Source organism: Magnolia sinica, chromosome 1 (genome assembly GCF_029962835.1).
Source record: "Magnolia sinica isolate HGM2019 chromosome 1, MsV1, whole genome shotgun sequence".
In the NCBI taxonomy this organism is placed as follows: domain Eukaryota; kingdom Viridiplantae; phylum Streptophyta; class Magnoliopsida; order Magnoliales; family Magnoliaceae; genus Magnolia; species Magnolia sinica.
Window position 1 is genome coordinate 123923025 of NC_080573.1, and position 144179 is coordinate 124067203.

The window sequence follows — 144179 nt, forward strand, 5'->3', positions numbered from 1 at the left end:
TGAGTCATCATCATGACATCCACGTTACCACAAAATTGAGCTTGCATTGATTTTTGGATTACCAATCAAATATTTGTAATAATGTTTGAAAAATCTTATACTATCCTAGATCATATATCTCAGTGACTATCTGTAGGAGACAATTCAACACCACAAAAGGGAGCAGTTAAAATTTCCTAATTTTCTAAATATCAAATACTAACCTAATAATTATTCTACGTGTCATTCTCCATCCACACATTGGCTTTCTTTGTTAACTTGAATCTATGGAATTGAATGGACCGCACAATGCATTGGAGATGGGGATAATCTAAAATTTGTACCTGATTGGTAGGCCATCATTGTAGGCTCGATACATCATAGTCTTTTACAACTTATATCCTTTAGAGAAATACCAAGATAGAGAAATAGCTTATGTCATGTAAGCTTGGGACCCAACCCTGCTTGTATAGTTTATGCTTGTATAGTTTAGAGGGTTGAAGAGTTTGAAACCCATCTAAACTCATCTCTCATATACTCCACACAAATTTGACAATCTTAGTCCAATTAAAACATTGTGCGTGTGACACAGTTGTAGTGCACCACCCCTTACACAATTTTAAATTAATTACAACTTTGTAGGGTCTATTAGTATGCCTAATCACTATCCAACCCTTAGGGAGATCCAGACCGTTGATCAATAAATCCCACCTTATAGAATTCTTACATTCTCAACTAACAATGCTGGCAGTAAGATCCCAATATATTCAAATGCTATTAAATGCATCATGTGATAGACCATCGTTTCGGATTTGAGGTAATTGGGGAATGACACACATACATTTGAACCACGTAAGTTATCATACGCTTGAATTACGTCGGGTCCATCATGACATTTATGTCCCTTCCAAACAGTCTCTCAGATGGCCCACCACATGCCATTGTTAGAAGTCAAACTCAAGTTTGTTGGGCCTGATTAATGGCACATCCACAATCACAATGGATGTTGGTTAGGATTTTGAAAATCTTATTGATTGTACATACTATAAATAGTCATTGTACTACGTCGTACTACACTACCAATTATAGGCTAGTGCACATGTATTTATACTAAACATTTTCAATGAAATAGATACGGGAGTTTGCAATCTATCATAGTATCAAAGCCATAGAGGGATATGACTCCCTTTCTTAATCCTGGAATTAGGATCCGATACCATTTCTTTTCTCCAAGATCTTGAGGCTCTTCCTGTCTTTCATCCGACTCGGCGCATCCACATTATTTGAATTTCCTCAGATTCAATCAAGGTCATTCCCTCCTTCCGCTTAGGACATACTCATGGACGCCCAAAGATCATGTTCTCTCTCTCTCTTTTTTGGAAACATATGTCCAACGTATCCATACGAATCAATCGGCGTTGTCCACCTTGATTATTCTCAAATCCTGGTCGCACCAAGAGGATTCTCCTTCTATCTCAGCAACCACCGTGCACAATAACTCTCCGTGTTGATGTTGGTCAATGTCCTCAGTCCTTCTCCATGGCTGTTTCGTCTACCTTCTCAAATATTGCGCAGTTAGTGAGCATCAAACTGGATTCTGACAATTACCTCCTCTGAAAATTTCAATTTCTTCATATTCTTAAAAGTAACGGTATATTCAGCCTTGTTGATGGTTCAGATCCATGTCCTCCTGAGTATATCCTCTCTTCCAAGGATGATTATACCTCTACCAAAGTACTCAATACATATTATATTACTTGGTTCAAGCAAGATCAAGCACTACTCAGTTGGATCAATGCTACATCAACGGAAGGCATCCTAGCTCAAGTTGTCGGTTTATTTTCCTCTCAATCAGTCTAGACCGCGCTCGAACAACTTTTCTTATCTCAGTCTCATGCTCAGGTTATGCACTTTTGTCGGCAACTGCAAACGACAAAAAAGGGCTCTACTCCTACCATCGAATATCTATAGAAATTTAAGACAACTGCAGACAAACTTACAGCAATAGGTAAACCAGTCGACAACTTTCAACTCATCATCTACATTCTGGAAGGCCTTGGCTCCAAGTATGAGTCATTTGTTACTTCTGATATGCTGTGTATATGCCATCTACCCCATTAATCAGATATATCCTCTGCCATCTAATCCATTACTCAGACCTGAAATAGCAAGATAAATGGCACCCCTAATATCAGGCCATCCCATAACTCATCTTGGCCACAACGAGTGAATTGAGGGCTTTTAGTAGTGATTTAACAATGTCTCATGTGGTGTGGCTAACATATTGTTTGGATCAGCTAAATCCTTGGGAGGAACACCGACCATGATGCGGATCATTTGATGAGTGGTTTTGACTCTTCATACACGTTCTAGTGGATCCAAAAGAAGCTCTAATATAGGTACGTTATCATTTCCTGGGATACTTCTAATTTCAGGAATTTTACAAAAAAATTTAAGAATAAAATATATATAAAAAAAATTTTACATGCTGGTATTTTTTCGAAAAGGTTTTCAATAAGCTACATTATTAATCTTGGGTGGGGAATGCAAGCGAAGCTATGACTCCTCAGGTGGCCCGCCATGAGGTTTACGTGAAATTCACTCCAGCCATAAGGTGAGTCACTCAATGTTAAGGCTAAGGCCTAAAAATCAGCCCATCCATGATCCAGGTGGACCACATGATTGAAAACTCTGTATATAAGGCAGCACTCACCTTCCAAGCTATTGTCCTTGCCCTGGCCAATAAGAATCAGGGGCTTGATTTTTAGACCCTAGGCCAAAATTTTGATGCGTATATATCCAATGGTTGGAGTGGATATTATATAATTATTACAACGGGCCTTGTAAAAATCAAGTGTGGACGATTTCTCTCAATTGTTTCCTAGGCACATTAGAACTAGGGCTATCAAAAGATCAGCCTCAAGCCTGATAAAATTAAGATTTTGAATAGACCTAGCGGGAACGCCTTAATTTGAATGATGGTCATAGTGGATCCAACATAAAAATTCATGATGGGCCTCCCATAAAATTACTGTTTTTTACCCATATCAACGGAAACCTGTTTTCTTTGGGAGCAGGGGACACCTGTCCTTAAATTTTTATTTTTATTTTTATTTTTGGGCCGTCATGATGTGTATGTGAAAGCTTTTCCAACCAATAGATGTCCAGTCCCAAGTTAGGTCCAAGGACAAAAAATTAGACTGACTTGTTATTCATATCAACCACACCAAAAGGAATAATTGGAAGATATGTTTATCCTTAATTTTTAAGAAAATTTGCAAAAAAAAAATCTACCTAATTAGCATGAAATTTAATTTCTGATACCTTTTTCAAAAATGTTTTTAAAAACATATCAAATTAATGATATAATTATCTTTCCAATGCATTCCATTACATTTCGTTATTGACCATTCCCAGCATGCCACCAAATGAGTTGACTGCTTAGGTGGGCCCCGCTATGATGCTCATGTAAAATCAACCCTAACCACCAACCGTGTCACCTCATGTTATGCTAGGGACCTAAATATCACCCCCATCCATTATTCAGGTGGAACACATGATTGGAAAAGGTGTATAGGGCAACATTTGCCCTCCAAACTATTTTCCTTAGTATGATCCAGCAGGATAATGGATAAGCTTGATCTTTAGGCCCAAACCTAAATTTTTGTGTGACATCTATCGGTTAAAGTTGATTTCATATAATCATCACAGTGGACCCTATGAAAATAATGGTGGATGAGTCAACTCGAACTTTTGCTTAAAGACTAAGCTGGGATTACTCATCTAATGGACAGAATGGATTTTGGATACACATGACGGTGAGACCCACTAAAAGTAAAGTTCTGGCATCATTATCAAACAGTACATAGAGACGATTTAGAAAACAAAATTCAAGTAGAATTGTATTGGACGCCCCTCTTAATTTTGAGAGAGTCCAGTATGATGTTTATGTAAGATATACTCTGAACATTAATTATTTAGTCTCATATTACGGAAAGAAGAAGAAAAAGAAAAAAAAACATAAAGCTGATATATCATTTCTTTGGGCTACACCCAAAGAAATTGTTAGAGAGACACGTCCACATTTGATTTTTACAAGGCCCACCATGATAATAATATGAAATCCATTCCAACAATTAGATTCTACAAAATAGTTGAGGCATGTTATCCAAAAATCATACCCATTCGTGATTCAAATAGGCCACACTAATTGAAATAATTTGAAGGGTGAGCATTCCTTTATACACTTCCAATCATGTGGTCCAGCTGAATTACAAATTGAGTTGATTTTTTTTCCCTTAGCCTAACTTGATGTCACTCACTTAGTGGTCGAGGTGGATTTTACATAAAAATTACATTAGGGCCCGCTCAAGCCATTGACACATTTATTAGCCAAAGGAAGTGGAATGATAATTATATTGGGAAAGGAGGCAACTTTTTAAAACCTTTTTGAAAAATGTATCATAATATAAATTTCATATTAATTAAGAAATTATTTGTAAATTTTTTAACTTCTACAAGACCATGGGATGATGGTAGAGTTGTACATGAGTCGACTTGAGTCGAGCTTAGCATAGCTTGACTTGGCTCAGCCAACAGCCAACCCCATCTCGAACTCAACTCGATTCGGTTCTCAAGCTTGACTAGGTAACTCAACTTGATTCAGTCTATAGCTCAAGCCAAGTTTAAGCCTGTGTGATATTTTCTCAAATACATATTGCATCTTCAATCTTTTCACACTTCAAATGCAAATCATTTAGAGTGATTTGCATAAATAAATTCTCGTAAAATTAACTCTTTTCAATACACCCTTGAATCTATTTTCACTTTTAATCGATAGTAAACACATACATGCCCACGAAACACTCCCATAACTAAACTAATTAGCCTTAAAATTTGACCAATGCATTACCAAGAAATGTTTCAAAGCTTATTTCGAACACCAATTTCAAGATATCTTGATATGTAGTAGTCCAAGAAACAATACTTTGTTAAGGCATTTCATCAAACACTCAACCAGCAGCATTAAGATTAAAATGATCGAGTCACCAAGTCAATTTGATTCAGGGTTTGAACCGAGTTGGGATAAGCTTGGGCAAATTTGGACTAAACTCACAAATTTTCAAGTTCCAAAAACCAACTCAACTCGAGAACCCAATTTCAAGCCAAGGCGAGTCATGCTTTCTCGAGTCAAGTCCAGATGACGGTTAAAGCTGAGGCAAGTGGAACTTTCCCGAGTTGAGCAAGCTGAACAAGATAACCCAACTCGTGTATAACTCTAGATAATTGTATGACACCTACTCCAACTGTTATACCATAATTTAGGCTTGAGACTCAAAAATCAAGCCCATGGCCAAAGGAATATGCCAGGATTACTATGTATTGTTCCAATCGTGTGGTCCACCTGAATCATGGTGGAGCTGAGTTTTGGAATCAGAGCCTCACTGACGTGACAAACCTGGTGGTCCTGGGTACTTTACTCGCTCAGCCCACCGAGCGACTGATATTGAAAATCTTTTTACAAAAATGGGCAGGGAACGTAAGTTCTATATTGGCTCGTTTTATTTTGTAAAATTCTCAGGGAATTCCCTTCTGACAGAGTAACAATGTTCGAAACTGGATTTATTGAGTCTACCGACAGTGTACGCCCATCCATACTCGTGCAAAATACAACTGTACGCGGTCCCATACACGTGCCTCAGTATAAACCGTAAAAGCTCAATGGGCCCCAGCCATAATCTCAAAATTACATTAAATGGACGATCCTAACCGTTTGACCGGTTTCCAAATGAACGGTCAGGATGGAAAGATGTATATCCGAATCCACCAAAACACACTTCGGAGGAGAATGATGAGGTTGAACTCATTCCGAAATGAATGAGGATTGGGATAAAGTGCTCCCGCTTTGACATTTTAAGTTATCTGGTGGGGTCAGCTAGTGGGGCCCACTTTCCATCACCGTCAGTCCCTGATAAGAGAGTCAGAGAAAGAGAGAAACAGAGTCCTGAGTCGTCGTGGTTCGTTTCCCACCACGTGTCGCGACGTCCTTGTCCGCTTCGATCGGCCAAATCGTTAAAGACAAAGGCTACCAGCTTGTTGCTGATCTTCGCTCTCTACGAGAGAGACGGGCTAGATCAATGTGATGGTGACTCATCCATTCTACATGTTCAGCAATCCGGACCATCCGAATAAAGGGTCCCTTGATTGGACCGCTGATTTTATTTTATTTTTTTCTTTTAATTCATCCATTCAATCCCCCGAATTGGATAGTTAGGACCGTTCGATGACTGTTGTTTTCGGTTTAAGCTCTGTGATTTGGATAGCCTGGATTGGATTACGTGCATGCCTTGTAATGATGTATGTGTTTGGCTAGTGACGCTGCCATCAGCCACGTGGCTATTGGTCAGTGCTATGTGGACCCCACAATGATGTATGTGTTTTATCCACGCCGTCCATCCATTTTGAAAGATAATTTTAGGGCTTGATACCAAAAACGAGGTAGATCTAAATCTTAGGTCGACCACACCAGGGGAAAACAGTAGTGATTGAATGTCCACCATTAAAAACCTCCTAGGGCCCACTGTAATGGTTATTTGAAACCTAACCTGTTGATTAGGTCATTCAGACTTGGATGAAGGGAAAAATTATATATCAGATTGATCCAAAATTTTTGTGGCCCACGGGAAGTTTTTAATGGTGGAAGTTCAATCAACACTGTGCGGTCCACTTGAGATTTAGATCAACATTATTTTTGGGCTCATACCATAAAATTATATAGAAGAATGGGTGGACGGCATAGATGAAACACATACATCATGGTGGGCCCACAAGCACCGACACTAGCGATTGGCTAGTGGCAGTCAGTAGCCGATCTGTTTCCAGCAATACCTTATAGAACGGGAGGAATATTTAAATACTCTGGGAGAGTGTAATGGTTTATACGCAGGCAGTTGAGAATTACTGACAAATTGCATAGGTGAATACAAGTAATTCAAATTAAACCGTACAAATTACGGGATGCATCATAAACAAATAATAATAGTAATAATAATAATCTTATTTGGTTATCCGACTATTAGATTACTAGACATTTATTGGACGGTTGAAAATGAAACATATATATCCAATGGTCTTATTAAAAATAAAAATAAAAACAGGTGTGGCCCATCAGATATTTTTATATTTTTTTCCAGGTTGATTTTTTCTACGTATGGTTCAAATAAACGCTTTCACCTGATGGATGGAAGGGACTTACACATTGGTGGGCCCTATTGCCAAAATGTGACACATGTATGAGATTTGAGCTTTCCATCAAGTGGGCCACACTGTTTAGATAAAATCAAGCCATTTCACACCTCAAATAAGCATCCCGTCTGAGGAGTGAAACTCTATAATTCTCATTGCTGAAGATCTCAGCATGATCATCACCAACCTAATGGAAAGCTCAGATTTCACACACGTTTCATATTGGTACATGCATCTGTGCATGAATGGACAATGCTCGACGCGTCGGGATTTAGCAAACATCTTTTTTTAAAAAAAATCAAGATGTAACAATTGTTTAAACAACCAACTTGCAGCTGGTTAAAAATGAATAAATTAATGGATATTTATTAAAATAAAGAAATAATATGAGATTGTCAATCCTTCTACCATTTGGACGATGGATATCCATGTATTGAGGAAATTAAGTGATACTAGATATAAATAAATTAATAAAGTACTCGGTTTGGTTATGGATCTTCTGTCCTAGCTAATCTATTTAAGAGCTTTGCTTAGCCCACCTGTTCATCCAATAAGGCCCATGTACACGCCGCATATGATGCTAAACAATTCATCTATCAGAAAGGCATCACTCTATTGATAGGAGCAGATTAGCTGTTATCTGAGTAACATTTACTCTTATCGTGTGAGATCCACCGTAATGAATTAATTATATATCCATGCATATCGCATATCATGGTATATAATGGCGTTATTTCAAAGTTTAAGTAGATCCAAATCTCTAGCGAACCACATCACTGTTAAAAAAAAAATGGTGAATGACTATTAAAAACTTTTTGTAGGCCTCAGAAGTTTCCGATTTTCTTCATCCCGTAATTTTTACCTTACCAACAAGTTGGATGGAAAATAAACATTACAGATTTTCTTGCAGCGGGCGCTGGGAAGTTTTTAATGACAAGCATTCAATTGCCACTGTTTATTGTGGTGTGGTCCACCTGACATTTGGATTTATTTGAATTTTGAGACCACGTCCTAAAATGGGCTGGGGAAACCGATGGACAGCATTGATATATAACACATTATCAAGGTGGGCACCACGGTAAGGGTAACACCAACTAATGTGTTACCATAAAGGACAGCATTGATACAGAACACATTATCAAGGTGGGCCCCACAGTAAGGGTGGGTGTTACCGAGGTAAGACCTAATCCGCTCCGTATATTGATGCCTTGAGAATTAGCTAGGTTGATCCGACCATGTGTGCCACTGTCTGTAAAGCGATGTACGGCTCTAAAAGACTGGGTTGAAGTTTTTTAACCCCTCCACCTGGTTTTAATATTGGGGCCCAGGTGCCAAGTGGACCATATGTTTTTTTGGGACCATATGCATGAGCTCATTGCACACGCACGTGTGCTTAGCAAAGCTGTCTGTTCAGAATCATTAATTATAGAGCCGTTGGCTTCTAGAAACGCACAAACTTAAACATGTGGAAAATCTTGCAATACAAGTAACTAGCATGGAACTATAAATATATATGTATATAAAATTACTTTTATCTATTGACATCACGACTCTCATTTGAAATTAAATTATGGGTGTATATATATATATTAAGGATTCCTACCACTTATTATAGAATGTATGTATAGTTGAAAGATCCTATATACCAAATATATACAGTTGAGATTATCCTATAAACTAAGAAAGGAAAGATATATATAAAATAACAAATCATATAAGATCAAGGAAAGGAAAGATATATATAAAATAACACATCATCTAAAATCAAGGAAAGAACCAGAAGAGGATTCTTCATTATCATATATATATATATATATATATATATATATATATATATATATATATATATGACAAAAAGGAAAATTTTGATCAATCTTTTCTTTTGTTATTAATGTAGAAAGTTGAATTGAGAATTCTCTTTCTCCAACGTCAATCAATTTATTGTTCGAAACCTAGAATTCTATTTTATGTCAACTATCATTGTTCACTGTTTTCAATGAGTAAGTCTATTTACTTTTTTTTATTTTTTTTTTATTGAATCAATCCAATTTATAATTATGAAACCATAAGAAATGCATACAAATTGAAATACAGCTGCTACACCAACCAAGATCAAATAACCAACTATACTAGCCCGGTGGGTGATAGAAAGCCAAGTAGCAATGTGAAGGAACTTGAACTCTAAGGGCCTGTTTGGGCGGTGGGATTAGAAGGGATTATGTGGGATGGGATCCATCTGGTTCTGTGCCAATTCTACTCCATGTTTGGGACGAATGGAAAAGCTTGGAATTACATTAAATGGAATCGCATTGGGTCCTGTGCCAATTTCCCTTAATGTTAGCAAGTTGTGTAGGCCCCACCATGATGTGTGGGCTATATCCAAACCGTCCACCCATTTTTCCAGATTATTTTAGATCATGGGCTAAAAAATCAGGTAAATCTAAAGCTCAAGTGGACCCCACCATAGAAAGCAATGGGGATTAAATACTTACCATTAAAAACTTCTTTGGGGCCACATAAGTTTTGGATCAACCTCATTTTTAGCCCATGCCATAAAATGAGGTTACAAAACAAATGAACAGTTTAGATATAACACGCGTGTTATCCTCAATAATTTCAAATGATGGTGGGTATATCTCTTCAATGTATCACTGTATTTTCAACAAAGCATGGCATTAATCTAATCCCATGGCAACATGGGACAATCCCTACCATGGTAATAATTATGTTTTTTGAATCCCATCCCACCTAATCCCTTCTAATCCCACCGCCCAAACATGCCCTAAACATGCAGAGTTTTAAAAAATCTAGTCAGTCCAAATTAGATTGTGCACAACTAAAGCCTAGCCATGGAAAGTCTACAAGTAAAGATCCATCTCATCCCAAATCTTTGGGATTGATCAAATCAAAAGAATTAACATGGGTCATCTCTTGCCATGTATATCATTGACATGAGTTATACCTTGACATAGAATTAAAATGAGATGGATCTTTGCTTGTAGACTTTTCATAACTAGACTTTGATTGTGTTTATTGGTCTTCTGATAAGCTGAGTAAATTCTTGAATATAGAGAATTGAATTAGAAATTCTCTTTCTACACACCAATTGAATTATTGTTCAAAATCTAAGATTCTATTTTATATCAATGATAATTATCCATGGTTATTAATGAATAGGTCTACTTAATCTCATTTTTAAAATCAATTCAATGTATAAATTTAAAACTCTTCCAAAGAGAGTATGAATTATTGATATATAGTTGCTACATCAATTGCTCTCGAATAACTCTGTATGCTAACCTTGTGAGTAATCAATAGCAAAGTAGTTCCATGAAAGAAAGCTTAAAAAAACATTGATTAGAGAATGAAATTGAACTCTTGAGCACAAGGATAAATTTCTTACTATATTTTTTCTTGAAGAATGATATGATAACTCATAGGCGCCATGGCAGAAGTCAGCCTTCATAGAGCAATTACTAATTGAAAAATTCCCACTAGCAATAGACCCAAGCTGCATTTGCCTATCCATGATGAGAATGAAGATTGGGCTAATTAAGCAGGCTAAAACCTATCAATATTGAAAAAGAAAGAATTGTGTTTGGGGCTGGCCTACTCCTTTAGCACTCCTAGAAGTGATAATTAACCTAGCACATGTGTATAAGATCCAAGTCCTCATTATATTGGCCCAACTATAGGCAACTGCATCTCATTCAGCTCACTGATTATCAATCAGGTACTCCCAAATCATGAGATTCTGGAGTTGCCTAATACCATGGATTCCTAAGTATAGAAAACCATCCTATCTATCATTTGGTGAATTACATGTATGCAAAATGAATGAATGGTAAGTAGATATTGATATGGCCCATCAGCAGCCTACTTTCCAAGACAGGAAATTCAACCAGTGAGATCTGTCCAATGTTCTAAGATTCCACTTGTTAGAGCAAGAGCCAAAATCATAACCCATGCCTGTTTTTGACTTTTGAGCCTCCTTATGGCTTCCCAAAAGCATCCAAACACTTCCAAGAACACAATAACACATGGGATAAATACAAATCGTACCCTCTGACATCACAACCACAGGCAACGAGACAACGTTGGGAAAGGATGTCCCACCTTTCCAAGCTAAGCTCAGCGAGGAAATAACTTTAGTACTCTGGAAGAGTGTCATTTTATATACATGCACTCCATGTTAATACATATGATATTGTATCTACCTCAATCCAAACCGTCCAAACCTGGGGATCCACCGTAAATGTATCATAACAAAAAAATCACGCTGAATGGGTGGCTACAATCATAAATTCGAAGAAATAGTGGACGGCTAAAATTAAAAGATGAGAAAACAATTTTTTTTATTAATCAGATGTAAGGAAAATGGAGCCCACCAGGATTGTGGCAATCGATTTCAGATAAATGTGTTACACGTGTACAATGGCTACCTACACGTACATGCACTCGTCGCCAGTGAGATATTCCAAGCAGTATATGACAAGAGGAACCCTTGGAGAGAGGAAGCTCCATTCAGACTTTTACGCGTTTGGGTCAACAAAGGTGATAATGGAGTTATATCTTATACGCAGATGGCGTATGACACACCACCATTGTACACGTGGGATATATCCAAACCGTTGAACGGTGGGATCGACCATGGCTGCCTTATAAGCCAAAAACCAAGGTTAATTGAATGAACCTAACGTCTCAATAATAATTTTTTTTGGCTGTCCATTTGCAAAATCTTAGATTTAAAATACTGAATTTTTTCATTTCCTTTTTAGTGTGGCTTGGATTCTTAAAGTATTGATTTTAAAGCTAGGGAGCGGATTTTGACAGTTGGATTGCTAGAATTACTTAGCGATGCATTCAGGGGTAATAAAGATAAGAAATTAAATATTCTTAGATATTCTATCTAAATATGACATATGCTGTAATATAAGGTGATCGTTACAATGAGTCCAATGTAAGATGACCATTATTATTATAAAGCTTTCGATGGCCTACAAAAGTCAGTAGTTAATTTTCTAGTTGAAATTAAATCTTATATTTTTTTAAGTGATTGTCAACTTTTTCTATATTGTGGGCACATAATGATTAAAGGAGGTTTTTTTTTTTTTTTTTTTATTTGTTTTATTTTTTTTATTTTTTTATTTTAATGTAACGTTGGTGATATAAATGTAAGTAACAATATTTAAAGTGAACGAATGTGAAATATCTTATATTAAAATGGAGGGTTTTAAGGGTTTCAAATAGGGAGTAGATGTTACCCGGGTAACACGTCAGTGGGTGTTATTTAACAGTGGGGTCCACCATGATGTATGTATTTTATATTCATACAATCCATTTGTTTTTCCATATCATTTTACACAGGACTATCAAGGCTGGGATAAGGTTAGGTTTTGGCTCGGCAATTAGGTCAATTTTCTTTAAAATTTTAATTTTTTTAGGCTCTTGTTTGGCCCATGGACACCCCTAAATTTAGGGCATGAGTTTAAAATGAAGTAAATTTAATTTTTAAGTGGATCAAATCATAGAAAACAGTGTTAGTTTAACGTTATAAAAAAAAAAAACTTTCTAAAGGTCACATGTAATGTTTTTATTTAATCTATTGGTAAGTTCTAGTGAACTTGATGAAGGGAAGATGTTTAATTGCCATATAACGTGCCAATAAGGTCTCTTGAACCCGGATGAAGGGACAACACAAATACAGCTTGATCTGAAACTGACGTGGCTCATTAATGATCAATCACCATGGTTTCTACTGTATGGTTGATATAAGGAATTTGATCTACGTTATCTAATCACGCCCTATAATGATCTGAAAAAATAAATGTACAGCATGAGTACACAACACATTCATCGAGGTGGGAGCCACACGATAAGCATAACATCCACTAAAATGTTACCCGTGTAACACGTAACCTGCTCCATGTCGAATGACCCCACACTTTACAAATCTTAATTTCAATTCTCAACCGTTAAAAATTTTGTATCGGGGATAATTTTCTAAAGTGTGACCCATCTTCATTTAAACAGCTTGGATTGGTGTGCGTTAAGCCACGTATACAGGGATGCATGCGTGAGCATGGATGATCTTGCTCCACCACATTATCCAAATGGCCATCGTAGTCCAATTGCAATGTGACAAGACCCTTGAACAGATGTACAGCTCTTACACCAACTTCATATTGTTTTGAATTGATGATAGAGAAGGGATCTCTATATGACAACTTGGGATTTTGGGCCCATGCACTCAGTAGCCAGGATGCTCCAAATGCAAAATGACAAGGAGAACCCTTCAAGCGGTACTGTTCACCAGCATCCGTACTGTTTGCTAACCGGAGGGTTCCGTACACGCCAGGTTCATAGTCGGGTGATCCAGTCTGTTGATCAGACGGCACCCTCCTTGGATGATGGATGCATTGGAAAAAATTCCTAGATTTGAATATCTCATCCCTCTTGATGGATTGATGGGACATAAAACGAATGGTCCTGAGAAAAGGAAATAACAACGCTACAAATTTAGTTGAGAAGAGGAACAGATATCGTGGGGTTAGGATCTTCCAACTTGGAAGATTTGGGCGGTGGGATTAGAACGGATTAGGTGGAATGGGATTAAAAAAACATAATTATTACCCGGGGTTGTCCCCTGGTGCCATGCGGTGAGATTAATGCCATGCTTTGTTGGTAATACGGTGGTAGATTGAATGGATATACCCACCATCATTTGAAATTATCGAGAATAACTCACGTGTTATATCTAAACTGTTCATTTGTTTTGTAACCTTATTTTATGAAATGGGCCTAAAAATGAGGTAGATCCAAAACTTATGTGTCCCCAAAGAAGTTTTCAACGGTAAGTATTCAATCCCTGTTGCTTTCTATGGTGGGGTCCACTTGAGCTTTAGATTTACTTGATTTTTTGGACCATCCTCTAAAATAATCTCGAAAAATGGGTGGACGGTGTGGATATAACCAACACATCATGGTGTGACCTACACAACTTACTAACATTGAGTGAAATTGGCACGGACCCAACGCAATTCCATTTAATCTAATTCCAAGCTTTTCCATTCTTCCCAAACAGGAGTGGAATTGGCACAGGACTAGATGAATCCCATCCCACCTAATCCCTTCTAATCCCACTGCCCAAACACGCTTACGGGCTTATCCCCCATCCAATGCAGATCAATCTAGCCATCGGTTTGGATAATCGAACCATGGGCCCATATGCAAGGATCCTGGCGACCAGCAAACTGTACCTTCACTAGAAATGTGGCCCATAGTTTAGTGATCCAAACCATTGGTTAGTTGGGCCCCAACGTAGATGGACCAATCCCCAAAAAAAATCCTCGAAACCTTCAATTTACTATACGCAAATTGACGGATGAGAAGAGAAAGAAAGCAACGGTCGGCATTAAACGGAAAATATGCCCGAGTTGGAGGCTAGGATCTTCTGTTCTGGGATTTTGGTGCAGGGTCAGTCATGAATCGAGCCAAACAGACTGCTGGAATGGAACCCAAGAAAGCTCGATGGGCTTGAAAACCCAAGTGCACTGTCCATGTCATCGACCCGAGGATCATAAAGGGTCGTGATTCTATGAGGGTCCCTTCATGTGAGCCTTCGGAGCACGTGTCAGAGATCTGGGCCATTCATCACAAGGGGTACACTGTAAAAATATCATGGATAAAACATAACGTTGATCTGCTGATCAGGCAGGTGAAGATGAACTGTTGGAAAGAAAAAAGATCCAACAGTCCAGATGCAATGTATGCGTGTGGATCACTTGATGAGTATGCTCCCCTGATTTTATTTTATTTTTTATATGGCATGTTCACAGTATCCCCTGCCCGAGGAATGGCTCAGATCTCTGACACGTGTTATGCCCCCTCACAAGAGGGCTCCTTGTTTAATCACGACCCTCTTTACAGAGATACTGAAATTAGGGAGGCAAGGACGCCTGATATTTTTATAAGACAAATGCAGGGTTGTTTGTACTGGGCACTTGAAGGTGGGCCCTGATCGCACTGGCTTTTCCTTATCTGGTTGGTGATTATAAATGGGTGCAGGCATACAGAAACACGATGCAAGTGCATGTACGGGAATCACGTGGCATACGCGAGTTTCGAGCACTTTGCTCTGTTATTTAAAAATAATAATAATAACAAATGACACAATTTCGTACTCTCGTACACGATACGTCACTTCTGTAGGAAATCTGAGCCATTCAACGTGGGGCCCACCTTGACAATACGTTGTATATCCCACGCCGTCCATCCTTTTTTCCATCCCATTTTAGAACACGGATCCAAAAATTAAGTGGATCCAAGTCTCAGGTGGACCCCACCACAGGAAACAGTGGTGATTGAACGACCACCATTAAAAATTTCCAGGGCCCACTATAAGCAGATCCGTCATGTTTATTTTCCATCCAACCCATTGATAAGTTCAATCATACCGGGATGAACGGAAAATATAAAGATCCCCTTGATCCAAAAAACTTGTGGCCTAGAAAGGTTTTTAATAGTCATTCACCACTTTTTCCATTGGTGTGTATCACAGGAGACTCGTATACGCTTAATTTTTGGGTATCATCGTCCTAAAATGAGCTGAAAAAACGGATGAACGGCTTAGATATTTAAAAAATGGACAACATCACGTGAGCCACCCCATTCAAAAGTGGGCCGCACTATGAAGATCATCTGGTGCGGCGGATACATTCATCACGGGACCCACACCATGGAAATAAATGCAGAGACCATAGATCTAACTCCACGTGGAGGCGTGACCCACCTAATGAGTGTATCGACCGAATTTTCGAGATAGGTTATCTTGGTGGCTGTCCTGGAAGGATCAGAAGTTCTGCACATATGACACGTTGGTACAAAAAATGGCATGCAATGTTAGAATAAAGTTCCCGAATGTGGCGCTTTAGTAGGACATCCAAGCCGTTCAAACGGCGTGCCGCGTGATGAATATCACCTGGCAGAATTATCAGGACTGTCGACTCATGTGGCTGGCCACACCTACCTAATAAGTTCCTAGACCTGATTTTTAAGACAGATGATCTTCGCTGTCCACTCAACTTTTGCACGGGTCAGATGTCCTGCATTAGGGTACGTTGGCACGAAAGACGGGGACAAAATGCCAACGTCATGTTGATAGTCCAAAAGGACTAGACTGGAAACTCGGCCGAGTCAACTCAACTGGGCAAGGTTTTGAAACGAGTGAGTCGGAAACTCAGGTCTGACATTGACTCGGCCTGACCCATCAAGTCCACTCACTAACCAGGCTAATTTTAGGTTTTTAAACAATCTAAAATTCATGTCGGAGGAAATCAGATTTTCGGACAGGGTGGAACTGGATTTCACGAGGCTGGGGAATATCGAGTTAAGTGAGGTCCTGATGTGGTAAGATTTGATTGGTTCAGCTCACCTGTACGTTTACGACTGTGTCCTGCCCTTGCTAGGATGGACTTGGACCAAGCAGTGGCTCTGTAAAGCCCACTATGTTGCATGTGTTTTATCCACACCATTCACTCATTTTTGACATTATTTTAAGGCATTAGCACAAAAGGAGCTGGCAAACCTGGGGTTTAAGTAGGCCACGCATTGGGGATTGAAAACTTACCATTAAAATCTTCTTGGGAGCGACAAAGCTTTTTTTCTAAAAGTTTTGATCAAGCTGATGTTTGTGTTTTCCCTTCATTTTGATCCTTATGATGAGATTATATGGCAAATAAACATCAAGGTGGACCCTACGAAGGTTTTAACGATGAGTGTTATTGTCGCCATTGTTTCCTATGGTGTGGTCCACTTGAGCCTTGGATCATCCGCTAGGAAGGTTTGAAAATGGGTGTTATTACCACCACTGTTTCCTATGATGTAGTCTACTTGAGCCTCGGATCAACTGCCTTTTTTTTGGCTCATGTCCTAAAATGATATGCCCAAATGGATACATGGCATCCACACCCCAATCCATAGCTCAACTGGCAGACTGAGTGGATATACCTCGTTTCAACACCTAGGTCTTTGGTATCGACCCCTATTGGGGGTGGCTAACATGGAGTGTGTGTACTGACATGGGTGTGTACTAACAAGCTAACCTAAAAAAATAAATAAATAAGGATAAAGGGCATCCAAAGTAGCCAAGTGATGAAGAAAGATGTAAACATTTCGGTGGCATATTTGTTACTTTTAATATTGAAAACTTTAACCTTAATAGCCACTTAATATAAAAGTCATGCCATTAAAGAAAAGCATATCAATGTATATCAAAGGACTTTAACTTTGCTAATATTTAGAAAGTAAATACGTTAAATCTAAAGTTTTTTGCATGATCCATACCAACTATATGATGAGCCTTGCCTTGGATGGGAATGTTTCAAAAAATGAATATCATATCACACATCATGTGGATCCCCATGTAGATTGGAGGTTTTGAGGTGATTGTTTATATTATTTTCTAGTGTGGCCCACCCAATGATTGGATCGGACTTAATTTTGGAGCATATCTTCGTCATGGCAGGGATAACATGATACTGGATTTGATAGCATAGAATGCATGATGTGCTCCACATGCAGCAGTTGTAGAATAACCAAAGGGTAATTGATGGTGTTGCATTGGCCCATCTCCACAATTCTTTTTAACGGCCCATCCCTACATGAATCAATGTAACCATCCCTATCCAGCACTAATCTTAACTTCTCCATCTCACTGCCATTCAATGCAACCGTTCATCTCTCTTAATACATCCTATCACCGTCCATTGCACACCTCTCTCTCTCTCTCTCTCTCTCTCTCTCTCTCTCTCCTATTTTATGGAAGTGGATTGCGTCCTGCCCCCGCCTGGACAGAAATCGGTCCAGGCAAGGGGCTCTGTGGGTCCCATCATAATGGATGGATTTTATACACGCGGTTCATCCATTTTTCCAGATCATTTTAGCTTATAATCTAAAAAATGAACAAGATTCAAGCCTCAAGTGGACCACATCACAGGAAGCAGCTGTGTTAATGATGCCCACCGTTGAAACCATTCTAGGCCCTACTGAGATGTTTATTTTCCATCCAACATGTTCATAAGGTCACATAGACCTGGATGAAGGGAAAATAAAAATTTCAGCTTGATCCAAAACTTCCGTAGCTTCCAAGAAGTTTTTAATGGTGGGCGTTCAATCCCCACTGCGTGGTCCACGTGAACCTTGGATCTGCCTCGATTTTATTTCCCTTACTTTAAAAGGATATGAAAAATCGGATTAACAGAGTGGATAAAGCCCATATATCACTGTGGGGCCCACAGAGCCCCTGCCAGGACCCGCGATGTGCTTCCCAGAATTCGACGGTCTGGATGTACCCTTTAATCACGTGTACGACCTTTTCTACTTTATCCCATCATTGTAATTTCCCACATGGCCCCTACCACGACAGGACCACATTGATGCATGAAGATGATCTGAAGCGTCTATTGTGTAAATCACCTCCAACCAGCAACTGTATAAAATTTAAGCCATTCATTAAATAGGCCCTGCCAATAAAAATAAATAAATAAATGAACGGGCCGTTTTTCTTACGTTACTATATAAAAAAGATTACAAGATTGATACTCTAGCAGAGTGTGATGGATGATACACAGGCACTGAGAAATTCCAGACGTGGCACATGCGAAATTAAAAATAAACTGTTCATGTAATGAAATCCATTTAGATGATTTACGGAACAACATCAATACTGAAATAATGCCTTAATTGGTCAATAAACTGATATCTAACGGATAGTCACAAGAACAATAACCAATGGTTCAGATTCAACAAATCAAGTTCATGAATCAGAAATTACAATCATGAAATTAACATTGTTTCGGAGTTTATAAACCAATCCACAGCGGTTTCCATGATTTAACGGTTTATGTACAAACTACGTATTATAATCCATCGTCCTATGCTAGAGTATCAAATAAGAGTTCTTATAAATGATAATAACAACTTTGATACTCTGGCAGAATGTGGTGGTTCATGCTCATTTATTTTTTTAAAAATTAGACACATGCCATCAATGTAAGTCAAACTAAACTGTACAATTAAATCATGGGCTTCGTTTAGATGGATTATAGCCCAAAATTGTACGGAAATGATAGCCTAGTTGGCCGACCAGAAGATAGGTTAGATGAAAAATGATCAGGTAATGACTTTGATGAAAAATGGGCCCACAAATTTGGACGGTTGAACTTGAATTACATTTTTATCACTATCTATCATATACAATTACCACCATACACCTTCATGCATCCCATATATCCCATGCGTACATCTTCAAGCCAGGTATGTGGATTCCATACGAAAGCCTTTTGCTGAAAGTTCATGTACCAGGCTACTTAGAGCTATCATGATGTTTTTTAGAAATTGATGCACGGAGGAGCTTTGAAAATTAAAGAGTAAGATCATCTTCCTTAAGTGATTGAAAGCTTAAATTCACAAGGTAGTTCTTTAGTGTATAAAAAATAATTTTTAAAAAATACTTAAATATTTTATTGAATAATTTATAATGTGTAATGTTTTTCTCTATTATTATTAACAAAGGAAAATAAAAATAAAATCTTACTTTGTAATTATCAAAAATAGAAAAGTCTAATTTTAATAGAAGTTATTTGAATAAATAAAACTCATCTAAAATTTAATTTATAAAAAATAAAAAGTATAGATAAATTTTATTGAGAAAGTCTTAGAATGATTACAAATAATTTTTAAAAAGAATGAAATCTTAAAACTCTAAAATTAAAAAAATAAGATAAAAAATAAAATTACTAAGATAAATTAAAATTTTAAGTTCTCTTTTTAAACTGGAAGTGTGCAAGATGGACTGATGTGACCCATAAAGTAGGTTGATTAACCCCAAATGACTTGTCCTGAGTTTTATAGACTACTATATATGTTTGACTTTCTTTTGATCCAGGTATGTTAGGAGTGGGGTCCTGACTCTTGCTCGATCGGGTGGTAGACTCTCAGGAGTTTCACTCCCGGTCAAGGGTGCGAGTACCCATAGGTGGTGAAATTCCACTAGCGTGAGTGTGTGGGGTGTGTGTGCTTGTGTTAAAATATATATATATATAATAAATAAAAAATAAAAAACAAAGGTACGGTAGGAGTGTATCCGTGTCATGTCCTATATTAGTAATTAACTTGCTTCATCCACCGTATCATAGCATTCCACATGAAACCAAAATTGATTTTTTATCAATGAGGTGGATTTATCACAGACATCAAGATAGGCCCTACCTTTCACAGGAAATCATAGTCCATCTTCAAGGGCTCACAACTGCCATATAACATTTGGCCAGTTCAATATTTCATGGCAATTACCGTAGAAAAACAAAAAGAAAATATATTTTCCTTTACTGCCATTGGATGTCTACGGTAATACAGTAGGTCATGACCTACCGTTTCATTTCTCTTGCACCAAATCAAAACAGCCGTAGATATTTGCCCAAATGTTCAAGTAATAGTTTGTACGTGAGTTTTAACATACAATCGCTTTCTTTACCGTTTAAACCCACTGTTTCTCTATGGGCCGTCCAACTTTTGTAGGGTTAGAATGTCATGTCTCTGTGGAAAGGAAAGCATTGTATCTGAAGATTCACATACATCGTTTCTTGGGTAAGACAAGCAAAGGATCGCACCCTGGCTAACTCACACACGCTGCACTGTCTCTACCAGCGGGAGAAATGTCCACACTTCACGTACAACGTTGAATTTGAGCATTTCTGTCAGGTCAGGAACCGTGGGGCCCACCTTGATGTTTGTTGTAATATCCACACCGTCCATCAATTTTTTTCAGCTCATTGGGATCGTGGGACCAAAACTGAAGCAGATCCAAATCTCAGGTGGACCGCACCACAGGAAAAAGTGGTGATTGACCATAGGAAGTTTTTAATGGTGGGCGTTCAATCTCCACTGTTTCCTGTGGTGTTGAACACCTGAGATTTAGATCTGCTTCAGTTTAATTCGGGCCCACGTCTTAAAATGAGCTGAAAAAATGGCTGGATGGCGTGGATATACAATACATACATCAAGGTGGGCCCCACGATCACGAGCTGACCGAACTAGCTCATGTCACCGCTAACTGAATCCGCGCCCATTTCTTGGACCGGTATTGTAAATAAAGGGACTGGCTAACTTGAAGCGCCAAAACATAAAACGCCCCCACACGTGTGCACATGGCACATGCGTGCAGGATTCGGCATATGCATAAGGTGGTTCGTGAAATTTTGGACGTTTCATGTATACGTGGGCCACACGTGAAAAGGAATGGATGGTCCGGTCTACGTTCAACTTGTATGTATAGATGAACCTATGAATAAGTAAGCCAGATTTTTAGCGTAAGGAACATGGACTGACGGAAACCATCTGATGAACGTCCAGATTTTAATGTGTCGTTTTGATATGGCCCATCGATGGGAGATGCCATCAACGGTTTGGGATAGAACTACAGATGGAAAGGGAAGAAATTTTTGGGCCCTTCCCAGCTAGATACCTTAGCAGATCGGTTTGGGCCAGAATAGATATGAGGCTACACTTCCTGCAACGAGCTGGATTTGTTTGGGCCCAGGTCGGGTTTTAGGCCATATAGGGGCAGGTCATCTGCAGGTCGGGTTGGGTAGAGTCCAACCCAAATACAACCCATTAACAGAGAAAGGGCCACATTTTTTAACTCAAGCCTGCCCACTTCCCATTTAGGTTGGACCCAACTTGCATAAGAAGCAGGCTAGGCTAATTGACCTGTGGGCCTTTCTAATCCATTGCTACACCGGTCAGGCAGGACCTAGACTGACTTGCTGGATCTCTCCATTGGCAAAAGGAGAGATTAGACGTCATGCTGGCACGGATCTTGAGTTATTCGAGGCGCACGTGTAAATATCCTGGCCGGTTCGCGTGGGGGAATCACGCCGTCCTAAAAATCAGGTAAGCCACCCATATAAACTGAAATATGCAGTTGGTCATTTTTCCCTAGCCATTTGCTTTTCCCATACAAGCTTGGCCCAACGGATATGTGGGACCGTCCAGATTTGGGTCACGCCATGTTCAGGTCAAGAACCACCTGATAAACGGCCCAGGTTGTGCCATGAAATTTTGTATGGTTGGCACACAAGGGTCCATGATTCAGTGATCCAAACGGTTGATGATGATGGGCTTCCATTTCCAATGCCATCAAACCTATCAAAATTCGTGGATCCCTCCGAGTGGGCCACATGCCATTTCCGAAACCCAGAAAACCAATCACAATTCGTGGGTCCCTCTAAGTGGCCCCACACAGATACCTCAATGCCTACGACATACTTGTAAATTTGGATTGATGTTATATACATGATTTTATTGCAATTCAATCTACTTGCTAATAAAACTTCAACTTCATTCATCCACTGAGCAAATGTGGCACGTTCCATTTTATTGGCCACATTTTTCATCATCCAAGAATGATGATTTTAGGGCCATAACAGTGAGCCCCTCCAATCCAAGTGTCCACCTTAACTGAAAGTGGCCCACCTAGTCCCATGGAATAATTCTTACTGGATCATTTCTCTCTGCTACTGTTCTCCCTACTCTTATCCTCAAACAGAACTCCCATTTCTTCCAAGCTCTTCCCTTTTGTTTCAGGTAAAAACACATAGAAGAAAATTGCCCCCAGAAGCGATATCGCTCCGAAAATGAAAAACGTGTATCCAAACGATATCGCTTTGGAAATGGAAAGAAACGTCATTGCAACCATTCCACTAACGATCCGATTCACACTTATGGCGATGCTGGATCCCTGGGCACGCAGCCTCATTGGAAATATCTCCGACGAGTACACCCATGTGATTGGTCCCAGCCCAATAGAGAAGAAAGACACATATGCACATACAGAGATCACGGACAGCACAATGGCCCACTTTGATTTCCTCTCTGATGCCTCAAGAACTTTCGAGCCAATGCCGAGCACAGTTATAGATGCAGCCACCCCTGTTGAACCCAAAAGCAACAGAGGCCGTCGTCCAAACCTATCCAAGAAACAGGCCGACAGCAGCACGAAAAAAGTCTTCACAAAGCCCATGGCAATGGTCACACCCACCAGCTCTTTCTTCTTGTGGATTCCCGCTGCCTTGAACACTTCAGGGCAGTAATATACAACTGCATCATTGCCTGATGCCTGCATGAAGAAGTTTAAACCGATCGCCGCAATGAGGACCCGCCGGACTGGCCGCGTGGGTGTCAGTAGCAGCTCCTTCCACACGCCTTTTCTCTGCCAGGTATCCATGTTCTTATCATTAGTAGTAGAAGTATTAGAAGCAGCGGCCGCGGCTTCTGTTATCTCAAGGAACCTCAGCTCAGCTTCTCCTTCATCACTGGATGTTTTTAGCAGGACCTGTCTGGCTTCCTCTGATCGGCCTCGCATGACCAACCACCTCGGTGACTCCGGCATTGCCAAAACGCCGATCGCAACAAAAATGGCTGGGATCGCAGCGACTCCGAGCATTAGCCGCCAGTTCAGATTCTGTGGCAGACCCACAAATGCATAATTGAAGATGTAGCCCAGAAGGATGCCTATGTTGATGAAGACTTCAGGCAATGAGGTGAGGAAGCCTCGGGTGGTTGCAGGTGAGATCTCGGCCGTGTACACAGGAGCAATCATGAGGGAGTAGCCCACGCCAATTCCCGCCACTATCCGTCCTACCATTAGGAAGGGAAAGCATGGGGCAAGGCCCATCAGCAACGAGCCAATCAGGAAGGTAGCAGATGCCAGAACAATGGTGTACCGACGCCCAATCCAATCAGATGTTTTTCCAGCAGCCAAGGACCCAAGCAAGGAGCAGGCATTCAACGACCCAATCAAGATCTCTTCCTGCGTTGATGTGATCCCAAGATCATCCTTGATGAACAGCACAGCACCACTCATCACTCCAATATCTGCACGCAGAAATCGTACATGTAATCACTACATTCAAGCTAGATTTTAGAACATGGTTTCAGAGAGACACTCGCCCAGCACCAGAACCGTTACCAGTCATTCCACTTCGACCAGAATCAGCAAGTCAGATAGTGACGCCACAAAATACACTTGTTCCCAGAGTGGGTAACTCAGTTCATTCTTCAGTGAACTGATTCAACTTAATTCAGTGAGTTCTCATTCCTCAATTCAAGTTCAAACTCGCTGGATTTTTCTAAAAGCCAAAAAAGCAGGTGTCTTAATCTGATCTTTCACGTTTCGAGTTCTGGAGTTTTATAAAATACCCCCAATTCCCAGTTGAATGAATTCGTGATTCAACTCACCGAGTTAAGCCAATTGAGTATCTGATCTCGAGATCCCCATGATTCATAAACTAAACCAATCCGATATACTACTACAAAACAATGAACAAAACCATCCAATGAAAACATCAGAAGAGATTTGGCATACCATATCCCAACAGAATCGAGTTCATCGAAGCCAGAACAGCACCCGCGAGCACATACTTGTTCAAGTGGGTCGTGTTCCAAATACGGATGATCCCCACCTTCTGTTCTCGGGCATTGGCTTCAACTGCCTCTTGACCTCTCTCCTCTGCAGCCATATCTCTGCCTTGTCTCTCAATTTCCATCAGATCAGTTCTCTGCAACCTATGTCACGCCAAAGCTAAGGCCCACCAGCAGAAAAGGAGAAAGGAAGGAAAGCCCACCTCAGCTCCACCCTTTCAGATGTTGGGTTTGTTGAGATAGAGATGACTGGTGATGGTAGTGCTTCTCTTCTTGCTCATGAAAGAAGTGCATAAGAATGGAGGGCCCCACCATCATACATGCATTTGTTGCTTATCAGCATTTCTATTTAAGGAACAGGGATTGTGATGAGTTGGCAGATAAAACAAATAAATCAGTTAGGACGCGGATTGCGTACTACCCCCGCCCCTCCCTAGCTCCGAACGGGCAGTTCTGTGGGCGGACCCACTGTGATGTACCTGTACATCCAAACCGTCTATCCCTTTTCTCATATTATTTTATGGCATCAAAACAAAAATGAGGCAGATCTAACGATCAAATGGACCACGCCACAGATGACTCTTGCATTTAATGCAACTGGCATTTAATTCTTTGTGCATTTTAATGCAACCAAGCTTATTATTTGGTGTGGTCCACTTGAGCGTTGGATATGCCTCATTTTTGTCGTCATACCTTAAAATAATCTGAGAAAAGGGATTGACGGTTTGGATGTACAGATACATCACGGTAGGCCCGCCCACAGAACTGCCCATTCGGAGCTAGGGACGGGCGGGGGTAGTACGCAATCCGCGTCCAATCAGTTAGATACACGTGTCTTTCTCAAACTGATTTTTTCTTGTACGTACAAGACGGACATTGACTGTTTTAGAAGAAGCTACGATTCAAAAATGTTCCAAAACTCAACAAGTTCCATTGACTCGCTGGCTAGAATTTGTAGGAACTCGTAGTTGACTCAGCTGAGTTTTCTGTCTCCAGACCAAGTTCGACACGGTCGAGATTGATGAGGTGATTCACAGCACATCCGCTGACATGGCACGCCGGTTTGAAACCTGGGCCATCCATCAGGTGGAGCCCACTGTCCAGGTGCCCTTGCGTAGCAATCAGACCAACAGCACATCAGGTACCTGAAATGTATGTCACAAATGAGAGTTGGCCCTTTTTCTGTCATTTTTCTCTTGTAGGTGTGGCCTGACTGATGGCTAACCTGATTTTTAGACCCCTGCATATTCAGTGGGTCACAACCTGACAAATGGCCCAGATCCCCCCTGTGCTGCAAATCGCCCTTTTGATCTCATTTTGTGTGAATCTACTTAGCATCTCTGTCAAGATTGTGACTTGAAGGCATGAGCTGGAGTATAGTGCTGAGTTGGGAATCTTGGAATTATTGAACCTTCAGCTCTCTACTTTCTGATCTCTCTACAAAATGCTGAAAATTTTCATTGATCAATCAGAACTGGTCCAGATTGATGACATATGGCGGGTCCCAAGCACCAAGTACAAACTCTGATTTCATAAGAAAGTCCACCTAGTTGAACCATCTACGGGGGAGAGCATGCATGTATGTGGTCTTCCTTGACTCGGTATGATTGAGTCTTGAGTTTCTGGAGGCTGCTGTCCACTGAGCCACTGGTTTGTCAGCTAAACTGAAGTATAAACAAGATTGTTCAAGTCCAATTGCTTTTTTGTTATTGCCGAAAAGGTGATAAGAAACTCATAGCAGCAGCTGCAAAAGGGGAGGGGGAAAAAACTTCTACAGAGAGGATACAGATTACTACCATAATCCATGGTTTGCCACCTAGACTGAAGCATCAACAGGATTGTTTGAGCGCCATTGCTTTCTGTTGGCACTGAAAGCAACTGCAAAGAAACAGATCTTAAAAAACATTCTCTGATACAGAGCCAGTTATACTAATAACAAAAGGTGTGTGTGTGTGTGTGTGTGTGTGTGAGAGAGAGAGAGAGAGCATACAAATCACTGCCAGAATTGTATTGAGATGTGGAGAGCAATATCACTAATAAAAAAGAATTGTGAACAGCTAGGTAATGCCAGAACAATCAGCAAGATAGATATGTTTACAGGATTTTGTTTCCGTTTAACGAAAAAAAAAAAAAAAAAAAGACGAAGAAGAAGAAGAAGAAATCAATGGATCCTAAGTGGGAGGATTAGGATGAAACCACTGAACAGATACCGAATCCTCTGTGAATAGCTTAAGCCATTAATCATTCCCTCCCCAGCTAACATTTCCCTCCATAGCACTACCTTCTTCCTAACAACTGCTCCAACCTGGCCAACTTGCCAAGGCAATTTCATGGAAGCCAATCCATAGCTCTGCATGTTTGCAGACTATAAGCAAGATGGGCTCAATCTTGCACGTCTTCTCAAGAAATGGAGATACCACTGCTCCAATCAGATATTCTACTTAACATTGTCTCTGCTTGTTGAGTTTAAAGAACTGATGGAGCAGTCTATGGACTTCCCCATAGTTTTCCACAGAAACTAGACGACATTTTATCCACTGCGGGAGCTTGTTTGTGGCATGAGAGAAGCTTCCCTTCGATGGATTGGATGAGTAACGTGAGTCCACCAACAAGATTGCTGCATAGTCATTGATGTGCCTAATTGCTCGACCTGGGATCATGACAATTGAAGTAAAAAAGAAAGGAAAAAAGAATAGAGATGTGGATCAAAAAATATAAACACAATTGTAGATGGCCATGCATAAAACTTGCTTGTGTAAGCATGGACTATACATACCAATTGATTGATTTACAGCCTTCATGCACAGGTTTTCATAGTATTCCCTTCCCCTTCGCTTGCAACTTCTTAAGATATCAAAACCAGATTGAACAGTATTTTCATTAGAGATCTCATCGGACAAGAGCTTGGCAGGTCTTGTGGCATTTGAGTCTCCCAGTCCTTCAATATGTTTTACTCTTTCCATCAGCTCCACATCAGATGGGCTTGGATAGGGAAGTCCGACCATAACTACACATCGTCCCATTCCATCACTGAAGTTGATACCTTCTGAAATCTTTCCACCAACTACAGCTAGAAGCAGTGCACCATGAGGTATTGAATCTTCTCTAGAACCAGCAACAGCCAATGTGATAGCTTCCTTGTATTCCTTAAGAACAGCTTCAACATCCATATTACTTCTGGGCTCCCTGAATACACGCTTTTTCTTCAGAATTCTCGCCAGGGTGCCCGAAGCTTTCCATGCATCATAGACCTGCCCTTCATACTCAAATGAAGAGAAGAACACAACAATCCCTTCAGGAACCACTCCCACTAAATTGCACAGCAAACGCCCTAGCTCCTCTATCTGCAATGCAATCCAATTGCCATGGCCATCATACACTTAAATAGAATCAACAAATCATAGATGCTTTTCAACAATAATAATAAATATCTCAATGTAATAAAGCTACGTTGAGTGTGTTTCCATAATGAACATTGGCATGAAAAAGCAAACAGGATTAATTGGATTTGATTTTCAAAAGCAAACTGGATTATTGAATTTGATTTTCAATGCTGATTAACTACTGACCCCAGAAAGAAAATTCCAAAGAAACAGGTGCAAGTTATGTAACTTGGACATAGACACATTTGTAAGTGCCATATCCAGACACAAGGTGTTGGACCCAGGGAACCCTAAAAACCAAACATGATGACATATTTGTACAGATATATAATGACATTCAAATGTCTTATTATATAAATTTTCATTCAGAAATATGCAAGGTAAAAAAAAAAAAAATTTTAAAAAAAGGAATCTGCATTACTAGAAATAGATCAGAGCAACGTAAGAAGTATATGAATAGTGCTAAATATAAGAAACCAGTAATTTGTAAATCATAGCAATTGGGCAACAAATTCAACTTGTGTCAAAAACAGAAAGCCTTCTGACAGTACAGGGATCTCACCTCATGGATGCTTACAACTCTTCTCTTCCAGATCGCAAAAGCATCAAGTTTTCTACTATTTTGCTTACATAGCTCTAAAGAACTGCTAGGAAGACACCTATATAGACTATGATCCGCTAAATTTAATAGCAAAGAGACCCTATGTTGTATACATATTAGCCCTTTTCCTTAGGGGTCGTTTGGATGGGAATAAAAGGAGGTAAATGGGAGGAATTGAGAGTAAATGGTATTTGAGGTGTGTTTGGATGAAAGTAAATGAAATGAAATGAAATGGGAGATGTGCATGTAAATGAAATCCTCTCTACGAGAGAGGATTTGGAAGTAAATGGGGGTGAAATGCCTTTTGAGATCCCTTGGAGAGTCGCACGTGTAAACAAGGTGCCGCTATGCACATGTCCACCATACACATGTCAAACTAATTATACTCCGAAACAAAGCAAATATCAGCTACATCACTAAAATCACACCAAACCATCCAAAGGATGGCCATCCATGTGGACAGTTAAAAAAACGTTGGCAAGTTGTTTATTTGTTATCTTTACGCTTGTGGCCTACCCGAGGCTTGAAATTTCCTCATTTTTGGCTAAAGCATATATTTCAATGGGCTTATTACAATCACTCTATTAAATTTTGCATATATACACTAAGTTGGGATATTCCTGTGAATATATTGAAATTTTCAAATGCATTCCAATTCCTCCCATTTACTCTCATCCAAACAGAAAATTTTTATTTCAAATGCATTTCATTTACTCTCATCCAAACACAATTGTGTAAGCCATTTACTCCCAATTCATTTACCTCCAAATCCATTTACCATTTACTTCCATTTACAAGCTCCCAATCGAGCCCTGTGCATTGATGTAGCCACAATCAAAGGCCAAATCGTGTAAAGAGTGGACCCACCAATCAGATCAGTTCCGCACAAAGATCAAACCCATCAGTGGGTCATGGATGTTATTAGTTGTTAATTTTTTAGATGATATCTCTGTTTCTTTATAAACACAGGTTAATTAGTTTTTTTAAGGATTGCTTAGTATTTAAATTAAGATTTCCTTAATGGTTAAGTTATCTTAAAGTTGAAGAAAACATTCTCTTTAAATAAGTTGTGTTAGGGGGTTTGTTAAATGTTGAACTATTGATAATTTAAAATGAAGAAAAGACATTATTTTCATTGAGAATAGAGAGATGTGAGATTTTTCGCCCCTCTTCTTTCCCTCAAATCAAAATCATAGATCCATATGTGTTAAGTGGCATTGGAGCAGTTCCTTTTGAGATCTTAGGGCCACAATTACCTTTAGTTGATCCAAAGGTATCCAAACGTAGATCCTCTAGTCGGATTTGATCCAAATCATTCGGATTGACGTCCACATTAATTGGAATCCACCCACTGAATCCCATTCTTGATGAAACCAAATCATTTTCATGAGCTATCAAGCATAGGTCCTTTGATCACACGTGTGAACCGCACACAATCAGATGAGCAAGGTAGCTTTTAAGCTCTTAGGTGAATTTTTTTTATTTATTTTTTTAAGTCATGTAATGATAAGAATGCCAAGTAACAAAAGAAAGGTGGGTAATTTTGTCTTTTCCTCTTATTAGGGCATCTCTTTGTTAAGCCTATATAAAGGCCTTAGTTGGACATGCGGTATTATGTTGATGCCAGTGTTTTAAATAGCGTGTAGCATATAGCATGGCATCTGGCCCTCTATAGCCTTTATAGCGTGTAGCGTAAGCTACATAATCCTTAATATTTTTTAATTAAAATAATAGAAAATATGATAAAAATTACAAAACGCATAATTTCTATGAGTTCTTAACTATCATCAACCACTATCTTCCATGCAAAATCTCTCTCTCTCTCTCTCTCTCTCTCTCTCTCTCTAATGCAGGGACATGTGATGACCTAATCATAAATGCATGTATAATCAGGTTAAAGAATGTTCAAATAAATACACGAATCAACTAACCATTTCCAATCAAAGGGATTAGCTAAATTTTAACACAAAGATGAGGTCATTCCGTCAAGATCATGCCCCTAGCATAAAATCGAGTAAACGGTAAAAAGGGAGGACCTAGGGATATGAGGATATCTCAGATCTAGCAAAAGTCAGTCCATAGTCAAGTTTGGATCTGATTCTACTAACTAACCATCCCTCTTTTCTGTTCAAACTATAAAGGGGATATCCAAAGAAGAACAAAAGGGGTGAAGAATAAAGGGTTTGAGATGAAGAAAGTACAGGTCATTTTGTCATCAAAAGAAAAGAATGAAGATGATTCTTACCTTTTCCTACACCTCGAAGATTTAGAAAGAAAAAAACATGAAATCGAGGTGGAATCCTCAACACCCAAGGGTCAATCCTGAAACTCTAATTTCTTGAATAAAGAAGAAGAAAATAGACGAATTTCTATTCATTCAATAATAATAATAATAATAAAATAGGATTTATCACAACGTATATATAAGCTATGGAAAAAGTAAAAGTGCACTAAAGCCCCTGAAAATAAGAAAAATAATAAAAAAGACGAAAAATAAAGAAAGTGCAATAAAACCCCTGAAATAAGAAAAAACGAATAAAAACGCCTAAAACTAAAACACCCGTTGGTAGGGTGTGAAATCCGACCCATGGATCTATGGTCAGGGTGCAGTCATGCCGCTCCTACATTCGTAGCATGTCAGAAAATGGGTCTGATGGACTCAACGTCCATCCACATAATTTCTACCAGTTATTGACTACAAATCTGGATCATCCACTTATTTCCATGCAAAATCTCTCTCTCTCTCTCTCTCTCTCTCTCTGTCTCTCTCTCTCTCTGCCTTTAGACATCTCTAAGTGTGACTTATTTTTTATTGAAACATCACAAATTCATGATATAGACAACAAGTTGGATGGTCTGGATTGATCTAAGTGCTCTATGTCAAAGGAAATATCAATCTACACAGCAGATTTACAGCTTTACAGATTTACAGATTTACAGATTTACAGATTTACAGCTTTGCAGATTTACAGATTTACAGCAAGCCTTCCCGCAGAAGAGTGTCGATATGCTATCTACGACTTTGACTTTGTAACAGAGGAGAATTGCCATCAACATGTCCCCACAGCTCCTTACCTTTGACGAAAATCCTGAAATGAAACGCCCAAGCAGAGTAGTTCTTGCCATTGAAACGAATCAAAGAAACATCAGACTTATCGGAAGACATGAGGTCAACAGAACTAGAACAAGAATAACCGAGACTAAGAAACTTGAGAGCACGAGACTAATGGATATTTAGAGCTATAGCTCTGATACCATGACAGTTTAGAGTCCTTTTGAAAAAGTCTGCCTTTCTTCATTGACAATTGCCCATTATATAGGTAGATTACAAGCTATTTAGGGAAGAAATACAAGCTGATCTTCAGCCCCTACCATATATACATCTATCTAAATATACTGTACAGCTAATATATCTTAATTAAGGAAGGAATAAATCTGTATAACTGTCATATCAGTCAAAGCTGTAGATATTAGCTGTAAATCTGCTATTAGCTGTAAATCTGCTGTAGATATTAGCTGTAAATCTGTAAATCTGTAAATCTGTAAAGCTGTAAATCTGTAAATCTGTAAAGCTGTAAATCTGCTGTGTAGATTGATATTTCCTTTGACACTCTATCCACGATATGGACCACAATTTAGATTGTCCGGATTTGTTTAATATAGTGCTATTTGTCATAGGTATAAGTCATCACCATTTTAAAATAAGTGTTAAACTAACAAAGAAAAAACACTTAAAAAATGAGATTTCAGGTAGCTTACACTACACGCTATGCTATGCTACATGTAGCATACGCTACATGCACTGTAGCTTACGCTTTATACCCTATAACTTACGCTACATAGCGTTTTTGCTACGCAACATCACATAGTGTACGCTACGCTACAAGCCTACAATGCTACCGAAAACACTAGTTGATGCTTATAAAAATAAAAGCTTGGCTTTCTTTTATGCTTCTGGTTTGGAAGAAGAGGAGAGGGAGCTTATCGTGATATCTAATTCTTAATAGGAGGTTGTTGGGTTCTCCCCACAATCTTTGTTTCTTTTTCTTTGATACATTTGCACCTGTAGTTGCATTGATTCTTCATTGCTGACATGTCATCAAGAGGAGGGTTCCCAATGCTTCGTACGATTATTCATATACAGATTCCCATCCGTATCATGATTGTCCTTAGCCATCACAATGAAGAAGATAGAGACATTGCAAATACTAATCATGCTTGAAAAATTGGAGTACAATGAAAAGCTCTAAAACATCATTATTCATCAATGTCAAAAACAAATAATGTTCTCTCAGTCCGTTGAATCAGAAGATGCAAAAAGAGACGTGCTTGAAAGTATTACGATACACAATGATAAACATAAAGAATTGATGGCAGGATTAACAAAAAGGGTGATGTAAAGTTTGTCCAACTTCTAAGGAGATTTCTGAATTTGGGATGTCCCAACAACGATGAGAGCACATAGATCGAAGAATCATAACTAGGCGTAAGACACGGAGAAGTCGCAAAGTGATTGAGAGCAAGGAAAGATGTTACAGTCAACCATCCTGATTGTAAGACCAGCAAATACACTCTAAAAGAAATAGCAGAGGCTGACTCCCAAAAGGTTTTTTTTTTTTTTAATAAAAAAAAAATAGCAAAACACATCATTCTAAAAGAAAAAGGGAAAAGAATCCGAAGCATGGAAGACTAGAAAGCAAGGTCCAAAACACAAGTGTAGAATGCAAAAGGATAAAAAAAGGAAAGAAAGCAAATCTGAGGTTGGAGGCGAGTATCCATAGTCTGCCTGCAACCAACCCCTCTATACACTTAAAAGCTGACTCCCAAAACGTGGAAAATAACAAAGAAGTGAAAGCAGAAGTGGTGTCATCTACAATGCCATCTCATGAAAGCGATATTGAGAAGACACATTGGCCTCCATCATCAACTCTTATCAAAAGCACGCAAAGGAGCAAGAGAAAGGCGGATCACAGCAATGTACCAACACAAGTTCAAAACTCGAGGACAAGATTCTTTTTTCCCCAGTATGTAGCCATGATCGAAGGCTAAGATTGCGTAAAGAGACCCCACAACCGGATCAGTCCAGCATAAAGACCGCACCCACTGGTGGGCCATAGATGTTATTAGCTATCATTTTTTAGTTGCCATTTTTGTGTTCATAGGTTAATGAGGGTCTATTAGGGCTTGCTTAGTGGTTAAGTTAGGGTTTGTTGAATGGCTAAGAAGTTCAAGTGAACCTCCTCCTTAAACAAGTTCTATTAGCAGGGGTGTTTTCAATGTTGAACAAAGGAAAATGAAGAGAAGACATTATTCTTTTTCTTTTCTTTTTTTCTTTTTTCTTTCTTTTTTTTTCTTTTTTTTTTTTTTTTTTTTTGAAAGATAAGAGAATACATTATTCTCGTTATTGAGAAAAGAGAGATGTGATATTTTTCACCACTACCCTTTCCCTCGTATCAAAATCATAGATCCATCTACATTATACATGCAAAGCATTTTACGGCAAACTTAGCGAACATCTTATAACCTGATCAAACGAGTATCCACCACTTAGGGTGGGGCTCTCAGAATACTGACCATTCTGGCAGAGCTTCGCGAGTTGTAGCTAAAATCAAATGAGCTTCCAGATGGCCCACGGGAAACAGCAATTGGTAAAATACTCTCTGGTGGGACAATATGATTGCATGAGAAGAAATGAAACTGGTCGCGTGGTAAACACGGGAAGAGTCGTTCCTTTGTCTCCTCTATGGGCTGCAGAGTTCCCCCTGCAAGTACAACAGCATGCGCTTGATCCACAATCTGTAGAAAGTTCATATATAAGATATGGATTACAAAGTATCATCACTGAAGCATGAGGAGCATAGGACATTATGCTGGTTAGATTAAGCATTTCATTTACAAACCTCAGAAAATATCTTCTCTCCAGCAAGCATGACATATTTCAGGTATCCTTCTTCTTGTTGCCCCGAGCATGTGGGTGGTGGCCTTGAAATTATCACTCTTCCATCACCATCGTTATTGGTCAGTGAAAGCAAGAAATCAACCAATGACTGAAATCCCAATAGACTACTTCCTTCGATGCTACTGTTTCCGCCATTGTCAAGCACAGAACCTAATTGCAAACTGACCAGTTTTGTTCCATATCCACTGACCTGAGAAAACCAATTATTTCATGAGCTCATATCAAGTGAAAGTTACGGATGCATTGAGTTCAGTAGCTACAATCAGCATACCTTGTGGACAATGTTGCTTTCCTTTATATATCTAACCAATTTAACCATGTTTATGTTGTCAATATCGAGAGAAAATAAGAAATCGTTTATGGCCATCGAACAACCACGGACACTTTTCTCTCCAGAGGCTTCTTCAGCACAACAAGGTCTAACAGAGCCAGCACTCTTGTCTCCAAGTAAAAGACGAAGAAAAGCCCGAGTTATAACCATCAGAGTTTGGATGTATCGCAGATTTGCAGCTCCCAACTGATTCCGAAACCTATCAAGGTATGCCTCAAGGTGGGAATGCACCTGCTCAAGCTGGGCAATGGAAAGCTCAAATAGTGAGTTGTAATGGTCTCACTTGATCATCAAGTTACTTGTTCAAACTTCAAACCAGGTGAAGGGGAATCAACCTCTCAGTTCCCAAGCTTGACTCAACCAAGTCAGTGGAATACTCACCATTTAGTGAAGAAGAAAAATCAGGTACTGATGGATCAGGCATGAAGTTTCCCGATGCTCCCATTCCATGCAAATGGGGCTCATGGTTCAGTTATCCTCATCATTGATCTGATTATGAGCCCCAATGTGGATAAGGGATGCCACAAAAACCTGGAAGTTCCTAGCGATCCACCTTTCACCTTTTTCAAGATTGTTTTGGTATTTTTTTCTTAACAATCTATTTGTGGGATACTATTCAAAGGACAGGACCTTAGAATCTGGAAGAGTTTTTGGGTATTGCCTATCCATGGTGGGGCCCATCATATCCATGATCTAAATCACCAAACCCTAAGCCCTACTTGTACAAAATGACACACCAGGAGACTATTGCATCCTGATGCATTAGAATCCAACAACTCCTCTTTTATGCAAGTACCCAGTGAATTGGTAATTAACTCAGCTGATTCTTCAGAAAACTGGAATTTGGACCAGGTGCTTGGAACCCAGATAAACTCACTTGGCGCAACCAAGCCCAAAGTCAACCAGTGAACTTACAAACATCAAAGATAATAACTTGTGAGAATTGGATAAGGATTCATATTACCTGTGAGAGTGTTACTTTTGTGTTGTACATATTAGTGAGGGAGTCAGCTAGATTGTGGGCTTCATCTATAATCACAACGCTGTTTTTCAGATTTAAACCAAGCAATTCACGAGCAGATTTCAAGAGAAGAGACTGGTATGGAAGAACCACAAGATTAGCTGTTGGGACCATGCTCCGTGAGCCATAGTATGGACAGGTTCCAATCTTCTTCCCAAGCTGCACAAGATCCTCCATGTCCAAGGCCCCGCGCTGGCAGACCTCATCCCTAAATTGCTTCTGTAGCTTTTGCTTATGAAGCATTGGGCATCCAGAAGAAGATTTGGTCTGACGTATTCTTCCTCCATCACCCTGGATCTGCATGGTGCCACTACCAATCTGAGAAAAGCACATCAAGTGCCTCAGCAATAAGATTACTTTTACTAAAAGGATCAACTATAGTTGCATGAAGCGACAAGCAAAGCGACAACAATTACTGATGCGGGAGTGGGGAAGCATCCGTTTGTATACTAAAGCAAATAAAAACAGCAAGGCAGCATGATCAGGAATGCGATTCAAAGCAGGAGCTTCGCCTAGTTACAAGGATAGTGCAACTATGGGATCAAATGAAATATGATAAAGAAAAGGAAAAGAAACTTATTTTAGTAGACATACCATCTGCTATGATTAGCGGATCCATTAAATTTGAAAGTAGTATTCAGCAAGAATAAGATCACTAATTGCAGCGATGGCTTGGCAATTGAAACCTTAAATGTCTTAAAGTTGGTATGTAAAATTAACACCTGTTAATGTTGTACCAAGACATGGAGTGGGATGGCAAAGGGTATGGCCTGGTACCAAATTTACACTTAATATTGAAGTGCCAGATATGGGCAGGACACCCATTTAAAGTGCCCAGATAACATAGATATGGTGCCTCAACATTTCTTTCAAGGAACAGAAAGATGAGTTTACAGTACGAAATGACGAAACTATAAGGTAACACTAGCAACCAATGCTTAGTAACTTGATCAGGTAGTCAGAAAACCCACTCAGTGGAGTAGACCCAATCTTTATGCAGGTGACTGGATCAATTGACAACAAGACATTCGGTTGACTTCTCGTAAAAAATAAATTGAGTACTCAAAAATATTGGATTATGAAGTGTCCTTGTTGAATTTTTCCAAATCAAGTATTTGAATGAATATTGAGTTGATTTGGACTTGGGTCCTCACCAAGTTGTACTCAAGCTTTGAGTAGTCGAAATGCTCCAGTGACTTGGATAAAGATGGAGCAAAAGGACTACAAAATCAACACTTGAATAGTGCATGCTAGTTCCCTCTTTATTTAGCTAAAGACATGTAAATAGGGAGAACTACATGAAAGAAAACAAAACATGATCAAAATAAACACTGCAGATGAGATAGCAGACATAGAAACAATAAGATATTCCTTGTCAAAATCCATCAAGAGAAGGGTAAATGATTTTGAAAGGATAGAGATCTAGAACCCACCTATTTTGTGAAATATGCTGATTCTATTTGTAGAAATCAATTTCAGTAGGAGAAGCAAAATCCACTAAACATATATTAGGGCAGTGAAGTCTGCTTTAATATGATTTGGTCCTTATATGTTCAAGCCATTTGGGTATCGGCAAAGTAGTTCTGTCGTGGTTGGTGCCTTTCCCTCTCAATGGCATTTAGTTCTTCTGGTCCTTTGTGAAATTGCATGGAATAGTTTAATATGGCACGCGGAAGCTTAGCGGATCTAAGGAATGAATGGCTATGTCCTAGAGGGGGAGAGGGAGGGTGATTAGGACCAAACAAAATTTATGCCTTTTAACACACAATTGCTTACTTAAACTAATATGTCAATTTAAACTAAGTAAGGCAATTAACTCTAAGGCTTCCAAGCTAATAAAGGGTCCAATCACATAGAATACAATAGATATATCAATCAAGCAACTAGTCTATAAACAATAGTGTACATGTGTGTAAGATGTGCTAACTATTCAAATCCTAGCATTTATCTAATCATGCATACACATAATTCACTAATTAATGACATAAGCATAATTAGAAAAGTGCTCAAATGACAATTCTCAAACACAAGCATGTATAGTGGTTCAATTTCCCTACTCCACTCCCAGCGAACGCACTCTTCCTAAGTATATCGGTATTCACTATCAGAGGTTTTAAATCAGGTTCACCTCTAACCTTTACAACCCTACACAAAGACTTAGCATACACTCCCACCAGAGGCTCCTGCAATAGATTTTAGTCGGTTTTCTATCGGCTAACCAACAACCTCGTTCCTAGTCCAAGGACCTATGTTTACTCCTGCCGAAGACTCTTATGCAGACTAACACATACACACCCATGTCCGGTGAATTTGGCCCTACACGAGCCTAAGTCTTACACAAGAACCCATCAAGTTTGGGTTACAAACTATTACCGTCAATCCTACACAAGGAAAGAGAGTATGAACTCACTAATTGACACCTACTAGTCGAATTGAGTCCCTTTGACGCATCTACTCGGGTTGCTTGATCAATGCTCTCTCGTGCTTCAATCAGCTCCCATTTCGCTCCCATGATCGTTGATGTTGATGCTTGCCGATGCTTTAACTCTAAAATCAAACACCTTACATGCAATACTCCATTGAGGTAACAAAGATAATGGGAGGTGGGTGAATCTCTTACAACACATGGAAAGGTTGTAATTCCTAGGAGATTCACCTAGATGGGTGTTCTGGAGGATTTTGACAAGGATTTTACTATGGGTTTAAGTCTAATCTCTAGAACAAGGTGGAGATCAAGTTCATATTCTTCATTGAGGTTGGAGTCCTCTTTCAAGTGATGAATCACAAGGAAGATGACTTCGATCTCAAGGATTTAGAGGCTAGGAATGTAGGATATGGGTGGGGAATCTCATAAGCTTCTATTGCACCAAAAACTCATCAAAATGCCTAAGAACCGAATGCACCTTACGCGTCCTCAGGTCTAAGGATCAATCATCTTTCATGCATCATCAAGTCATCTCACGATCACAGTCCAAGCTAATGGGCCCCCAGATTGTTGACTTGATATCGATCCACCAATGTAAGGGCGTGTTTGGCCAGACGGATCATAAGGGATTAGGAGGGATGGGATGGTAAAATCCCGGGATATGTCAAACGAGCCAGACAGACTCGATGAACTTGTCCCGGGATATAACAAACCCGTGGATCTTAAACCAATCCACTGACATCACCGTCATTACCTTAAAATTGATCCCATCCCTCCTAATCCCGTTCAATCATGCCTGGGGCGTGTTTGGTTGGACAAATTTGAAGGGATTGGAAGGTAAAATCCCGGGATATGCCGGGCGTGCCAATCAGACTCGGTGAACTTGTCCCGGGATATAGCAATCCCATGGATCTTAAACCAATCCACTGGCACCACCATCATTACCTTAAAATCCATCCCATCCCTCCTAATCCCATGGGATCCATCCAGCCAAACAGGCCCTAAGTGACTAAAGGTCCAAGCATATATCCTTTGTTCATAACACACTTACACTCTTGTGTAGGGTAAGGGTAAGGCATACACCAACACCAAGTCGGTTCCCAATGGTGGAGCCTGTCCATCCTGACCCAAGTTAGTCCCCTCACACAAGACGACCACACATCTCACGAATTGATGTCCATAGGTGTATCCCATGCACCTGTGAAGGTCATGATCTAACAGGGTACTGAGATCCATGGACCACGACTCTCCCACATCAATGACTGTCATGTCCAATCTCAAGTTCCCAAGGACTATCAGAGGAATCATTCCCCAATGATCTACGGCTGAGATCGCCCTAATCATATCCACACGGTTAATTGATTAGAGCATACATTAGTTTTCTAGGGCACTAGCTCCAATAGTAAGCCCCCCATTTGCTTTTGGGACAGTATCATTGAAAGAATTGAGAGAAAAAGGGCTTCCTGGATGTGTAATGTTATGTCTTTAAGTGGCAAAATTAACAATGCCTCCCTCTCCAGTATGCCCATCTACTTCTTATTGTTGTTTCATTGGCCTAAATCTATTATTAGCAAAATAGATAGAATTCGCAAGAATTTTCTCTAGCAAGGGAGTGGAGATTCCTTCAAGTATCCATTGTTGAAATGAAAAGATGTGTGCACCCCCTATGGTGAAGGGGGAACGAATATAAAAAACTTGGAATTCATGATCAAAGCCCTTTTGGGTAAAGGGGTGTGGCATTTTGGGGCTGAGGATGATAGCCTTTGGAGACAAGTGGTTGCAGCTAAATATGGCACTTCTAGGCTGGATTGGTGGCCTTCAGAGTCGTCGAGCTACAGAGCCTCCTTCCTTTGGAAGAACATAGCTAAGCTTTCCAGGTCCTTTACAGAAAACATCTGTTACACTCTTAGTGATCACAACAAAATAGATTGTGGCTAGATTTCTGGTGTGGGTCTTTCACGCTGGCAGAGGCTTTTCCCTCCCCATTCTCTTTAAGCTCTAACCAGAACATTCCTATAAAGGACTACTTCTATCATAACGAGCAAGGAGGAGTTTGGATCCCTTCTTTCAATGAGGAAGAGATTGTTGAATTTACGTTGTTGCTTTCCCTTTTACAAGGAATCTGTCCAAACCCCCTCTCAGAAGATACAATTGTTTAGAAGCGTTCGAGTTCGGGAGCATTTTCTGTCAAATCCTTTTACAATCTTCTTTCATCCTCTGCCAACCCTTCTGCTTGCTGTCATACAGGAGTAATGTGGGCCTATGGAATCCCTCTGAAAGTGGCGGCCTCTGGCTGGCTTGCGGGGAGAAACAGAATTCTGACGGTAGATAATATGCATAAAAGGGGAATGGTCCTTCTTAATATCTGTATTCTCTGCCTCATAAATGAAGAGACCGTAGTTCATTTATTTATCCATTGCCCTTTCATAGCAGGCATTTGGTGGAGTGCACTGCGTCTGGCAGATGTTTCTAGGGCAATGCCTCTCTCTCTAGACCAACTATTTTGTGCATGGCACGTGGAAGATTGTGGGGTCTTGGGAAAGAAGAAATGGTATTGCTTATTGTTAGATGTCTTGTGGGCAGTTTGGGCGGAGAGAAACAATAGAGTATTTAGAAATTTGAGCCTCTTCTCAACAGCAATATTCTCTAAGGTGTTGGTGCTTTTTAGGGATTGGGCGCCTTAAGGAAAGTCATCTCTCTCTCTTTTGTGGTTTCTCAGGGGTCCTTTTCTGCCCTTCTAATAAAAATTATCATCTTTCAAAAAAAAAAAAAAAAAACATGAACTCATCTAGTGCATTCATGGCTCACACATGCGAACATGGGACTCATGTGCAACATCCAAGCCATCTGAAAGAGCGATCCACTCATGCATCTATAAAAAAGAAATCAAATGTTAGAAATAAACCAATGATTGTCCACATTAAATGTACCACCGGATTAGCAGAAAAGACTGATTTTTGGATCAGGGAATATACATTGACATGTGTGGCTGCAAGTGCAAGTCCTGTTCATATTTTTCAAAAGCATACATGCAGCCTAGGATGCTTGTGTATGAAAACAATCACTCCAACAATTCTAAAAAAATGCAATCCTGAATACATGCCTGCAGATGCACTATTTTACCTTTTCATAGTTATAAAGTAAAAATTCAATATTTGTCATATTTACTCTTGTAGCCAAGGAATTGTTACGAAACAATAAAAAGAAAGACCTGGAATGAAAGCAGATGATTCAGTGCAGGACCTTGATTTTAGAGCTCTTTTGGTTCTTATTCTTCTGCAGCTCCAAACACTGCTCATTGATCCGTGTTGAATTTCCTAGCTTCAGAATGTCTGACATGAATAAAGAGATGATACTTTCAGCAACGATATAAAACTGAACCCAGGCTTTTCAAGTACACTATCAAGTGTTTGGACATTGTACAATGGACAAATTTCTTTCAAAGGGACATTATCCATGTGACAAACTGCACCAAAAGTTAACGGCCAGTAAATCCTATCACCATACAATTAAGATTAAACGGTGATGAAAATAGGGCCACCCACTCGATCGCACCACCTCCCAAAAGAGTCAAATTTAATGGGGCAACTGCCAATCCGTCTCATTCACCCATAGAAAAGTTTCAACAAGGATGTTCCAAATGTGATAGTTCGTTCCCAAAATGCAAACTAATTGCATATGGTAAAACAAGTGTAAATCTGCTACCAGTGAATCGTGTTACTGTCATATTGGAATTGAATTGTTACAAGAAGCAGGCCCCACGTGACTTCACCACCTCGCAATATCAATGAAAGTTGGGTCTACAATCCACTTCAAATGACCACCAGATTTCACCCTCAGTAAACTTCCATTAAGGATGTCTGACACTAAATCACTCCTCCTTTTTTTCTTTTTGAGAATTATGTGATACACAAGCCGCATCTATGCACAATACACGCAGGCTTTCAGTTTCAACAAGTGGAGCTCCTGGGTTGGTAATCAAGATCATTGGTACAGCCTGTCCCACCATGGATGGACAATGCCCCAAAAAATCTCCCCAATAGCGCAACGTTAACTTTCCAATATGTAGCCTACACACGGACAATTAAGAAGAGAAGTACAACAACCATCCACATTCAGCTAAAAGAATTCCAAGATTAGTTGAAAGATCGTCCAATCTGTTACATTTTTGCGGTATGGTCCACCATGGTCGGAACAAACAGGCAGATAGCCTGAAGTATCAAATCAGATGCCCCAACTTGTCCAAATTGAAAACCTGAATATACTGCTTAGAGATGCAAATCGAAAACCTGAATTTACTCTTTAGAGATGCAATTTGAAAACTTGAAGTATCAAATCATACAATTCCTCATTCTTTTCAAACCATATGCAATTTCCACGCACCTCAAAAGCATCGAAACCAACCTGCATTGATACAGAAGTTCTTTCTGGAGCCCAGACATACTACCTTCATCTCCGAACTGAAAACCGTCCTTTTCAACTCCTTCACAAACTGCGACAGCTGTGAATGTGTCCTGCTACAAAAGTAAACCTTCAAAATATCCCCATCCCCTTCACCACCACCATCATCATCCTCATAGTCATCATCGTCGTCATCGCTCGAACTAAAACAGCTGCGCCCAGCCTTCCTCTTCAGATCCCCACCATCCATCATCCCATCCTCTCCGCTCTCATAATCCTCCACCAAAAACTCCGCATCTCCCTCATCCAATCCCTCCACATCCTTTCTCTTCTCTTTCTCCTTCTTGCCGATGCCACAGCTTCCTCGAGATCTTCTCTCATCGAAATTCCGCGATTTAAACCCTAGTTTCCTCGTCTTCTTTATCTCGACCGCAGAAAAATCCCTCATCCAATCCGGTTCGTCGTCAGATGGATTGCCTGAATTTTCTTCTGTGGCTTTTCTTGCGTTCTGATCAAGAGAATTTTTCGATCGCTGATCGACGGCCCACTGCAGAGCACTACATATGATGCTTAGAGTTTTGCCAGTACCTGTAAAAGGAACGGTAGTTTGATTTGGAGAAATCTAAGCCGTGGGATTGAAATCGGACGCTGGAGACGGAAAATGAGAGAGGTAGAGAGCGGATACCTGTTGGACTTTCGAGCATGGCGACTCCTCCCTTTTGTAAGGACTGGTACAGAGCGTTCATGAAATCGATTTGTATCGGGTAAGGTTCGAATGGAAACGCCGGGAATTTCGGGTTCGGGTTCGGTAGCGGTTCCTGTTTCCCTTCCATTCCTCTTCTTTCTGCTTCTGCTGCTGCTGCTTCCTGCTTTGGGTTTTTCTCGCGCTCCTTAGGCAGCCTCGTTCCCGCGCTCTTTTAACGGGGAGAAAAATAGCTTTGATGCTCTGGCGGAGTGTGGTACTTCCAACACATGCGCTCCGAAACTGTACACATGAAAATTTGTACAACCGTGCATCCTAACTTATGTCCATCATAAACCAAAAGGTAAGCATAAGTTGCGTTCTGATTGTTTGATTGGTGGATATTTAATGGACGGTTAGAAGGGAAAATGGTTGGCTGTCCCAATTCGACTAACAAAAATCCATTATTGAGAGGTGATGATGGTTCATTTTGGATGATGTCCTATCTAGGATCGGTCCCGCAGGTTAGATGGTTCATTTCCTTGATTGGCGGTGCCATGTATGCGTCAATCCAGACCGACACATTGGTTAATTGATCCAAACCGTCGATTTTGGAACCATCGGATGGTTGGTTTTACTGAAATTCATCAGCGGTCTAAATTCAAGAGACAATATCAAATGATCGAGATAGTGTTTTCGATTAGGATAGTGGGGATACGTTTCTTGTACAATGGGGCCGGCATGTTTGGTAGCCGGTTGGGCACGCGTGCATGCCTGGCCTTAGGAGCGGTTTGGATTGGCCACCATGAAGACATGGTTCGGTCGCCAGGCTAATTACCAGAAACGGGGAGGCGTCTTCCTGCAGGCCAGGAGAAGCAATGGACCGAACAGTAGGGCTCAACCCCAGCCCAATCCTAATCCAACCCAACCCAACATAATCTCTGGTCGAGAATTCACAACCCAAGCCTAACCTAAGCGGGCTTGGTCAAGTTAGTCGGGTGGATATGTGCTGATGTGTTTGTTATTACGTTAGTTTATTATATTTCAATACATATCTTATTTTTGTTACCTATGATTTTATTAATTATATATGTAATTATTTATTGTAAAGATTTTTATTTTTTCCAAACAAACAAACTAAAATACAAGACAACTACTTGAAAAGTCATGTTGTGTAGCATACAATCTATTTGGTAGAAAAATACGACGTATCATGTTTGCTTGAGTCATCGGAAATGACAGACCAATGAGCACGGCAGAAATGAAATTTCCCATGTCTTCAACACAGACATTCTGGACTCAATTATAATTTACAAGAAACTTAGATATTATCTGAGAGCCGAATGCGATACAGCCTGCCCAAGCCCAACCCAATGTCAAGTCAGTTAGGTTGAACCTGCCTGACTTTCAGCCCTACCGGCTAGCCCAGCCCTATAGAACCCCACCATGGACCCTAAATGCGGCCCAAGGGCTGTGCCATCTTCAAATTTATGCCAGGTTTCTGAGCCAGTCCACGTCAGATTTCAAGCCTGGACTGGGCCACTTGTTGGTTCAGTCTGATCAAGTGGGCCACCACTTTTATAAATAAAAAAAAAAAAACAGACTGGACAGTTTAAAAGATCTTTAAAGGTAGGCTGGTGCATTCCCAACCCAATTGAACTTGCAAGCAGAGTAACAAACATAGACCCGTTCTAACTGGCTTGCTATCTACCGAGCCCATTAGTGTTAGATAGTTGGGTCCCACCCTTATTAGTCCTCCATGCATTATCATGTCTACTGGATCACCGGGAATATCTTGGTGTCCTTACGTGGCAGGATTTGATTGGACCACTATATGCTGACCGAGTCATCAAGCAATCCGTGTGCCACTAAGCCCAATAAGTTATTGGGCCCATAAAACCACGCCAGGCCTATATAAACGCCCAACAAAAAGCACGCCGGGTCATTTACGCCTACCGCTAAAATGCGCATGGATGTACAGAAAAACCAAACAAAAGGCAGCCTCCTCATTCCCGCAAAACCCTAACACGTATATAAGAGCAAATCTCATAGGAGATAGCAGTCCGCCCAAGGCTCCGGAGCTAGGGTTTCTTCAACTGCTGAGAAATGGTAATCTTAGATTTTTTTTCTCGTTCTTTTGTCTCGAACTGTAAAAGTATAGACCTCTCTCCCTCTCTCTGTCGGATCTGTTTAAAAACCCTAGATTTTCTGTGATCGGAACAGGGAAAAGGTACCGGAAGCTTCGGTAAGAGGAGGAACAAGACACACACCCTCTGCGTGAGGTGCGGTCGTCGCAGCTTCCATCTGCAGAAGAGCAGATGCGCGGCTTGCGGCTACCCTGCGGCCAGGATTCGCAAGTGTAAGAATTCTCAGTCCTCCTTAATCCATCTCAATCCCCTATCATTCTGCGTTTTCTATCTCTCAGATCTGATTTAGATGTTGTGATTATCAGATAACTGGAGCGTGAAGGCCATAAGGAGGAAGACGACCGGAACCGGAAGGATGAGGTACCTCCGTCATGTGGCTCGCAGATTCAAGAGCAATTTCAGAGAAGGTGATCAAATTCCCGCTCTCAGCTCTTTTTCTCCCTTTCTTTCTGACAGGATTCGCTTTAATAGCCTTTTTTCTTTAAATTTCAGGGACTGAAGCTGCTCCAAGGAAGAAGGCGGCTGCTGCGTCATTCTAAGCTTATAAAGATGTTTCAGGCATGATTTTGATATACTCTGCTTTAGTTTTATATTAGCGGGTTCTACAAATGAGTTCTTCGGATTTTGCTTTCTGGAGATTTGATTTTGAGTAGCAATATCTTTAATGGTATGACTTTTCAAGTGTTGGGATCATTTTATTCTGGCAAGAGTCTTTGGATTTCTCATTTTTGCATGACTGAAAATTATGGATGAAATGCATGGTAGGCTAAGTGCTGCCCATCGCTCTGTATGCTTGCAGTCACTTGTGAAAGTGGTTTAGAAAATGGTGTTGCAACCTCATGTTATATAGTTTTAACGGCGATTATGATGCGGATAGCTGGTGAAGTTGAAAAGCGGATGATGTTGTGCCTGTGAGAAAATGAGGTCACTTTTTAACAGAAGGCCTTATATTTCGTATTGCAATTCCATCATAATGGAATGAATAGAAAATGGTGTGCTCCTGAGAAAATAATGTCTCCTTTTAACAAAGTGGTCTTATATTTCATAATGCAATGCCATTATATTGGAAAGAACGTCCTGTCTAGATAACAAACAAATAATGCTTTTACTTAACATGGGTGGCAAGGTGAGAAAGGATATAATTAGAAATGAATGCATTCAAGGGAACTTATGAGTACCAATAGGTAATAAGATGAGGGAAAGTAGACTTGGATGGTTTGGTCGTGTGAAATGGAGACCAAGAGCCATGCTAGTTAGGAGTGAGTTGGTACAAGTTGAAGGCTCTAAAAGGGCAAGGGGAAGGCCCAAAAAGGAGTTGGATGGAGGTAGTAGGAAAACCTTGATGACCCCAATTAATTAGGATAAAGCTTACTAGAGTAGTGGAACAAGATTCATATAGTTGACTCCAATTAATTAGGTTAAAGCTTAGACGACAATGACGACAGCAATGGCAACTTACCATACTTTTTCCGTGTTGTATAACACTACCCAGGTGACCTTTCCCATCACAGTGGCTATCGCGATGGGCATTATGATGTTTCCCCCCAAAACTTCATTTGTAAGCCATGTCAATTGCTTGTGGATAATGTTTCAGTGTATTGTATTAGGTTATGCAATGCCATGCATGGGCTCAACTGCTCAAGAAATAAGAAACCCCATTCTCCTTCATTGGCAATGCTATTTTATGTCTGATGCATGTTGTCAATGGAAGTGGATGTGGTAGATTGGAGAAAGATGGATTAGACTAGAAACACGGAGGCTTTGATACCATTTAGAACAATCTGCTTGTTATTGTAGCAAGTTGTTGTAGCACGATATTGTAGTAGTATTGTAACAGACATTGTAGCACATGAAAGAAGAGAAAAGAAGAGGAAAAGAGAGAGACAGAGACAGAGACAGAGATAGAGACAGAAAAGAGAAAAGAAGAGAAGCCATTAATTGAGTTGGACATCCCCCTCTCCCTTTTCGTAATTAAACAAATCCATTATGACATTATATGTTTTAAGTAACAAAAGCAAAAATACCAACCAAGAAGGGCCATCTCCATGAGCAAATGCAGAACATATTTATGTTGAAACTAATTAATTCCTTTCTTTGATATGGCCCACTTCTATTCCAAAAAAATTTCAAAAATAACTCAGATCTTTTGTGAGAAAATGCCTCTGATGATACTTCTTAAGCTCCTCAATTCGCTTACTATCGCTTTCTATAACAAAAACATCTATGCTCCAACTTGAGGGAGAATGTTAACGGAAGTGGATATGGCCCGCCTAGCTCTTATTATCTTTTGTTTATGTTGATTAGGATAAGTTGGGTTGTTTTTTTTTTTTTGTTACTTAAAAGGACATACTTGTCATTTTGGATTTGTTAAGTTATAAAAAGTGAGAGAGCGGAGGTCCAACTCATTTAAGAGCTGGTATTCTCTTCTCAATGTTGTCAAATCGCATAGAATTGGATATGCCATCAGCCTGGGATGATTGTTTATGCCATTGCATAATCACACAAGCGATTGGTCAGGCTGCTATTTTTTATTTTTATTTTGAAAAATAAAAAAATAAAAAAGGAAAATTTGTATAAGAAAAGAAAAAAAGAAGAAAGAAAACCTATGTATAATTGCTACAAGTGATTGGATTGGATTTTTTCAAAAACCTATTTCATTGTAGTTTGACTATTATATACCATCTAAGTTAAGTTGTATTGTATATAACAAAACAAATTTAAACAATCAACAAGTTACATTCATATAAAGAGAATTTAGAGCGAGGGAGAAAGAGCATTAGAAAATGGAAAATATGAGGGATATGACTTATGAGTGCCTTTTTTTGACAGCCCCTTTTGAGGCAAGACTATTCCTTGTGGATGCACACAATCACCCACAACCATGTGCATTGGGTAATGCTGGGGAGGATAGTTGAACCCACGCCTATAGGAAGCAAACCCACAGTGTTGACCGCCCACTCGAACCCGGTCGGGTATAAATATGAAAAGTGTGTTAAATTGAAAAGAATAAAAAATTAGGACCCAATGGTAAAAAACATGACCATTGGGAAGTATGCCATCGCATACTCAAATCTCATATGCCATCATGGCATATGCAATACACATCACCCAAACTGCATATGCGATCGATTATGCAATCGCATATGACAACAATATTCACATGCTACTGTACTTGTACTACAATACCATGCTATAGTAATAAGCAGATTGTTCTTCATGTGATGATCTTCTTTTAAGAGAGGAGAGGGAAAACATGTTTGGCATAAGTTATTATCTTAAACTTTTGTCTTAGATGTTAATTGGATTGGCATAGGCTAGTCACGTGTTATATGTTGTGGGTGGTTCTAGAAGAAGTCTAAGATTGATAGGACATAAAGGAATACAAAGATCATCTGGTGGAAAATGGATTTACCAAATAAGCAAGCATAATCTTTGAACAGACTTACTCTCTAGTTGTGACATTTTGACCAACTTTTGGCATGTATTTTTGTGTTATTTGACCTAGAATTGCAGCTATTGGTTGTCTAGATGCCATTGTTAAGACAAAGTCCTTGAATGATGACCTTGATGAAGAAAACCTCACAAATCAGCCCTATGGTTTGCTATCAAAGGTAGTAAAGATAGAGTTTGCAAGCTTGTGAGATCCTTGACTTGGGAACAATTCCCAACTTTTAAAGATCAACACAAGTATTCTTGTGATTATCTGCATGTGAATGCCGTTTTCAATTGTTGGAAATCATGATTTAATTGCAATTTCTGAAAGTAATAATTGGTAGACTCTACTCTGATTTTGAGATGGACTAGGGAAGCTGCTTTGATGTGGGGTATAAAATTATTCCAGATGGAGCAAACCATCTGGTGTTATCATATAGCCTTCTATGGGGACCATAGTACCAAGGCAAGCCCCCATGCGTGTTCTTTGGGAAAGCATAGTCTATAATGATATTGAAATATAAGACATCCATAGCGTGCATGATTCCCACAAGAAGATTCAACATAACCATGAACATCTCATGGGTAAGTTGTAAAGCTGATTTAGGCAACATGTAAAGGGTAGTAAGCATCTTTGGTTATACAATCAAGATTATAGCATGGATCAACAAGGATTTGTAGTTGATTTGGGAGGCTATAAGTGTGGACTCCAATGGAATTGAACTGAGTGTGTGCATAGCAACCTCCTTTTTCCCTATTGGTTTGGTTTTTTTGTTTTTTATTTTTTGGAATGTTCATTCACGAGTCCCCATTTCCAAGTTTCAGTATATGGAATTGAGTGGGTCTAGCAAGGGAAATGTAGCCTAGGTACAATGTATCCATGGATGCCAATGATAAGCAGTGTAAGGAGTTGGCTCGCATAAGTACGGTGGATATCTATGAAGGTGGGCAATGATCTTGTGAGTGTGATCTGTGAGCCATGGTTTGGAGTAAGTGGGATGTAAGTTGGTTTCCTCTACCACCACTCCACTCCCATTGACTACTTGGCATATGTACTGAACATGCTTACCTGGCAAGCTCACTGGAGAATGTAGAAGCTAGGGGGTTGTCGTAAGCATGGGATCCTTTACCAGATATTGCATTAGACTAAGGGGGTTGTTGGGTATACCCTGAACAGCCAGCAGTTCAATTTTGGCAGAACTGGTAACCATCTGTTCTGCTATGGGTTTGAGCAGTCATGGAAGCAGAAGGTAGGGGGTTGTTATAAGCATGGGATCATTTACCAGAGTCATGCGGGGTTTGCATTAGTCCAAGGGGTCGTATGTATGCCTGTAAAGTCTTAAAGTTGTAATCTGATTACAAGTAATCGGATTCCAGGTGTAAAGTGTTTACATGCTGTTCTATTTGGCTTAGCTGTAATTTGATTACAGGGAAACAGTTGTGTGTGCTTGGATAACTTGAAATATGTTTACAGCTGTATTTTGGTATTTACTCGCAACAGAGCTTGGAGCAGTAAATAATTTAAAAACAATTAAAGGACAGAGTTTTTATATAAGATAGATCATTGGGATGAGCTTAAATCAATAAAGCCCGATTTTTGCAGTAGACAAATCATTTGGTGGGCCACAGGAGTGGGCGTGGCCCACTAATTCAAACACAACATTAAGGTTTGACAACATCCCACCGTATGAGAGAGGCAGAGGTTTGTCTTCGCAACTCTATGCTTTGAAAATTTTCAAAAATTATAGCTGTTGCCTGAAATCTCTTTACCTAATCTGAAACATGACTTTTTCAGATTAATTGTAATCAGATTACAACTTGCAATCTGATTACAGGAGATATACCTATCAAATGCACCCTAGAATCTGATTACCTATAAACAGATTCCTACTTGAGCACTTTACAGGCATCCAAACTAACTCTAAGGACCTGATTAGCTCAGGACCAAAGGTCACAGTACGAAATGTTTTAGATTTTTTTATTACTCTAGACTTTCCTCGCATGTAGACCAACGGAAAACTAAGTTTAGGGCCTGTTCGGTCATGGGTTTAGATGGGATTAGGTAGAATGGAATTGCGTTTGGTTTGATCCGGCATTTGAGGAGGACAAAAAGGATTGGGATTAGGTCCCATGTGGGATTTTTGGTGGATTTTGAAATCCACTACACGTGGATGCATGTGTTTTATCCATGTTGGCCATCTATATGCACCTTTTACACATGGCATTCAAATTATATGTTGTTGTCAAAGATGTCCTCAATCTGATTTTGGGCTCGATGACATCGAGCAAGCTTCAATGTCATCGAATCCAGCTCGATGACGTCAAATTTAATGGTATTTTTAGGCTCCGGTCGTTGGATAGTTTTTGTCTTTCTTCAATGACATCGAAGGTTTGCGCAGATTCGTTTGCAGAAATGCAGATTCTGCGAATTTTGTTTCCGATTTTATTTTAGTTTCTTTCTAAACCTATAAATAATGATGTATACGGGACTAAGAGCTATTCTAAGATGTTCTAAGTATTTCTAAAATGGTGCTAGGGTTTCTAAAAGGGTTATAGGGTTTGAAGGAGTGGAAAGAAGGTGAGGTTTGAGGATTGCTCAAGCCGGGTAAGTCCTCCATCTTTGTAATCTGTGCTTTCATAGTAGAATTTTTATTGCTTTGTGCTGGGGTTTTTTTCCGCAAGGGTTTTCCACGTTAAATCTTTGTGTTTGCTTAGTGCTCTTGGATTGCTATCTTAAATCCATATCTGTGTGATTCTGCATATCAAATCTCAACAAGTGGTATCAAAGCAATTGTTGGGGCACAAATCTGAATCTAAAGGATTAACAATAATGGGTAACGCTAAGTTTGATATTGAGAAGTACTCAGACAAAAATAATTTTAAGTTATGGAAGGTTAAGATGATTAGTTTATTAACCAAGCAATGCAAGATTAAGACTCTTGAGGAACGAAAATCTACTATAAAAGATGAAGAATGAAAAACCCTTGATAGTAATGTTTTAGCCTTCATCCATTTATGTCTCATGGATGAGGTTCTCTATAATGTTTTAAGCGACAAAACTGCAGCTAGTTTGTGTGCGAAATTAGAGAACATCTATGTGAAAAGGTCTTTCGAAAATCGCCTACACTAGAAGCTACAGTGTTATACCTTCAAGATGGCAGAGGGTGGAGATTTGGAAGCCTACATCAGCAATTTTAATAAGTTGATGTGTAAATTGTTGGATATGGAGGAAGCAATTAAAGATAAGGAACAGGCATGTATATTGTTGAATTTTCTTCATGCATTTTATGAGTCATTCAAGGACACAATGTGCACCACAAAAAAATCCAAGTGTCGACACCGTTATCTCAGCCTTTCAAGGGAAGGCCGTGAGAAAGTTAAACGACGATATGGGAACATCTTCCGATGCACTGATTACGAGGGGCAAAGATTCTGAGCGAGGTACAGGATCTTTTAGACCTAGATCCAAATCCCAAGTGCAAGCGCAAAGGAAAATTAAAGTGTTGGAACTGTGGGATGTCTGAACACATGAAGAAATATTGTAAAAATCCTAAAGCGAAGAAAGAAAATTTAGCTGCTTCTTCCAAGGAGACCAATGTTGTCACATCTGATGAAGAGACAAGTGATAGTGATGTTTTGTTTGTTTTCATGATTGGTCACTTACACGACAATCATAAAGGTGAGTGGATACTTGACACAGGAGTATCATATCACATGACTCCTCATCAGTGTTAGTTTGCCAGTTATAAGGAATGCAATAGTGGACGGGTTTTTATAGGCAATGACAATGCCCGTAATGTTGTGGCTATTGGTACGATAAGCATTAAGATGTTTGATGGGATGGAGTGTACCTTGACTGATGTCAGACACATTCATGATATGAAAAAAAGTCTAATTTCTCTCGGTGCGCTTGAGGCTATAGGGTGCAAGTTCATCGATCTTAATAGTGTCCTTAAAGTTTCAAATGGGGCACTCGTGGTTATGAGAGTGCAAAAGCACGAAAACCTTTACAGGTTGATCGGTAGCACTTCAGCAGGTGGAGCAACAGCAGCTATTGCAGATTTCACGTCCCTACATATGTGGCATGCTCGTGTGAGCCACATGAGCGAGCGGGGTATGAAGGTACTATTTGATCGTTGTTTGATTCCAGCTTTTAAAAATTCTGATTTAGATATATGCGAGTATTGTATATATGGTAAACAATCTAGATTATTTTTTAAAACTGGAAAACATGTATGTAAGGGAGTGCTTGATTATGTGCACTCTGACGTATGAGGGTCATCACCAGAGGTTTCCATTTGGGGGTCGTCCTGATTTTTTTCATTCATTGACAACTACTCCAGGAAAGTTTGGGTTTACTTCATGAAATATAAATCTGAGGTTTTCACCATATTCAAACAATGAAAGGTAATGGTAGAAAAATAGTTGGCGAAAAATAAAGGTTTTAAGGACTGACAATGGTGGAGAATTCATTTCCATTGAGTTTAATGAATATTGCAAGGATGATGGGATCATTAGGCACAACACGGTGCGCAACACGCCCGTACAAAACGGTGTGGCTAAGTGAATGAATCGGACTCTCTTGGAGAGGGCCTGATGCATGTTAAGTAATGCTGTATTGGGTAAGGACCTATGGACAGAGGCCGTTAACACGGCTTGGTGAACAGGTCCCTGTCTACGACAATTGAATGTAAAATCCCAAAGGAAGTATGAAGTGGTCATAAGTTGAACTACTCAGATTTGCGCATATTTGGTTGTGAAGCTTACTCTCATATACCGTCAGTTGAAAGAGATAAGCTAGACCATAGAGTCAAAAAGTATATTTTTGTTGGTTATGATGTTGGTGTGAAAGGTTACAGGTTATTCGACAAGGTCATCACTAGCCATGACGTTAGATTTGATGAAAGTTCCCTATTCAGAAAGAATGATCAAGAGGAGCAAGAGAAACCTGAAAGGTCAATCGTAGACGTCCAGATTGACACAGATGATACTCAGGCAGAGACAGATGCGCAGGCAAAGGTACAAGATCAAGTGGAGCAGCCGCCTGTGAAAAGGAACCCACTGCGTGATTGCAGGTTATCGACAAGATACAGAGACGACTCTAATATTGCATATGCCCTCGTTACAGATGAGGGAGACCCGTCTACTATTCAGGAGGCTCTCAGTGAGCCTGATGCAGAAAAATGGAAGGCGGTTATGGACGATGAGATGGACTCGTTGCACAAAAATTACACATGGGAGCTGATGGAGCTTTAAGTGGGTTGAAAAGCGATCGGATGCAAGTGATTATTCAAAAAAAAAATAGGATAGATACAAAGTTAGATTGATAGCGAAGGGTTATGCTTAGAGAGAAGGAATCGACTTGAAAGAGATTTTTGCGCCGGTGGTTAAACAAGTGTCTGTCAAATTCGTGTTAACGCTGGTTGCCCAATACGATCTCGAGTTAGAACAAATGGATGTTAAGACTGCATTTATGCACAGAGAGTTGTAAAGCAAATCTACATGAAGCAACCAGAGGACTACGAAATTAAAGGGGCAGAGAAAAAAGTTTGTAGGTTAATGAGGTCGTTGTACGGCTTGAAACAGTCACCTAGGCAGTAGTATAAAAAATTTGATTCTTTCATGTTGAGTCAGAAATTTACGCAGAGTTTATACGATCAAAGTGTCTATTACAAGACACTGAGTAATGGCAAATTCATCATCCTAGTATTGTATGTTGATGATATGCTAATCGTCTGTCATGATATGTCCGAAATCAATGTATTGAAGACTTAGTTATCAAGGACATTCGAATTGAAAGATCTGGGGGGCTGCAAAGAGGGTTCCTGGTATAGATATTCATAGATATAGGAAGAGGAGTAGGCTTTTGTTATCACATGCAGAATACCTTGAAAAGGTGCTGATCAAGTATGAGATGGACCAAGCAAAGTCAGTAAGCGTTCCCCACTCGGCTTGCTTCAAGCTTTCCTCAGAACAATGTCCTAAATCAAATGAGAAAAAATAGGTTATGTCTCATGTGCCTTATTCAAATGTGGTTGGCAAATTAATGTATGTCATGGTCTATACGAGACCAGATATTTCACAGGCAATCGGTGTTGTGAGAAGATATATGTCAAACCCCAACAAGCAACATTGGGAAGCGGTGAAATGGCTACTTTAATACATTTGAGGTATGAAAGATTACGTGTTAGCTTTTGAGAAGATAAGGACAGTCGGTAGGGTATGTGGATTCAGACTACGCAGGCAGTTTGGATTCCAGAAAGTCGACTTCAAGTTACTCGTTTGTACTAGCGAGTGGAGTAATCAGATGTATGTCGAAGCTTCAGTGCGCGGTGGCTCTTTCCACGACCAAAGCAAAATATATGGCAATGACAGAAGCGTTTAAAAAAGGTGTTTGGCTCAGAAGCATGATAAATCAGTTGAGACTTCAGCAGGAGGTCGTGCTAGTTAACTGTGATAGCGAGAGTGCTATCAATTTGGCTAAAAATTATATTTATCACTCATGTACTAAACACATTAATGTTCGTCACCATTTTATTCGACAGGTGCTTGAGGAATGAGGCGTAACACTGGAAAAGATTCACACCAGCGTAAATCTAGCAAACATGCTCACCAAGGTAATCTATAGAGAAGTTCAAGTTCTGTGCAACTTCTCTGGGCTTGGCGATGGTGTAATAGAATGACGGAGTGTGCACGAGAAGCGTTAATGAAGCTATGATACAAGGCAGAGACAAGAGAAGAGGACAAGAAGCTACTTGTTTGAAGATTGAAGACATGGTAGAGATTGTTATTGTCAGAGATGTCCTCAATCTGATTTTGGGCTCGATGACATCGAAGTTCGATGTCATCGAAGCAAACTCGATGAAATCGAATTTAATAGTATTTTTAGGCTCGGGTCGCTGGACAGTTTTTGTCCTTCTTCGATGACATTAAAGCTAGTTCGATGTCATCGAAGGTTTATGCATATGCGTTTGCGGAAACGCAAATTCTGCGAGTTTTGTTTTCGATTTTGTTTAAGTTTCTTTCTAAACCCATAAATATAGATGTATAAGAGACTAGGAGCTATTCTAAGAGGTTTTAAATATTTCTAAAATGGTGCTAGGGTTTCTAAAAGGGTTCTAGGGTTTCAAGGGGCAGAAAGAAGGTGAGGTTTGAGGATGGCTTAAGCCGGGTAAGCCCTTCATCTTTGTAAGCTATGCTTTCATCGTGGAATTTCTGTTGCTTTGTGCCATGGTTTTTTCCTACAAGGGTTTTCCACGTTAAATCTTTGTATTCTCTTTGTGTTTGCTTGGTGCTCTTGGATTGCTATCCTAGATCCATATCTGTGTGATTTCGCATACCAAATCCCAACATTATATACATGTACATGCGACCAACATTTGTTGTGACTTTGGTTTGTTAATTACAATTCCATGGTCCACTAAATGGGGTTTGCTTAACCTAGTGTTTTCCCATACCGAGAATTTTATCCCAAACATGGGGATTGGATGGCCAAAATACCATGGTATTTCCGGACATGGTAGTATTTCGAGACATGCAATAATGGCGCTAATACAATTCCATACCATTTGATCCCACATACCAAAATGCTCAATTTTTTTTTATAAATTTTCTAAAGTGGCCCCTCTTGCAAACATGCCCGTCTCCCGAAATTAGGCTGGCCCAGCCTTAATCATGGTGTCTTGTATTGGAATTTTTTATTTTAAATAACATGGCAGGAAGAAATATTTAAATTCAACATGCATGTGGGCCCTCCTAAGGAATGAACTGCGTCTCACACCGTAAGCGAGAAGTCATCCAAACAGATGGACCTTTCTGAAAATGGGATACGTGCACCCACCTTGATCAAGCTGATGCGCCAGATCTTTTAAGGGCCGTTTGGCATCTCAATTAATAAGAGTTTGTTTGTGAAATGGAAAAAAGAAAAGAAGTCTTCTTTTTAAAAAAAAAAAAAAAAAGTCATGTTTTGAAAATTTACTGTATGGTAAAGCACTAAGTTTATATTAAAAATTTTTAGTAAATAGGCTCTTAATCTTTAAATAATTAAGAGATCACTTTTTTCTTGGGAACTTAATTGGCTTAAGCGGGTGGATGTTCGGGACTTTTGAGAATTTTTGAAAATACCAAGATTCACCCCTTGAAATCTTTGTGATTACTCTCTTCCACTTGAAGGTGGGGCCTCATATGAAAAATGGTCCCCATCAAGGTGTGGCCACATAATTCATGCTTCACATCAAAGGTGAGTCCCGCCCGATGGATGGCCTACGTCAAAGTATGGCACCACACATTGAACTATCCACATCAAGTAGGCCTCGTCTGATGGATGGTCCAGATCCAGGGTGGGCTCACTCGATGAACTACCCATATTGGAGGTGGGTTCACATGATGAACAACACATACTGAAGATGGGGCTGCACGTGATGAATGGTCCACATTAAAGTAATGGATAAAGATCTCACATGATGGATGGCCTACCTCAAAGTGGCCCCACGTGATGGACGTTCCACATCCAAGGTCTTGCATGATGGACGACCCATATCCAAAGTGGCCCAACACGATGGATGATCCACATAGAAGGTGCACTGCATATGATGGTGGTGGACACCAAAAGTGGGCCCACATCAAGTGGGGCTTGATTGATAACCCACATCAAGGTGGGCCCCCCCATAATGGACAGTCCACATCAAAAGTCAGCTCCCTAATGATGATGGCCCACATGCAAGGCAGGCCCTGCATGATGGACAACCCAATCCGAATGGGGCCCACAGGATGGGCACATCAAATGTGGGCTCCATGTGGTGACAGTGGACATTGAAGGGCCCTACATGATAGTTGAGCTGCAACAAGGTGGGCCCCATATAATGGACAATGCACATCCAAGCAGGCCTCTCATCATGGATGGCCCACTTGGAAGATTTAGCCAACACGATGGAAATTCCACATCAAAAGTGGGCTCCACATGATGGACGATCGACATGCAATGTATGTCCAATATGATGAATGGCCAACATCTAAGGGGACGTGCTTTGCTTGAGAGGGAGTTGTTGCAATTTTTAAAAATGAAGCAACCATCCCTAAAAAAAAGCTATTATTTGAATCTTTTACTATACTTGTTTTCAAATATATATATATATATATATATATATATATATATATATATATATATATATATATATCAAAGTAAAACTTGGGCCCGGGGGGTTTTACGAGGTGCTGCTTCACGTGAACGGTTCAGATTTTGGATCCACATCACGGATGATGGGTTCTCAAAAAAGTTTGTACGTAGTACTAGTACGTACGAACTGGTTCGCAGGTGAGCGTTTTCCTATATATATATATAAAGTGATTTTACCACAATTGTAGTAGAGCCTTCAGCCGAGTGGTAACTCTCTCTGGCTACCTCTTATTGGATTAGATAAGATGCAAGGATCCTTTGATCCTTATCCAAGAATACCAACCGTCTATGCTTTGGATTGCGTACTGAGTAAACTGTGGGGGCCACCGTCATTCATGCATTGTATCAACTCTGTCAATCCATTTTATTATATAATTTTAGGGCTTTAAACCAAAAATTAATCATATCCAAATCTCAAGTAGACCACACCACCTGAAACAGTGTGAATTGAAGTCTACTGTTGAAAAGTTCTTGGGGGCCACATAAGTTTTAGATCAAGATGATATTTGTGTTTTCCATTCATCCATGTCTATGTGATCTTATTAACGGTTTGGATGACAAATAAACATGTCTCCTTAAACAAGTTGAGCAATTGTTCAACGGCTATCATCTTCCATTCTATAGGAAAACGTTCATTACACTTCAGGGCACAGCAGACTAGCGATCCCCATGGGATGAGATAGGACCATCACTGCCCAACCCCCAACGCCCATATAGGCCTCTCGCACAGCAGATCCAAGCTCAAGCCCAAAAACTGGTTGGGCTTGGACTACACATACACAAAGTAACACATTTAGGAGAATGAAAACTAATGGTCTACATACAATATGCGTGCTTCCCGAAGGATGGCTTCAATGGATCTTAGCAGGGTAATGCAAACATACACATCAAGTCGAAGCCAGAGGAGACCACTCCAAGCTAAAAGACCTGAACCCAAGCCTAGCCCAATGGGCTAAGTTACCACGGTTGCCTGACCCTTTGTGATAGTTGCAATACACTGCTGTGCGAGGCTCACACCCAAGGTGGGGCTGAGCGATGGCCCGTAGACCAGCCAATAAGATGTTAGATAACATGTATGATCATCATATTGTAGCGTTCACTGATACCGATGCTATTATACCACCACTATCATCATCACCTCCATGACGTTAGGCAATGTTAGCAGTAATGCATTGTCTTCATCACTATTATGGTGGTGGCTGGAGTGGCAGACAGGCCTGGTTTGGGCTCCATAATTTGAACTCATCAGGATGGGCCCTGTTCAAAACTGTACTCAACCCTGCCTTGTAAATATGCTACCTTATGGATGGCGATGAGCTCCAGCAGTAGTACGGTTAGGGCCGTAAATGGGTCAGTGGACTTGATGGGGTACCCGGACCCAGCCCATTTAGACCTGACCGGTTTGTTAAATAGTACAGGTCTGTCTAAGAACAGACCCAGTTGTTAAACATTTCTAGATCTCGTTTCCTTTATATTAGGCCCAATCGGAACCCATTTAGTAGATGAGCGAGTCTGGTCTATGTTGCAAGTAACATGAGAAGTACCTGTTAGACCCGACCCATTTATAAATGGGCCTGGTTGGATCTACCTCTCCCAGATAAATGGGTCTGATGGGGTTGACTCAGACCCGACCCAGACCTGGCCATTTAGTAAAAGGTCTGGGTCTAAAATTTGGACCTAGACCCACCCATTTAGTAAAAGGGTCTGAGTCTAAAATTTGGACCCAGACCCATTTAGTAAATGGGCAGGTCTGGTTTTGGCTAAACCCACCCCAAACCTGACCATTTACATCCCTAAGTACAGTTAGCTCAATCAAATCAGAAAATTGAGTAAAGCAACATTGACAGGCCACTGATCAGAGACGTCTGATTAGTGACCAGCCTATTGTTGAACATCCACATTATCGGCCTGCGGAAATGGCAAAAGTCCACAGGAAAGAAGTAATACACAAAAGAATATGCATGTATATATGGATGGGATTCTCCCTGGTTCAAAAAACAGCCATTCAATGACTATAAAGAAGGCAAGCCAAAGAACTCAAATCAAGCTCTCTCAATATTCATCACCTCAAACCGACATTAATCACATGAAAGGACAATCCTCTGGGAGGCTGGCAGCATCAATTGAGGCCAAGGAAACGAACATCCACTGATCACAGGACACTCATAAAAATAACAACCATGCTTCATTCATTATCAAGAAGAAAGGCAGCACCTGAAAGGCAACAGCTATATCAAAATTGGTCCCAGTTCAAGATGGAACTGCTGGCCCATACTACCATTTGACGGGCCACTGCAAAATCCTTCAATTCCACCACACTCATAGCCAACACATGCCAACTCACACACTGGGTCTGAATCTCAAATTGCAACTCAACGTCGGAGTACATCTATTTTGCTTCAACCACTCCAAACAGTTCCTTTTCTTCATGGCACTGTTTAAAAACATCGTCAAGCTCAGGGAATGCTGATACAAGGAGCAATTCAAGCAGGTCGATCATCAGTTGCTTCAAACAAAGGGGGGACTGCATAGTAAAACACCATAAGAGCTCTGTCAAAGAGAATCTCATCGAAGCAGGACTTAGTTTCCATAGTTTGACCCAGCTGAGTTAATTATAACTTACGAATATTATAAAAATTCACCTATTCAATACTCAGTAAGGCAGTGTTTAGCATAGTTCCAAAACTCGCTGAATTGACTCGAAACTTGGCTGAGTTAACTCAACTTGGCAAGATTTCAAGCTAATTGCTGGGAAACTCGGTACTGGGCGTGTCTCGACCTGGACTCAGAGAGACTGGTCAAGTCGACTCGGCTTGACTTGAACCAACTGACTTCCTAAGCTAATAAAAATAAATATAGTACGGGTGAATTTGAATTACATTCTATATTACTTCTATTAAAATACCCATTTACATTCTTAATATTTTCAATTTACAATAATTAAATATCAAGTCGAGCCGGGTCAAGTTAATGCAGGGGCATTTTCACACTGGGCTCGAGTAGGGTCGCCTGTGGGATGCAGGGGCACACTCAGGGTGGGTGACCCATGTGATTTGGGGCCCACGGGGGAAGTCTCGTGTTCGAGACTCCTCACCAAGAATGATTAATGCGCATTTCACACCAGGCTTGAGTGGGGTAGCCCGTGAGATGCAGGCACACACTCGAGGTGGGCGGCCCATGTGATTTGGGGCCCACGAAGGGAATTCAGCCGAGGTCTTAAACCCATGAGATATGGGGCCTGGGCTATGAGATAAAAGGATTAATTCGCCATACTCTAACAGTTCAAGCTTTTAGAGCAAGTGGTTAATTGTCCTGCATCACGAGTCTTCAAGTCAACCCGAACCAGCTGAACATTGAGTCGAGTCAAGTCAAGATTTCAGGTTTTCAAACTATGAATTTTATTAGATCATAATATAAACTTATTGCTTGGAGCATTGCCAAACAAGGTCAATCCAACTGAGTTTTGAGTTGCTTGCAGCCAGGAGGAAACAAAGGAAATCTGTCAAAAAGAAGCATGCAAAATCATGATAAAAAGAAGTATATTGTGTAGTTAAAATCACAGAACTTGAACAAGAAGTTACTTCACGAAATTGGTAGTGTTACAAATTCTCCATCGTGAAAGACATAACTGTAATTTGAGGACTACTTCCTCATCATGAGTGCTAGGAACCAATCATTAATTTTTGTTATTTTCAAATATTAAAAACTAAAATGTTCAAAATTCAATTTGATTTTGCATCCAGACAGATCTTAAATGACTTTGGAAGCAAGTGCATATCATCATTGTGATGCAGGACAATTAACCACTTGCTCTAAAAGCTCAAACTGTTAGAGTGTGGCAAATCAATCCCTTTATCTCATAGCCCAAGCCCCACATCTCATGGGTTTGGACCTTGGTCGAACCCCCCTCATGGGCCCCAAATCACATAGGTATCACCTCATACAGGCCGCTCACCCCGAGTGTGCCCCTGCATCCCACAGGCAACCCCACTCGAGCCCGGTGTAAAAATGCCCTTGCATTAATCACCCCCAATGAGGAGTCTCGAACACAAGACCTCCCGCTCTGATACCATTTTGATGCAGGACAATTAACCACATGCTCTAAAAGCTTGAACTGTTAGAGCATGGCGAATCAGTCCCTTTATCTCATAGCCTAGGCCCCACGTCTCATGAGTTAGGACCTCGGTCGAACCCCCCTCGTGGGCCCCAAATTGCATGGGTACCGCCTCATATGAGCCACCCGCCTCACACGGGTAGAGTCCGCCTCACATGGGTTGCCCATCCCGAGTGTGCCCCTGCATCCCACAGGCAACCCATTCGAGCCCGGTGTGAAAATGCCCTTGCATTACATTGTCACTTATCCTCGTCATCACTGAAGCCTTTTGTCCCAACCAATTGGGGTTGGCTTTATGAATCCTGTTTCGCCATCGATCAAGATTACAAGCATTGAATTCTCATGCTTGCTTAGCAAACTTCACCGACCAGCCGACTCCCTGACATCAACCCTCTACCCAAGCTGGGGACCGGCTGGCACATCGCTACCAGGTAGAGTTTAATTAGGAAATACGTGTATAATTTTATATTAGTTACAATCATTGTTTCTCTTTGATGGAAGGCTTTGATTGTTGACATCAAAAGGAAGGTTGCATTGAATGAATCCCAACCTGTTTAAACAAAAGATATGAAAGAAGATGCGCCAGCACCAAAGATGAATTAACCATTGGAATGATTAATTGACCCATGGATACCTCTGTTGATGGATCAACATCTGGATTGGGTAAAGACTTGACTAGATCAAAAGAAGAGTCAAAAGATTCACCAACAAAACAAGTCAATAGATCATACTGGCAAATTCAATGGTGTGTCTACCAAAGTTGGGATGGACATGTTATTCCCGTCTCAACGATGATCAAAGAGCATGGATGGAAAGCCAGTAGCAACAAAGACACATCACAACAACCAGAATCTGATCGAGAGCTGAAAAGGCCACAATCACCATTTCTACCATTCATGGCCACAAACCCACTATTGAAAAAGAGGTGGAAGTCAACATCTAGGATGTCGAGGACAGCAAAGAAGCAGAAGAAGTTTTCCATCCAATGCACAGACTTCACCATCAACTGCCACCAAAGCCAAAGAAGACAGGCGATAATAGCAGAATTTCGCAATGGATTATTATTGGCTGTTATCATAGACAGGGAGTGATTTATGCAATCAGAACCCCAATGTGGCCTTGCATGGTCACACAAATGGAGAGATTTAAGTGTTGAATCAGTTATTTCTTGAATAAATGTTTTTTATGTCTTTGTAATAGTGGATTTGACTGGAATAAACTAATGGGCTGATTGTGATTAAACCATAAGGGGCATTTTTGGTATTTCCCATTAGACAACGGTTTCTTTATGTTGATGTCTATATAAAGACCATGTGGGACTCTCATATGTTATGTTATGATGAATTTGAGAATAAAGAATGATTTTCTTTACTTCTCAAGATGGGATAACTCTTTTATGGAGGTGACATTAGATCCAAGACATAGGGCTTCCCCATCAACTACTGGCCAAGCGGAAGGTGTACAACTCTGTGATGGATTAACACGGGCTGTAACTTGAGGATGAGTTCTTTTCATAGAAGAAGTGTTGAAATTATGCCTGCCCACAATCCTTTGCAGGGCTCAACATTTGCTGGCTTTGGACAATTTATTTATAGACTTGGGCCTAAATATCAAATTTTGCAATTTACTATTTGTGGATGGGAGCTGTTTAAAGATGCAATTAAAGATATGGGGAAATGTGATTGAAGATATAGGGGCTAATATGAAAATGTGAGTGAAGATTCGGAGGATTATTTCCTAGATTTGCTTTTACTATTATTGGGCTTTTACCATCTTAGGCAGATTAGATTGATATGAAATCAATTTCCAAGTGTGAGCGCCCCCAAGTATTGTGAGAAGAAGTTCGATATCAATAAAGTATTTCTCCCTCTGTACTCAAATATTCATGTATGTTTACTCTTGTCCATTTCTTTGTGATTCGGATGTTGAGATCTCATTGACTTGATAGCCGGGTTGGACCATGAAAGAATTCCCCATGTGCCTTAGCAAAGATCAGGGGGAGGAGGATTGATGCAGTTAGATATCCAACCCCATGTCTGCCCTGCATGGCCACGTGAAGGGAGAATTTTTCTTTTAAAATGGGTGAGGAGATTCAAGTGTTAAATCAGTTGGTAGTTGAATCTGATTCTTATGTAGTTAAAATGTAATGATGGATTTGACTAAAACACCTTTATGGGCTCGCCAAGTGTTCAAGCATGGGAATTTCGAGTATTTCCTCTTACTTTGGGGTCTTCTTTATATTAAGGTCAATATAAATACCATGTGGAAACCCTCTTCTATTATGTTGTGATAAAGGTTTAGAATATCATCCAAAAACAATATGTATAACACATACGAACCGGTTTTTAACCCATGATCATGATGAAATTGAGAATGAAGAAGGCTTTGCTTTTCCTTTTCCTGAGATGGGAGAACCCTTTGTTGAGATGCCACTGGATCCAATGTGAGATTTCACAAAGGTGGTGTGACTCCACCTAGTTGTCTGGATCCACGTCAGTCGCAACTCAGATTCAACCCAACAACCCTCTGGTTGCATCACTTGCTGAACCAATTTTTAGAATAAAAAGTAAAGTACTAGGGAAGCTAATAGATGCTAATTGTGCAAAAGTAGTCCACATATGTAGCCAAATGGACCACGTGAACCTCACAATTAGTTCAAACAGTTAACGATGACCTGTGGTACTCGCAGGTCTACAGATACACTTTATAGGTGCAACCAGTAAGCTCAAGTGTCCCACAAGGCTGATTGGATTATTGATGCAGGACAACTAACTACTTGCTCTAAAAGCTCGAATTGATAGAGCGGGGTGAATCAATCCCTTTATCTCATAGCCCATGCCGCACATACCATGGGTAGGTCCTCGGTCAAACTCCCCTCATGGGCCCCACATCACATGGTTTCTGCCTCACACGAGCCACCTACCTCACACAGGCCGCCCATCCCAAGTGTGCCCTCGCATCCCACAGGCCATCCCACTCGAGCCCAATGTGTCACTGCATTAATCACTCCTGATGAGGAATCTCGAACACGAGACCTCCTGCTCTTATAGCACTTTGATGCAGGACAACTAACAACTTGCTCTAAAAGCTTAAACTAATAGAACGTGGCGAATCAATCCCTTTATCTCATAGCCCAGGCCCCACATCCCATGGGTTAGGGCATCGGCTAAACCCCCCCTTGTGGGTCCCACATCACATGGGTTCCACCTCACACAGACCGCCCACCCCGAGTGTACCCCCGCATCCCACAGGCCACCCCACCTGAGCCTGGTGTGAAAATGCCCCTGCATTAATTATCTTTTGGGCTAGTCAGCTTGAGGGATCCATATCTTAATCTGTGATGCAGTGGGGAAGATGTTGTTTTCATCCCAGCAACTTAGGTAGAAGATTCCTATTACTAAGGGTTTACAGCAGGAGAATAGATGCCATGGTCCTATGCGAGAATATGAAGAAAATTATAGGAGAATGCAGAAGTGCTACCTGAAGGAAAAAGTAGATGTCCTTGGCACACCGTTCATACTCCTTACGACCAACAAGCCCCACTAGAGTGGCTGGTGCATTATCTGCAGAAATTTGCTGAGAGAGATTAGATGGATCAGTAAAGAGGGAAACGAGTACCACACCCTATGATGGCCACAAGCATAGGCACAAGATATAAATTGGCATGTGAAAAATGGAGCACAAACATGAGTATTCATTACTGTTAAAACTGTTTGCACAAAGAAATTTTTATCATTATATTACTGCTAGATAAAATATTCCAAGAAGTGTTTAAGACCACTTGAATCGGAACTCAACTGAACCAATGTAGATCTACTGGGCAGTGGGCACACAGTAAGAGTCCAAACAGATTTTTAGGAAAAAATATGTTGAGATGAGCTTTGAAACAGAAATACAAGGACTTCCTGGGCACAGATATGCCAACCATGCAAGCAGAGCCAATTCTCTAATTTATGGCAAGGCCCCTTCAACATAAAACCTTAGAGGGCAAAAACAAATAGAACATAATTCTGTTGCCAGCTAAGCTTCAAGGAGATGCGTGGAGCCTGTATCTTACCAACCATAAGTTCATAAACAAACTTTGCACGTTGAGCAGCCTCGAATTCTTGTTGTTCATCTACCAATAAATTCTGTTCCTTTCCGTTGTTTTTCTGAATTTCCTCCTTCGGTGTCGAAACCATCATAGACGGATTGCCAGAACGGGAATTTTGCAACTGACTTGCAGATGGGGGTGGTCGCTGACGCCTTGGATGTTTAGTTAGAAAGATTCCATCAGGCCAAAGGATCTATTCCAGTGACATACAAATCAGATCAGAACATCAGGAAAAAAATTTATCCATGCTCAAGAAAAGGAGTCGTTGAAGATCATTTACTGAAAGTCAACAAATAAACCAACAGTTGTCACTGGGAAAAAGAAGAAGAATTAAAAGAACCTTTATTTCTTAAAAAAAGATAAGCTAATTGATAGTGAAGAAAATAGAATCAAAGCAAGAAAGTCAAAACAATTACAACAAGGTCAGCATAATCTTTGCAGATATGATGATTGAAGGTTGACATTTCATGCACGTAATGTAATTGCCCACACAAGGAAGATCAACCTTTGGCAAGTGGGTTTTTTCACAACAACTTCAATTTAAGGGTGGTACTCAAAATTGAAAATACTAACTTCAAAACACAAAACATTCATGCTTACAACTTTGGACAAACATGTCTAAAATTCAAGTGCAGTTTTGCAGCTTTTGCCAAGTTTTTGGGTAGGCATAGATACCTTTTCCACTTGAGAGAAGGATCTCAGTAACCTGAGGTAACAAGATGGTCCAACATCTCTAGAAAACAAGAGGCGTGAGCAAAGAAAATAACGAAGCTAAAAAATCAGTGATAAAAAATACAATAAAATTAGATATTAATACAGCTTAAACTCAAACTGAGTAAACAACCTGTCCATCTGATTAACAAGAATCCCAAGTGATTCTAGAACTGAAGCGCTTTAGTTCATAAATCCCATTTGTCTTCTTTTTCCTGCTAATATGTCAATGAATGGCGGATAAAGATAACAGATGGAAATGCACATTGAGTCCATGAAAAATTCAATGATCTCAACTTATGTGAGGAAATAAACACTCGCAGATTTGGCAGTTAAAGGAAAAGGTTGTTTTCAAGTTTTCAAACTGCATCACTGTTTTATACAGAATCATATAAGGTTTCAGGAATCACCTGCTCAATACGCTTGATAATAGAAGCAATTACTGATCCCCGTCTCAGCAGCAGGATTTTCTCAATTAGCCAGTCATCAAATGCATCACCCATGCCCAGTTGCAAGACCTGTTTGGCTACCCAAAAGGCCTGACGCCTATAAAGCAAATGACGAATACTATTAGAAGTAATACATCAAGTAAGATGGTAAGATCTTAATAGGAGTTCCTGACAGAACTGAATATTAGCATGAACGATGGATAGAGTGGCCTTGTCTTATCATTCAGAGGGGGGGGGGGGGGGGGTGTGGAAAGGTAAAGAAGAGTGGCCTTGTCTTATCATTCAGTGGGGAAAAGGGAAATAAAAGTAAAGTAAAGAAGAGTGGCCTTGTCTTCCAATCATTATGCTTAATACCTGATCCAACCACCATCTTGGAGCTGGAAAATCACATCCACCAAATCCAATATCGGAACACTAAGATTTGGAGGCACCCACTGCATTTGAGACATGTATTATCAAATCTATGTAGAACATATTCAGGTCAGAAGTCAGAACTCTCATGGCATCAATAGATAGAAGCATTCAAACATGGTGGAAGTGGTGGACATAGAAATTAAGCTGCACCATTCATTACATAAACAATGTTCATAGCTCATGCATATGGTCACTAAAAATAACGCAAACCTGACATGCCGGATCTGCAAAAAAAATAAAATTACCTCAGTAGGAAGGGTAGGGTCAGCGGCAGCTTCAAGAAGTGACTGAGATGTCTCTTGTGGACTATCATCAGAACTTCTCTCTGAACTTTTTGGAGCTTTTCCAGGCTTGATGAATGAAGAATTATTCTTTTGCAACCTACCATCTGAATCACTCCCTGAATGATCATCAAATTGATTTTTACACTGTTTTCCAGAACTTTTTCCTGAAAAGTTCTTAACATTTCTGGTCTTCAATTCTGAAATATCTGGCATGAAAGTAGATTCCTGACTCTTGGTTCCTAGGTGTTCCTTCCTTTTGATGCTTAACTGGTCATTTATGTCCTCCATTGAACTCTGAACCTTTGTTTGCTTTTCATATGGCTTATCAGCTAGGTCAACTTCACAAAAATTTCATGTGAAAGAGAAGTATATAATTTAGTAAATATATAAGTATAGAAAATAAATGAATCCAGAAATTGCCCTAAAACACCCTCACCTGATAATGTTTCGATGATAGAAAGGGAATTTGAGAACATGTATGTCTGCACCGAAGAGAAACAATTAAAATTTTCTCCCATTAAAAATGGATAGGCAACTGGACAAGACTGGACAAATGAGATGAAAATCATACCTGGGAATCCACACTAAGGAAATCCCAAACTTCTATGGATCCGGATATAGTTGGAAGCTGAAGTAGCTTCTGAGAACCAGTAATACAGTGATGAGTCAATGTTATTTAAAGATTGAGAGCATCTCATTACATGTAACATAAGCAAAGAGAAAAATACTTACTAGAATGCATTTATGCTAGAAACATAAATAATAATAATAATAACAACAACATGCTGGGATAGGACCTTGTGACTAGAAGTTAGGCAAGGAGGAAAGTAATGTAAAATCATGGCCATTCCAGGTCACCACCTGCCTAAAGAAAAGGAACTTTTCTCAAGTCATTTGCATCAAACCTAAGTTGCACTAAATGGAACTAAGGGCATTTTTTTCCTTTTTCTTTTTTTTAAAAAAAGAATAAATAAGAATTTATTAAGAAAAACATAAATAAAATACAAGATAGAGCACAACCAGCCAGAGAACAACCGGAACTGGAAGCCCGACAACTTAAGACCACACAATGGGGCCCCCTCCCTGACACAGTTATCTAAAATTCCAAACCCTTAGGTCCCCTTAAGAAGCTCCATCTTTCATGAGGCCATCAACGATGTCATTGGACTCTCTCCCAATCTTCTGAAAAGATATGGAACACCTCAGCATAGAACCAGCACTTCATGATCATACTGGACAGTCTCCAGAGACATCTGCCAGTTGATAAGCTCCAACTAAGGGCATGTTTGATAAGCAGGAAAAGAAGGAAAAAAAAAGGGAAATTGTAGTGATTATTTCCGTCAGTAATATTGGGAATTCGATTCCATTTTTAGGGGTATGTTTGATTCGCTGGTGGAAAATCTCTGATTCATAAGACAATGGTCACCTTAAATCTTATGCTAGAGAATACAATGGTGGTAAAGGCTAACAATTACTTCCCACAGTTTTCTTTGCAAATCAAATATGAGAAAACATCTTGTCAAAGAAGAAAGTTTATTTTCCTCTTTCCCTTTCCTTTCCTTTCCCTCTTTTCAAATAGGCCCTAACAGTCTCAACAGATTTAGGAACCACTAGCAATTCTAGATTAGAATTTATATCCTATAGATGCAGGGGCGTATCCCTGTAGAAATGTAAATGACCTCAACATCATGATTGAGCCATAAGGAACCTGATCATAACGAGAGTTGATTTTCAATCCATCATTAGATGGATTCAATGCCCTCTCTAATATCTGAAGTATTTTTTCCACCTAGCCACAAGCACAAACACACAGAACTCCACCTAGTAGCAACGCGTCAACTAGTCCTCAACCCAAGTAGAGGAAGGTTGATGTCAGGTAGGCAGCCAATAGTTTAAGTTTTGCAAGCAATCATTAAAAAAAAAAAAAAGCAAAGCCAAATCATAACAACTAGGGCAAGGCTACCAAATTCAATGATACAAATATATACATACATAAGCATGTGCACGTGCACAAACACATATTGCAGTGTCTCACCTTCAAGTATGTGTCAAGCAATTTACACCTTTCTTGAACAACAGACAACTCTAGGCCAGATGACAGAAAATGTTTCGGTGGCAAACTAAGATTATACTCTGAGAATTCTTTAAGATGCCGATGTAGCTCCTCAAAATGACGGAACCTAATGAAAAGATAGATCCATGTAAGAATCAGGCAGCTGGGGTGTAATGTTACTGACTAAAATGTATGGTGCAACAAACTGAAATTGATAATGAAGCTTGATGAAGGATTAATGAGGATAAGAAAAAATAAAATAAATAAAACAAGGACTGACAAAACTGGAGAAAGAAATTGATGTAGGGAGAAGGGGAAAGCTAATTGCATTCTTTCTGGCACCTTCTTTTAATTGACCAGTTATTATTATCTGCATCTGTCACAGAGATGGAATACACAGCAAATGTTTTAGAACCACTCTTCACAAAATTGGCACCCAAGACCTGTATCAGAAAATGAGCTTACATCCTTCAAATATATCAGTATAGAACATGACAATAATCATTAACCAAACTCCAAGTGAAGACAAAAGGAGATTTATAAAAAACTACCTCACATCTCAACTTCAGGAATGAATCTTCCAAAAAGGAGTTTTCGGGAGACTTCAGAGATGAATTACAAGCTTTGGATATAGAAATAGATGGTGCAGACGAAGAAGCAGCTGCTCCACTATGAACTCTACCTGGCGATTCTGAGTCAGAATCATCATGATCATCCGCTTCTGCGTCATGTTTTGATGCATTCAGAATATCTTTGCCATCTCCCAACGACAAAGTTGTTCTTTCAACCTCTTGCCAGATGGGAACCTTTTGATTGCTTGACCTGAATCTTTTCCTTCCAGAATGTGTTTTAGATAATCTCTGGTATCGAATATGACCTTTACTGCTCTTTCTAGTCGAACGGCCATCAGAACTTTCAAGAGGATGCCGTATATGTGAAACTGCAGCATGTCTGTTATTTTTACTATCCCAAACTTTGGTTACAGGTGAATCAAGCCCTGTGACAGTGCTAGTTTCATCATCTTCGGTCGGGTAAGAGCTCTCACTCTCCAGTTCATCCTCCTCCAAATGCATGGGATCATGCTCAGCATTTCCCTGATATGATGTGACAATAGGTTGAGTTGACCTGTTCCCATCAATATGGGCATATGAATTTTCTACCATGTGTGAATCTTTATGCTGAGGATAAACAGTGTTTCTCGTAGAAGTATAAGCCTTGACTGTTCCATCCTGTATCTTGTGCTTGGATGTCACCCTCAAGTGATCCATAGTATTCCCAGCCGAGGAATTCTGTATAACTTGCTTGGCTGACTGGTTAACACCTTCCTTCTTTTTGTAGTTGCGCCCTTTTGTCCACATATTTTCAAAATGCTCTGGGGCAAGAGCTTGAGTTTTTCTGCGGGACATCACATCTAACATCTGACCCCACTCTCCGCTTGGTCGGCATTGGGAACCCAAGGGCGAAGAATTCTTGGACTGAGATGATTGGGCATCACCTGGTATAAGATTTGATGTGGTAGGGTGCAGTTTGTGAATCATAGGCACTGCACTAGCTTGATAACTGCTCGATGATAAATCACACACAGAGTGTTTCTGATTCTTCAAGAGAACAGTTCCATTAGCAATTCCTTTTGCAGCTTCACCTGAAGCAGTTACAGAATGAGTGTGCTTAAACTGCACAAGTTCAACACCTTTATTTGAACGGTCCAAAACCCCAGAAAAACGATCAGATGAAGTCCTTGAAGATGGATTGTTTTGGGATCCCTCTTGTTGTGATGATGTAACTCCTTTATCAGTCTTCTTGCTAGAAGAAAGAACCAAAGATTCAATCCTTTCATTAATAAACCTGTCATAACAATTTTTTTTTTAAAAATGAAGAAGAAAATCAGCTAAACGAAAACGAACACGAAGACAGTAAGACACAAAGAAGAAGAAGAAGAAATCTACCTTGGGTTAGCTAAGTTCAAGACAGGTCGCATCACTGCACAAGCAAGAAGCTCCCTAACTGTATGACGGAAGAAAGAACACTGCAGATCTTCTGGCTTGAAAGTTAAAGAGATAAGCCCGCCCATCAAGTGCTGCAAAACCTGGGTATAAAATAAATGGCATCAATAATACAAAAGATGAGCTGTTAGAACAAACTCACTTCGCATCACTGAAGGTAAGATTTAAACATTGCTTGACTACATAATGTGGAAGGGAACTTCAGAATAATAGGTGTTGAACCTTGTGCTCAGCTTCAGCAGAAAACAAAGCTGGATGCAACTTATTCTCAGATGCCAGAACCAGCTTCAGTTGTGTATCCTGATGACCTATGGGCATCTTACCTGTCTCATGCTTTCCAATCTTGGCTTGACATACACGATAAAGCTCTAAGTGATTGCAAATCAGATTGATAATATCCCTGCACCATATCATGTTAATGAAGACCTTCAATAAGTGCAATTCTGGGTAAAAACAGCTGATACACTGGGGAAACATGGCAAATGACATGTCCAAAATTAAACCTGGTAAGAAGATCAATGAGATTTATATCTCTTGCACGAAATGAAACTTCTCCAAGGACACCATTCATGATCTGCACCAGCTCCTCTGGACCATCCTTATCGGGAGTTAAACGTGAGTACCACAGATCTGTCACCCACTCAGAAACTAGATGTCTTGTGAACTGATCGATTGCTGCCTCAACAGTGGGAGAATTCACCTTTCTTCTCCAGTTTGAGTTTTCAGGGGCAATCTTTGGAATTTCAAAAGATTTCTTTTCAGGTGGATTCTCAACTGAAGGTGGCCTGTTGTATGCTGCACCTCTTTTTCGCATTTCCATATCAAATGAGATATAGCGGAGGAAGACAATTAAGGAGGCGGCAGCAGGCAAATTGACCCAAACGGAGGAGCTTGTTACTGAGAGGAGAGTAACAGTAAGGCATCAGTCACTACATTATAAATAAATAAATAAAGGGAAGAAGAAGAAGAAGAAGGAAGAAGAAAAGGAAACTACTACCAAATTCGATCAACTCATGATAAGCATGTTCTACAGACATCATACAACCAACTAATACAAAAGCCTTAATGAGCAAATACGATCATTAGTCACTACACGAAAATGAAAAGGAAACAACTGCCTTAAAGAGCAAATACGATCATTAGTCACTACACGAAAATGAAAAGGAAACAACTGCCTTAATGAGCAAATACAATCAAATCATGTCATAATAAGTGTTGGAGTGGAAACATTGTAATTTGGGTGGTCCTACAGACTACCATATGGTTTCATATTAATAAAAATTAGAAAGGGGGTAGATGAGAGTAAATTGAGATTAGGGTTTTATCTACCCCCTCTCTCTAATTTATATTAATAAGAAACCATATGGTAGTCTGTAGGACCACCCAAATTACAATGTTTCCACTCCAACAATAAGTATGTTCTACAAATATCATACAACCAACTAATACAAAGGCCCTCCATTTCAGTTCTTGAACTATAAAAAGAAGGAAGCTGTTTTTGTTTTGTTTTGTTTTTTTTTTTTTTTTTTTTTTGAAAGGTGGAAGCTGTTGATTTTCATGTAATTCATATGTTAGTGATCCCTGCAAAATATTATGTTGCACCAACTTCTCTATCTAATTCTTGAATATTGGAACTGTGGAAGTAGTGAATGAACACAACTATTTCATTTGAAAAGGGATGGAATAAAATGTTAGTTCCTTTCTGGTCAAAATCACACAGAAGTTCATGAGGAAAAAGCCATTAGGAGAAACTACACATGAGTGAACCACAGATAGGGCTGTCAATGGGTACCTGGATCCGTGAATAGCTGAAGCATCCAACCTGATTTATTTAGTCAGATCTTGATGGAGATTCTGTGCTCCAATTAATAATCGGGTCAGGTACAGCTGTACAGGCCCATGGATTCAGATGCAACCAGAAATTGGGTCGGGGCAGTTACTAGAATATATAATTTTGTTATCCTTTATTTAATTATAACTGTTTATTATAAAACCATACGAAATGCATGTTTCTATGATGGATCAAAATCTAGATCCGGAGCTTAACATTAGCCTCGACCCAATTCCAAATCCAAACCCCATTACAAGTTCTACTTTGTGCTTGAAACCAGACACAAAGGAGCTGATGGAGGATCTGAACCGAATCCACTACCTCATATATGGTACACCCATATCCAAACCCAACAGGACTGACAGGGGATCTGAATCCAATCCGCTACCTCAGATATGATACCCGTGTCCAAACCCAACAGGACCTGAACCCGATTCCCTTAGTTGGGTCTGGATACAGGTAAGCCTGTGCCCAACCTGAACCCGACCAGTTGACAGCCCGAACCATTTGTGGAAATGCGGCTGTGAACTTAATCTATGATGCATGAGGAAAATCTGGCAGAAAGCAATAGGCCACATGATCAATACCAATATCAATACATGATTCTATATGGAGTTAAATGCAAGGCACAATGCATTACCATAGAGCAGGGCTTGGACTAATTAATTATAAATGTTTCTAATGTAATGTCAACAATTGTGTACTTAGACTTTTATTATAAAATATAAATAACCTCATGGCGAACTTTTTTATGAAAGGATGCTAATGAAAGGCCATATTTCCCCACACATTCAACAGTGAAATTATAAGTGGCAGATCCATTGTCATCTTTACTTTAATACGAACAAAACTCGTTATAATGGATGAAGAAAATGAATACAACTTGTTATAAGTTTTCAAAATATCATTCATAAAGATGCCTTGGGCAATCCAACACTTTGTTTAATAAAATGGTTTGGACAATTTAATGAATAATACAAATTTAAAGGCTCTAAATCTAACTGAAGTTATGGCCCTCGATAGAGTGGAATGGCGAAAAAGGATTCATGTAGCCGACACCAATTAGTTGGGATCATTGTTTAAAGTATTCTCGATATTATCCATATATCCAGCTCGGAGGTATCGGTAACATTGGTAGCAATACCGATAATACTGGTAGTATCATAAATTTCAAGTATCGACAATATATTAGTATCATCGATGTATCGATATCGCCAATATTTTTCGATTGTGTAAATTCTAGTTGTCGCTTGTATCACCAATGTATTGATATCACCAATATTTTCGACTTTATAAATTTCAGGTGATGCTTCTATCGTTAGTGTATCGGCAATATTTCAATAATATCGCCAATGTATCAATATTTGCCAAAAATATGTTTATTAAAAACAAATCTTATTTCATTTTTTTTATGGGCGCATGTTTGTATGTGTGTATATGCATGGATGGATGGATCATGGATCAAGGATGGATGTATGGATGGATGGATGCGTGGGATGGATGGATGCTTGGATGGATGTATAAATATTATGAGATGGATAGATGGTTGGATGGATGGCTAGATAGGTACTTTTTTATTTATTTATTTACTTTTACATGTCTTAGTTATTGTATCGTACCTGCATTTGTATTATATAAACTCATTTTGGTTACTATTGGACTAATTCTTGCGACAACATGTGCTTTTAGGCCCCCCATTAAATGGAAACTTATTATGTATGAATTAGTTTTGCAAATTTTTTTTTTTATTTCTAAATATGTAAATATGTGTATTTTAGGATTTTCCTGAGGTTTCACTAAAAAAAATTCCACCACTTTTCACATGATTCCTAATGCAAACTTGAAAGAGAAAGCAAATAAATCAATAAGAAAATAAAGAGATTATGGAAAAGATCCAACAATCCTCTAGCCGGATGCTAGAGATCACAATTGCAAGACTATGAGCAAGCTCAACAGTCCTCTAGTCTAGAACTAGAGATCACTTTCCCTCCCTTCAACAGCCACCGTAGAGAAAAGAAGAAATTTTCATAAAGAGAATATTGATCAAGTTGTGTTATTCTATAGGATAGAAGTCCTATTTATAATCAACCTTACAATCTATAATAAAAGATATAAAATCTAAAAATCTATGAAATAGGAAAGCACCTAAGTAACAAAGCTTTATATCTTTAAGAAAATACCTAAAATAAGAAGATACTTAGATAAGAAAATATTTAAGATTATTCCCTGCCTAAAAACTAAAGATATGAAAGAAATATCATATTTCCTAATTTAGAGATTTGGAAAAAATGGAAAGTGATGATGGCTAAAAAAAAGGAAGGTGGTCCTTTTCTTGTATACACGTGCAGAGTGTGCTCGCATGAGATGCAAGCTTTTTCTTCGAATCTTGATCAATCGGCACGTGTGGCCATTTGGTTGCATCAATTCCTCAATGTTTTCCCGCATTTCCAAGTATCGGCGTTATTGATATTGTTTCCATGTTCCCGGCTAGCAAAACTTGTAACGACAACACATGCTTTTAGGCCCCCATTAAATGGAAACTTATTATGTACAAATTCTTTTTGCAATTTTTTAATTTATAAATATGTAAATGTGTATATTTTAGCATTTTCTTGAAGTTTCACTGAAAAAATCCACCATTTTTCACATGTTTCCTCAATGCTTTCCTGCATTTCCAAGTATCGGCGATATCGATATTGTTTCCATGTTCCCGGCAAGCAAAACTTGTAACGATACTGATCTTCAAACACTAGTTGTGATAAGGCTACAATGATAATGATGATGGATTTAAAGACTATAAATATTAATAAAATGGTTTTTAAAAAAACAATGGCTTGATGCATTCAATACATTTTGATACCCACTCATGCCACCAGGGGCATTTATTGCAAGTTCTGTCGTCTCCGGGCATTCTTGATAATCTCTCCTCTTCTGAAAATGTGAATTTGGTATAATTCGACAAGATGCATGTGCTCTACTTCTTGGGTTGCCTAACAGAGAATATGAGCTTCAGTCCCCTGGGATTCTCTCGTTTCCAAGGCTTGAAAGGGTTTAGGGAGCAGTGCCAAAGCAATTTACAGAAAGCTTGACATACAAGGCACAAGGGCCAATAACCAGCTCGACTATTTCATGTATTTGTGGCCTCTCACATGACAAACATTAAAACCTCCACAGCCTAATGGTGTCTTGCCAACATACCTTACTTCTAGTTCCAGTATGTTAGCCAATAAAGGATCTTCTATGCTCAAGAAGTATAATGTCAGCATCTCATTTTTGTGCAACAGGTCCACGAGAAGCAATCGGGCACATTGTATGCGGAAATTACAATTTGGCTACAAGCTCATGGGTCATTGAGGTTCCACAAGCTGTACTTCCTGATATTGTATTCGAGCAAGATCTTCATCATTTATGCCTGCTCCACCTACACACTGTCACACATGCCCTGCCTCACAAGCTATTCCTTGACTGTTAACATTGCTTCTATGGTGTAATTAAATATGCTTGGTGTTTCAGGCAGCATGGAAGACGGAACACACATTAAGTGGGCTACTGTCTTCCTGTTTTTCCTGCTGAAAGCCTGAAAAAAGATAAACAACACAGAAAGGAAGATGGTGCCTCGTCTTGTCTGCCTTGTAAACTGGTAACACCAAAAGTACCCTAAATCTGCTTTTCATTGTACAACTAAAACACAGCTGCATTGTAGACAGGATTTGTTTTTGGATTGCAGTTATGCTTCTAAGGTCTGGGTGGGCATCTTCTCCAAATTTAGCAACTCACGGGTCATTCTGCAGTCTGCAGATCAGCTCTTAGCCAGATGGATAAGTGCTGCCCTGGGGACCAAGAGGCAGCATCATTTGGGCCCAAACTGTCAAGGCTACATTGTGGCAATTATGGCTAAGCGCAATGCAAGGATATTTAGAGGCAAGCATCAGACAGAAGCGGTGTTATGCTCATAAATCCTCTACTCAGCAGTTGAACACTCCTTGCAGGACAGGAAATTCAAAGGTATTTCCAAGTCTACACTTCAGCAGAGTTGGGAGGAGCTGACTCAGGGGGGCTGCCACCATCCTGAGATCCAGGAAGATGGTCCCCCTGCCTCCAACAGGCTTCTTTAAGCTTAACTTCGATGGTAGCTCTCTAGGCAACCCCAGACCATCTGGAACAGGTCTCTTCTCTGCAGATGTTGATTGGACCATGATGGACTACTCTGGCCGTTTGGGAATCAATGACTCTAGTTATGCAAAGGCAGTGTACCTCCTTCAAGGCTTAAGGCTAGCAGTGAGTTACAAGTTCAGCCCAATCATAATTGAGGGGGATTCAAGAAATACCATCAACTAGAGTCTTGAAGCCCAAGAACCATTAAAGTTTGCTCATCTCCTGTACAAAGTAGAAGATCTCAAAGGGAGAATAGAGGCTTCCTTACAGCACATCCATCATTCGGGCAACAGCAGAGCGGACTCCCTGGCAAAAGAGGGAGTTACTTGAGATTCTCTTTTTGGTCGTAGATAAGAAGCAAAGCCAGCTCAATGCAGATGTTTAGAGTCTCAGTTTAGTTGAAAAGTATTGTGCTCTTGGGCTCCTTTTATTTCTAAGCTGCTTTTGTCAGTTGATGATTTTATCTAATGATCCATTCATAAAAATAAAAAGCATACCTGCAATATTTAAGTTGCAACAAAAATATATATATATATAAATAAATAAATAAATATATATATATATATATATATATATATATATATATATATATATAAATAAATAAATAAATAAAAATCCACATTTTGGTTAGTCTTGTTTTATTGTAGTTATGAACAATTCCGAAATTTTCACCAAATTCATTTCAAGTCCAGGTTTAAACACTAAAAAATGCATTATATTTAATTATATTCATTCACCATCTACTTTTTCTCATCTAAATCATTACGATTAAAGACAAACCTACATCCAAACATAACCCAAAACAATCCAACTCGCATTTTTTCCAAGTAATTCAAATGATAGGCATAAAGCTAAAAACTAATATGACAGTAACGAACAAACCCACTCCCCAAATTCACCAAATCTAATATGAAAAAACAATACGGAAATCTAAAAAGGGCAGGATTCTCAAATACTTACAGGACATGATATAGGAAAGTCCAAAAATGCAAATCAGCAATAACACGATCCGTTTCTTCGCTTCCTCGATGAGGTCTTTAACAGTCTGCCGCCCCGTACTCATCTCCAACAGATTCGTGACCAATTACAGAGTTCAAAACGAAATTCGCCGCTCTTTCGCAGAAAATCTAATGATTTCCGGTTCCCTTTCAAGAAGCAACGGAATTGAGATCTCAGACAATGAAGCTCGTGCAAGAATCATCTGAGGACACCATTGATTTGGCAAAAATAGCATCGCCGATGAAATCAACCTGGTCGGTAACCAAATTCTACAGAGGGAGGGGATCGAATGTGAGATCGGAGGGAAAAAGAAAAGGAAGGGCACGATTAGGGGAAATCTCTGCGGATTTGCAAAAAATCGAAGGGACTTTTATTTTTTTTATTTTTTTCCCGAAATCGACTTCCGTCGCTCGGTTCTCTGTCAACGTCTCTCTCTCTCTCTCTCTCTCTCTCTCTCTTCCTAATTATAAATTTCCGTTCGTTTGCAACACTGGCATACGCTGGTAAGTACCTACCGTTCCTCAGTTTAAATTCATTTCACGTGAAAAGGGCTCGCTTCTAACTTACACGCTATGCATAGTGAGGACCCGGTAAGTTGGAACCCTAACTCAATCGAGGACACTTTTCGGCACTTGGAGTTCGTGCGTGTAAACGACGCATGCTATTGAGAGATCTGATCCGCTTGCAAGTTGGACCCACTGGATGGATGCCTTGGTCCACACGTGTGTAGAAGAAATGTTTAGCTAATAGAAATTCGTCTACGGTTCACGTTCAATCATGTGTGGCCCACGAGATGGATGGGAATGGCCTGATTCTTTTACTACAGCATATGTGCAGTGGGTTTTGCCTGTTGAACAGCTTGGATCTCATACACGTGTGCCAATTTTACTTCAGCTAAAAAAAATCGGCCTGATCCGGTCCAGTTGTTCGGTGGTCCAGGCCATGTGGCCCCACCATGGATGAAACATTTCACCGGAAACGGATCGGCTACTCCCCCTGCCACCAGTTCGGTGGCTGGTGGTCGGTGCTCTGTGGGCCCCACCACGATGTATGTGTTTCATCCATTCTGCTCATCCATTTTTACAGATCATTTTAGGGCTTGCTTCCGAAAATGAGATGTATCAAGTGGACCACATCACAGGAAAACAATAGTGATTGGATATCCACTGTTAAAATCCTCCTGAGGCACACTGTACTGTTTATTTGACATCCAATCTGTTGATTAGGTCTTACACACTCAGATTAAGGGAAAAAAATAAAGATCAGATTGATCAAAAACTTTTATGACCCCCGAAAAGTTTGTAATGATGGACGTTCATTCAACACTTTTTTCCTGTAATGTGGTCGACCCGAGATTGGGATATACCTCATTTTTGTTCATATAACATAAAATGATCTAAAAAAATAGATGGACGCCGTGGATGAAACACATACATCATGGTGGGGCCCACAGAGCACCGACCATCGGCCATTGGCTGGTGGCAGGGGGAGTAGCCAATCCATTTCCATTTTCACCATTCGAACAGATAAGATGGCTTGCCAGATAGGCAAATAAGGCTTATGATCTTCAGTGGGCGAGGAAAAGACCTAAGCCTGGATGGCTGGGATCGTCAGATGTGGGAAATCTTTTGTATACTCTCAATTGACGGTGTGGATCATCGGATAAGTGGTTTACATCGCCAATCAAAGGCTCAGCTTTACGCGATTAGATTGCATAATCCCTCCTGCGTTGGAAGAAAACGCAGGTGTAACATGGGGCTTGGATTTTTTGGACGCGGATTGCGTCCTACCCTCGCCCGGACAGCAATCCGTCCGGGCAGGGCTCTGTGGAGCCCACCGTAATGAAAGTGTTTTATCCACTCCGTTAATCGCTTTTCTCAGATCATTTTAAGGTACGTATATAACATTGAAGCAGGTCCACAGCTCCAGTGGACCACACCGGAGGAAGCTGTAGTGATAATGACACCCGCTGTTGAAACCTTTCTAACGGTCACCGTGAAATTTTTTTTATCATCCAACCTATTAATATGGTCATGTAGACGTGAATTAAGTGATAAAACAAATATTAGCTTGATTTGAAGCTTCTCCGGCTCCCAAAAAGTGTTTAATGGTGGAAATTAAATCCCCACTTTGTGGTCCACTTAAGAACTGTAGCTTGCTCAGTGTTTGGATGATACCGTAAAATGATCTAAGAAAAGCAATTAACGTCTTGGATAAAAAACTTACATCACGGTGGGCCCCACAGAGCCCTGCCCGGACGGATTGCCGTCCGGGCGAGGGTAGGACGCAATCCGCGTCCGGATTTTTTATTTTGTTTTTATCCTTTTCTCTTTTATTAGTTAGCAGCGACATAGCTGGGGTTTGCTTTTGGTTATCTAAATCACTTGTTTAGTGGGCCCCACAACGGGACAGTACAAATGATAAAAGAAGGGGAAGAAAAATACGGTAGTGTAGGAAGAACTGGAATATGGTAGAGCCGTATATTGATGCAGCGTACGTGGCAGAGTTATGTGTAAACCATAATCATCCACCTGGTGGGCCCTGATATGGATGCAATTGATTCAAGTCAGACATTGATTAGATGATCCTGGCCATCCGAACAGGGGCCCTCAAAAACAAGGCATTGAATAAAAACTAGTAACGGTTAACTATGACCTGTTCATCTGATAAACGTGGCTTTTGCTGGTGGTCGGTGCTCCGTGGGCTCCACCATGATGTATGTGTTTCATCCTTTTTAAAAATCATTTTTGGGTTTGATCCCAAAAATTAGAGGGATATAAATCTCAGGTGAACCACACCACAGGAAAACAATTGTGATTGGATATCCACCATTAAAATCCCCTGAGGCCTATTGTACTGTTTATTTGACATTCAATCTGTTAATTAGGCCATACATACTCAGATGAAGAGAAAAACAAAGATCAGCTTGATCCAAAACTTTTATAGCCCCCAGAAAGTTTTTAATGGTCAATGTTCATTCAAAACTGTTTCCTCTAATGTAGCCCACTTGAGATTGGATATATCTCATTTTTTATCTCATATCATAAATTAATCTAGAAAAATATATGGACGGCGTCGGTGAAACACATACATCATGGTGAGGTAGCCAATCCGTTCCTGTGTGTGTTGCATGGTCATGCTGTCTATTAATTTTACCAGCTCATTTTATGAGCTGGCCCAGAAATTAAGTATGTCAAAGCTTAGTAAACAGTGGTGATCGAATGCCCACCATTAAAATATTCTTGGATAAGTTGATATTTGTGAATTTCCCTTCAACTAGTCATGTGACCCTATCAACTGGTGTGACAAAAAACCATTACATCCAATCCTTGGAAGTTTTTAATAGCCAGCATTACATGTATAATTAAATAAACTCCAGCCAATCAAGCAATCAACGGTGTAATGTCAGTCAGGTTTATGGAACATGGCCCACCGAAACGATTGGGAGCACCGAGATATAGACTACACCAACACGTTGTTGACAAAAGCAGAAGACATTATTGCTGGAGACCAACCATTTCATACAATAAAAAAGATAAATAAATAATCCACGTGATGTGGGTTCTTGCATCATTTCAACGCACTATTACGCACGGAGCCGGCTACCTGCTTCCACAATACGTTCTTGGAAGAATTACATGACAGTTTATGACACGTGTCCAAAAAATGGGGAGCATGGTTGAGTAATCTGTACCATTGATCTGATGTGTCCCACCATAAAGTCTCCTCAACATATGCAGATCGATCAGGGGTTATAAGTGAGTCATAGAGAAATACAACAATGGGGATCTTCAATTAAAAATTATCCTGAAGTGGGTCTTGGTTGGGTGTAGCCTTACAAAGGGAGTTTGGGTCGGACGTCTGTTACCTACGGTTGGGTCAAGAAAACAATGGCTGGATTTGAGAACCTTGGGCCCCACTAGTTAGAATTGAAAACTGACATGTACTTTTCTGCTGAGCTGGAGAAACCGTGGATGAGAGAGATGAGCATTCTCTTAACTTCTTTTTTATTTGGAAAAACTATTGCAATAGGATAGTGTCCTGCAGGAGCACTCTAATGAATGATATATGCATCAATGAAATGGGATGGAAGGTACGCCTGTGGATCTAGATACATTACACGGGTTTAAAATTTTCAACTGTTAAATTTTAGTTTTGGCTGTCGATTTGTTTTAAATGATTTTTTATGGATATTTAATGGTTAAGATTTGATGATCTGTCTTATAAACTTGTTTGGGATATTTTATTAGGAATGGTAACCATGTTAAAGAAGAGATCACATGAATATGCAAAAATGCATACTTCAAATGTAGCAAGGCATATGAGAGCTTATAAGTATGTGGAGCATCATATTTGGTGTGTGAGGGAAAGAAACCATAAAGCATATTTACTTCATGGGCATCACCACTATTAAAAAAAAAAAATATTTGGGACAACGAGGAGAAAGAGAAGGAAAGAGAGAAGGGTGATAGAAACATTTCTCTCCATCCTCTTTTAGTGCACACATTGGTGTGTTGGGTCTACTCATTAGATGGCTTTCATGCACACATACCTTTAAAAGGTTCTCATTGAGTTCTCATCTAGGATAGATAGTGGAGAAAACTCCTAATTAGATGATTCACGTCAGTTGCCATTGTTTATTTTCTACTGCACTATAATTACCAACTCTACATGGGCATGGAAGATTATGCTCTTATTTTTTTGGCTTTCTTATTTGTCTATTTTGATTTGATTTTGGTTTGAATGTGGGGTTGACTTAGAAGTAAAAGTACATTTGATTTAGAGTCATCAGTAGCTAAACGAAACTTTAGAATTTACGGCTAACTAGAAACCGTAGAATTACTAATAAGTCAAAAAATCATAAAATTATCTAACTCAAGTTTTTTCAACAGTTAGTCTGCGATGATAGATTTTGAGTAAAAGCCTCGGTTATAGAAGAGAAATAGGTTATTCAATTTTTTTCACCCACACGATGTGCAATTTATACTTTACAAGATTTTACAGATTTTATTTATTTTTTGTTATTCAATAGAGTTTCAGTATTATTGCATCTAGCCGTGTTCCATGAAGTTTAAAACTTTCGACAAGTAAATAGAAAAAATAAACAGTACATAGCCTTATTACACAGAGTTTAAGACACATGGTAGGTAAAATGAAGTAAAAAAATTATAGATAAAAGAAAGTATTACATAATAAAAGATTAAAGAAAGTGTATGCCTTTGATGTGTGTGGGATGTGTGGACTGGATTACGAATTGATTTGGAATGCGAGAAGGAAAATCCGAGTCTCGACACCCTTTTTTAATGCAAGGGAGATTATCGAATATCCCCTATTCAAATCCTACTCTTTGACTTTAGTAGCTTCTTTCGTATATTGTTTTTCTCAGATCTGATCTCTTAAATTGGGCAAGACCTCGGCATTAGTCAAAAAATCTTTGAGGTCTTCATATAGTAGGACCCCACCGTGACCTCTCTATCTATCTATCTATCCCTTTCTGTTACCCAGTTCCTATAATGGCTGTTGTTGCGCTGCATTTATAGATCGAGACCATCAACTCGTGGTGAGCCGAAAGTGGACAGATGTTCATGTTTCATGATTTCGGCATATGTAAGATCCGAATATAGGTTTTTATCAGGTATGAAGTATGCTAGGTGGTTGCCCGTTTGTGGCAAGTCAACAGTCCATGGGGCACCATCATGTTTGATAAAGTAAGCTCTTTGACATCAGTTAGAATGGAAAACATAAGTAAGGTGATGACATCATGGTTGGCTTGTTGCGAGCCTACTTTTTTTTTTTTTTTTGTCAATCTGGTCCATTGGTTGCTTCTGAAAGATGCTGGGGACCCTTAATATGCGACCATTTGGATTTGTAATGTTTTTCAGATCGGATGAAGACAAATTTAAGATGCTTCAATAGGGTTTTCAGAGAGTCTGGATGATTGACCATAATTTGATTTGTCAAGTTCCAAATTTGTCAATTAAGTCTGTCACTTATTCTCATGATGTGTCAAGAGTCTTATCTTTTTTATCGATTAGATTTTCAATGATTCTCAAGTCGCCCAAGGATGATTTCATCGAAGCTCAGCCAAAGTTTGAAGAGTAATTTAGTCTCATTTTAGATAGAGTGCCTACAAACACTAATCACATGTAACTTTAATCATAGGTTTATCATGCTTTTAGATTTGATTATATCTAAATGGAGATCCATTAATATGATTAAAATGTGATTTTACAAAGCTACACTTCCGCTCTATTTCTGAAACCTTAATAGATATCTACCCATTCATTAAGTGTGCCACCTTATATTTGGCCTTGGCCATAAGGCATCATACAAATCCTCAGTAGGCTCATCCATGGTTAGCATGCCAGTACTCTTGAATTAGTCTAAATTTTTTTCTCTTTCCATGGTGAGCATGAGACGGGGCACCAGATTGATGGTGTCGATCTCATGCACTTTCTCCTCTACATGGTGCTCGGTTAGTAATATGCACACCCTTGGACGTAGATTAGGTGTTACTCGGGTAACAGTACCCCTTTATCATGGGGCCCACTTTGATGATGCGATGTATATCCACACCGTTCCTCCATTTTTCCAGCCCATTTTTTAGGACATAAGCAGGTCCAAATCTCAGCCAGACCACACCACGGACCACACACCTCAAGAAATAATGGTAATTCAGCACCCCCAATTAAAAACTTCCCAAGGCCCACTGTAACAAGTTGGTAATATTTATTTGCCCATTCATAAGGTTAAACAGACCTCTACAAATGAAAAAGAAAAAATAAAAAACATAAGCTCAATCCAAAACTTCTGTGGCCATTAAAAAGAATTTAATCCATTGGTGATTTCAATCCACTTAATTTTTGGGATAAAGTCCTAGAATGAGTTGAAATAATGGATGGGCAGTGTCGACATCCAACACACTCATCAAGGTGGTCCCCACACGGTAAGGGTAACCGAGGTAACACATAACATCCGATCCCAGCTAAGCTGGTACGGTCTAAAAGAAAGAAAGTGGGATTGCTTTCTAGTGGACCATGTTGTCTTCTCATACCTCTTACCTCTCACCAGAAAACAACAAGCATTTATTTGGCATTACGCTTACTTCTTAAATCAGCTTACAGCCGCCCCTGATGGCTTATCTTTTGTCTAAGGGTGTGTTTGTTGCACCCAATATCATGTGTTTGGTGCAACCATACATACCCCAAAGCTAACATAGCACTTCCATTTTTAAGTAATTTCTATCGTTGATTACGCTTGAGAAATGGAAGAGCACTAAACACCATTGTCCGCGAGACTACCAGACATGAATATCTATTTCCTGGGCTGGGAACCTAGGTAGGGCTCACCGCAATGTTTGTTAGAATTCACCTTTTGTGTAAGTTTTTTTTAAGCTCATTTTAGGATATGCAGCTAAAAAATGAAGCAAATCCCATCTCAAGTGGGCCTGATGAGAGGAATAATTAGGGAAATAAATAACTACCATTTTTATTTTTTTTGGTTAGCTTGTTAGTACACCCACTGCCACTTCACACTTCACTGTTAGCCACCCCCATCAGCAATCAATACCAAGACCTTAGTGTTGAAATGAGGATCTTTCACTCAATCTGCCACTAGAGTTATGAATCAGGGTGTAAATATATAACTATCATTGGAACCTTTCTAAGCTCCATGTAGATGTTTATATGCCATCCAAAAACTGTATAAGGTTATTCCCACTGGGAAGAAGTGAAAAAATTAAAAACTTAGCCTGATACAAAACTTTTCTAGCCACACAAATGTTTAAACTCTAGTTGTTCAATCCCCACTGTTTTCTCTTGCATGGCCCGCTTAGTCTTGAATCCGGTCCCAAAATGAGCTCGCAAAAAAGATGAAGTGAGTTTCTAAAAAATCACGGTCACCTCACATAGGTTGCCTTTGGAGGAACTTTCTAACAGCTTTCCAATAAAATTGGCTCCCCTGGCAATTTTGCCAGCATTTTCACGTCAAAGGGGGCCCAAAAATACCATCCTGATATACAGAGATGCCAACTGCGTGAATGATGACGTCCAGCCAACGTTTTGCCTGTGCCAGGTATTGGATTAATGCAATGGTGGGTCCACTGCTATATAATGTTACTTAGCACAAGAGATCAGGTTGGTGCACTCACCGTCATGCAACTCACTCTACTTCATGCATGGTAATAAATGTTGTTGAGATTTTGAAATTCTGGCGATGATATTACCAAAAATACACTAAAATATCAAATATCATGTTTTTATTGCAATAATTTTTGACGAAAATAATAAGACCCTTGAAGAATATGTCATATAAAACATATATTTAAATTATAAATATATTTATTACTTTATGATAAATATTTTTATTTTTGGTGAAAATTTTGAATAATATCCTTAAAAAAGCCTCAAATTTTAGAAATTTCTGGAGAAATTTTTGGGCCAACAAATTGCCGATAATGAAATTTGGTACTATCCTTCAATGATGAGTCATGGACTAAAAAATAAGGTTGACTTTTGGGTCTCGTTGGTCCATTTCACAAGAAAACTGATGTTTCCGGTTCAAAAATGAAATTTTAGGAAAAAATTATCATTTTTAATAATTCTGATTTATATCATATTTCCTCATTTTTAGAGTTTAGTTTCTTGTATAGAAATTACTTATAATTATATTAGAACTCTTCTAATGAAGTGTATTTAGACTTTTTATTTTTGAAAATTAAGCTTTACAAAAGTTTTACTAAAATTTAAAATCATATTAGGATTAGAATTTTGCTATTTTTTGTAATTACAAATTAAGATTTTAATTTTTCTTTATTAATAGTGTTATTGAGAAATCAGACAAATGACACAATGTTGATTAATAAAATTTCAATATTTTTCTTTTTAATATCGTGGATTCAAAAATAACCTTATAAATTTAAAGTTTTACATAGATGATAATCTTTCTCATCACACCTCTCCTGCGTCGTCAAGTCGCCTATGCCACCAAAAATTCTAACAAACCTAGGTTATTCCCTCCATATATGAAGTCTAGGTGCAAACCCTTCCAATGACACCTGTCAAAAACACAAGCAGCAGTTAGTGGGGGTGTCAATGGGCTGGGCTTGGGCCTGTAAAATTAGAATTTAAATAAGGCTGACCCAACAGCCCGCCCAAACAGTTCAAAATCTGGGCCAAGACCAACCCCAATCCCAGCCCGTTGACCGCCCTAGCAGTTAGCATGGATACTTTAATCTAATCATCTGTAGGCCGCTTGGATGAATGGAACGGTAGTTGGAAGTGTAGTCATATTCATGAATCTTTAAATAATGCATGAATGTTTGAAGGATTCTCTTCTCCATTATTTCATGCCCACAATGAGGTTTTTAGTTTTGAATGATTACTCTCATATCCATGTCTATAGATATATTTACATGGTACCGTGCATGGGTGTAGACTCATCCAAGTCTGATGTGACTCATCTGAATTGATGTGAAATGAGTTGAGTTTGATCGTGATGTGACTTGAACAAGTTAGTCATGGGGTCCTTACTCTTGCTCCGGTGGTAGACTCTCAGGAGTTTCAACACCCGATCAAGCCTTTGAGTACCAATAGGTGGTGAAATTCCACTACAGCGTGGGTGTGTGGTGTGTGTGTTAAAAAAAAAAAAAAACAAGAAAAAGAAGAACAAGAAGAAAAAGAAGTTAGTCGTAGGCAAGTCCCGAAAACCATAGCAGTGAATGTGGATTCACCGGACATTTGTGACAAGGCATTATTAGCATGCGGGCATTGGAAATTGTACATGTGATGCGCCTTGATTCAACTTAAACTAATACATTGTTGGAACCCACTTTCTTGAGCATTGTCTCAAAATTGGATTTGGCCAATGGTTCTAACCTCCAAGTTTTAGACAATTGCTTTGTCAAAATAGCACTATTTGATATATTTTTTATTCTCGTAAGTCTAATGAATGTACACCAATCTAACAATTAGATAAAAATAAATTTAGTTTTAAACACACATATGAAGGGGAAGACATTCCTTCTAATTGTTGACATTGATAGACCAGGATGAATAATTGATCTTTCGTATCGCGCACCCTTTTAAAATCCTTCAATGGCCCTTAAGTTTTCTACATGTGTAATGTAAATAAAGGGATTAAAATTTTTACTTAAGAAAAAGAGAGTTGGAGCAGTTTAACCTGTTGTATATATGTGTCTACATATATACATATACACGTGTAACTAAATATGTATATATGCACACATGCATGCACATACACATATAAACTCTAGTGGGCCATAACAAAGAGATGAAAATCAGAGGAGTAAACTGTTTTCTTTATCCATGGCCCACCAAAGTTTTAGATCAAGATAAAAGTTAGGTCTGGGGTTTCATGGGGTGCTGCATCATGTGACCGTTCAGATTTTGGACTCACATGATGTGTGATGAGTTCTCCAAAAGTTCTCGCAAAACCACATGAGAACTAAGCATTGTACTCTCTCTCTCTCTCTCTCTATATATATATATGTGTGTGTGTGTGTGTGTGTGTGTGACCAGCTGAATTGGTACATACAATTTCAACAGTGGCACCATTACTTATCCTAACCAACCGAACTTGAGTCTAGCCCAATATTTCAAAATTAAGCCCAGAATGTGTGCCTATGCCCAGAACGTTATAACACGTCCAAGACCAAAACAATTGAGGCCATGCCCAAATCAGAGAGGTTAGCCCCAAAAATAGCGAGGCAAGGCTTGAAAATATAATCCGGCCCAAAACTTGAAAAAGGCCTAGAAGAGAAGGCCAGATGCATGTACACTTAAGTGGGGCCAACATGTGCTGCCGATCATCAAATGACAGTAGCTGGGAGCCACACACATGCACGCCCATGCGTCCGATACTGTTGTATACCAGAGTGGGTCCATGCATGCCATCTAATCACCAAAAGGGTTGGAGCGTGCATTACATAGAAGAAGCACCTCATCATTTAACAGGGTATAAGTGGGCGAGGTTGGGACCGCTCATTAGGTGGACCACACCATGCATATTCTATCACAAGGGAATCAAGAGTTTTGGCTATGGATGGACCACTCACGTTACTTGACTATTTGCTCACATTACCACATTACAAACACGTGTTCTAGCGAGCTATGTGGGATAGGCATGTATTATGTGTGTTGATGCTGATTTCTGGTTAACCCTTTTAAGACCCTTGAGTACCTGCATAGAGAATAAACAGGAAAACCCTGGCTAATACAAGGGAGCATCCGATGACAAAGTCAGGAATTCAGGTCTTTATAGAAAAAGTTTAGTGTAAAGGGTTATCTGGGTGTAAGTACATGTAACTTTCACCATTAGGGGTCTTCCTATTTATAATAGAAGGAAGATTATATTGTAAGAGGATTATTTTTATTTAGTAGGTGCATATTGTAGTTGAATTAGAACTCCTATCAGAGATCTCTCGAGATCCTCGGTATGGATCTCGAAATCCCGAATTGATCGCGAGTTAGTTTCCATGATACTTAGAGGAAAGGTCAGATAAGTCTACCTTCATATTAGGTTGGTCTTTGTCTAAAGATCGACGTGTAATCGTTTGAGCTTTGATTAAGGTTGGTTAATGGAAGTCACAAGACTGACCGAACTATAAGGAGGTCAGCGTCATTTGATAACTAAATCGATCGAAGTTCCTTGTGATATCCACATCATGTAGCCTTTTAGCCCTTTCGGTGTCTTCTCTAGGGAATCCGTCCTTGGTCGTACTGACCTTGGTTATCCGATCTTAATGTTCAGTCAGACGGTCGGCCTTTCACTTGTTGGCCTTTTCCTTACTCTTAGCTCAACGGGCTATGTTAGGTCTTGGTCCGACCAACTCCTATTGGTTGGTCTATTTTTCCCATAACAATCTGAATAAGTTTTCCTAATATGTTTGGCACCATAAAGTAACTAACCGTGGATTTCCAACCGACTCAAAGAGGGATTTAAAATTCAAGAGAAAAGCTAGAATACATCTAAAATTCTTCCAAAAGTTATATGTATCACTAGGCTACTAATTTATTGGCATATGGCCCATTGGTGATATACCAATTGGATTATCGCCTTCATCACTATAATTATTTTAAGAGAATAATTTGTACCGTCCTAACATTGTCCTTATAAATCAATAGCTAAAAATCATTCGTTAGACACTTGGATGTGATCTTGTGCTTGTGGCCTATTCAAGAGTTAGAATTTCATCATTTTCGAGCAAAGTATATATTTCAACAGGCTTATTACAACTATTATGTCAAACATTACACATGCATACACTAATTAAATATATTAAAGTTGATTTAGTAATTAAATTCAGACCCTATAGATATATTATGCTTAGTGACTTTTGGATCACAGGAGATGAGGATTCCAAATCTAGGAGTTTTCAAATCCAGGGGTTCTGAATCTACGCTCCTAAACAGGCCGTAAGTATCTTCTACCTTACCCTTGTAGAGCATCATGCCGACTCCATTTAAGTTAAAAGGTAGATCATGGGGATATAACCCAATAACAATATTGGTCAAACAATCCTAACTATGTGATGAGTGGCCACTGGAAGAAATGATAGTTAACAAGAACTGGATGGTTAGGATTGTCCGATGGGATGTGGGTTGATTCAAATTGAGGCCCACTTATAAAATGGTCTAGATTGACACAGTTGCAGCTAGAACATCCTACATGGCCCACCATATTCTCAAGGGTGTGATGGTGCAGCTCTGCTGCAAGTTAGGTCTTCTTCCGTGTGACCTCCATCCAACCATGAGCATCGTACAGGCTACAAGCCAGAGTATGGGCATACGTACTTAGTGGGCCTAGCATACCTCCATCCAACCGTTCAAATAATTGATCAGATGGTAAATAGGGTACGACCGAAAACTTACATTTGATACTAACCATCTATTTTGTGGAGCAATCAAGTAGATTATTAATATGAAAAATAGTGAAAATTCTGAAATTAACATCATATCTCCACTAATTGGTAATTACAAATGATCATCCACTCATCCGATTTTGGCTCTGTCCATCTAAAGTTGGTTGGAGGATCTTAAAATTTGGTATTGATTGCATGCTCAAGTACATCCTCACCGTCTATTATCATTATTCTGAAATCTTCTAATGATCCTCACTGTCAGATTAGGGGTCACTAGTAACACGTTAGTGGGTGTTGCCCTGACGGTAGGGCCCACCTTGATGTACCTTGATGTATGTGTTGTACATCCACAATGTCCATCAGTTTTTACGGCTCATTTTATGCGATGGTCTGAAAATGAAGTAGGTCCAAATCTCAAGTGAACCAGACAGCAATGATTGAATGCCCACGAAGAACTTCTGTGGGCTACGAAAGTTTTGGATCAAGCATATATTTATTTTTCACCTTTCTTATTTTGTGACCTTATCAATAGGGTAGATTATAAAAATTATGATTGGGCCTTAGTAAGTTTTCAATGGTGAGCGTTCAATGACCACTATTTCATGTGGTGTGGTCTGCTTGAGATTTGGATTTGCTTATTTTTTTGGCCTATAACCTAAAATGAGCTGTAAAATCTGATGGACAGTGTAGATATACAACATATACATCAAGGTGGGCTCCACGGTTAGGGGGCGCTTGGCACAAGGTATTAGATGGGATCATGTGGGCTAGAATCGCATTTGGTCACGTCCAATTCCATCTAACGTTTGGAGATGATGAGAAAGAATGGGATTAGGTGGGATGGAATTGCATCTCCTTCCATGCGGGATCTCAGTAGATTTTGAAATCTGCTACACGTGGGCCTCACATTTATGCATGCATTTATCCATGCCGTCCATCCATATACACTATATATATATATATATATATATATATATATATATATATATATTTTATTAGCTTGTTAGTGCACCCAACTATTAGTTCACACTTCACTGTAAGCCACCCCCACTAGGAATCAATACTAAGACCTTAGTGTTGAAACGAGGTGTCCTTCACTCAATCTACCACTTGAGATATGGATTAGGGTGTCCATATACACCTTTTACATGTGACATTTTGGTTATATATGTATACAAGTGAATGACATCCATTGTCAATTTGGTCTGTTGATTACAATTACATGGTCCACCAAACATGATTTTGCTTAATCTGGTGTCTTTCTATAGCAAAAAAATGTAACCCAAACATGGGATTGGATGGCTATAATACCATGGTATTTCCAGACATGCAATTATTGTGCAATAATAATCTTAATCTCATCTAATACAATTCAATACCATTCAATTTCACTAACCAAACACACCCTTAGGAAAACATCCACTAATGTATTAGCAGGGCAATTAAATGCCAACCAAAAAATTAAAAAAATCATAAGCACACAAAAGTTTTTGGATCAAGCTGATATTTGTGTTTTCCTTTTATCCATGACTGCATACTTACTCAACAGGGTGGGTGAAAAATAAACATTATAGTGGGTCCTAGGGAGTTTTTAATGGTGGCCATTCAATCACTATTTTTCATGTGTTGTGGTTCACTTGTAATTGGGATTGGCCTCTCTTTTGATCTCTAAGCTGAAAAAAAAAAGAAAAGATGGTTGCCCTGGATGAACACATAAATCATGGTGGGGCCTACAAAATACCATCATGTACTATCCTTCTAACGCAAGTCCGTATGCCATCCTTAGCCATTCCAAAATAATAATAATAATAATAATAATAATAATAATATTATTATTATTATGAGATAGCCTACCTTAATGTCTATATGAAATCTACACGATTCCACGATTTTGTCAATTTATTTTAAGGCATCGACCCAAAAGTGAGACTTATCCAAATTTCAGGTAGACCACACCATACAAAACAATGGTAATTAAACACACACTAGTAAAAACTTCCAGAGGTAACAAAAGTTTTTAGATCAAGTTAATGTTTTTGTTTTTCTTTCATCCATGTCTATGTGACCTACTCAACAGGTTAGATGTGAAATAAACATTACAATGAGCCCCAATAAGTTTTTAATGGTAGCCATTCAATCACTACTTTTCCCATGTTGTGGTCCACCTGTGATTTGGATCAGCTTATTTTTTGGTCTCCTACTCTAAAATAAGCTAGAAAAATAGATAGAGTGCATAACATACATCATGGTGAGCCATACCATCCCCCACAGGATGTAATCTGCCTGGGGATAGTATATCACTATCCAAAAATCCAATGTCTATAAGAAATCCATTGTCTTACCAAATTTTCAGCTTATTTTAAGGTACGATCTAAAATTTTTTTAAGGCAGATCCAAATCTAACGTGGACTACACCATAAGAAAATTGGTGTGAACTAACGCCACCATTAAAAACCCCTCAAAAGTTTCGGATGAAGCTGATATTTGTGTTTTCCCTTTATCCAAGTTTTGGTAACCTAATCAAAATGTTGGATGGAAAATAAACATTACATTGGGCCTTGGGAAGGTTTTAATGCTAGGCGTTCAATTACTATTGTTTTCATTGTTTTCTTACGGGCCACCTAAGAATTGAATCTGCTTGATTTTTGGGATCATACCCTAAATTAATTATTTAAAAATAGATAGATGCATGGATAAAAAACACGTATCATCATCGATCCCACAGGGCACTGTCAAGTATCCACCTAGCTATGGCAACGTTAGTAGCAATCCCCGTCGGCAATCTGCAATCAGCGTTCGTCAATTGCCACTATTCTATTGTGTTTGACTTGGCAAAGTTAAGTGGGCCCTACAAGGGTATGTGTTAAATTCAAACCGTCCATCCATTTTTTTTAAAAGATTATTTTAAGGCATGAGCCCAATAATGAAAAAGATTCAAGGTCAAGTAGACCAGGCCACGTAAAACAGTGGGGATTGAACACCACCATTGAAAATTTTTTGGGCCGATCAAGCTGATATTTGTGTTTTCCCTCCATCCAAGTCTGTGTAACTTTATGAATAGGTTAGATGGAAAATAAATATCATGGTGGACCCTAAGAAGGTTTCAATGGTGGGTGTCATTGATTCCACTGTTTTCTGCTTTCTGTGGTGTGGTCCACTTGAGTCATGGATTTGTCTCATTTTGAGGGTCATATCCTGCGATGATTTGGAAAATGGGATGGACGGTGTGGATATAACAAATACACTATAGTAGAGCTCACATGTTAATGGAGTAGGTTCCATAACCAGATAAGGTAGGTAGGGGGCAAAGTTGTTATTTTTGGGGGAAAAAAAAAACCAGACACACAAGGCAACTTACGCTATTCCGAAGCATCCTTTACTATTGAATTAATTCCATTATTAATTTTAATTAAGAATTATTTTTAAGGGGTAAAACAAACACGTGGCTTAAATATGTTTTTAAGCTTTCAGTGAAATACTAAGTAGTGAAGAAATAACCTCTTTAATAAAAGGACTTGAACTAAGAAATAAACCTTATAAGCTAAAAGAAGGTATCATGAGCAATTGAAATAATTGAATTAATTGATATTTCCAGTATATCATATGCTAGCACACAGACGACCATACTCTATAAACTCCATTTTCAACGGACGCCGATTGTGTCCTACCCCTCCCATCTCTAGCCACGAATGGGCAAATTTGTGGGTGGGCCCGCCGTGATGTATCTGTTTATCTATGTCGTCCATCCCCTCTCTCTGGTTATTATAATGTACACGTACAAAAATGAAGCAGATCAAATGCTCAAGTGGACCACACCAAATAATAAGCTTGGCTGTATTAAATGCAAGAATCATCATGTGGACATGCAAGAGTCATTTATGGTGTGGTCCACTTGAGCCTTGAATCTGCCTCTTTTTTGTGCTCCTACTTTAAAATGATTTGAGCGAACGGATGGACATCATGGGTAAACAGATACATCATAGTAAGCCTGCCCACAAAACTTTTGATTCGAGACAAGTGGGGATAGGATTCAATCCATGTCTATTTTAAACACATATCTTACTGACAAAGATCAATCTTTAATCTTCCACATCATACACCATTTTAGAAATCCTTTAACTAGACTTTGGCTTTTCTGTATACTTTGGTGGACTTTATATACGGGGTGACGAAAACCTATATTTATAGAAAAGATGGTGATATTATTTGAATACATTACAACCGCTATTCATAGTACTACCACCTGTTACGTGTATAAAATAATCATATTTTTTATATGGCCCACCCATACGCTCAATCTAAATATATAATTGTACGGTTATTCAAACAATTGATCATGTGTTGCTTATCTAATAGAAGTCTTACAAGGGAGTTATTGGTAACTTCGATATGCCTCGTTTTTTAATTACGACCTAAAATCATTTAGAAAAATGCCCATGCAGTGTGTATCTAACAAATACATTATGGTAGGGCTTATAAAACTTTGCCATATCAACTTGACAGGAAGCAATTCAATTTCCAATTGCCTACTGGCGTTGTCACTAATGGGTAGCCACTAGACAATGCTCTATGGGAACACTATAATGCATGCAATTTATCAATATTGTCCATCTATTTTTCCAAATCATTTTAGAGCATGACTTAAAAAATGAGATAGATCCAAATCTTGAGTGGACCACACCGTAACAAAATAGTGATGATTGAACGACTACCATTAAAAACTTCCTAGGCACAGTGTAATGTTTATTTTCCATCTAACTTATTGATTATGTAATACACAATTGGATGAAAAATCACAAATATCAGCTTTATCCAAAACTTTTATGGCCCTAAGAAGTTATTAGTGGTAAGCATTTAATCACCACTTTTTCCTACAGTGTGGCCCACGTGAAACTTGGATTTACCTTATTTTTGGGCTCATTCCCTCAAATGATCTAAAAAACAAAAAGATGAACGGCATGGATAAAACACATGTATCATGATTAAGCCCATGAATCATTGTCCAATAGCCACCTTGCTCCAGCAATGTCAATCAGAGCCTCCACGAGGGAGGGGGTTTTATTAATTAAAATAGTCCTCAATTACGTAGTAAAGGCACTTAAACTAGGCTTTGAATATATATATATATATAAAATGCTCTAGTTACTTTTTGGCTTTTAAAAGTATGAAAATGCTACTTTGCCCATTGTCCCTTCATTTGGCATTAGCTTGCCTTGAAGTTGAAAAGAGCCTTTTAAGAAGAGTGTATGGGCCTCACCAAATTAATGATTGGGGCCATCTTTCAGTTGATATGATCTGTTCACTTTAATTAATATAGTCGTGAATTACAATAAGAATATTTTAATAAAAATTGAAGCTGTCTGTAGCCCACAATTGCATTAATGTTGTAAGTTAATTCTAAATCATATTCCTTTAGTGTGATCCATCCGTTATGAGTTTTGCCCTCAAACATGACAAATGACACGAAATTAAAATTTCTTTCATAAAAGTAGCTTTGATCCAGTGTGCCTTACATAAGATGTGAGATGAGTTTAATAAGTGATTTTAGTGTGTGAGAAGACTATTTAACATTTTCTTTTTATTTATTTTTCAGTTTTTTTTTCCATGAGAGGATTATTTGACCGTTATAATTGTTGCCACCTCCATAAGATCCACTCCGACGAACTTTTGACATGTATCTAGCATCATTCATTTTATTCCTTTTGAGTATTCTTTTAAAGATTTTTAATCAATCTCTTCGACATAAAAGTTATGATGGCCAAATGTAAATTTATGTTACGATAATAATGACTTTTTTATGTTTTATTATTTATTATTTTTATATAGGTATCAAGACTTTGTAAAAATGGATGACGATGTGGCACCAGGACGTAGTTAGAGATGAATTATCATGTCAGGGGCTCCATGGGGCCCATCATGATGTATGTGTTTTATCTAAGCCATTCATTTATTTTGACATTTCATTTTAAGGCGTGAATCTAAAATATAGGCAGATTTAAGGCTCAAGTGGACCACAACACAGGAAACAATGAAGTTAAAGATTCACCGGGGCCATAGAAGTTTTAGATCAAGTTGAGATTTATGTTTGCCCGGTCTATGCGAAGGTATGAAAACAGGTTGGATGGCAAATAAATATCACTCTAGGCTTATAAATGTTGCAATGGTGGGTATCATAGTCTCCAGTACTTCACCCACTAGGGCCTCCAACATGCCTACTTCTCAAGATTATACCTTAAAACTAGCTATCAAAATGAACTAACAACAGCGTTGATGAAACACATGCATTATGGTAGGCCCACAGAGACCTTAACAAGACCATCTGTCTCAAGCTACGTCATGTGGTAGTACCCAATCCATGCCCTCATTCATGTAAAAGTTCCGTATATGACCAACATAAAGTGTCTCACCTCTTACTATTCATGCATAGATGATTTAGTAAGTACTTTGCGGTTTTTTTTTTTTGGACACCGTAGTGTATGAATGATAAGATTTCCAATGAGGGAAATCTTAGGAATCTGAACCATAGGCAAAGGATATTTCTAGATGAACATTAGACACTAAGGCAGAAGGGACAATAAATGTGGGCAAACTTAATAGACTTGACAAACCTGTCATCGGCTAAACAGAAGCTGGTGATGATGAATCGCCCCGTCCTACGTGGGCACGGATTGGGTACTACCCCCCACTAGGACTAGAGACTTGAGGCCCTGCCAGGGACATGTGGGGCCACAATGATATTTATGTTTCAGTCCTGCGTCCATGAATGATTATTTTAAGCGTGAATTCAAAAAAGAGGTAGAAGGCTAGTGTGGATTACACCACATGAAGCAGTGTTGAAGTGTAACCTCATCGTTGAAACCTTCGTAGGGCCACCATGATGTTTGTTTTACATAAGGTCACATGCTGAATGAAAAGGAAAAACATAAATACCAGGTTGATCCCAAACTTGTGTGCCTCCATTAGTTTTTTAGCAACAGGCATTCGATACTCACCGTTTCCTATGGTGTGGTTCATTCTAGCCTTTGATGGGCCTCATTTCTAGATTAATACTCTCAAATTATCTTTCAAAATGGATGGACGGTCCAGATAAAACACATATCACGGTGGCCCCACAAATCCCTGACAGGACCGTCCCTCTTTAGGTAGGTCACGGTGTGAGTGGTACCCAATTCCCGCCCGTCCCGCACGAGCATTCTGGCACGTGTGAACTCGCGCGAGTAGCCTTCAGCACCAACAGCCGCTGTTTTCGGAACCGGATTGCGTACTAACGCATCAGGGTATAACGTACGGAGTAAACTCTGTGGGGGCCACTCTGATGTATATGTCTTATCCACGCCGTCCATCTTCTTTAACATATAATTTTATAGCACTATTTGAAATTGAACCATGTCCAAAGCTTAAGTGTACCACACCATAGGAAATATGAGAGATAATGATCCACAATTGAAACCTTTCTAGGGCCCTCAGTAATGTTAATTTGTCATCCAATCTGTTCATAAGACATATATGCGAGGGAAAATATATATATCCGCTTGACCCAAATCTTATATGGCTCCACGAAGTTTTGGATGGTAAGCGTTTAATTCACTCTGTTTCCAGTGGTGTAGTACATTTGAGTTTTGTACATGCTTCAATTTTGGGATAATATCCTAAAATCAACTGTTAAAATGGATGGACGGCGTGGATAAGACACATACATCACGGTGGGCCCCACAGAGTTTACTCAGTGCGCTATAATGAACTGAGTTACTCGGTATGCAATCTGCTTGCTTGTGTCCCTGTATCTTCACCTGCATCTGAAAATCCACCTCTTTTCTCTTCCGTCTCGACCCCGATCTCGTTCTGCCATGGCTCCTCCAATCCAAGCCCGTCGGTCTCCATCTCCTTCGCAACCCTCCGGGTATGTATATATCAGTTTCGTTCGTTCGTTATTCTTCTCCTTTTCGATTTCCACCTTCAAATTCGCTTCAAAGCCCTAAGACCGCGTTTGGCGGATTCAATTTCCGCCTGAAACTGATAAGTAGTTCGTTTGGTCTGAGATATCGATTTTCTGTCGATTGGGCGGAATACAGATACCAGCTGAATCCAAAATGCAGCGCCTTTTTTTTCCTTCTCTTTTCTCAATGCGGTGTCGCATCGAGAATTTTCTGGCTAAATACGATTCGAGCCTGCTTCCAAACGCAGCTCAATTCTCATTTTATTTCTTTTCTTTTCTGTTGATTTTTCAGCAAAGGTGAAGTCTCTGATCTGAAGGTCCAGCTCCGGGCCCTTGCTGGGACTCGCTCCCCGGGAACGGACGACTCAAAGCGGGATCTCTTCAAGAAGGTCATCTCCTACATGACTGTTGGTATCGATGTCTCATCCGTCTTCAGTGAGATGGTCATGTGCTCCGCCACGACCGACGTCGTCCTCAAGAAGATGTGTTATCTCTATGTTGGAAACTATGCCAAATGCAATCCCGATCTTGCCCTACTCACCATCAATTTCCTTCAGAAGGATTGCCGTGATGAGGACCCAATGATCCGAGGGTTGGCGTTGAGGAGCTTGTGCTCGCTGAGGGTGGAGAATCTGGTGGAATACCTGGTGGGCCCGCTGGGGTCCGGCTTGCAGGACGGGAACAGTTATGTGAGGATGGTGGCCACCATGGGGATTTTGAAGCTGTATCATATATCAGCGACGACGTGCATGGACTCAGATTTTCCTGCAGCGCTTAAGGCACTCATGCTTAATGATCCCGATGCGCAGGTAGAACACAACCCCCCCCCCCCCCCCCCACACACACACACACACACACACACGATGTGGATTGCGGACAGGTGTTTCCCTGCCTATATGGAATGCAGGCCTCAATGTAATTTGGGCCAAGAATGGTATGTTTCATCTTTATTCATGAGAAGGCAAACGTCAAGAAGTGGAGATAGGAAATTTCACAAGTGATGGTGGGTCTGCTGTATTGTTTATGTTATTGTGTGATACATCTTACAAGTTGTATACTGATAAAAGAAAAAGAAAAATACTTGCTAGATGTATTTTATAGAAAAGGCACATACATTGCTTGGGAGTGATCCTGTTCCATTTCAAAGCAGAATGGAGTTGCTTCACTAATGGTTTAATAGGAACAGTTTTCTCCTTCTTGATGGCCAGAAATACTTCTGCAACCATGGGTGAAGAAGTTCTGGATTTAATACAAATTGGGCTATAACTTATCCCACGGGTAGCTGAATAGCTCTTGGTTTTTTTTTTTGGGAAAGATAACGCAATTTCATTAAAAAGCTAAAAAGAGAAACAAACAAACAGAGAAGTCTGCCGAGGGGGTGGACAACAACAAACAAGGAAAAAACAAAAGAAAGAGAGAGGGAAAACTAAATCTCAAGGAACAGCAGATTGAAGTCTTTCAGCTTGCTGTCATTGGAGGCCCATTCGAATAAGCTGCGCTTGGCCCCAGACGAAACAAACTGAGCTGAATTGGATGAGTCCCTAAAACATCTACTGTTTTGTTCTTCCCACACGGACCACCAAATTGCTAGGAGAGCCATCCTCCAGAGTCTTGTAATAGGCTTGCCAATTGAAATCCCATGCCAGGCAAATAGCTAGAGGTCAACCGATCTAGGAGGACACCAATTGATGTTGAATTGGGAGAGGAAATCAGACCAAATTTCTGAAATGAAAGGGCAGTGAAGCAGCAGGTGGTCGACTGTTTCTTCATCCCGCTGAATAGCTCTTGTTAGCAACAATCAATTGAATACTGGCATGAGGAAGAAAATAATGGTATTAGGCACTTCTTGGGGAATGACATATTGAGCACATTGTTGCTAGCGGACAACTTACTGTGACACCATGGAAGAAGGAAGCTTTTGATTGACCACAACTAGGGCTATACCTTAAACTCATGGCAGATGAATAGCTTGTTTATCGTAGGCAACAATCATCTGAATGCTGGCATGCGTAAAAGAAAATAAGGATATTTGGCACCTCTTGAGTAATAGTGCATTGGCACTAGCAGACCAGCTGATGTCATCCATCATCTTTGTGGCTTGGAAGACGGTTGATAATGCAGAAAAGGTCAATGGTCTGATTGTTACAGATGTCCTGTTGGTGTTTATTTCATGTGGCGGTTTGTGAAAGTGGGCTGGACCGAATGAATGGATCAGATTGGTGATTTGGTTGTCCATGCCTGAATCAAGTAGCTGCATTGCAACCCAGGATGCAACCAGTTGCATGTGATCAATCCTCATAATGTTGCATATAATTTTACTGGCAGGGCTGATTTTGGTGCTGCATGCACCATTCTCTGTGGTGGCAATTTTCTTAAGTTGACCAAAATGTTCTTGTAAGGGGACATGGAAGCATGGGCATGCAACTCAATATGAGCCTTGCAGTAGAATTGTTTATGTATTATGCATGTGTATGAGTATTTTTTTTTTCTTGTGTTGCATAGGAGACTAATGTTGTCAACATTTCTATATATGCTTGCAATTTTGAAAATGTTTTTTTTGTTGCAATTAGGCTTTTTGGAGGTGCTTTCGAAGATGCTTATATTAATGTAGTTGTGTTGTATTGTCTTTTCCAGGTGGTTGCAAACTGTTTATCCTCGTTGCAAGAGATCTGGAACTCAGAAGCTAGTACTTCTGAGGAAGCATCACGGGAGAGAGAAGCCTTGCTTAGCAAGCCCGTAATATATTATCTTTTGAACCGGTATATAGTATTACTATGTTACAATTTGGTCAATACACTGCATAGCAACATTGTTGTGACTGTTGCATTTAGTTTCTAATTGTTTCTGACTGGATTTTTGAACTTCTATTGATGCTTTATTTTAATGGAAACACCATGGTAGGCTGTTTGATTTAGGTCTTTTGGATATTCTTTGGATTGGAAGAGATTGTGGGGTGGATCTCTTTGCTTTTAAGGGCTAAAAGGAAGCTCAGATTAAGCGTGCAGCAGCAGTCCCATTTTCATTGATAGGCATACTTAATCATGCATTCTGGTTGTGAACTCTTCATGTAGAATATGAGTTCAGAAACCGCACGAACAAACTTCCAAAATGTAAAGAAACTTGAGCCCATGGTGGCAAACATTGATCTGAACTTATTTTAGTGAATTGAATAATTTATTAAAAGGAAAGAAAGAGACACAAAGCAACACCGAGAAAAGAACTACTTACTGGAAAGAACAACCTTTAATTAACCCACACAGCAAGTAAATGCCAACGTTGGACATTTTAACACCAATTGCAGACCTTGGCGCCTGACAGAGATAATAAGCTCTCCCCTGAACACCCCATCCTTGGCTAACTTGTCAGCCTTTGAGTTAGCTGACCTATGCACATGAGAGAATGAAGTAGGGAGCGAATCACCTAAATCTGTTCTTCCATTTATTATTTTAGTTTTAAGCGTCAGATAATACATGGAGAAAATTCAAGGAATACGGAAAAACAAATGACAGTGATGATATTGTAAACTAACAATTGTGTGCATCAATTTAAAAAATTGCAAGTCCAATGTGTGATTGATTAATTTAATAGAATGTGGAACCTAGGATTAACCAAAATGTAAATGCCGCAATGAGCTAAGTATTCTGATTGTGTAATAGAGGGATGTCAATAAGTAGGGAGGGAAGAGTTCAGCAGCCCAAGGAATGTGGGTCCCTCGGTGTTACCAAGGAGCAGAAGATACATTGGTTATTTGACAATGAAGCTGAAGTGTCATTTCCTCCTATTGGAGCATGAAACTTTTTGTTTTTTGATAAATGACACAAATTTATTCAGTAAGAAAAGTCATATTTGGAGGAAGAGGGGATGAGTTTCCGATTGAAAGGGAAGGACCTCTAGGGTAGAGGTTGGAAGTCTATTGTAGCTCGGAAGAGGGAACGAGTCCCAGACTCTGAGACACGACTCCTTTTTTGACAAATGACCAGAATTTATTCAATCAACTAAGTCATATGTGGAGGAATAGGGGATGAGTTCATGATTGAAAGGGAGAGGAGGTTGGAAGTCTACTGGATCTTGGAACAGGGAACAAGTTCCTGACTGAGACAGCCGGACCGCTATCGTAGAGGTTGAAGTTTAATTTTTGACAGTTCTTATTTGGCAATCCAGTATCATACGGTGGGTGCATGATGATAAAAATATTATTAGATTGAGCTACTAGGCCCAGCAGGCTGGGTGGACTATAGTTAGAATGAGGTTCATGAGCATAGTGTGCATATCTTAAGTCATCCACAGAATGCTAGAGATGGAGAGTCATTCTAGATGTGTAATTTAATGGGCAAATGATAAAAAATGAACTAAGCCAATCCTTGGAGGCTCGCCTAATTCTTTACGAGATTAATGATTTGTTTTATCGGCTAAACATGTTATTTGCTTTCATGGGCAGAAAAGGTAAAGAGGTTGTGATTACTCTTAGCCAAAGGAGTGGCCAGGTTGTCTACTCGTGTATGCATCATGTTCCCCAACTTTGATGTATTTCTTCAGTTAATAAAATTTTGCTGTTGTTTAATGGAGGGACAAGGTATGTAGTGTTTGCGTACACGAGGCTAAGAATCCGATACCGAACCATATGGTTTCTAGGATCATATGGGCTTGCGCTTTTCAACAACTCTCATGAAGCAAATGTGCTTTCGACGATGGTTTTAACCAAAGAGGCATTGTAAGATGTGTATGGGAACTTATTTCTAATACTAGTGGGTATGGCACGTTCGAGACATGTGCGGAGAGGAAGTGGTTAGCAAGGCAAACATTCAACCATTGGATCTGGGTCCTTTTTAATGACCAAAATCGCCTATATGATGGGCCTAACTGTGGGTGGGGAATACCCAAAATAATTCTCAGATTGAAGTATTTCAACACTTTTGTTATTTAAAGGTTATGGTGACTGGTATCCCTCTATGTTTGGATAATAGATTTCATTTTACAAAAAGGTGTTATGGATACCATCAAAATTTAATGGGAAAAAAAACTCATGATCAAGAGATTAAAATCCCAATCTAATCATTTTACTTTTTGTATATCTAAGGTGATACCCCTTATATAAATGATTTGGAATGGGGTGTGTGTGTGTGTGTGTGTGTGTGTATATATATAATGCAGGGGCAATTTCACATCGGGCCCGAGCGGGGTAGCCTGTGGGATGCGGGGACACTCGGGGTGGGCAGCCCGTGTGAGGCGGTACCCATGTGATTTGGGGCCCACGAATGGGGTTCGGCCGATGTCCTAACCCATGAGATGTGGGGCCTGGGCTATGAGATAAAGAGATTAATTTGCCATACTCTAATAGTTCGAGCTTTTAGAGCAAGTGGTTAATTGTCCTGCATCAATATATCTAATTGGCTCTCCTACACATGTTTAAGGCTACATGCAGGCTATTCACATCAACATTTTAAAATGCCAAAACTGCCCTTACGGGTTGGATAACATGTATACCGTTAGTAGGCTGAGTGGGTACAATATCAACAATTGGTTGCTAAGCATGCTAACACCTTCAAATTACCTAAATGCACACACCTTTGGTTCAAATCCCTTGTCTTGAAAATCTAAAGTTTAGGATCTCCAAAAACTAATTGTGGGGGAAAAATGTCCATCACTACTCCCGTTGCACATAGTAGAGAGTACTTAATATTTTCTAGCAAGACAAGGGATTTTGAAAGCCAACTTTACCCATGGAAAACTTGAAAAGGATCTGGTAACCATTGGCATATGGTTAGCAAAATAAATCGATATTTTGTTCTTCGTCAATTAACCATAGGCATATGTGGCATGAGGTTTTTGTTCCTGCTTCCTGGCTATTTATTCTTGCTAACAACTTGAAATAGGCACTTCTCTGCTTTTTCCCCCAAATCTACTACCACTTTGCTTAACACTTTGTGCAAGTATACTCTTGCATACGTGTGCATGGATCCATTTATAAGCAAAACCACCTCAACTTCTAGGTTCTTGCATAGTTATCATTCCTTATTTTTTTATATATAGAATTTGGAAGCTAAAAATCTAGATAGTTTTTTTATTTTTATTTTTATTTCATTTGGTTGAGTGTAGAGGTTCCCCCTCTAGTGTATTAGAAGTGTCTTCCGAGTCCAATATTTGATCATTGTCATTATTCTGGAGGTAGATGAAGAGGATTGGGGTCCAAGACCATTTAGATTTGAGTTGCTATGGCTAGAAGTGGAGGTGTTTCCAAATCTGATGGAGTGGTGGAATTCTTTTGTGGCGGAGGGATGTGCATGCTTCAAACTATTTCAGAAACTTGAATACTTTAAGGTAGGATCAACGAGTTGTTAGGAAACTGGGATTTGGAGGAAGAAATTATTCTTCAGAACATTAAAGGACTTGACCTTGGGGGGAGCTATCGAAGGAGGAAAGAGCCATGAGAACCAAGCCCTCATTAGATTATAGGAATTGCTTGAAGGAAGAGGAGATTGAGGCAATGATCTAGAGCTACATGGCTTGAAGAAGGTGATACAAATATGATTTTTTTTTCATGGCATTGCTAGTGCTCAGGCCAGTGCTAATAAGATCCAAGTATTCCGCTATCGGAGGAGGAAAGAGCCATGAGAAACAAGCTCTTGTTAGATTATAGGAACTACTTGAAGGAAGAGGAGATTAAGTGGAGATAGTGATATAGAGTTATGTGGCTCAAAGAAGATGATAACTGATAAGAATATGATTTTTTTATGGAATTGTTAGTCTTTGGGCTAGGGCTAATAAGATTCAAGTATTTCAATGGGCATAAGGGTTGAAGAAAAATCTCAGGTTTGCAGTGCCGTCATCCACTTCTACAAGAAGTTGCTCACGGGCAAGAGGTGGGTGTGGCTATGGCTCGACAATTTGTCATTTAATCAATTATCAATAGCAGATGCATAGTCTTTAGAAAAGCTGATTTTGGAGGAAGTCAAAGTGGTAGTGGAAGTGGGCGGGATGGATTTCCCATGGCATTCTTTAAGATGTTTTGGGAGTTGGTAAAGAGCAACTTTGAGAAACTTTATTACGGAGTTCCTTGATAGCGGGTGCTTAACATCAGAATTAGGTGTCTCCTTCATAGCAATCATCTCTAGAAAAAGTAGGTGCTGAAAGTTTAAGGGATTTTAGGTCTATTAGCCTTATTAATGTTCAAGGTACGTTTATTGCTGGAAGAAATTTTTTGGATAGTGCATTAATAGCTCATGAATACATCGATTCGTGCCACAAAGAGGGAAAAAGGTAATTGTTTACAAGCTTGACATTGAGAAAGCATACGACTGCATCAATTGTGATTTTCTTGATTATATGCTGATTGTTGGGGCATTCGGGTTGTGGGCGGAGATGGAAGAAGTGGATTGTAAAATGTGTTCGGTTAGCCAAATTCTCTATGTTGGCTAATGGGTTTCCAAAAGGGTTTTGTCACCCTTGTTGTTCGGGGCGGTAGTAGAAGTGCTTAGCAAGATGTTGGATAAAGGGCTTTTTGTGAGTATTATAAGTGGGTTTAGGATGGAAAAAGCAGAGTTCCAGATCTCTCACCTCCAATTTGCTGATGTACCATCATTTTCTGCGATGCTGATGAAGAGAATGTAGATAACTTGAGGGAAATTGTGAGATGTTTTGAAGTGGTTTCGGGCTTGAAGCTTGATATCCTAAGAAAGGAGATGTTGGGGTTTGCATGTCCAAGGAGGATGTGTCAAGATTTGAGGAGGTGGGTAGGTGTTGCATTGGTTCTTTTCCATCATCGTGCCTTAGTCTTCTTTTATGACAGCAAACTATCCTTTTCATCATCATACCTTGGTCTTCTTTTATGTTGGCAAACTACCAAAAGCCAAAGCACCTGTGCGATAAGGTTATCGAAAGGGTTGACAGGAAACTATGGAAGTGTAAGAATCATCACCTTTTATTGGGAGATAGATTAACACTAATTAAAGCAATCACACCGAATTTTTCGCTTTACTTTGTTTCTATTTTGGTGCTTGAAGCGTATTTTAGAAAGGTTGGAGTGATTGAGGCGATATTTTTTCCTGGCAAGGTGTAGATGAGAAACAAAAGTTTCATTTGATGAATTGGGAAGAGGTGCATATATCATAGTGGGGAAGGGAGAGCGGTTGTAAAGAAGTTGGAGCTCATGAATCTTCACTATTAGGCAAGCGGTTGTGGAGGTTTGGTCTAGAAGAAGGTTACTTATGTATAGAAGTGATTGCTAGGAAATATAGTTTTAAGAAGGGTGGTGGTGGACAAAAGAATCATCCTTATATAGGGCTTCAAAGTTCAATGTTGTGGAAGATGGATGCTAGGCTAGCAACCAAGTTTAAGGACTTGGGTTTTTCATAATGCGATGGGAGGATGATTTGTTTTTGGAAGGACGTGTGGGTCAGAGAAATGCACTACATGAAGAGTTTCTGAGGATAGCAAGATTATACCTAGAAGTGTATTATCTCATTGCTCAATGCTTCTCGCTTCTCAGTGATGAAAGTCTCCTCCGCATCAAAGGAACTTGATGGATGAGGAAGTAGGCAAGGTCATTCGGCTTTTGGCACGACTTCAACATCACCGCCCTTCTTTGGGTGAAAGGGATGCGTTGGTGTGGAGCAGGGAAAAGTCATGTCTGTTTTCAGTTCGATCCTTCTACATGCTGATTTGAGGGACTATATTTGAGGAGTGGTTTGGTCACATTTCTCAAGTTTGGTTCTATGATGCCCCCTTAAGGTTGTGGCTTTTGCTTGGTTGGTGGGTAGGGATAAGGTGCTTATTATAGATAATCTTTAAAAGAGGAAGATGGTGATTCCCAATAGCTGTATTGCGCATGCAGAACACGGAGTTGATTAATCATTTATTTATCCACTGCGCTTTTGCTAGAGAGGTATGGGTGAGATTCCTTGAAGCTTTCAAAGTGCCATGGGTGATGCTGGGTTCTATTGAAGGCTTTTTTTCTAGCTTGGTATGGGGGTGGGATTGGAAAAGGGGAAGGGTGATATGGAGGTTACCTCTTCTGGCAGGAATTTGGGCTTTGTGGCAGGGCTGCTGGAGAGGAATAATCGGTGCTTCCAGAATCAGAGGGGGTCGGTGTTGGAGGTCTATAGAAGCGCAAAGTTAGATGTATTGGGCTGGTTTAGTGTTGGAGGTCTCTTTTGAGTGTGGTTTTCTGTAAGGAACTTTAGAACCTGAATCTTTTTAATTTTCCTATTTCCTTTACCATTCTAGTCATCCATATTTAGTTGCTCTTGGCAGGTTTGATCCTCTTTGACCATGAAGCTTCTTTGTTATTTGGAGTAAATACCTGTTATCTTGACTCACTGTGAAATAGATTAAAAACCTGTTATTAATATTTTTTTGGACCAATATGTTTTTCTTTTTGAAGGCTTAGTAAATTTATTAAGAATGAAAGAGAATTACAAAATAGAAAGAGGCCCCAAAAACAGAATTAGAAATCTCACTGTCTTTCTTAGTCAGACCACTTTATGAAAATGAGAAAAGAAACCGTGATAGTTCTCTTTAATTCTTTTATCTCATCAGTCTATCTGTATAATTGCCAAGGGTATTTGATGCCCGAATTAGCCCCACAGAATGAAAGAGAATTGCAAAATAGAAAGAGGCCCCAAAAACAGAATTAGAAATCTCGCTCTCTTTCTTAGCCAGACCACTTTATGAAAATGAGAAAAGAAACCGTGATAGTTCTCTTTAATTCTTTTATCTCATCAGTCTATCTGTATAATTGCCAAGGGTATTTGATGCCCGAATTAGCCCACAGAATAGTCTCTTTAGTTTATAGTTTCCTTGGATTCCTCCGGCTCAAGGTTTTGTTTTTGGATGGTGATCTTAATTTACGAGCTTGGTTTTGTCAAGGCGATTACAAAATTAGATTCTTCTTATTCTTTTTAATAAGGATTTATCATGCTGCCATTCCTGCTAATTTCGCGCTGCAAAAGTATAGGTCATTTTGGATTTCAATCTTCTGTCATTCAGATTGAGTTATATAATAAAGCATTCTTCATGTATAAAATGGTTCACCAAAATATACTAACACCATCTAAATTACCTGGTGCTTTCACAGGATTAGGGACTTCAGTGAATGGGCTCAGTGTCTTGTACTTGACTTGGTCTCCAGATATATCCCCTCAGATAGCAATGAGATATTTGACATGATGAATCTCCTTGAGGATAGGCTTCAGCATGCGAATGGTGCTGTTGTTTTAGCAACAACCAAGGTGTTTCTACATTTGACAATGTCCATGACTGATGTCCATCAACAGGTGCCTATCAAAAGATTCCTTTGTTATTCATGTTTAAGTAGTAACAGAGGAATTTCAACCTTTATCCTTTTTTCCTGTTAAAGTTTCAATAATGTTTACAGATCTTATTTATTTATTTTTTATAAAGAAGGTTCATAGTGCTTATGGATCCTTCAGAGCCACTGCTGTTTGGAAATGCGAGCCTTGTTCATGCTATGCGATATTCAACGAGTCATGAGAAAGTGCTATTTCATCTAATGCATTCTACATCATTGGGATATACCATGTCCAAATTCCATCTACACCTCGGGTTTCTTATCTATATGATTTTGCAATTCAGCTGGCATATATTTAGATGATGAATTGCATTGGTTAAATGTTGATATGATGGAAACTTTTTTAAATGAGTAAATGAATTTTATTCTTTTTCTGAAAGTTGTTTTCCTTGTTCTTATTGATAAAAAAAGAACAGCAAAAACAAAGAAAAATAGGAGAGGCAAAGAAGTCTTGTCCCCATGTTACTCTTGTCACTCTAGCAGTCTAGCTAGATGAGTGCCAAGCAGTGTTTTAAATAGCGGTAGCGTGTTGCGTAGCGTTCAACCCTCCGTAGCGTGTAGCGTAAGCTACACAATACTTCTATTTTTAATTTATATATATATATATATATATATGATATATATATATATATATATATATATATGATATATATTAAATAGTAAGAAGTTGATAGATAGGGTCTTATTATTTTTAAGTTAATACATGTCTCGTGTATAATTTTTTAAGGGCCCGAATTAGGCGGGACTCGGATTGTGAAGTGTAGCACACAAGTGTCAAAGTTTTTTGGGCCCCACCGTGATGAATGTGTTATATCCACACCGTCCATCCATTTTGCCAAATAATTTTAGGGCATGAGCCCAAAAATGAGGCAAATCCAAATCTCGGGTGGACCGCACCATAAGAAACAATAATAATTAAACGTCCACCATTAAAAATTTATTGGGGGCTACAAAAGTTTTAAATCAAGCTGACATGTGTGTTTTCCCTTCATCCATGTCAGTGTGACCCAATTAACAGGTTAGATGGAAAATAAACATTACAGCGGACCGTGTAACAAAATAGTGCAAGTGCACTGGGCAAGAAAGGAAACTCCCTTGTTACCAACAAAAGGCAACAACCCAACAATAGAAATAATGAATAGATAAATGGGGCCTCAACAGAATAAGGAGAAGAGAGAGAGAGAGAGAGAGAGAGAGAGAGAGAAGAAGAAGAAGAAGAAGAAGAAGAAGAAGAAGAAGAATCCGCAGCTGCGGCCGCAACCGCAGCAGTTCAAGAAGAAGAAGAAGAGGAAGAAGAAGATGGAGAAGAAGGAAGAGGAGAAGAAGAAAAAAGAAAAAAGAAAAAGGAAGGAGCGTACCTATTTTTGTCTCAAGATGAGATTGAATCAGTGAAAACTGCAAATGTTGGCCTCTGGAAGCAGTTTTTCAAACTCAAGATTGAAAAGTGGGGAGAGGAGCAATGTCAGCAGCATCGGTTTGCGCCTGACAGCAGATTTTCGACCTCAACATTGAAGGGTGGGGAGAGGAGCAGCGTCGGCAGTGTCGGATTGGCCCTGTGAGAGGATTTTTAGTCTCCAAATGGAAGGGTGGGGACAGCAACTGCGTCGGCTGCTTCGGTTTGGGGGTGGAAGCCCTTTCGAATTAGGTTTTTGCTTTTTTAGCTTTAGTTTGGCTTGTGGTGTGAGTTCACCACTGTTTCCTGCACTGAAAAAAAAAAAAAAAATACCAAACAGGTAGCGCACGCTACCTGCGCTACACGCTATGTATCCGTAGCGTACGCTACAACCCCTGTAGCGCACGCTACAGGGGAAAAACGCTATTTGTAACGCTAAGTAGCGAAATCGCTACGCTACGCTACGCTACGTAGCGTACGCTACCGCTACGCTACGGGCGCTACTGAAAACACTGGTGCCAAGCCACCCTAGGTTCTCAAAAGTAGTCCCTAGCCCAAATATAGCACTGGTGCTTCAGGTCGGATGGTTTTCTCACATCTGGTAGATAGGTTTATATTTGATTTCTAACATAGGCTGTCCTCCCTAACTTCTCAAAAGTAGTCCCTAGCCCAAATATGACACGAGTGCTTCAGGTCAGATGGTTTTCTCTCGTCTCGTAGATAGGTTTACCTTTGATTTCTAACATAGACTGTCTTTAGCTAGGCCAACAATATTTTATTAGTGGGTGGACCTAATGGCAATCACATTAGCGGCTTTTCTATCGTAGTCTCTTGACATGCACAGATGTTGCCTTAAACTGGGCATTTTTTCACTTGCATCAATTTTGAAATTCCAAATTCTAGAATTCCATATCCATGTGATTTGTTTACTCAAACATGCTATTATATTGTTGCTGTTTGTCTTATGATGTCCCAAGAGATTCTCTTTCACCTATTTGTTATGTGCTTAGAAATTTATATTGCCCCTTCGATATGTCATTTCTTCTATCCATACATCTCAGGGTGTCAGGGCTCTTCTCCTAATCATGCATCATTACCTAGTTTGCTCTTTAGTTATGTTATTGTAAATAGATTTATGGGTGCAAAATTCTTTTCAGGTATATGAACGTATCAAAGCACCTTTACTCACCTTAGTGAGCACTGGAAGTCCAGAACAATCTTATGCAGTTCTGAGCCACCTGCATCTCTTGGTGATGCGTGCCCCAATGCTGTTTTCGTCAGATTACAAACATTTTTATTGCCAGTACAGTCAACCATCTTATGTTAAGAAACTGAAACTCGAGATGTTGACAGCTGTGGCGAATGAGAGCAATACCTATGAAATTGGTAAGCAAGCTGCCAACCTGATCTGTACTTTGCCGTCATGGATCAATACTTGGTGTACATGCCTCTTTTTTTTTTTCCTTCTGCGCAGTGACTCTTTGTCTGGTCACAGGCGTTGTTCTTGATAGATTTTCCTATATGATTGCCGCATGACCTTATTAAGTCCATTTCAGTGACGGAATTATGTGAATATGCTGCAAATGTTGATGTGCCGATTGCAAGAGAATCCATTCGAGCTGTCGGAAAGATAGCACTGCAGCAGTATGATGTGAATGCAATTGTTGACAGGCTTCTTCAGTTCCTAGAGATGGAAAAGGATTATGTGACTGCTGAAACTCTGGCAAGTTTGCATATCAAATAAATGGCTTTGAATGTTGTAAATGTATTAAAGAATCTGAGTATTTTATTTATCTATCAGGTTTATTAACTTGCCTCCACAATTTTGTTTGCACAGGTTCTTGTGAAAGATCTTCTGAGGAAATATCCTCAATGGAGTCATGATTGTATTGCCGTTGTTGGGAATATTAGCAGCAAAAATGTTCAAGAACCCAAAGCAAAAGCGGCTCTCATATGGATGTTGGGCGAGTATTCTCAGGACATGCTCGATGCTCCTTATATTCTGGAAAGCCTTATAGAAAACTGGGAGGAGGAGCATTCTGCAGAGGTAATCAGGTTTCAATCACAGATGGACGCCTTTTACACTTACAGTATTTGTTTCTTTCAACTCCTGGAACATTCATTTAGGGCCTGTTTGTTTACCTGTAAATGCATTTAAATTAATGATAAATAAGCAATCATTGTTTACTTGGTATTTACTGATGTTGGTGGGTACGTTCTTGAAAAGAGAGTTGTTGTGCCACTAACCTCTGTGGCCCCCACCATGATGTATATGTTTCATCCATGCTGTCTATTCACTTTCTCAGATCATTTTTGGGCCTGAGCCAAAAAATGAAGCAGATCCAACACTTCTGTAGCCCCTAAGAAGTTTTCAATGGTAGTCATTCAATCGCCACTGTTTTCTGTGGTGTGGTCCACTTGAGCTTTGGATTTGCCTCTTCTTTAGCCTCTTGCCCTAAAATGATCTGAAAAAAATGAATGGACAGCATGTATATAACATATATATCATGGTGAGGCACCTATTACAAGGTTGAGTTTTGCTCGTTTTTGGAGGTGAAATACATGTTTAAACCAAACAGCCAACGCTTTGTTGTAATGGCTTATTTACCACCATGTATATTTATTTACTGCTAACCAAACAAGCCCTTATTGGTTCCTCTGCTCTATTTGTTGGAATGGGTTAAGTACATGGGACTGATGTAAGATGCATAGTTCTGTATTTTCCTACCTTGTCCCTTTATGCATTAGTATCTGGTCAGATCCTTATGAAGAGACACGTATCATAAAAGCAGGTCTTTGTTTAAGTGTGTTTAGTACTACAATTTCTTGGCATTTTCAGCTGGAACTTGTACCATTCAACATCCACTTGCAGTAAAACCCCAGTTTTCACACACCCCATAAAGGACTTGGCTTGAGGTGGTAGAAAGGATATGAATTATGAGGTTTGCACACTTACCAATAAGTCCGTTGATATGCATTAATGGTTGGGAAAACAATATTTTTCAAGTGAATCAAAATGGTTAGGGCAACTCTGCGATGATAATGAAATAGGGAACGGAGAAGGGTTGATGTGGTGTGAGAAATGGAGTGGGTGATCACAGCCGGAGATGCCATTACCTGAATGGAAAGGTAAGTAAATATCAAAGACCATAGGAGGTTCCGATGGGTCTGTGGGGGGAGGAGAAGCACACAGGAGATGGTAGACAGTTCGTAGAAGGAAGGTAAATCAGCAAAGGTTTGGGATGAGGCGAGTACCAAAGTTATCGGATTATCCGACGCTGTTTGTCGAGAGTTTTCCAGCAGGGTGGCAGTCGATAAACTTCGAAAGCGTGTTGGGACAGGCACAAATAGTAATGGAGGTTGTGATCCACCGAGAAAGAAATTCTACCAACTTCAAGGGTTCGCATGCAATTGAACTCTAAGGAGCTTGAAGAGGCGATTTAGCTTCTGAATGGGGAAAACTTTGGAGGCATCAAGCTAAGGCTTCAGAGAGCGCGGTATGGCCCATAGTGCAAGAATAAGGAAGGGGAAAGCTGGAAGAAGCAGGGGAAGGGAGATAGAAATTTGAAGCTGATGATAACCCTAATGGAACGAGCGTCGTTGTTGTCATAGGTCCAGGCTCCGACGTCCTTGAGTACACAGAAAGGAAGATCCTTCAAAGAGGCAATGATGAACATCCCTATGCAAGGATGAAAGGCACTAGAGAAAATAGATCTCTCATCGAAAAAATGGGTTTGAAGAGTGTTTTAGGAGGAAGGGTCGAGATTCCGTATCTACAAGGTGTTGGAGAATTCTTTGAAGTCCTTTTAATTTAGTCTTGTTCCTTCAATAAAACAAAGTCTAAAGGAAGAGGAAATGGTGTTTTCGCTAACACAAAAATGCAGAGGGGATCGAGGAAGAGGACATAGTGTTGAAAAACATCCAGGAGAATATCTTTCTAATCTCTCTAAGCTGTTAAGACCATACTAATGTAGTGTTCGCCGTTTGCAAAGGGTGCCGGGATGAAACAATGCAAAAAATTCAGAAATGAGAAGAGTGGTTTGTGTTTGGATGGTAAGACCATTGGTATCAAATTTGGGACATTCCGATGGAATTCTGGATAGATGATCTCTTCATGGAGGTTGGAACTTGTATTTGGGGACGTGCTGTCGATTGACTTCCGCACAAACAATAACAAAGAATTGCGGTTTGCAAGGATGCGGATCAGAAAGAAGAAAATTGAATTGTATCCTAAAGTGATTACACTAAGAGTCGACAATATCATGGTGTCCATAAGGGTGGTTCAAGAGCAGCAATATCTTTTACTAGAAGATGGAGGAGAGTTTAGGAACTTGCTGATGGAGTTCCAACGACACGAAGAAGAAGGAACACAAAAACTTTAACCTGGAGCACCGGATGTAATTGCTATCCTTTGTTTAACCCCTATTGCCCAAGACACCGACGACTGATGATGCTGCCGACGACGGACGACGACTGACGACAAGTGACAATGAGAGACTGGAACTCAACCTGGGAGGTTATGGATGATCGAGACTACCGGAAGGAATAAAAAAGGAAAAGGGTACTGGGGATCATACTCGGGAAACAACCAGAGGGGTAAAAAACAAAGAAGTATATGCCAGAGGCAAAGAGACAGGGTTGTCAACCTCTTCTCACGATGTGGAAATCACAGAGCTGGACGACCATGGGGGCAGTGAGTGGCATCAGGTTTCCCGCTCCAAACGCACTTCTTCATCTTCTTTTACGCGCAAAAGCAGAGGCGATTACCCCACCCTATTCGTTAGGGGATATCCGGTTGGTTGGTTGCCCATAAACTTATCTAGGGTGTTCGGCCATGCTGGCGCGGTGATGGATGTCGTTCTATCGAGAGATCGACAAAGCGGCCACTATCGGGGTTTTGCCCTCGTTAGAATGAGCTTTGAACTAGAGCTTGCCACAGCAGTAGAAATGTTACATGGAACCAAATATGCTGGGGTTCCGATGCTCGTCCAGCGAGCGAGATTTGGACCTAAATACAAAGATCAGATCTAAAAGACAACCCCTCCTGCACATCCCCATCAATCTTCCTCGCACCCTCCGATACCCATCCACCCTCATTCAAAGAATATTTCATTCAAAGATGCGGTTCTCTAGCAGAAACCTTCTCCCCGGAACCCTATCCAAACTCAAACTCAACCTCAATATGAGAAGAAAGAATCTGGAAATTCCTAAGACAACCGCCATGAAGAGCAACAAGATTTTACTATGTCGGTCAGTCAGCTTACTTTCAATCGAGCCAGAGCTGAACTGCAGGACACGGTGGTCATTATCACAACAGAAGGAGCTACGATCCCTCAAGTCAAGGAGTGGATCAAAGACTGTACCGGATTTCACTCAGGTAACTATATCATCAAACCCAAAGGCTATAATGAGCTCTGGGTTAAGGTATGCCCAAGAATCAACCATGAAATGCTATCTATGGCGGGCCACTTTCATGCGGAAGGGCTGGTGGCAAAAGACATGTCCTGGGAAGATTTTTCCCTTTTTGGGATGGAAAATCTATGGATCCTAATCTGGGGCATTCCTCTCGAGTGTTGGAATGAAGATTTCTTCTTGTTGGTGGCATAATGCTTAGGATCCTTCTTAGAGTTAGATCCGAAGATGAAGTTGGGGGAAGAACTCGGTGTCGTCAGAGTTCATGTTAGAAGGGCTTGCCCCTCCCTTCCCACCTAACAGTCAACATAGATAATCGACAGATTCTTCTTCCGACGCAGGCAGAAGCTCCCGAAATGGAGTATCTCAGGTGGGGAGACCTCTGGAGGATGAAAGCTGATTCTTCTCCGGCTTAGTTGCAGAAGGAGCAGCCCAGTGAAGGTGCACCAAATCTAGACTACTGCGGACCACCGGGCGTAGTGTCAGTCAGAACCATTGACCCTTCATCTCGAGCCGTCCGAAATCCAGGTGGCACGTTTGCAGACGCTCTACCGCCTCCCCCTGACATTTTGCCTTCTCGATACGCCTTGAGCCTACCCCAGTCCTCGGTGCAGATGACACGTGCCCCGCCATCTAATGCGTCGCTATCTCGAGATAAGATCACATTTAATGTTCTGACGGAGAAGGCTCCGTGTGTGGATCTCGTCACGACACGTGGCGACTCCCATCAAACCTCCTCGTCTTGCCCGAGGTCTGATGGTAATTTCTCAGATCTTCGACACGTGGAGAGATCCTCGACTGCATCTTCCAGATCTTCCCCCGAACATCATGCCATCGCTCCATCTCTCGTGACAGTGGACTCGCGCGAAGATGCATGTGAGCCGGGTCTGGATCCCTCTCAAAACCTCAATCTTCAGCCTCACCTTACCCCACCTTTCCCTAACGCCGAACCCCAGCCTAAACCTATGGGTCCTAAAATCTTACCTCGCCTGATCAACCCTATATCAGCTTCGCCTCAACCATTCCTTCACCATCTTTCCATCCATCTCCACAACCTCCAAATCATGGCAGAATCAGCCTCAAGGAACGAAGATTCTGTCAGTCACTTTTCCGATTCCCAGGCCTTATCATACCTCCCCTCCTCCCCTCCCAACTCCATCTCCGACCTGTGTGACGGGGCAGATACGGGGCCCATTACCCTCTTTCAGGAGGAAGGTCATGACACTGTGATTGAAGCTGAACCTCTACAGATGTGTGCTTTTTTTTCCCATCAGCAACAGGAATCTTCAGACATGATTACAGTAGCAGATTCAAGCAGGGAAGAGAAGATCGTTTCCCTACAAAACAAAAAGTGGATCAGAGATGCTGTGGGTCGCGTTGGAAGATCGCTCGGCCTTTCGTTTGGGGACAGACCTGAAGATTACATAGCCCTATTCCAATGTATTGAGAACAGAGGAAGACCAATGCCCCCTCAGCGAACTCCTACGAGACCCAGCCCAAGGTCCGCTAGCAATCGGGAACTCCAGAGGCTTCAACCAAGCCCAGGACTGTTATCGGCCTCCATTATCAGGCTAGGAAGACAGGGATCTCAGGGAAGACTGGTCGCCCAATGAGAATCCTATCCTGGAATGTTAGGGGGGTGGGCTCCCATCAGAAAAAGTGCCTGATTAAAGATTCCATTAGTCGTAGAAATCTGGAAGTTATTTGCCTTCAGGAGACCAAGGTTCCTGTTTTCAAAGACTCTCTTCTCGCTTCTCTATGGTCGACTAAGGATGCCAAGTGGGTCACCCTCAATGCCTCGGGAAGTTCGGGCGGGATCATTGTGGCTTGGAAATCTTCCAGATGGGACCTTCTGTCCTCTTCTGTTGGTGATTTCTCAGCTTCTATTATCATAAAAGATAAGTCTTCTTCCCTCGTCTGCTTGGTTTCGGCGGTTTACGGTCCTACGGTGGACACTCGTAGACCTTTATTCTGGGAAGAGTTAAACTCTATTAAACAATCATTTTTAGGCCCATGTTGTTTTGTAGGTGATTTTAACATTATCAGATTTGCGGAGGAACATTCAAGGAGGAGGAGAGTTTCTTCAACTATGGACAACTTCTCTGACTGGATCGAAGCTCATCAACTGGTGGATCTCCCTCTTTCAGGGGCTAGATTCACCTGGACTAACGGTTGCCTTCAGCCTATTCAGTTAAGGCTCGACAGATTCCTTCTATCAACTGATTGGATGGAGGCTTTCCCCTCTGCATCGCAGGTAGCTCTCCCAAGAACGACCTCCGATCATTGCTCGATCCTTCTGATGTTGGAAGAAGAGAGTTGGGGCCCAAAACCATTCAGGTTTAACTCTTCCTGGACGATGATCGAAGGTCTCTACCAAAGAATTGCAGAATGGTGGTCCTCTTTCAAGGGCGAAGGATTTGCAGGCCACAAACTCCCATGCAAGCTCAGACATTTAAAAGAGAAGCTAAAGGAATGGAAAGCATGTGAGCTAGTTAAAAGAGAAGTGGAGATGGAAGCTCTTCTCCTGGATCTTCATCGTATTGATTCGGAGGCAGAGGGTTCCTCGATGTCCAGCCTGACCCTGGGAAGGCATATTCAGATTATTCAAGATATTTCAGCAAGGGCACTACAAGATGAAACTTCGTGGAAGATTAAATCTAGAGAGAGATGGATCAACGAGGGTGATAAAAATACTAAATTCTTTCACAATGTTGCCAACAGCGAGCCCGAGCTAAGGCCATCTTCAGCATCACGGTGGATGGTGTCCGTTCAGAAGATAGAAAGGAAATCGCTGATCATGCCATCGAACATTTCAAGGCGCTTCTGTCCTCTGATGGTTGGTCCAGGCCCCGACTGGATCGCATCCAGTTCGAATCTCTAGATTCGGTGGAAGCTTCCCTTCTGGAGACCCCATTCTCGGAGGAAGAGGTGAAACTGGCTTTAAATTCTCTGGGTAGAGACAAAGCCCCAGGCCAGGATGGATACCCCATGGCATTCTATCAATCCTACTGGGAAATCATCCGTGTTGATGTTATGGAATTCATGTCCGAATTCCACAACAGGAGCAGACTGTCCAAAGGGTTAGGAGCTTCATTCATCGCCCTCATTCCAAAAGTTCCGGGAGCTAACTCCTTTTCTGAATATAGATCGATTAGTCTCATTGGGGGCCCCTATAAAATCCTTTCCAAGGTGCTCTCTTCCCGGTTATCTAAGGTCATGGGGAAGCTCATCTCTGAGAACCAGAATGCGTTTATAAAGGGAAGACAGATTGTTGACTGTGCTCTGATCGCCAACGAGGTTCTCCACTCCTGTCACAAGTCTGGTGAAAAAGCAATCCTATGCAAACTAGATATAGAGAGGGCTTACGATCATGTCGATTGGAGTTTTCTGCACAACATGGGCTTTGGCGAAAAGTGGAGAAATTGGATCAGAGAATGTGTCAGTTCGGCCCATTTCTCGATTCTTCTTAACGGCTCCCCTTCTGGATTCTTCAATGGCTCCAGAGGTCTGCGCTAGGGCGACCCTTTATCTCCTCTTCTTTTTCTCTTAGTCGGTGAAGCCTTGTCCAGAATGCTGCTTGCAGGCCAGGATTCAAGTATTCTTCATGGTATTTCGATGCCCGGGGTGTCCTCTCCTATCTCGCACATTCAATTTGCTGACGACACCCTCAGTTTGTCAGTGGCTTCCCAGGAGTACATCCAAAATCTTCATACCACGTTGTGGTGCTTTGAGGCGATGTCTGAATTGAGGATTAACTTGGCCAAGTCAAAACTATTTGGAGTGAATCTCTCGGATGTAGAGACCTCCATATATGCAGAGCTCATAGGATGCAAATCCGCCTCCCTCGCTTCTTATTTTGTGGGTCTTCCCCTCGTTGTAGGCACCCCCCCGAACTCTGTGGGACAAAATCCTGGTCAAATTTCAGAAACTCCTTGCGAGATGGAAATGCAGATACTTGTTGATAGGGGGCCGCCTGACTCTTATTAAGGCTGCTTTATCTAATCTCCCTACGTATTTTATGTCTCTTTATAGATGCCCTGCCTTGGTGTTATCTAATATTGACAAGCTGAGACATGACTTCTTGTGGTGTGGTAAGGAGAATCAGAAAAAATTCCATTTGCTTGACTGGCAGGAAGTTTGCAAACACTTTCAAGAGGGGGGAGCCAGTGTCAAAAATTTGAAGACTATGAATAAAGCTCTTCTGGGCAAATGGATGTGGAGGTTGGGTACTGAAGGAGGCACTCTCTTGAACAATATAATCAAAGGCAAATATGGTTGCTCCCCAGGTGATTGGTGGACTAAAGATTCCACTGCCTATAGGGCTTCTCTCCTTTAGAAAGGTATCCTGAGAGCCAAAAAAGACTTCCTCAAAAACATCTCCTTCGAGTTGGGGAATGGTCACGCCATTCACTTCTGAGAAGACTGCTGGATAGGCGACACACCTCTGATGCATCGATTTCCAATCATATACCAGCTATCTCCGTGCAAAAAGTCATTCGTGGCTAACAGCTTCTTTCTCACGAACGAAAACGTAGTTTGGGACATCAAATGCGTTAGGAATCTTCACGAATGGGAGATCTTTGAGTTCGCTGATCTTCTCACCCTCGTCTCCAAAGCTGCCCCAACTATTAACGCCCCTGACAAGTTGACATGGCCTCCGGAAAAGAATGGAGTTTTCTCAGTTAGATCCTTCTACGCTTAGCTATCCCTCCATCCTAATCTTGCGGCTTCTCTTGCGCCTTTCATTTGGAAATACGCGGCCCCTCCCAAATTCATTTGTTTTGCTTGGCTTGTAAAAACAGAATTTTGACTATGGACAACCTCAAGAAAAGAGGCATGCAGATAGTTAGCATCTGCTTATGTTGCATGAAAGACGAGGAATCCGTGGACCACCTCCTCATTCTCTGCTCCTTCGCCTCGCAAATCTGGGCTGAATTTCTTTGCCGTTTCGACATGAATTGGTGTACGCCTTCCTCAGCATGCCACCTTCTTTCGGCCTGGCATAGAGTCAAGATTGATAAAATAAAGAATCGCATATGGAGGTTGTCTATTCTTGCTATCTGGTGGTCTATATGGGAGGAAAGGAATGAGAGGTGTTTTAATGATAAGGTTACGTAGGCTCAATCAGTCTGGTCCAGAGCTAAAAACTTGATCTTCGAATGGGGGGGAATTGTCCTTGGGCTTAAGGATGTAGATTTGCTTTTCTTAGGGGGCTAGGTTTTGCTGCTATCTTAGCAGTTTCCCTTGCTTTCTTTCTTTTTTCTTTTTCTTCCTTCTTTTGTATCTTTCCCCTTTTAATGCAGTTATCCTTTAAAAAAAAAAAAAGAAAAAAAAAAGAGAGGCCCTGGAGGGAATCAAGTAGAGAACTCGACGTGTAGTGAAGAATTAAGTGAGGAGGATGCGCTTTGTCTCTCTATTAATGATGGAGAGGAGACATGCATCCACGCGGCCAATGCATGGGCAACACGTTGCGCTATCTGTGGCATAACACTTAATGTAGGAGAAGATGAGAGAGTGAAGGGGGGAATTTTTCTTGAGTAACGAAAACAACTTCCTATCTCGTGTGAAAACATTTTCACATGTAGAAGAACCATCATCTTTCACATAGTGAAAAATCACTTAACCCACGGCACATGCGATAGAGAAATAAATCTTGATCCCGAAGTTTATTTATTTATTCTAATGAGCAGATGTTGAAAAGAGCAGGAGATGAGGGAGCCGGGACCAGGGGTGGAACAATATCTTCACTTCAAGCGATTGTCTCCCTAGCCAGAGTGTTCATTACCACAAGGTTTGTCAAAATGAAACTAATCTACGAGGTAATAATGCCAGCAGAGGAGAGGCACTAGTAGTAAAAATCCAGGAAGGTACGGGGCCAGGGTTCATCACAGATAGAGAGCAGCATCAAATGTCTACTACACAATGCCTGAATTTCGTAACTTCTTACCTAGTTTCATATGGTGATTGCGGTGATGACTCTTCAATGGATGATGATGATGAATATAAAAATCAAACTCCATATCGTTCTACTTTGGTAGTGGTAAATACGAGTGATTGGGTGCAGTAGGAGAATGACAAATTGTGGGGGAATAAAGATACGAATGATTCAGAGGTGGTAACCATGTTGGAGATTGAGCGCTAGATGGTAGTTGGAGATAAAATGATGTTGTCTTTGGGGGATGTGATTAGAGTCAGATGCAGAACACAAAGACAACCATGGCACGAGGAATGAAACGTATTAAACTAGTCACGGTGGAGATTGCACAACTTGTGGGGGGTAACTTTTGGCAATAGTCGGAAGGACTATGTGGCTTTTTTCGAATTTGTAGAAGAAAAGGGTAGACAACCAATTTAGCAAGAAATGATTGATTCAAATCAGAACAAGAATAGAGAGATGGTGTGCTTGGAGCAAGATAGTCAGAGGTTGAGCTATTTGAATGAGGGAGTTCTACGTGAGGGTCATTTTGGATTAGCAGGTGAGCATTGTAGATACTACCCGTAGAAGGCCAGATTAAAGATACGTCTAAGAGATATAAAGTTCAAATTTTAGCATTCAAGATACATCTAAAAGATACAAGTTCAGATTCATTATGGTGGAGACAAAATAAAGATTGGGAAGCTTTGGTAGCGAAAAGATCAACAAGAGTTATTTTAGTAGTCTGGGATACTAAATCTTGGTGCAAAGAGGACTGCTGGAGGGGGAAATATTCAGTATCTATTGTTGTAGAAGAGATATCATCTGGTTTCCGATGGGTATTTCAACGATTTATGAGCCGTGTCGATCAAGACTCCGTTTATAATTTTGGGAGGAATCGGATACAGTTAGGAGCAGATGGTGCCTACCATGGTGTGTAGGCGGCAATTTCAATGTAGTCAGATTTATTCACGAGAAATCAAATGGGAGTTGGATAACTACAAGTATGCAAACTTCTCAGATTGGATCCTGGTGAAGTTAAATTTACTTGGTCGAATGGACAAATGAACGCGATTAAGTCAAGATTAGATCACTTCCTACTCTCTCTAAATTAGGTGGAGAAGTTGTCTCTAATCCATCAAAGAGGCTTGCCTAGGCCGGTATCAGATAATTGCTCGATATTGTTGGAGATAGATGAGGAAGATTGGGGTCCTTGACCTTTCATATTTGAGTTGTCTAGGTTAGAAATAGAACGGCTTTGCGGGAATGGTGATTGACTAGTGGTCCTCCTTTGTGATTTAGGGGTGTGTAGGATTTTTTTGCTATTCCAGAAATTAAAGATGCTCAATAAAGAAATCTATAGATGGAGGAAAGAGGCATTAGAGGGCCGAGGGGAGGAGACGATAAAAATTCTATGACAAATACTGGCCCTCGATATGAAAGAAGAGTCGTTAGATTTATCAAAAGAAGAGATGGCATGGCGGCAAGTGCACCGCTCTAAATACAATGTTAGATTGCAAGAGGAAATCAAATGGCGACAACTTTCGCGGTCTCTTTGGTTGAAAGAAGGCCATAAAAACACAATTCTTCCATGCTATGGCAAGTGTGAGGGCAAGGGTAAACAAGATAAAGTCTATTATGGTGAAAGGGGGAAAGAATGGAGGGAAAGACAAAAGTATGTGCTTCTATAGTAGAGTTCTATAGAAAAACCTCCTTTCACAAGAAGAGTAGAAAAGGCCGCCACTTGATAATTTGTCCTTTGCATCTATCTCATCATAAGTGGTGAACGATCTGGAAAAAAACATTCAATGAGGAAGAAGTAAGCGGCGGAAGAATTGGGTAGTAACAAAGCTCTCGGGCATGATGGTTTTACGATTGCGTTCTATGACGTTCTATCAAAAGTTTTGGGAATTAATTGGTAAAGAGGGATGTGATGGGGTTCATTAATGGATTCTGTGAGAAAGGAATCATTGTGTTGAAGTTAGGGGATACATTTATAGCGGTAATACCTAAAAAAGAAGATGCTGAAAGTCAACGTGACTTCAGACCCATTAGTTTACTGGGTCGTCCAAATAAGATATTGCCCAAGATGCTTGCCTCTAGATTTCGCATGGTGTTGGGTGAGGTAATTTCAGACTCACATGGGGCTTTTGTCTCAGGGAGATGATGGATAAATTTTTAGTGGTAAATGAGTGTATAGACTCGTGTAATAGGAGAGGGTCGAAAGGATTGGTTTGCAAGCTTGATATCAAAAAAGCTTATGATCACATGGATTGGGATTTCTTGGATTATATGCTAGCAAGGTTGGGGTGTGGGGCTAAATGGCGATGCTGGATGCAAAAGTGTGTGAAATCGGCAAAGTTCTCAATTCTAGTTAACGGATCCCCAAATGGTTTCTTCTTAGCTTTAAGAGGTCTACTTCAAGGGTATCCTCTCTCCCCATATTTATTTGTAGTTGATATGCAGGCTTTGAGTAGATTGTTAGATAGAGTGGTGGAGGTGGGTTTGATGAAAGGTTTTAGAGTGGATAGTTCATATTTCCAAATCTCTCATTTGTAGTACGTTGATGATACATTATTATTTTCCGAGGCAAGTGTTCTAAATGTTGAAAATCTTCGAGTGATTATTGTCAGCGTTGATGTGGTTTCGGATCTAAAAGTAAATTTTAGCAAAAGAGAAATACTGAGGGTGGGAATTCCCAAGGAGTCGAACATGTATTCTTCTATATTTGGTTGGTTGTAAGGAGGTATCCTTTCCTGTGTTATATATGGGGCTTTCGCTTTGTGTTGGTAAATCGTCAAAACATCTATGGGATAAAGTAATCGAAAGGATTGAAAGGAGGTTGTCTCAATGGAATAATCGATATTCATCTTTGAGTGGGAGAATAACTTTGATCAAAATGACAATGTCTATTCTCCCATTATTCATCGTTTAGGAAGTTGGAGGATATGAATTTTGCTCTATTGGGGAAATGGGTTTGGAGGTTTGGGGTAGAAGTGGATTCTTATTGGAGAAGGGTGACAGTTAGGAAATATGGGGTGGTGGATTAGGTCGTTATCGCTGTACAAGTCATCATATTTATGAAAATCCATGGCGTCTTTAAAACAAAAAGTCTAGGAAAGGGTTGGGTTCTTGTTTGGGGATGGGAAAAGCATAAGATTTTGGGAAGATAAGTGGGTAGGGAGGCAAAGGTTGAGTGACTCGTTTCCACGGTTGACGTGGCTTTAGCTTTAGATGGATCTTAGAGTGGCCAAGTGCTTTTCCATTGTAGGAGGGGAGGTAGTATGGGCCCCGCTATGTAGAAGTAATTTGGCAAATGAAGAATTTGAAGAGTTTATCAGTTTGCTTCATTTGCTACCCAAGGTGATTCTAAAAGTTTCAGAATCTGACTCGATGGTGTGGGTTAAAGAAAAATCCGGTAAATTCTTGGTGAAATCCCTATATATGCTCTTAAGTGGGGAGGCCTCTATTGTCATGGTTTGTTTGATGATGTTTGGTTAGCGATCTGGTGCTCCTCCAAGGTGGCGGTGTTCACATGGCTAGTAGGGAGGAAGAAGGTGTTAACGGTGGATAATCTTCACAGAAGAAGTTTGATCTTGCTGAATGCTTGCCTGTTATGTCTTTGTGACGAGGTAATGGTGGATCATCTTTTTATCAATTGCCTATTTGCGAGAGAAATTTGGGATAACTTCTTCAATTTATTTGGAGTTGCATGGGTGTTGCCGAGATCTATTGATAATTTCCTTTGATGTGGCAGGGCGCGGGTATAGGGAATATCGGGAGGAAATTTTGGCAACTAAGCTTGTTAGCAGGCTTCTGGGCCTTGTGGTTTGAGAGGAATGATCAATGCTTCAGGAATCGTAAGGGGCATGTTCTCGAGGTTCTCCGTAGGGCTAATTCTCACGTGACAAAGTGGGCGCTAGCATCAAATATTATTACTCAATTTCCAGAATGTTGGCGGGATTAGTAAATCTTTTTGTTTTCTATACTTGTAAATTTGCGGTTTAGGCCCTTCTAGGAATACAATTATCAAAGTTCAAAAAATTTGTTTTGTTAAAAACTTACCAGTAGTCTGTTTTGTTTGCATTCCCCTGGGGAAACTAATTTGTTCCATTAAAACTTATGGGCAGTTTATTTTCTTTTGCATTGCTGTGGTCGCTTTCCAACCACTGGCCCAATCTATGAAATTTGCTCTAATTCAATCTTTAAAACCTTCATGGGGACGACAATGTCCCTAAAAATTTAAATTGACACGTGGGATAGTATCATTTATCTATGCTGTTCATTCATTCCATACAACTAGGGGCAGGCCAAGATGCAAAAATCATGCTGATTGAATTATGCCAACCGAGGTTGGCCATTTTATCATAACCATACCTTTTAACAAGCCATCTATTGGGTGACTAGCATCATCTAAATGCTTCTTTGGAATCATAACCAATCCATGGTGGAGCCTATTGAATATATGTTTCAAGATGATGGTTAGACGACCTACTTTGTTTCTCTGCTCATTTTTGACTATCCAATTTCACTTTATTGATTGGATGGTTAGGACTGTTTGATTGGTGAGAAAGTTTGCATCATGGCTTGCCAATAGTGTTATGGAACGAGTGGACAGTTCAGATTGATGATTTGTTGTCCCACGTGCCATTTAGAAGCTGTGGAGGATGTTGCTAATGGGCCCACGGAAGTGGGGTTGCTAGCATTCCCGTACACAAATTTTTTTAATTACTATTTTAAGCGCATCTCTAAACTTGATAATCTCAACTGATTTCCTATTGAACTTCATGTTTTTCATCATAATGCAAATAGCCTTAAGGAAATGCATGATGAAGTCTTTTGTTCTCTTCATTACTTTCTCCGAGTATTCTATCACTTACTTCCAAATGCCCATGGACAGATTCTCCATGAATCACGCTCCCTATCGCCAAATGGGCCTCTTGACCAACGTCAATCAAATTCTCTATTTTAGTTGGAAATACATAGCTTGCTAATTTCCCTATGTTTTCCATTCTGAATTTTGCGATCCGGATTATGTGTCATTTGTGATTCAGATTCGCTATTTTATCAAGCCAAGATTATGTTTCTATTCTCTTACTGTTGGTTAAATTGTCTCCCGCTTGGTACATGAGTTGGTAGAGAGTGTAGTGTGTGAATGATCCAGGGTTCAATCCCTGGTGGTGTTACCTTTCAAAAAAAAAAACATGTAATGTAAATTTGTATTCAGAGAGTAAAGATTTATGCTGTAGAATAGGTAGAATATACTATGCGCTCAGGATATATAATAATAACATTCATCATTTCATATATTTAAATTGCAATATGAATTCATGTACATAACTATATTGCATACGCTTAGTTTATGTACTGGAGTGACCCAGATTATAAATCTCAGAGTACCATATTTTCGAGGAAGTAGTGCACTTGTACCTATGCCTGTACAACGTACCTAAATGACACGTGATACAGGTAAACTTGCCCTAAAGAAGTTAAGAAAGCACTCTAAACCCACAAGGTCATTGAACAATGGATAATAGAGGATACAATGCTTCTTTTACAGATCCACAAATCATGCACATATTTGCAAGCCCAATCTTCCTGTTTTTGAAGTGGGCCTCGAGTGATGGTTCTTATCAATTGATTCCGCCAACCCTTGGAGGATTGGAGCTCCCACACTGTCAGCACAAGGTGAAGGTAGTCCCTGCACAAGCAAGCATTAAAGAGAAAGGCGTGGTTGAGAAGTATCCTTGTCAAGTCCCATAATCAAACTCATTTATCTATATCAGAACATAAGAATAGACAGACTTTGTCTAGTGTACTAAAAAGTGCAACTAGACAACCTGTCTCCAAGGTCCCAACCATCCCACGCCAAAAGACTTGTATACATTATGGTTGTGGATAGGTTTTATTTTATTTTTTAGAAAGATCATAGTTCCATTATAATGTGAAAATTCTGGGTTAAGAGGAGCTAGTCATTTGGCCTAAGTCTGGGAACTGGTGGTTGAGAGTGGTGACTGGAGCAGGAGGTTGCCTTGAGCTGAATTTTGATGTTAACCTGTATGGGAACATGGGGCAGGCATGGGTGGGTATGTGAAATGAGAAGGGGGAAATGAAGGTTGACTCTGTAGGTTGCCTATGAAGATTAACAAAGTGGAGGCTATAGTTCAAATAGGGAATGGAACTTTTGCAAGTGCTAACATGGAGTGTACTGACATGTGTGTGTACCAACAAGCTAACCCGAAAAAAAAAAAAAAAAAACTTGTGCAAGTCTTTGTCGAGTCTTCTGATTGTTGAGGATAAATTTTCTTTCTGTGATTTGCCAAACCCCAATTTTCTGGGACAAGTCTATTCTAACTGTGGCGGCGGCAGCAGTGACACAGTGGTGGTTGTGTTGGTGATGATGATGATGAGATTTTACACTCATTGGTGTTATTTTTATTTTTATTATATATATATATTATTTTTTTTTTCTTTCTATCATATCTTGACTGACACACTGCCCACAGAATGTCCCAAGAATGTCCCTCTTGTCTCACTCTTATATCTTTTAAATAATATGTGCCAACTGCTTCGTATGTTTGCCAACTAATAAATTTGTTGTTGTGCAGGTCCGTCTACATCTTCTCACTGCAGCATTGAAGTGTTTTTTCAGAAGGCCACCTGAGACTCAAAAGGGCTTGGGAGCTGCATTGGCTGCTGGTCTTGCTGATTCTCACCAGGTTTGGATTCATTCATTTACACATCAAAACGTGAAAAAAATGTCTTGTAGATTGCATTACAATTTGTACACAGATCTTCTACTAATAAACTGGTTTATTGCAGGATGTTCATGATAGAGCCTTGTTCTACTACAGGCTTTTACAATACGATGTAGCCGTAGCAGAACGTGTTGTTGACCCTCCCAAGCAAGCAGTTTCAGTCTTTGCTGATACACAGAGCAGTGAAGTCAAAGATCGCATATTTGATGAATTTAACAGCCTCTCTGTTGTATATCAGAAGGTGGCATTCTCCTCCCACAATTTTATTGGATAATAAAATCCTCAGTATTGCTCGTTGGTTGCCTTTTCCTTTTTCTCCCTTTTATGTTTGCTCATCTTCGAACCTTTCTTATGAAGTTCATCATTCAGGAAGGGAAAAAAAAATCTTATGTAGTTTTCGAGTTCTCTGCTGAACCCAATTAATTGGGATAAGGCTTAGATGATGATGATAATGAGTTTTGAAGTTTCCTTACTCATCTAACTGAAAATTTACAAAACTTGCAGCCCTCTTACATGTTTACTGACAAGGAACACCGTGGTCCGTTTGAATTTTCGGAAGAACTTGGAGGTTTGTCGGTAGGAGCCGAATCCGAAGTTAACGTAATCCAAGCTCAAAGATTTGAAGCAAATGACAACGATCTGCTGTTAGGCACATCTGAGAAGGAAGAAATTAGAGTTCCTAGCAATAACGGTTCTGCATACAGTGCTCCTGACTTTGATGCTTCTTCTGCATCTCTGGCCACTATGCAGACGCCATCTCAAACAGCATATTCAAGCTCCACTTTACTGACTTACGCACCACAAACCAGCTCAGGCATTGATGATCTACTGGGTTTGGGTCTACCTGCTCCTGCTGCCCCTTCGCTGCCTCTGTTGAAGCTTAATGCAAAACCAGTCCTCGATCCAAGCTCTTTTCAGAGGAAATGGGGCCAACTGCCAATATCTTTGTCACAGGTTTGTTTCATCTGCATATTGCATGATATTAGGGCCTGTTTGAAATGACTGTGAAATGTGGGTGGGATGTCTGCCCTCCTGTCTGAAATGAGAACGAATTTATGAAGGGTCCAACCTTTTTTTATTATCCCAGTCTCATACTGGGTTGCATTTTGTGATGGGAGCCTCGAGCATATCCTGCCTGGCTTAACTTCCGTATAATGCGCACGGGTTGCATTTGTGATAGTTGAAGTTTCATGGTTCTCTTGATCTCACTCTATAAAGTCAAAGGCGAGGATGGGGTGGGTTAGGGGCATGCTCATGGATGAGGTACACTTCTTTACTAGATAGGGTGGTGCAGCAGGGTAGCACGCAAGTACGCACTCATGTTTTTCATCTCTTCCCAAAAGTAGCTCTGGTTGCTTTTGAATCGATTGTGAGTCAGCCTATTGATAACAATAAAATAATGCGAGTAGTCACTGAGATGAAGAATTTTCTACTTCTGCTCTACATGCTGAATCATTGATGATGAGACACTGGCTCAAATAATCTCTTAGTTATCTTGAGCGGTACTCTTGAGCTATTTCCAAAAGAAAAAAGGGGTGAAGCTTAGGATTGCTGATCCCACACGGACCTAGGCATTCACCCCTACATGCAGGCATGCTTGACCATATGCACCACATCTAAGCTGCTCATGAGGTGACTGCACAGTGTAGATGGTCTGGACCAGCAATATGGTGGATTGCCGGTTGCTCATCAGGTGGGCCACACATAAAAAAAATGGAGCAAAAGAAAGGGGGTCGAGACTGTTCATAATTTAATATACACATGGTGACCACCTGATGATTGGGACTGACCTGATTCTTTGGCTAGGTCATCTACATTCTGGGGCCCACCTGATGAGTGGCTCACCAATGATGCAATGTTGGCATGTACAACTGCTTGAAGGTGTGCGTGTGGGATTTGGAAACTTTTGCCATTCCTTGGGTAGATACATGAACCTTCTACTTGGTGTGTGCCTCCAGCTTTTGAATCCTGCGAGTGTATATATGCAAGTTATGTAATAGGTTTTTTCCCCAAGTTTTTGTGGATGCTCCCATTAGTCCTTGCATTTTGCCTCTTGTGGTAATTAACATATTTCCAAGTGATGGTACATTATTTAGTTATTAGTCATCCTAGTGCCTCCCAGCATGCTGTTTGTTTCTTGCTATTAGACTATGCAAATGATTAGAACAACACCTTGGGTTGCAGGACGGCTCCATAAGCCCTCTAGGAGTTGCAGCTTTGACAACACCTCAAGTCCTGCTCCGGCACATGCAAGGCCACTCCATCCAGTGCATCGCCTCGGGGGGTCAAGCCCCAAACTTCAAGTTCTTCTTCTTCGCACAGAAGGCGGACGATTCAGCTTCATTCTTCCTCGTGGAATGTCTCATCAACACGTCTTTGGGCAAGGCACAGATAAAGGTCAAAGCCGACGATGGGAATGCGTCTGAGGCTTTCACTGCTTTGTTCAGATCAGCGTTATCTGAATTCGGTACATCTTGATTGTTCTTATACCCTTGTGGGGATTTGGTGAGAGAATAGCCGATGCTTGTTGTCTCGATTCCCTTTTTCCATGCGTCTGCTTGATGTTACGGCCCTCTTCTCTTGAATGGAAATTACTGATCCTGTTTTACCACAAAGGGACAAGTAGAAAGAATGTATGGTCATTTTTGTATTTTTTCTTAAATGGAGCTATTGTATTTAAAAAAAGAAAAAAAGAAAAAGAAATTACCTATGTAGATTGAGCAGGTAGGGGAAAATAAATAAATAGACGCTAGTGCTTGCATTCGTTTGTTGCATCTCTCTTCATTTATGGGTGTTTAACCGAATGAAATGTCAGTACTCAGTTTTGTGAAGTAACATGCACCTTGACTCATGCAGCTCCACATGTGGCCCAGCGTCGCATGAGGGGGTTGTATCAGGTGGGCCTCGTCCATTAGATGAATTGGCCCAAAATGAGGCTCGTCAACTCAACAATGCATTTGACCCAGCAGTAGATTCTGCGTATGCCCACCTAATGTATTTTGTTCAGTGGAGAGAAAATGTACAAGTATTTTGTTCTAAGGGCAGTCAGTAGATTAGGCAGTGGTGAACCTATATCCTGACCCGCCCAAGGGGCTTGGGTTTGAGGTTGGGTACCATGGCTCAGTGGAAGACAGAGTGCATTTCAACACTGTAGTCATAGGTACGAGTGCCCACGTGGGGTGTGTGTAAAAAATTTCAGGTAAGAAATGCCCACGAATGCCATGTAGACTTGAAGTTAATCACTTCAACTTAATAAGTCGAAACCACGATAAGTTACTTGAGGCATAAGTAGCTTATCTTAAGTAACTTTCAATCCAAACACCCCCTAATTGAGCTGAATGGGTCACTTGGTTTTCTGAAAAGGGATAGGTTCGCTGCAAAGACAGATGCTAGTCCTCCACCGTCCCTAAATTTTGAGAATCCAATGAATGCAATGGTGTGATCCAACCTTTGATTTTGTTTTCATTTTCAAAATATTTTTGATCAGATGAATCAATGTGCAGGAAAATGGTTAGTCTGTACTGATTATATTAGAAAAGGTCCGATCAATGATCTAGATTGTCCATCATTTTGAGCCTACCTATGATTGCCATTTTTGCTAAAAATCACCTTGATCAGATGGTCCAAAACAATCTAATCTAAGGCTAGGAAATGAATGGTCTATATTGGTTATATTAGAGAAGGTAGGTTCCAACATTAATTTGGATGTTACATGATGTGGGACCACCTTTGATTACTATTCCTCCCAAGCGGCTTTGATACGATGAAAATGGATTATTCAAATTGTTACATGATGTGGTGCTCACATTATATATATATATATATATATATATATATATATATATATATATATATATATATATATATATATATATATATATATATATATATGGGAAAAGGTACTATACGCTCGACCTTACGGTAGCACTCCGTAAGGTCGACTGGTGGCAGCACGTTGAACATTGGATTTGAGTCACTCTGAGGGCCATTTTCTTGATCTTGTTCATAGCAGAGAATTGCTTCATGCGACTTAGAACTGCAGAATCAAGAGGCTTATCAGGAGCTATACCATCAACTTGAACCCATGGATGGCCTGCAAGAAAACCAACTATACATTAAGCACAGGCAGAAAAAAGAAAAGGACCATCCAGTTTACTAGGAAGGATATAATTTCCAATCTACCCAAAATGACATAACTATCCATAATTTCTGTAAATGGACAAGAGGCCACATGAATTTCTATAGAGAAATATTTCAAGGCAGTCAAATGGAAGCACGCGTCGCCTATCTATTTGCGAGTATAGCTGCAAGATTGTAATGATGATTTTCTGTTTGCCTTGTTAAGGCATAATGACCAGGGCTTATAAGTTATACAGTTTCATTATCCTTAAATAGTGTGCCAACTATGGGAAATTTCTGAAGACCACTAAATTTTCTAGATTATGGACAGTGAGAAGCATGTCCATCATTGGAAGATAACAAAACAGAACGAGAATAGAGAAGTATTTTTGCACTAATAAACAAAACCATAAATATTTCACCACTTTCAAGATCTCTAAATTATAAAACATGATATAGCTATATAAAAAAAACACTCACACAGAACTTGATGGGCGGTCAGCTGCTTTTTTGGGTCTCTAATAAGCATTCTCCATGCTAAATCTTTTGCACTCTCAGAGATACTAGGCCATGGATTGGATGAAAACTCAAGGTCCCCATTCAAAACCTGTTCAAATATTCCTTACTCGGATTCTGGATCATCATAGAGAACTGGAAAACAAAGTCAGCCATTGTTGATAGAATCACCCAAAAACTTGACTCCATATTCATCTGGGTCAAGTTGACTCAAAGACTCAACTTGACTCGACTCAATAGTTAATAAATATAAATCAAAACTTCTAGAAATACTAAGGAATATTTTAAATAATTGCATATCATGTAAGTATTGAAAATTTTGAAATAAGAAATGAAAGTCATACTAAGGTTGCTGGTAGCGAGTGTCTTCCTGATATAAAAGTGCATTTGGTGGCAACTTCTTTTTTCAAAGTAGAAGCCATTCTATACTTTAGAATACTTTCTACTCTGTAAGAGAAGCTGCAAGAAGTAGCTTCTGGTGGTGTTATCAAATTTCCTATAAAAGCAGCTTTTAGGTGTTGTAGTTCCCTTACAGTTCAAGTGACTAACATATGTATATGGACTTTTTTTTGTTTGCTACTTTTTTTGTTTTGAACATGGAACCAAAGCTCCTGTAACCAAGTTGACTTTTGTTTTTTTTTTTTTTACTTTTTCTTTTTTGAACATGGAACCAAAGCTCCTATAACCAAGTTGACTCTGTTTCACTTGACAGCAAAACAAGTTACCCCTCTGTTCTTTTTTTGCAGCTGAACCTCAGCCAGAAGTATATATGACTGAATACTGATTTATGGTTAGTTTTGCCTCCCTATTTGGACTTCTAGATCTTACACCATTCATTTCTATCAGTTCCCCAACTGCTTGATCAGAAAGAGCATAACGCTGTGGGCCATGGCTAAATGGATTCAATAAACATACAGTTTATCAAGAAAATTCTGCATGATGAGCCGTCATCTGGCACTAAAACACAAAAGCTACCCCCAAACATACATTGCCCCACTTACAAACCCATTTGTATTTGTTTTTGTTTCTAAAAGAACAAAAAAAAACAAAAACAAAAACAAAAACAAATACAAATACAAATACAGGTACAATAAATAAATAAATAAACCAAAAAACCAAAAAACAGACATATAGCAACCATATTGGCCTGGTGTTCGAACCACAGAAATATACAGTGCTTTTTCGTTGGTGCTTAAGTGCATCCAACACCCTGTTGGACATGATTTGTGCTCGCCTCCACTGCCTTTGCATAGTACATTTGTTTTCTAGTCATAAGATGCATCAAAACAATTTTACTTTTTTAACTCCACCCTTACCTGTTATATGGCTGAAAAGGTTATGTACCACAGATAGTGGTACATGTGCTTGAAGGATGCCAATTCTCATTTGTATTGGCTGTTCACATAAACAATGGCCCACCTATTTTGTGGATTGGAATTGAGTTTTCAATTGGGCATTTACGGTATAGAACCCATGTGAGAGATGATAAGTATTAAATGTCCATATGAGACCCACCTTTTTATTAGCTGATCGTTCTAGTATTTGAACAGGGCTTATGGGCTTGCTGTTTGATATCTTCCCAAATCACTTCCCAAACCCAGAACCTGGATCTAGATCAGCCAGAGTCTGATCCATGCCCATACCCAAAACCTGATCCAGAGCATCTCAATCTGAAAAAAAAAAAAAAAAAACCAAAAAACAGAGCCAGTAACCTGTAACGCTCAATCCGAGGCTGCACAGCGTGGTGGTAGGGAATGAGGGAGAGAGGGGTGGAGGCGGTCGCAGCTGGTGGTACCGATTGAGGGAGAGAAGGAGTGACGACGGGTGGGTTGTCCCTACTTGTGGTGGTAGGGATTGAAGGAGGGAGAGAGAGGGTTGCACGGCCAGGGTTGCATTGAGAGAGAGAGTGAGAGAGAGAGAGAGAGAGAGAGAGAGAGAGAGGCTACACGGGGCGTCTGGTGACGGATTGAGGGAGAGAGGGCTGCTTGCAGAAGTTTAGGGAGAGAAAGAGGGCCAGACGGATAGGCTAAAACAACCTTTTAAGTGACCGTGTACGTGCTCGACATAACCATAACCGGTTTCCCCGGTTTTCTTCCTTCAATCCGCGCTTACATCTCAACCGTTGGTTTCAAAAACTCAAATCCGACGTTCAACGTGCTGCCACCAGTCGACCTTACGGAGTGCTACCGTAAGGTCGAGCGTATAGTACCTTTTCCCCATATATATATATATATATATATATATATATATATTTATATATATCTATATATATACACACATACATAGTAATACCCGAGCACCTTCTTATGTGAGCACCCGTGTGCACCTTTGCGCACATGCCATGGGCACATAATCTGAATGGTCCATGTCATACGGCACCCCCTAATAAGTTAAATTTTCGGCCTGTTCCAAAACTATAGTGGGCCATAGCAAAGAGAAATGAAAATCAAGGGAGGAAACTGTTTCCTTTTTCCATGGCCCACTAGCGTTTTGTATTACGCTGAAAATTGAGCTTGGGAGGTTTTAGGGCGTGCCGCATGACGTGGACCTTTCAGATTTTGTGCCTACAACATGTGCATGAGAAGGTGCACAGGTGAGCATTCCTCTCACTCCTCTCTCAAGCTGTATATTTATAGTCACGCTCACCTAGGCACTGAGCACCCATGGGCACCTTTGCACATGTACTATGGGCATAAATTCCAAACGGTCCATGCGATGCGGCACCTCATGAAACCCACGGAACCTAACTTTCAGCCTATCCGAAACTCTGGTGGGCCATAGAAAATAAAGAGGCAAATCAAGGGAAGTAACTGTTTCCTTTTGCCACGGCCCACGAAAGTTTTGGATTAGGCTAAAAGTTGTTGCCTAACGGTTTCATGTGGTGCCGCATCACGTGGACAGTTCGGATTTTGTACTCCACAGAAACGGTGTGAGCTCAGCATTTCACAATATACATAAATGTTTGTGTGTATGTATATGCGTGTGTAAAAAGAGTGGCTGGCATTATTATAACTATTTATTTCACACTAGCAGGATTCTTTTAAATTTAAATTTCAAGGCTCTTCGTATTTCGAGAACACAACTATTTACATTTTGAGAATGTCGTTTCATATTATGAGGGATGTTCTTTTATGGTAAGAAAATGTCTTTTTTATCTTTGTGACTTTTTCCATTTTAAAGTGATTTATTTTGGTATAAAAGTTCATAGATTTTTATTGTTAAATTAAATATTTTCTAATTAATTATAGAAAACAATAAGTTATATAATTAATTGGCTTTTTTAATGTGTTTCAACCAAATAATTTATGCCAAGACTCGTAGTCATTCTCTCCAAATTCAACATTATAGCAGAGTACACTCATTTTGATTCACATGTCATTGTAAGTTGAGAAGAGAGAAGATTAAACTCAAACAATCTCAATTATTGATCGGGCTAGAAGGCTAGAAGTGGTGTGATAAAATCTTATTTGAAATGCGGGATTAAATGATATAAAATTACATTAAGTAGAATTGTCACCATTGTCACACAAGGATTACATGTCTGAAAATACCATGGTATTTTGACAATTGAATCTTACATTTGAGATTAAATTCTTCTTTTGAAATAAAAAACTTTGTATTAAGTCAAATGTACATTTGGAAGACCATAGACTTATAATCAACGGACTAAATTTTACAACTAATGACAATCACATGTATGAATATACAACTAGATTGTCATGTATAAAACGTGTACAGGGAGCATATGGATGGACGGTGTGGATAAAACACATGCAAAACGCAGGGCCCACAAATGTAGTGGATTTTGAAATCGCGGTTGTATTTGTTGCTAGGATTGGATTATATGATATTTATACCTACTTAATCCCACCTTCCAAGCCCTAAACATCTAGACATAGAAATCATTCAAGCAATAAATCATCCCTGTCAAATTTTAACATTAGTTTATTTGCACAAGGTATTCTTTTAATCTTAGCTTTTATTGAATGCCTCAAGTTAATATCCCACCGGATTAATATTATCTTTCTAAGCTGCATAATTTCTAACATATACTAAAAATAATTCGATTAATGCTCAAAACTTTCCATCAAGTGTGGTATACTCAGGAATGCTCATCCTTCCTAATAATCACTAGAATCTAATGATCCTAACCATTCAATCAATGGCTACGAAAATGGACAATCCATATTGATTATAGTAGAAACGTTTGTTCAATGACATGGATCATCATGTGAAGCCTGCTTTTGATTAACTATCCCTCTGTAAAATCACTTTGATGGGATAATCATAACCATCCGATTCATTTGTAGGAAAATGAACGGTCCATTTGATACATCAGAAATGTCTGCTGAATTATATCAACAAACCATCATTGATTCCTTTTCCATCAATGATAAAGTTGATTGGATGATCCTAACGAGAGCGGATTAGGTGAGACCCTGGCCTCACCCAAGAGGGTGCAACCATTACCGTGGGGCCCACCTTTATGTACATATCATGTATCCACTCTGTCCATCCGTTTTTCCAGATCATTTTAAAGCATTATCCCAAAAATGAAGCAGATCCAATTATCAGGCAGACCATACCATAAGAAACAGTGGTGATTGATTGTCCTACCATTAAAAACTTCTTAGGGTGCACCTTAATGTTTCCGTAGTGTTTATTTACCATCCAACCTGTTGATAAGGTCACATAAGCCTCGATGAAGGGAAAAAACAAATATCAGCTTGATCCAAAACTTATGGTCCATTAATGATCAATCAACACTGTTTCCTATGGTATGGTCCACCTGATAATTCGATCTATTTCATTTTTCGCATAATCTCATAAAATAGTCTTAAAAAACAGATGGACGGCGTGGATACATAATATATACATCAAGATGGGCCTCACGGTAACTCAATGGTTAGGGCGGCAAGGTCTTGGGTGAGGCCGGGGTCTCACCTAATCCACTCTCGATCCTAACCACCGCATCAGTAGCTTGGAAAGGTTTTATGGATTATACGAGGAAAGATCTGACCATCGTCTATCATGTGGGCCAATGTCCATCATGTGGGGCCAACACTGATGGTCTATCCCTCTAAAAGTTCACTTTGAACGGATGATGCTATCCCATTAATAGCTTGAAAATGGACGGTCCATGTTGGCTATACTGAAAAATATTATTTATCTTGACCATCCAGCGCGTGGAGCCCCCTTGATTGCTCATGGCTCACGAAAAATGCTTTGATCTGGTGGCCTGACGTGAAGGTGGGCCACACACCAGATATCACCGCAAGTAAAACAACTCCAATCATGCAGGTTGGTTGAGCGTGGAACTATACTCTTCTAGGCGTGCAGGCCACTCGACGGCGATGGCTTCGGAAGCCCAAAATGGGAGCGGATTAACTGAAACCTAACAACCTGACTGTGGGGCTCATAGTGATGGATATGCCTTAAATCCACACCGTCCAATCATTTTCAAATCTCATTTTAAGGCATATTACAAAAAATGAAGCATGCCCAAATCTTAGGTGGACCACACCACAGGAAACAGTCTTGATTAAATCCTCATCATTAAAAACTTAATGGAATCCACGATAATTTTTATTTATCATCCGACATGTTGATAAGGTCACAAAGGCCTATAGGAAGAGACCATACAAATATCATCTTGATTCAAAGCTTTTGTGGGCGACAAAAAGTTTTTAATAATCAATTACTAATGTTTCCTTTGCTATGGTCCATCTAAGATTTAGATCCCATTCATTTTATTTATTTTTATCATTCACACATATCAACATCGTGGATCTAGTCACATACATCAAGGTAGATCACACAGTCAGGGGTCCCATGCACCTCGGTGGATCCGGGAATACACGGAACCTGCGCCCGTCCAAAATCTACCGTCTAGATGGTGGCCCACCAATAGGGCAGTTCGGGGATCGGATTGGCTACTCCCCCTGACACCAGCCCCGTGGCTGGTGGTCGGTGCTCTGTGGGCCCCACCATGATGTACGTGTTTCATCCATTCCGTTCATCCATTTTTACAGATCATTTTAGGGATTGATACAAAAAATGACAGGGATATAAATCTTAGATGGGCCACACCACAGGACAAAAATAATGAATGGATATTCACAATTAAAATCCTCTTAAGACCCACTGTACTGTTTATTTGACATCCAATCTGTTGATTTGGTCATAAAGACCCAGATGAAGGGAAAAAATAAATATCAGCTTGATCCAAAACTTTTATGGTCCCCAAAACGTTTTTAATGGTCAAAATTCATTCAACACTGTTTCCTGTAATGTGGTCCACATGAGATTGAGATATAATTCATTTTTTAATAATATTGTAAAATGATAAATAAAAATAGATGGACGGCATGGATGATACACATACATCATGGTGGCCCCACAGAGCACCGACCACCATCCAATGGCTAGTGTCAGGGGAAGTAGCCAATACGTTCCTGCAGTTCGGTCCCTTGCTTGTTTGCGCCAAGACAAGGACTACTCACAAGCTCGTTTGCAGTTACGTTACGTCATCTGGCTTTTTGAAAAACTACAAATCGTCCACGGTGTTCCAACTAATGATGCACGCTTTCTATTTATTTTTTCGGATCATTTTATGCCATGAAACCAAAAAAATGAAAAACAAAATGGAGGTAAATCAAGATCTAAAATGGACCATATTGCTTAAAACAGTGTGGAATGAAGGACGGACCTCATTAGAAACTTCATTGGTACAAAAGTTATAAATTAAGCTGATATTTGTTTTTTTTTCTTCTCGTCTAGGCCTGTATGGCCTAATCAATCAGGTTGGATGTTAAAAATAAATAATTCATTGGGCAATAGGAGGTTTTTAATGGTGGACATCCATTTACTACCATTTGGTGTGATGTGGTTCCCTTGAGTTTTAGATCTGGCTCATTTTTTGGATCACACGCTAAAGTGATTTTAAAAAATGGATGGACAGCTGAGATAAAACAAATACATCATGATGGGCCCCACAAAGCACCGAGCTATTGGCAAACCTCGTCCGATTATCAGCTGTTCTCGCAAATGGTGGGCCATCGCTTTATCTTCCAGATATTTTTCCTCGCTTTGAGAAAGATTTTTACAAACGAAAATATCATAACAGCTGAGGCTACGGGGTTTCCATGTAATCTGTCTTCTATCTTTTCACGTTGCAATCGGGATGCTCAATCCAGACCTTCCATCCAGTGGCCTAGGGAGTGGATGGCCCACCGTTAAACAATCATGCCAATCCCATGATGCTAAGCTTCACATTTACCCAACCGGAAGGAAATCGTTGACCATTTGAGAAATGCTGTGGGAGGGTAGGCTGAGGAGAGTCTGAGGAAGCACGAGGAAAATGCAGCACACGTGTGAAGAAATTGTGCCATCAGATGATGAATCTGCCTTATTTTTGAACTCATCCCCTAAAATGAGCTGTTAAAATGCATGAACTGCGTGGATCAAACACATACATCATGGTGGGTCCCATAGAGATGATGGGACCCACCATGATGCAGCGCACATGTGTAGAGATTGTGCCATCAGATGATGGGCTATCTGCTTGAGCTTGGAATCTGCTTTATTTTTGGGCTCATGCCTTAAAATATATGAGCTGTTAAAACAAATGGACGGTGTGGATCAAACACATACATCATGGTGGGTCCCATAGAGATGATGTGCACGCAATTATGATCAATTTCCCACCTGAAATCACATTTGCTGAGGTGTATTTCAACTGCTATTTCACTTTCTTAAATATAGATAAGTAATCATAATTACATATTTACCACTATTTAAGGGGGTAAATGAAAAATTAAGCACCCACTAGATGTAAATACTTATTAATTTTGTAGTACTAACCATTCTTTTCCTTATAAGAAATGTAGATATGAGTGAAAATTAATATAAAGTGGTAAAATAAAATCAAAACCTAAAAATGTAAATAGTCACTTGGAAAGTTTATCACCTTGAATGGTTTTATTTAATTAAGGAAAAAAATGAATTGACTATTTATTCATTAATGGCTAACTCACATCCACATACCCTCCAAAAGTTCCTTTCACAAATGGAGAGCCAAGAGGGTAGAACTTTCATGAGATTTATCATCTCCATGAGCTATCTTGCTTCAATTTAACCATAGAATCCAAAAATCATAATCCTCTAAAACTCAAGTCACATCATAGGAAGCTGTTGGGATGGAACCCATTATTAATTTTATGAAGAGCTTACTATAATGTTCATATACCATCTAATTCATTCATCTTATGTTTCTTATCATACTGAAAGAATTATTCAAAAATCAAGGTATGTAAAAACTTAGGTGGGCCATTTTATATGAGTCTAGAGGTTTTAATATAATTTTATAGAGTGACTCACTTAGAGTTGAATTAACCTGATTTTTTAAGGCCAATCAAGGAATGCTTTACATCAATTTTATGCATGTCAAGTCGTCTATCCCATGTTAGTGAAAGTAACTAGTGGGCACCTATTGAGGTATCAAGTGATTTACTTAATGGTTCTCGGCTTAATTCTACCTTGTTTTGGTTAGCTGGCTCTGCAAAAGGGCATGTTCAGGTTCCCCTTAGAACTGAGTTAATCTAATTTTACTTAACATTAATTAAAAATTAGATATCATAATTCATTTAAAATTGTTGGTTATATTTTTAATTAATTATGAGAAAAATTGACCTCTATTACATAATTACAAATGAATAAAACAGGATAAAACACATATCATGGTGGGCCTTATAACACCCAACATCACTAAGCTGGGAGGGTGGATTGCATACTCAGAGTAAACTCTATGGGGCCCACCATGTTGTATATGTCTTATCCGTACTGTCCTTTTGTTTTATCTACTCAATTTTGGGTATGAGCCTAAAATTGAAGCATATCCAAAGCCCAAGTGATTTCCACCTTTTGAAATCTTCCTAAGACTTAGAGTAGTGTTTATTTGTCACCCATCCTATTCATAAGGCCATACAGGCATGTGTGAAGGGAAAACACAAACATCAGCTTGATACAAAACTTTTGTTGCCCAGGAGAAATTTTCAATGATAGGTGTTCAATTCCTACTGTTCTTATGGTGTGGTCCACTTGGATATGCTTCAAAATTTGGGTACCTACGCCAAAATGAGTTGATAAAATAGATGGATGGAAGACGTACATCAGGCTCATAGTGTTTATTCACTCATAGGCGAAGTGGAATCATAGTCTGCGGATTACTTGAAATCATAGTCCAGTATTAGGGGGAAATTGGATTCGGTGGTGACCCCTCCACTACCAACCTTCCTGTTGGAAAAGCTTTGTGGGCCTTACCATGATGTGTATGTTTTATCCACGATGTCTATCCATTTTTTCATGTCATTTTAGGGCACGAGTTTGAAAATGAGGCAAATCCAAAGCTAAAGTGGACCACCGTTGAGATAATGGCGCCATGTGTTTAAACCTTCTTAGGGTCCACCATGACATTTATTTTCCATCCAACTGATTTACAAAGTCATGTAAACTTAAATGAAGGGAAAACACAAAATTCAGCTTGGTCTAAAACTTCTGCTAGTGGGTGATCAATTCC

General features: G+C 39.9%; 5 protein-coding genes and 2 long non-coding RNA genes across 18 annotated transcripts; 3 read left to right on the forward strand and 4 right to left on the reverse strand.

Annotated features, from left to right (window-relative positions):
- Positions 1-22786: 22786 nt before the first annotated feature.
- On the reverse strand, positions 22787-25080 carry LOC131256680 (polyol transporter 5-like). Its single transcript, XM_058257667.1, has 2 exons — positions 24650-25080; positions 22787-24159 (listed from the first exon to the last, which is right to left on the reverse strand). The coding sequence occupies exons 1-2, from the start codon at positions 24828-24830 to the stop codon at positions 22787-22789; spliced, it is 1554 nt and encodes a 517-aa protein (XP_058113650.1). The 5' UTR covers positions 24831-25080.
- LOC131256688 (uncharacterized) lies at positions 23362-24387 on the forward strand. The gene is made up of 2 exons (XR_009176918.1): positions 23362-23501; positions 23615-24387. It is a non-coding gene; the product is annotated as an uncharacterized LOC131256688 (long non-coding RNA).
- Positions 25081-26687: 1607 nt separating the features above from the next.
- LOC131256695 (uncharacterized) lies at positions 26688-43758 on the reverse strand. Of its 2 annotated transcripts, none has more exons than XM_058257694.1 (9): positions 43512-43758; positions 42830-43414; positions 41669-41757; positions 35944-36297; positions 34920-35219; positions 34590-34838; positions 34264-34485; positions 27482-28049; positions 26688-27355 (listed from the first exon to the last, which is right to left on the reverse strand). In XM_058257694.1, exons 1-9 carry the CDS (start codon positions 43657-43659, stop codon positions 27147-27149), a joined length of 2724 nt encoding a protein of 907 aa, XP_058113677.1. In that variant the 5' UTR covers positions 43660-43758; the 3' UTR covers positions 26688-27146. The 2 variants fall into 2 exon arrangements, with proteins under 2 accessions (XP_058113677.1, XP_058113667.1); XM_058257684.1 differs by having other exon boundaries at positions 35944-36318.
- Positions 43759-45481: 1723 nt separating this feature from the next.
- LOC131249021 (large ribosomal subunit protein eL37x-like) lies at positions 45482-46380 on the forward strand. The gene is made up of 4 exons (XM_058249593.1): positions 45482-45617; positions 45721-45867; positions 45961-46062; positions 46148-46380. Exons 1-4 carry the CDS (start codon positions 45482-45484, stop codon positions 46192-46194), a joined length of 432 nt encoding a protein of 143 aa, XP_058105576.1. The 3' UTR covers positions 46195-46380.
- Positions 46381-60206: 13826 nt separating this feature from the next.
- Positions 60207-79840, reverse strand: LOC131256706 (uncharacterized). 10 transcript variants are annotated; one of them, XM_058257718.1, is made up of 15 exons: positions 79330-79835; positions 72887-73280; positions 72606-72783; positions 72327-72466; positions 70932-72225; positions 70723-70823; positions 70363-70507; positions 68899-68967; positions 68764-68809; positions 68289-68665; positions 67984-68063; positions 67591-67726; positions 66434-66662; positions 65857-65939; positions 60207-60728 (listed from the first exon to the last, which is right to left on the reverse strand). In XM_058257718.1, exons 1-15 carry the CDS (start codon positions 79430-79432, stop codon positions 60603-60605), a joined length of 3501 nt encoding a protein of 1166 aa, XP_058113701.1. In that variant the 5' UTR covers positions 79433-79835; the 3' UTR covers positions 60207-60602. The 10 variants fall into 10 exon arrangements, 7 of the variants coding, with proteins under 7 accessions (XP_058113701.1, XP_058113709.1, XP_058113690.1 ...); XM_058257726.1 differs by having other exon boundaries at positions 60207-60786; positions 70932-72183; positions 79330-79834; XM_058257707.1 differs by having other exon boundaries at positions 60207-60786; positions 79330-79834.
- Positions 79841-100000: 20160 nt separating this feature from the next.
- On the forward strand, positions 100001-132730 carry LOC131256747 (beta-adaptin-like protein A). The gene is made up of 11 exons (XM_058257776.1): positions 100001-100148; positions 100477-100993; positions 102819-102943; positions 110257-110455; positions 113041-113269; positions 113440-113606; positions 113721-113930; positions 129818-129928; positions 130032-130208; positions 130472-130921; positions 132152-132730. Exons 1-11 carry the CDS (start codon positions 100096-100098, stop codon positions 132443-132445), a joined length of 2532 nt encoding a protein of 843 aa, XP_058113759.1. The 5' UTR covers positions 100001-100095; the 3' UTR covers positions 132446-132730.
- A 1215-nt stretch (positions 132731-133945) lies between these two features.
- On the reverse strand, positions 133946-136810 carry LOC131218422 (uncharacterized). Of its 2 annotated transcripts, XR_009157768.1 has the most exons (3): positions 136315-136627; positions 134567-134719; positions 133946-134060 (listed from the first exon to the last, which is right to left on the reverse strand). It is a non-coding gene; the product is annotated as an uncharacterized LOC131218422 (long non-coding RNA). The 2 variants fall into 2 exon arrangements; XR_009157748.1 differs by lacking the exon at positions 133946-134060 and having other exon boundaries at positions 134465-134719; positions 136315-136810.
- Positions 136811-144179: the final 7369 nt, after the last annotated feature.

Bases quoted from the DNA above. Each gene is read 5' to 3' on its own strand.
- LOC131256680 (XM_058257667.1), bottom strand. From the start codon at position 24,830: ATGGAAATTGAGAGACAAGGCAGAGATATGGCTGCAGAGGAGAGAGGT. The intron at 24,160-24,649 runs GTATGCCAAATC...TTCTGCGTGCAG, and splicing joins CTCGATTCTGTTGGGATATG to ATATTGGAGTGATGAGTGGT.
- LOC131256695 (XM_058257684.1), bottom strand. From the start codon at position 43,659: ATGGAAGGGAAACAGGAACCGCTACCGAACCCGAACCCGAAATTCCCG. The intron at 43,415-43,511 runs GTATCCGCTCTC...TTCCTTTTACAG, and splicing joins CATGCTCGAAAGTCCAACAG to GTACTGGCAAAACTCTAAGC. The intron at 34,839-34,919 runs GTATGCTGATTG...TGGTTTTCTCAG, and splicing joins AAAGCAACATTGTCCACAAG to GTCAGTGGATATGGAACAAA.
- LOC131249021 (XM_058249593.1), top strand. From the start codon at position 45,482: ATGTACAGAAAAACCAAACAAAAGGCAGCCTCCTCATTCCCGCAAAAC. The intron at 45,618-45,720 runs GTAATCTTAGAT...TAGATTTTCTGT, and splicing joins TCTTCAACTGCTGAGAAATG to GATCGGAACAGGGAAAAGGT. The intron at 46,063-46,147 runs GTGATCAAATTC...TTTAAATTTCAG, and splicing joins CAAGAGCAATTTCAGAGAAG to GGACTGAAGCTGCTCCAAGG.
- LOC131256706 (XM_058257707.1), bottom strand. From the start codon at position 79,432: ATGAGTACGGGGCGGCAGACTGTTAAAGACCTCATCGAGGAAGCGAAG. The intron at 70,508-70,722 runs GTGCCAGAAAGA...TCTTTTCATTAG, and splicing joins AACTGGTCAATTAAAAGAAG to GTTCCGTCATTTTGAGGAGC. The intron at 68,666-68,763 runs GTGAGGGTGTTT...ATTTTTGTGAAG, and splicing joins TATCATCGAAACATTATCAG to TTGACCTAGCTGATAAGCCA.
- LOC131256747 (XM_058257776.1), top strand. From the start codon at position 100,096: ATGGCTCCTCCAATCCAAGCCCGTCGGTCTCCATCTCCTTCGCAACCC. The intron at 100,149-100,476 runs GTATGTATATAT...TTGATTTTTCAG, and splicing joins TCTCCTTCGCAACCCTCCGG to CAAAGGTGAAGTCTCTGATC. The intron at 130,209-130,471 runs GTGGCATTCTCC...CAAAACTTGCAG, and splicing joins TCTCTGTTGTATATCAGAAG to CCCTCTTACATGTTTACTGA.